The sequence below is a fragment of the Zingiber officinale genome, chromosome 6B, assembly GCF_018446385.1.
Source record: "Zingiber officinale cultivar Zhangliang chromosome 6B, Zo_v1.1, whole genome shotgun sequence".
Taxonomy (NCBI): Eukaryota; Viridiplantae; Streptophyta; class Magnoliopsida; order Zingiberales; family Zingiberaceae; genus Zingiber; species Zingiber officinale.
The window spans coordinates 133,968,383-134,102,796 of NC_055996.1; the positions used below are offsets into that span (position 1 = coordinate 133,968,383).

General features: G+C 39.6%; 5 protein-coding genes and 1 long non-coding RNA gene across 21 annotated transcripts; 3 read left to right on the plus strand and 3 right to left on the minus strand.

The window, feature by feature from the left end:
• Nucleotides 1-24,516: 24,516 nt before the first annotated feature.
• On the minus strand, nucleotides 24,517-24,980 carry LOC121989632. Its single transcript, XR_006114293.1, has 2 exons — nucleotides 24,843-24,980; nucleotides 24,517-24,728 (listed from the first exon to the last, which is right to left on the minus strand). It is a non-coding gene; the product is annotated as an uncharacterized LOC121989632 (long non-coding RNA).
• Nucleotides 24,606-38,775, plus strand: LOC121989631 (ABC transporter B family member 25-like). 6 transcript variants are annotated; one of them, XM_042543779.1, is made up of 19 exons: nucleotides 24,702-24,743; nucleotides 24,872-24,960; nucleotides 26,928-27,003; nucleotides 28,665-28,715; nucleotides 28,813-28,848; nucleotides 28,919-28,993; nucleotides 32,044-32,168; nucleotides 32,413-32,512; nucleotides 32,603-32,774; nucleotides 33,488-33,606; nucleotides 34,478-34,588; nucleotides 34,681-34,825; nucleotides 35,799-35,931; nucleotides 36,020-36,095; nucleotides 36,923-36,988; nucleotides 37,118-37,225; nucleotides 37,742-37,849; nucleotides 37,928-38,125; nucleotides 38,290-38,775. In XM_042543779.1, exons 3-19 carry the CDS (start codon nucleotides 26,941-26,943, stop codon nucleotides 38,530-38,532), a joined length of 1,929 nt encoding a protein of 642 aa, XP_042399713.1. In that variant the 5' UTR covers nucleotides 24,702-24,743; nucleotides 24,872-24,960; nucleotides 26,928-26,940; the 3' UTR covers nucleotides 38,533-38,775. The 6 variants fall into 6 exon arrangements, with proteins under 6 accessions (XP_042399716.1, XP_042399713.1, XP_042399712.1 ...); XM_042543782.1 differs by lacking the exon at nucleotides 24,872-24,960 and having other exon boundaries at nucleotides 24,606-24,743; XM_042543778.1 differs by lacking the exon at nucleotides 24,702-24,743 and having other exon boundaries at nucleotides 24,789-24,960.
• Nucleotides 38,776-39,729: 954 nt separating this feature from the next.
• LOC121989634 lies at nucleotides 39,730-41,844 on the minus strand. Its single transcript, XM_042543798.1, has one exon. It carries the CDS (start codon nucleotides 41,842-41,844, stop codon nucleotides 39,859-39,861), a length of 1,986 nt encoding a protein of 661 aa, XP_042399732.1. The 3' UTR covers nucleotides 39,730-39,858.
• On the plus strand, nucleotides 41,775-97,025 carry LOC121989633. 11 transcript variants are annotated; one of them, XM_042543788.1, is made up of 11 exons: nucleotides 41,775-41,916; nucleotides 42,050-42,125; nucleotides 42,202-42,643; nucleotides 43,746-45,454; nucleotides 45,544-45,625; nucleotides 45,763-45,829; nucleotides 94,228-94,309; nucleotides 94,384-94,538; nucleotides 94,684-94,756; nucleotides 95,724-95,775; nucleotides 95,872-96,144. In XM_042543788.1, exons 4-11 carry the CDS (start codon nucleotides 44,125-44,127, stop codon nucleotides 96,125-96,127), a joined length of 2,097 nt encoding a protein of 698 aa, XP_042399722.1. In that variant the 5' UTR covers nucleotides 41,775-41,916; nucleotides 42,050-42,125; nucleotides 42,202-42,643; nucleotides 43,746-44,124; the 3' UTR covers nucleotides 96,128-96,144. The 11 variants fall into 11 exon arrangements, with proteins under 11 accessions (XP_042399722.1, XP_042399721.1, XP_042399723.1 ...); XM_042543787.1 differs by having other exon boundaries at nucleotides 42,223-42,643; XM_042543789.1 differs by having other exon boundaries at nucleotides 41,791-41,929.
• Nucleotides 97,026-98,924: 1,899 nt separating this feature from the next.
• LOC121989636 lies at nucleotides 98,925-106,460 on the plus strand. The gene is made up of 3 exons (XM_042543800.1): nucleotides 98,925-100,187; nucleotides 100,586-100,944; nucleotides 101,910-106,460. The coding sequence occupies exons 1-3, from the start codon at nucleotides 99,476-99,478 to the stop codon at nucleotides 102,663-102,665; spliced, it is 1,827 nt and encodes a 608-aa protein (XP_042399734.1). The 5' UTR covers nucleotides 98,925-99,475; the 3' UTR covers nucleotides 102,666-106,460.
• LOC121989635 (exocyst complex component EXO70E2-like) lies at nucleotides 104,568-106,800 on the minus strand. The gene has a single exon (XM_042543799.1). It carries the CDS (start codon nucleotides 106,798-106,800, stop codon nucleotides 104,926-104,928), a length of 1,875 nt encoding a protein of 624 aa, XP_042399733.1. The 3' UTR covers nucleotides 104,568-104,925.
• Nucleotides 106,801-134,414: the final 27,614 nt, after the last annotated feature.

Consider the following 134,414-nt stretch of genomic DNA (forward strand, 5'->3'; position numbering starts at 1 on the left):
GAATCATTCAATTGATCAGAGGTTCGAGTCCATACCTGACTTACCTTGTCAGTAATTGATTCTCCCCCTATCGAGTTGCTTTCTTCCGAAGATTCTCCCCCTTCATCGATCTCGAGATGTACTTCGGCTGTTGTAGTACTTACCTCGATTTCGGACTCTTCTGTCGGTGGCTCGGTGTCTATTGAGGTGTCAGCTTCTGAGGGTTCTTCGTAGAGCTGCAAGAACTTTTCCCAAAGTTCTTTTGCGCTTTCATAATCTGCGACTTTTTTGAAATCTTCCTTTGGTATTACATTCAGAAGATAATATTTTGCTCACCCATTTGCCATAGACTGCTCACGTTGCTTTTCGTTCCAGAGGCGTAGATCGAGTCCTTCTCCGTTCGTGTTCTTTGGTTCTTCATAACCAAATTTTATTATTAAAGATATATCAAAATCTGAGTTACGGTATACCACCATGTTTTGTTTCCAGATGGAAAACTCCCCCTCGAATGCAGGTGGGTAGTCGCTAGCTCCGGCCATAGTTTTGTTGCTTCAGACGGCGGTTAGTCCTTCTGAGGCGTACTTGGCTCTGATACCACTTGTAGGACCGTTGGGCCGGCTAGAAGGGGGTTGTTGGATATCCTGCTAACACAAAAAAGAAAACAAACCCTCCTCGAACTCTTTAGGCTAACACTTGCATAATTAAGTTAAGCAGATAAATTAAAAGCATAAAGAAAAGCGAGGCACAAAAGATTTACTTGGTTACAACCGATGTGGTTATTAATCCAAGGAAAATTAAGCTCAATAAAACTCCTTCGGGCGGAGAAGCCTCGTACAGCGTTGAAGTGCAGAAAACAGAAGCTTAGACTAAAAGAGAGTGTGCAAGCACTGGATTTACAATCAGTGAGTTCTGTTTAAGCTTCTGGACCAAGGCTATATTTATAGTCTTGGTCCGGGCGCCTGGAAGGGTTCCGGGCGCCCTGGGAGGGATAAATTTTATCCCCCAACGGTCGGATCGAGTCAAAACTCGATCCTGTTGAAAAGTCGATTCCGGGCGCCCGGAAGGGTTCCGGGCGCCCGGAGCCCTAAGGTCAACATAAGTTGACTTTTCGACTCCGGTTCAGCTCGTCTCGATCCGGGTCTGTTCGCTCCGGCTCCGCTAGCTTGGGTGATCTAGCCTTCCGGAATAGGGCTCACCCGAACCCATCTTCCGGTCTTCTCGAGCGTGCTTCCCTCCGGCTTCTCGTCCCTCGGAATTGTCGCGTGTTCCTTCTCGTCCACCAGGGTACTCATCCGCAGACTTCGTCCCTCGGTCGCACCCCGTGCCGACCTTCGCGCTAGCTGCGTCTCTTGCTCCCCGAGCAATCTTCCGCTCTGGCTTTCGTACCTTGGAACCACCGCGCGCACTTCCTTCTCGTCCGCCGGTGTACTCTTCCGCAGCACCTCGTCCCTCGGACGCACAGCGTGCTGTCCTTCTCGCTAGCTGCGTCTTTCGCTCGAGTACCTGTGCTCCTAAGCTCCTGCACACTTAGACACAAGGTTAGAAACAACGCAGGACCTAACTTAACTTGTTGATCACACCAAAACAACCTTGGGGTTCCAACATATACTTAGTTAGTATATATGGATTCTATTTTGGACCTCATGGTCTCTAGCCATTCCTCATAATTTGAGCTTATTACAACTTCTTGATATGATATAGGCTCGGTGAGATCAATACGCATTACATCACTGTGGTCAGACAAGAAAAAAAAATATCTCTTAGGTTGACGATGTATTCTATCAGATCTGCGTAGAGCTTGTTATACTCGAACATGTTGTTGCTCTACAACTTATTGCGATGTAATAAATTCATGATCCACAACACTTTATGGTTCTTATTCAATTTATATTAAGGCCTCAGTGCTAATGACGCGGTGATAAAGAGGGGCCCCACCAAAGATAGGTCAAATCAAGGAAGACCGGCTGACGTGAATGTCAAAGTCAAGAAAGGTAAATTGGCGCTATCCACAGATCATAAACAGGCAGTGCATCCCTAGACCGCTGTCCCTACCGAGCGGGAGGAGTGTCAGTTCATATGAGAGGCAGCCCTCCGATAACAAAAAAGATAAGTGAAGGGAGATTGCTCTTTGCAGCACAGTCGAGCGGGGTGTGTCCCAGCCGAGCGACCACTGGTCAGCCTACAGCGGGACGACCTACGTATCTCCCTGTACCATTTTGGAAGTTTGTGCCACTAACAACATAACATGTTCCGCAGGTAAATCGTACGATAGAAGCTTCCAGCTTGTCACTTCAGTGATATGCATGTTCACTTAAGGAAAGGTGTCAGAGATACTTTTTGACTTGTCTTTTTAGAAGACGTTAAAGAGGGTTCCCATCTACATGGGAGATATACGTAACTTTGTTACGCTACACGCTCTTGGCTATAGCATTTTTACTATTCTCCACATCACTGGAAATTGACTTGAGTCTCAGAGGACCAATGCCGAGAACCCCTTCCTAGCCCAGTACTAACGCTTTTGTGTTGCAGGACCACGTGGAATCTTCACCTCGTCAAACTTTCAGCCACATCCCCAAGTTGTCATCTTCTCTGCTTTTAGACAGGATTAGCTAATTTGTGTATTTTGAATTTCTTCAAGATTAACTTTACTCCCACTAGCTCTTCTAAAAATAAGTTTCTTTTAAAAAAAAAAACATCATATCTAGCAACAAACACTTTGTCATGTGTGATATTGTAAAAGTAACAACCCTTTATTTCTTTAGGATAACTTACAAAATAACACTTATTTAATTTGGATCCTAGTTTCTCTGAAACTTGACGTCGAATATAAGCCTCACAACCCCAAATCTTCATAAAAGATATCTTGGGACTCTTCCAGTTCATATTGTATATGGTATCTTTATGATGACTTTAGATGGAATACAATTAAGTGTGAAAGTAGTCATCTCTAGAGCATGCCCCCAAAAAAAGAAGGAAGATCTGTTCAACTCATCTTTGATCGTATTATATCTAATAAAGTACTATTTCTCCTTTCTGATACATCACTCCACTGTAGTGTTCCAAGTAGAGTGAGTTGATATATGATCCCAAACTTAATGAAACAGTCATGAAACTCTTGGCTAAGGTATTCTCCACCTCGATCTGTTCGAAGCATCTTAATACACTTTCCAAATTAATTTTGTACTTCATTCTTAAATTTTTAAACTTTTCATATGATTCAGACTTGTGTTTCATGAGATACACATAGTCATATTTATTGAAATTGTTAGTAAAAGCAGTGTTCTAAAAATTGGCCTAGGCCGTCGTCTAGGCGGCGCCTAGGCATTAAGTACAGTGAAAATAGTGCAGGATTTTTATGATTTTTTTTAATTTGGGCTTTTTCTATAACCACTGGCCAGAGCCGGAGCCGCCTCGCTCTCGTCTCGCGGCTCCTCATGTGAGCCGACCGGCTGCAGGCCTCGGCTCCCCAGTTCTTTGACAACAGCCGCATTGATCGCGACATTGGTGAGCTTCGGCTACACGAAAGGAAGAAAAATCAGTTAGAATCAAAGAAAGGAGTAAAGTGATCGCATATCTAGGCTGAATAGGAGTCGGGTATGGATCGAAATCAAGCTGAAGATGTACATGACACCCTCCAACAGCCGGTTGTGGATGTCATATTTCTGACCGACCAACATCGAAGTTGCGTTGAGGTAGTCTGATTGGCTCTTGTACTTCTTCAATGAAGGCTGAGCCGCCACGTCAAGCTGCCAGTGTGTGGGGAAATCTGGCGGCTCGAGAAAACGCACGAAAAAGAAATATTCCTTCTAGTGTTTGTTGGAAGTCGATATTTTATCAAAGAAAATCAAACTCACTCGGGCTTGGAAAAGAAAGGTCCCTGGCTCAGACGACTTAGGATAATAAAAATAATGGAAGAGCTGGGGAGTGAGTGGAATGGCGTGCAAATAAAAAATGACAACCACCCCGCACAGCAGCCGAAAGGAGTTCGGCACTAGTTGATGGAGGGAGACTCGGAAATATTTACACATGGAAGAAAAGAAGGGGTGGATGGGAAACTGCAAACCAGCAGTGAAATGATTCTGATCGAAGGTGATACAGCCGGGCGGAGGAAAATTCGACCGATCGGAAGGAGAAGGCAGAATGATTTCATAATCAGGAGGAAGCTTAAAAGTGGCTTGCAGACTCTCAGCATTGACGGCGTTGAACCAGGACTCGGTAGAAGTATACCAGAGCCCCAGGATGCCGACGGGAGGCTGCGATGAACTTGCCATTGCAAAACAAGAAAGCACGAGAAGGAACTTGCCAGTGGAATGGTCGAAGGAACATACAGACGTCGAAAAAGACAAAGGCGAAGAAACACAAAAGCTGGAAGACGCGAAAGCAAGAGATCGATAAGGGGAGCTTATTGAAAATGGGTCGTTGGTGAAACGACGAAGGAAGAAAAGGCGCCGAAGAACAGTGGAGGAGAAAGATCATCGGAGCACAAAGAGCCTGGCGTCGAGGAGCACGGAGATGAAGTGTGCAAATCCGGCGACACACGTGAGCTTAAAAGCCTGGGGGTCGACCGACCGGAGTCGTCCGATTTAGGTCACAGAAACCTAGGTTGAGATTTGACCACTGAATTTAAATCGTCAAATGTCACATCGGTACCCTGTCATGTCAGGCATGCGGCGGCAGGGTCAGGACACGTGGCGCATCGCCACGAGTCGACATTTAATGACGACATGGGAGCGTGCTTAGCCTTAATGTGCAGAGATTTGCATGATTTCTCAGAAATCTGGGTGACGTCAGTCTGGCTCGCACTCGCCCAAGACAACCCAAGGAGTGAAATAATGATTTCACAAGTGCCAACTGATAAGTAGTATTTTTATGTGATATTTTACCTCTCATACTTAGTATTTTTTATCCTCTCATTCATTTAAATCTTACTTAATATCATAATTCATAAGTTAGGATACATTTGTGGGCTTATTATAATTTCTCTCTAATTTTGACATTATTTCATGATTTTTGTAGGGAATTAAAGAGGAGTCATGGACACGAGTAGAGTCAAACCGATTGATTCAAAGTTATAGATCCAAACCCGGTTCAATTTGTGAACATTTGGCTCAAGTCTAATGGAGAGTTGGGCTCATCTATTTCAATCAAGAAGGAGATCATCTTCTAATGATTTTAACCTTAAACTCATTCCTAAAGCCTACACTTCTAATCCCAATTTCAATCCCTACTCTTATTGAATTCGGATTCCTCTCCTTAACCCAAAACCCGAACCCGTTAAGAAACCCCTCTCCTTACCTTCACGCGACGCACAGAAGGCTTCATTTTTTCTGATCGTGCGATTCTTCTCCGCGCGACAAGGTTAGGGTTTGCGACTTCTCCACAGCACTTCCCTTCTTCTTCTTCCTCTTTCTCCGGGCGACGGCCTCTCTTCCTCTCTTCCCTGCCGCCGGCCGGCCAACCACAGTACTACTTCTTCTTCTCGATCCCAGCGGCAACGACAGAGGCAAACTCTGCAGGGGGCAGTAACCTTCGGCAATGATTTTGATCAAGCTCAACTCACCGGGGAGGTCTCTCCGGTGCCTACTCTTCTTCCCTTGCTTCTTTGAATTCTGCCACAGCGGTTGCAAGGCAGAGGTTCAAGAGGCAGAGGCGGCAGTGAGTTCTGACCAAATCCACCTCACCGGAGGGGTTCTCCGATGTGATCTCCACCGCCCAGCTTCTTCCTAGCAGCTCTTCAGTTTGGGGTTCAGCGACAGAGTAAGGAGGAATAGGCGGTGGTTCATTCCATCTCACAGCAACTCCAATTCATCTCCAGTCACTTCCAGCGAGGGTTCTCTATTAGAAGATCCATTTACCATCATCGTGTCGAAGTGTGCAGCAATCGGCAGTGAGCTACTGTCCACCTGTTTTGGGGGTTCCGAGCCGGGCCTTTCGTGTGACAGCGAAGGGTAGTCTTTGGTAATCGGAAGCGGATGTGTGGATTGTGGTTTGGATAATTAGAATTTGTTTAGTTAGTTTAATTTGGTTTATTGTTGATGTTTGTGTTGAATTGTGGTTGAATGCTTGTATTAACTTGATCTTTCATGTTTAAATTGCACGTACTATGTTCAATTTGATTAATGCTCACAACATGTTCGATGAAATGCTTCAACCAATAGTTAGGTTCAATTTAATGCATTTTAGTTTGTTTAATTCTTACTTTGTCTTGTTCTTTTAATTTAGTTAAGTTCTAATTTTGATTGAATGCAATTAGGTTAGGTTAGATTAAATTTCTTTAATGCTCTAGGGTTTGTTAAATGCTTACTTTATTTCATGTTGTCTTTTATTTTCTGCAATTATAGTTAAGTTAGATTTAGCTTGTCTTTCATTATTTAGATTAGATTTCATTTGATGCTTCACTATTTCAATCCTTAGTTTAATCGTGTTGATGATTAACCCATAGCGTAGAGTAACAATGCGTTGTGGATTAATTGTTGGCACCTAGTTAGATTTCATTCCAGCATTAGATTAGTTTCTTACTTGCTTTGTTTTTTATTTGTTAGGTTTAGAATTAAAATCCAAACCCCCTTTTCCATATTAAAAACTCCAAAAATAGAAATAACATACGATCCTAAGTTTATCATCCTATCGTTACTTTCGTTGGCGGACGACCCGAGTCATTCATATGCTACATTAGTGTAGGAGGGGTTTGGTACTTCATTATTTGATGCCCAATTCACGACAAATTGGGTCTTAATCAAATTGGCGTTGTTGTCGGGGAGAAGTAGCGGTGATTGGTAATCTTAGGATTGTTTTTCTATTTTCTCTCTTTTCTTGTTTCTATTTTTTGTGGTTGCAAAAATTTAAAAATATTGTTAGGGGCTTAATTATTTCATCTCTTGTATGCATGTGTACCATCTTGTCTATTTCTTGTGTCTTTTGATGATATTTGCATGAGTGTTTCAGGAAAGACCAGGAAATCTGTGTGTTATCAGTAGTTTTCAGAGTTTCAGTGTGATCAAAACCTTAGATTTGTCAAGCAACATGGAGAACAACACTGAAAAGACTCTCAGAGAGCTTTGGGCACCAGATTTATCAGTTGATTCATTCTGCATTCATTATTCTGATTTGGAGGCGGACTTCGAGTTATGGAAAATTGTTCATCTATTACCGAAGTTTCATGGACTTTCTGGTGAAGATCCCAACAGACATCTGCATGATTTGGAGATGGTTTGTTCTTCATGGAACCCACTTGGCATATCAGAAGAAGATGTTAGACTTAGAGCATTTCCATTTTCAATAGCAGATTCGGCAAAAGATTGGTTATATTGTCTCCCACCCAATTCAATTTCCAACTGGATCGAGATGAAGAAATTATTTCTGGTGAGGTTCTTTCTTGCTTCTAGGATTACAACTATTCAAACGAGTATTTGTGGAATCCAACAATTTACAGGAGAACCGTTTCAAGAATATTGGGATAGATTTAAAAGACTTGTTGCTAGTTGCCCTCAACACCAGATAAGCAATCAACTTTTGATTATATACTTCTATGAGGGATTGTGTCCCATGGAGAGGAGTATGGTTGATGCAACTAGTGGAGGGGTTTTAGTTAACAAGACATCTACTCAGGCTAGAGAACTTATCTAGATTATGACTTCAAATTATCAACAATATGGGACTAGACCGATGATTGTTAAAGATGTTCATTCCTTTGCCATTGTATTCCCGAACATGATCCAATATTACTAACCTGATCCTCAGTATTATCAGAATCATCAGCAGGATAGGTATAATTTATTTACAGGATTCAGGGATAGGAATACACAACAAGGGATTTCTAAGTGGTCCTAGTCTTACCAGCCTTACTTTCAGCACCATCAGCTTGAGCAGGATTTTAGGGAGCATTCACAACAATTTTTGCAACAACAAGAAACACAATTCAAGCCAAGAACACATTCATCGACACAATTACAGTTGCATTCAGATCAACCTACCGCATCAATTCCTAAGGAGATGGATTGTAGAGTTTGTGATATTCCTGACTTTTATTCTGCTTCTCTACATGACTCTTCTAATTTTTTACATTGTGATGTTGTAGTTGATCTTGATAATGTTGTTGTCGATGATATTGTTGTTCCAGATAGTCTTGATGTTGCAGGTATAGGAGATGATGATGGAAGTGTAGGGAAAACTCAAGAATCACTTCCGTTGACTGTACCTGATTCAGAACCAGATCTTTTACCTGATCAAGATGATGCCACATTCATTGTTTTAGAGCCTCTAGGTACCTATCATAATGGTAAGATCGATATTTCTTCTGAATCTTTAGCAAATTCTATGGAGGTAATTTATTTTGATTGTATTGGATGTGATATATTTCTTGATTCATGCTTTGTTGATTTTAATATTGTTTTTAGTGCATCTCACACATCATGCGTGCAGGATATGTATCCTCTTTTTAGTGCACAGGATTTCTTCAAATATTTCATTGGCAGTTATTCATGCAAGGATGCATTCTATCACTTGAAGAAAGTCCTAACATTTTATGCAATAATAAAGCTTTTGGAGTGGACACTCCAACTGAACCGTCTTCGACCACTGGAGAAAATTTTTGAGGAGTCAAAGGTGGAGGGAGCATTCTTCACTTCACCTACAATCATCCCACTTCCAAAATGGCTTCTGGAACTGAATCGACTCCGACCGTCAGAAAATCAGGGGAGTCTGTTCCAACTCACCTTCTCTTTTTCTTTTTACATGTACGTATTGCTTTGCTTTATTTGCTTTTGTTTAGTAGTTTATTTTTAGTTTATCTTGTCGGTATTCATAATAAATTCCCAATGTATTCTTTTTATCATCTTAGAAATTGTGAAAGCCAGTTAAATTTGATTGTCTAATTTGATGATTTATTGTCATAATTGGATTCTTGGATTACATGTGATTACAACTTGATGATGGATTTCATGTTGGTAGATTGAGATGATAATTTTTTGATATACCTAGTGAGGATATTTTTAAGCCTATTATTCCTATTGATGTGTGATGCACTTGTGGTTAATGCTACTCTAAAACTTACTTAATTCTTTCGAGACCACATTATCATAGGTTTGCATGATTTTTATGAAGGCTATCTCACTTTCTTTTATTCATTCTTTTTGTTATCACATGTTTCTTGAATAAAATCTATATCATTTATCATATCATTCTTTTCTCTCTTCCCTTTATTTCCATTTATTTCACTCTCTTACTCTCTTGGGATGTGGATATCTTGGATGTTACATGATAAGTATTTTGCTCGAGACGGGCAAAAATTTAAGTGTGGGGGGAGAGAAATAGCTTAGTGGAATTTAGTAGAAGCATAGGTGAACCATGCTTGATCACCATAGGTAAATCATGTTATTTATCATTGTATTTAAGCTATTGTTGATGTTGTATAGTGATACAACATGTTGAAAAAAAAAATTAAAAAAAATCAGGAAAAAAAAAATAAAAAAACAACAAAGAAGAAAAAAAATATTTTAATATATTGTGTCATTTTTATTCATTTGTGGTAGAATTTTTTTGAGTAATAATTTTTACTTTAGCGATATTGAGATATTATTGTATATCATGTGTAGATTTTTAGTGTGAAATGCTAGAGTAGGAGTTGTTCACATTTTTATTGTATTGATAAAAGATGATAGAATTTTTTGTGAGTAACAATTTTTATCATAGCAAAATTTAGACTTTATTGTAGATCATGAATAAATTTTATTGAAAAGCTATCGTAGAGATTGTTCACATTTTTATTGAGTTTTTAGAGCTAGCTTGGAAGTTGGATGAGATACTTTTTGGGCATTATTTTTCTTGTACTCATCTATGTAACATTCCAATATATTAATGTCTTCCACCATTACCTTTCTTAATCTTTCTTATTGTATTTTCTTAGACTATAATTTGCTTGATTCGTATTTCCCTTACATTTTAATAATGCCTTCATTATTTTATTGTGCACTCTTATATTTATAGTGGTGGAGATTAGAAGAAAATCAAGTTTATGGTAGTGCATTTATCATGAGTAGATTGAGTGAGCTCCACTATTACATGTGCATGAGAGGAGAGCCACCATTACTTATCTTGTGAGGTTATTTTTTTATCATTTTCAATTTATTGATTGTGGATTGAAGTTATCATGTTTGTTAATCGGTGTATGAATTGAATCCATGATTGTTTGGGTCATTTGAATTGGGCAATCCTAGGTAACTCTCTTTTCACTATTTTCTATGTATGATTGAGAATTGTTATGGGAATGCATTTTAGTTATCTTTCTTGTTTTATTTACTTGCTCGAGACGAGCAAGAATAAGTGTGGGGGAGTTGATAAGTAGTATTTTTATGTGATATTTTAGCTCTCATACTTAGCATTTTTATCCTCTCATTCATTTAAATCTTACTTAATATCATAATTCATGAGTTAGGATATATTTGTGAGCTTATTATAATTTCTCTCTAATTTTGACATTATTTCATGATTTTTTTAGGGAATTAAAGAGGAGCCATGGACACGAGTCGAGTCAAACCGATTGTTTCAAAGCTATAGATCCAAATCCGGTACAATTTGTGAACATTTGGCTCAAGTATAATGGAGAGTTGGGCTCATCTATTTCAATCAAGAAGGAGATCATCTTCTAATGATTTCAACCTTAAACTCATTCCTAAAGCCTACACTTCTAAGCCCAATTTCAATCCCTACCCGTATTGAATTTGGATTCCTCTCCTTAACCCAAAACCCGAACCCGTTAAGAAACCCTTCTCCTTACCTTCACGCGACGCACAGAAGGCTTCATTTTTTCTGATCGCGCGATTCTTCTCTGTGCGACAAGGTTAGGATTCGCGACTTCTCCACAGCACTTCCCTTCTTCTTATTTCTTATGTGGATATCATGGTTTTAAAAGAGAGTTTAAAAAATTAAAAATTTCCTTTTATAGCTTTCTACAAAAGATTAAGAGAAAAGATTAATCTCTTTCCTTATTTGTAGATCAAAAGGATGGTTTTAATTTTTGGTAAAAACTTTCCTCATTTGTAAATCATCCACATGTTTAAAAGAGAGTTTAAAATTTGAAATCTTTCCTTATTTGTTGATTAAAATGTGGATTTTAAATTTTAAGAAAACTTTCCTTTTTAACCATGTTCATGATTTAAAAGAGAGTTTAAAAATTAAATATTCTCTTTTATAAGTTTCTACAAAAGATTAAGAAAAGATTTGATATCTTTCCTTATTTGTAGATTGTAGATTAAAAGAGATTATAATTTTTAGAGATAATTTTCTTTTTATCTACATGTTTAAAAGAAAGATTTTAATTTATAAAATTTCTTTTTTACTAACCATGAAGGGATTAAAATTATTGGAGAAATTTTTATAAATTTCTGGAGACAAATTAGGAAGTTTTAATTAATTAAAACTCTCCTTGTTTATAGCTTGTGGTGGCCGACCATATGAATTGAGAAAATAAAATTGATTTTTAATTAATTAAATTTTCCTTTTCATGGCAAAAGAATTAAGGAAGTTTTTTATTAAAATTTTCTTATTTGCCAAGACCAAGGATTATAAAAGAGGGGGTAGAGGTACCTTCATGGGTGAAACGACTCTATTCTATTTTCTCCCTCTTTTCTTCCTTGGTGTGGTCGGCCCTTCTCCTTTTCTCTCTTCCTCTTGTGTGGCCGAAATCCTTTATCTCTTGGAGCTTGGAGGAGGTGGTCGGATCTAGCTTGAGGAAGAAGGAGAGAAAGCTTGCATCCCTTGGAGCTTGGTTGGTGAAAAAGGTTCTTCATCCTTTAGAAGATATGCTTGGCCGAAACTTGAAGGAAGGTAGAAGAAGGTGCCTTGGTGGTTCTCATCTCGGAAGATCATTGCCCACACAATGTCTGAGGTTAGAAGAGGAATACGGTAGAAGACCTAGAGGTTTTTGCTTGCAAAAGAAAAGGTACACTAGTATTTAATTTCCGCATCATACTAGTTTTATTTCTTTGTAAAAATACCAAATACAAGAGGCATGCGATTCTAGTATTTCGAATTAGTTTTCGATGTTGTGTTCTTTTGTTTTCTTTTCGAACTTGTGCTTCGATTGTTCTTTTTGGTTAACCTAGAGTTATTTAAGGAAATTAAATATTAGTTTTCCTTAAAAGGCTTTGTCTAGGCGGTGGTGGTTGCTCCCATATCCAATAAGGTCATGTGCCTCGCCATGCAGTCCTGGAAGCTAATTTTAGAAATTAATATTTAATGAAATTAATAACCTAGGTGATTTGGATCAAACGTGTTAAGTTCCGCAGGAGATCCAAGTCCAAACCTAAAAGAACAAATAAGTTAAACTTAGGATCAAACGTGTAAAGTTCCGCAGGCGATCCAAGTTTAATTTAAAAGAACACATGATAGCTAGGAAAAGGTTCAGACCTTTGTACAAAATTTTTGTACAGTGGAACCGTTAGGCTTTCCGAGTAGCAACCAACAGATCCAACAAAACATCTTCTCCAAGTGTTTCCTTGATCATCGTGTGTTGTTGTCCTTCTCTCTTTTCACCATCGTCCAGTAGACTAGTTATTTTCTAATTTGTACATAACATAATCTAAAGAAACCTCGAGTTATATTCAAATGTAGTCTAAATTTACAACAAGAATGATAAAAATGAAAGGCACGACATGCAGACCATATTATCAATTACAATATACACACAATCATATTGGGAGTAAAGGGTCATAACCATGCACAATGTCATATAACATTTACAATAGATCTATTGTTGGTTGGTCATAGGAAGATCGTACCGGTTCCACTGTACAAAAATTTTGTACGAGTGTCGAACCTTTCCTAAACAACCAATTGTGTTCTTTATAAATTAAATTAGGAATCATAAACGGAACTTAACATTATTGATTCCAAATTTAACTTATCTGTTCTTAATGGTTTAGACTTAGATCGCAAGCGGAACTTAACACTATTGATCCAAGTCCGACCTATGTTACAAAGTTGATTAAATATTTATTTCTAAAATCGGCTCCCAGGTCAAACATGGCGAGACACTAGGCCTTATTGGATATGAGATCATCCACCACTGCCTTGACAAAACCTTTTATAGAAATTCAATATTTAATTTCTTAAAATAACATTAGGTTTAACCAAAAAGAACAATCGAATCACAAATTCGAAAAATAAAAAAAAACACAAACTCGAATCACAAATTCGAAACTCTAGAATCATATGTCTCTTGTGTTTGGAATTCATACAAAGAAAAACTAATATGATGCGGAAAACAATTACTAGTTATACCTTCCTTTGTAAGCAAATAACCTCTTGATCTTCTACCGTATTCCTCTTCTAATCTCGGACGTTGTGTGGGCAACGATCTTCCGAGACGAGAACCACCAAGCTCCTTTTTCTCCAAGCTAGATTCGGCCACCACCAATTCTCCAAGAGAAGTAGAGGTCCGGCCACCACCACCACGCTCCAAGGGATGCAAGAGCAAAACCTCCTTTCTCTCCTTCTTCTCCTAGCTAGAACCGGCCACCAACAAGAGCTCCAAGAGAAGGATGATCCGACCACTAAAGAAGAAGAGAAGAGGAGGGAATAGGGTCGGCCACACACCAAGGAAAAGAGGAGGAAATATAGAATAGATGTTTTTAGGCAAAGGCACCTCTACACTCTCTTTTATATTCCTTGGTCTTGGCAAATAAGAAAAATTTAAATAAAAACTTCCTTATTACTTTGCCATGAAAAGAAAAATTTAAATTTGATTTAAAATCAAATTCCTTTTCTTAAACTATATGGCCGGCCACTCTAAAACTCCAAACAAGGAAAATTTTAATCACAAGAATTAAAACTTCCTAATTTGTTTCCAGAAATTTTAAATAAAAATTCCTCTAACAATTTTTCCCCTCATGGTTGGTTATAAAAGGAATTATATAAATTAAAAACTTTCTTTTAAACATGTGATTGATTTCCAAAAGGAAAGTTATCTCTAAAATTAAAATATCCTTTCAATCTACAAATAAGGAAAGATATCTAATCTTTCTCTTAATCTTTTGCAGAAGACTATAAAGGAAATATTTAATTTTAAAACTCTCTTTTTAAATCATGAACATGGGTACAAAAAAGGAAAGTTTTATCAAAATTAAAAATCTTCCTCTCAATCTACAAATAAGGAAAGATATCAAATCTTTTCTTAATCTTTTGTAGAAGGAAAAATTTAAATTTTAAACTCTCTTTTTAAAACCATGGAATCCACATAAGAAAAATTTTAAAATAAAAATCCTTTTATTTTTCTTAGGGCCGGCCACACCATGCTTGGGCTCCAAGCATTGGCCGACCCCTACTTGGCTCAATCTTTGAGTCTTGCCCGGCCCTAGCTTGGGCTCCAAGCTAGCTTGGCCAGCCACCAAAGAGTGGGCATAGGTGGGTATAATTTTCTATATACAAGAGGCTACGATAGAGACCGAGAGGAGGAATTGATTTTGGTCTCTCGATGAAATTAAGCTTTCCGTGTTCGCCCCGAACACCCAACTTAATTTCATCAATAATAATTCATACCACTAAAGAATTATTATTAAACTACCGCACCAATCCCAAATTACATTTTGGGCTTCTTCTTATTATGAGTGTGTTAGTCTCCCTGTGTTTAAGATGTCGGATGCCCACTAATTAATTGAGTTACTGACAACTCATTTTAATTAATATCTCAGTCCAAGAGTAGTACCACTCAACCTTATCGTCATGTCAGACTAAGTCCACCTGTAGGGTTTAACATGACAATCCTTATGAGCTCCTCTTGGGGACATTATCAACCTAAATTACTAGGACACAATTTCCTTCTATAATTAACAACACACACTATAAGTAATATCATTTCCCAACTTATCGGGTTTATTGATTTATCGAGCTAAATCTCACCCTTTGATAAGTCAAAGAAATAAATACTAAATATATGTGCTTATTATTATATTAGGATTAAGAGCACACACACTTCCATAATAACTAAGGTCTTGTTCTTTTATTAAATCGGTATAAAAAGAATTTACCTTAAATGGTCCTGCTCAATACACTCTAAGTGTACTAGTGTAATTATATAGTTAAGATAAATTGATACCTAATTACACTACGACTGTTCTGATGGTTTGTTCATTTTCATCTCGGTCGTGAGCTACTGTTTATAATTTATAAGGAACTGATAACATGATCTTTATGTGTGACACCACACAACATGTTATCTACAATATAAATTAATTGAACAACTACACTTAGCATATAAATGTAGACATTTGACCAATGTGATTCTTTATTTCTAAATAAATGTTTATACAAAAGTTAGGCTTTTAGTATACATTCCAACATCTATGACATATAATTTACTATGATTTCAATAATGAATTATGAGTCGCAACGCTATGATTGTCTCGCTAGTGGTTAACGGGCGGGGGTCAAGAGGGTAGTGCCCCTTATGGGGGGTTTTAGGTGGCGGCACCTCTGAAGCAAAATTATTTTACAAACTCATTTAAATGAATTGTTGCCATACTCGAGACCACCCACATACCTGAGATCGACAAAAATTGTTTACAATAGTTTATGTGCTACACGCAATTTATTCTTAACAGATACCAACCCGATACCACCCATAGTCGTTGATCCGGCAGTAAGGACGGAGGACCCCCTTTGAGGGAAGTCAACGCCAAGTGGGGGTCAAAGGGCAAAATGGTAAACCTAAGATCTGGCCGATCGGCCTACCGACCTAGCGTGTCCGAGCGGAATCAAAGACAACCCGACGGGGAGTCGGGTCTTCGACGCTCATGGTGAACAGGTTCGCCGGGCCGAGCGGGTAGACCGCTCGACCGAGGCGTAAGGCAGCAATGCTGTGAAGGAACAGTCTCAGCCGAGCACGCGATGGAGTGGAATCTTCCCGGTCGGACCGATGCCTGCCGAGCGGATGGACGCTCGGCGCGTGGAGAGAGGAGACAAAAGGACAAGGGGACATTGGGAAACATCTTCTGACAACAGGCATGTTCGACGACCAAATCATACACAGAATCTTACGACGGAAGGTTCTACCGTCCCATCAGAAAGGTTCTCGGACTGTAGCAGCATGGTGTCAGGCATGCTCCTCTGGTAAGCCCATACTGAGGTATGGTAAAGGACACGTGTACGCCTCGACAGGTGTGCACCAGCCTCCTTAGAGCTCTATATAAGAGCCCACAAACTTCACCGGAGGTATGCGATCTCTCATCTTTGGAGCCACTTCATCGTTTTCCCCTTGCCTGACTTGAGCGTCGGAGGGTCGTCGCCGGGAACCCCTTCCCGGCTCAACTTCTTTGCAGGTTCGCCGGAGATTTGTGTAGCTGGTTGGAGATAGAGGAGAGTGCCACGTCCCTAGCGTCCGTCGACTCAGCGTTCGGACAAGATCAAATTGGCGTCGTCTGTGGGAACGCACCTGCATCCGAGCGGACGAGATGGACGAAGCTGGACGACCTCACACTGTGATGCTCTCCCAAGAGGAGCTCGACACTCTAATCGAGGCAAGAGCAGTTAAGCTCGTGGAGCAACAGAAACAGAAGGCGCAAGCCGAGTGACTGGAGCAACAAGCGACGTCAGCATCAACAGGCCGAACGACAGCAGAGTTCCGACCGGAGAATATCTCAACATGGGGCCGAGATAAAGATCCGGTCGGCATTCAAAGGGAAGCACCACTTGCCGGGCGGGGTGAAAGGTGCGCCAATGTAATGTATGCTGTGTACTTTCCGTTCGCCTGTATACTTGAAATGCAGGAGTAAAAAATCGGAAAATTAGCGCAAGTATAGGGCATTGTCAACCGAAGCGGAAGACCGTCGAGCTCCGACGTTAAATATCGAGAGTCGTATCGGCGACTATAAACCCCCCGGCCGGAAGACCGTCGAGCTCCGACGTTAAATATCGAGAGTCGGGCCGGTGACTATAAACCCTCCGGCCGGAAGACCGTCGAGCTCCGACGTTAAATATCAAGAGTTGGACCGGTGACTATAAACCCTCCGGCCGGAAGACCGTCGAGCTCCGACGTTAAATATCGAGAGTCGGACCGACGACTATAAACCCTCCGCCCGGAAGACCGTCGAGCTCCGACGTTAAATATCGAGAGTCGGGCCGGCGACTATAAACCCCTCGGCCGGAAGACCGTCGAGCTCCGACGTTAAATATCGAGAGTCGGACCGGCGCTCCGACGTTAAATATCGAGAGTCGGACTAGCGACTATAAACCCTCCAGCCGGAATACCGTCGAGCTCTGACGTTAAATATCGAGAGTCAAACCGGCGACTATAAACCCCCCGGCCGGAAGACCGTCGAGCTCCGACGTTAAATATCGAGAGTCGGACCGGCGACTATAAACCCTCCGGCCAGAAGGCCGTCGAGCTCCGACGTTAAATATCGAGAGTCGGACTGGCAACTATAAACCCTCCGGCCGGAAGACCGTCGAGCTCCGACGTTAAATATCGAGAGTCGGACCGGCGACTATAAACCCCCCGGCCGGAAGACCGTCGAGCTCCGACGTTAAATATCGAGAGTCGGACCGGCGACTATAAACCCTCCGGAAGACCGCGAGCTCCGACGTTAAATATCGAGTCGGATGGCGACTATAAACCCTCCGGAAGACCGTCGAGCTCGGCGTTAAATATCGAGTCGGACCGGCGATTATAAACCCCGGAAGACCGTCGAGCTCCGTCGTTAAATATCGAGAGTCGGACCGCGACTATAAACCCTCCGGCAGGAAGTCGAGCTCGACGTTAAATATCGAGAGTCGGACCGCGACTATAAACCCCCCCGTGAGACCGCCCGAGCTTGACGTTAAATATCGAGTCGGACCGCGACTATAAACCCCCCGGAGACCCGAGCTAAATATCGAGAGTCGGACCGACGACTATAAACCCCGGAGATCGCCGAGCTCGACGTTAAATATCGAGTCGGACCGCGACTATAAACCCCCGCGGAAGACCGTCGAGCTCGACGTTAAATATCGAGAGTCGGACCGGCGACTATAAACCCTCCGACGAAGACCGCCGAGCTCCGACGTTAAATATCGAGTCGGACCGACGACTATAAACCCCAGTCGGAAGATCGCCGAGCTCCGGCGTTAAATATCGAGAGTTGGACCGGCGACTATACCCTCCGGTCGAGCCGCCGAGCTCCGACGTTAAATATCGAGAGTCGGACCGGCGACTATAAACCCCCCGGCCGGAAGACCGTCGAGCTCCGACGTTAAATATCGAGAGTCGGACCGGCGACTATAAACCCCCCGGCCGGAAGACCGTCGAGCTCCGACGTTAAATATCGAGAGTCGGACCGGCGACTATAAAACCTCCGGCCGGAACGAAAGACGCTTTAAGATAAGCGACAAGGGAAAGTAGTGACAAGTCGTATGCCACCTACGCCCGCTCGGGAGGCCTAGTTGGCCAAGTTGTGTGTCATAGGCCCCGACCAATCACCCACAAGCATGCAAAGTAAAAAAGAAGTTGCACAAAGATAAATTTTTCATTGAAATTAGAGAAATCAGGGCCGAGCAGCCGAATTACAAAAAAGGAAGTTTTTTTGGCCGAACGGCCGAATTACATAAAGACTTCTACTCCAAAAAATCATAAAGGTCCTTAGGGATGTTGCTGAGGAGCGCCGCATAGTCTTGGGCCGGGATGCTGGCGGAGTCAGGGAGCTGACCCTTGGACTTCAGATAGTCCGTCGTGGCGATGATGGCAAGCTCAAAAGCAGTATACATCCGCTCGCATACTTTTTCTGAAAATTCGGTCGAGCGGATGTGCTTCAACCTCAGGGCTGCGACTCGACCGGGTTCCACCTCTTGATATTCCCTGAAGGCAACTTAAGAAGCTTCGAGAGACTCCCGCAAAGTCTTCAGTTCATCTTTATGTTTGATCACCTCGGCCGAGCGGCTCACCTTCTCGCCGTCCAACTGCTCTATCAGCTCTTTGACTCGTTTGCTCCAGGCCTTGACATTTTTCTTCTCCAGATCGGAGATAGCCGTTTTCTTCCGCTCGGTTGCCAGACTTATTTTGCGGTCCAGTGATTTGACCTGTCGTTCGAGTTCGGCCAGAGTATGGGCCTGGCCGGCCGTCTTCTTTTGCTCAACAGCCAACAAATCTTGGGTCTTCTTGAGCTCTTTCTGCAGCTCGGCGTATGAGGGGCCTTGGGAGCCGGACGGGCCGCCCGAAGCCTTCAACTTCTTTATCTCTTCTTCCGCCATAGCCAAGCGGTTGGAGACAGCGATCTCCTCCACCCATCTCTGGCATGAGCAGGAATATTAACAGCCTATCGGAATTACTGCATAAAAAATTTCGGAAGAAAACACACTTACCCCAGTGGCCTGCTGCATATGGCTATTGGCCAAGTTGCCGAGCGGAATCAAGGCAACCCGAGCCCTAGCATCGGCCCACATCTCGGCTAGGGGTCCCTTCATAGTAATCATGTGCTCGGGCATAGTTGGACGAGCGGACTCGGCCATAAGCTCCTCGGTGGGGAGATGCAGCGTGGCCCTGATGGTACGGCGCCGACCGGGAGTCGTCTGAGCAGAAGCTGGGGAAGGATCGGAGGCTGGTGCAGAAAACTGGGACAAAATGGGCGAGCGTTGGACTCGGTGGGGAGAGGGCGGAAGAGCGCTGACAGGTATGGCCTCGAGGGGGCCCGCGGACGCGTCCAGTTGGGATGGGGTCCGATCGGACGAGATCGCCTCCACCTCTGGGGCTTTGCCGCGAGAATCGGCGGTGGTCCGCTCGGACGGCTGGACCGCGGAAGTGGCCGATCGAAGTGGTGTCTCCGTTCGGCGCCTCTTTTGTCGGAGAGGGCGCTCTTCCTCCTGAGCGGATCCTTCCTCCCGGATGGAAGGCCCTCGGCTAGAAGTTATGCCAACAGCCGGCTCCGGGAGAGAAGCCTGAGCGACCGACTCCTCATGGGTCTCGCTCTCTCCTTCGTGTGAGCCAATCGGCTCAATGCCAAGCGACTCCATCTCCTTGGCAGCTGCGGCCTCGAGCGCCGCTGCTTTCCTCTTCAAAATCCCGGCCATCACGGACTCCATGACAATGCCCAATGCAAAGGAAAAAGGAAAAAATCAGTTAGCAATTAAGACGAATGCACAAGTAAAATTCTTACCAAAGCCGCTCGGGAGGGGAGTCCGGATCGGACTCAGACCCAATATGTACATCACCCCTTCAGGTAAGAACTTATTGATGTCGAACTTCAGACTGGCTAGCATATTGGCAGCGTGAATATAGTCCGGTCGGGTCTTGAACCTCTTTAGCTTAGGGGAGGTTGGCGATCCGACCTGCCATTGGGTTCGGAAAAGGGCCCGTTCGGGAAGACGAATATAGAAGTAGTACTCTTTCCAATGTTTATTGGAAGAGGGCAGTTTATTAAAGAAGACTAAACCGGGCCGAGCCTGGAACATGTAAGTACCAAGCTTGGACTGTTTAGGATAATAAAAATAGTAGAAGACCTCCGGTCGGAGGGGAATGTTGTGGATTTTGAACAAGACAACAACGCCACATAGAAGGCGGAAGGTGTTAGGGACTAAGCTTCCGAGCGGAATGCCGAAAAAATTACAAACTTCTACGATAAAGGGATGGACTGGAAAGCGTAGACCGGCTATGAACTGGTCGCGGAAAACACAGATAGCTCCGCGTGGCGGTTTGTGTGGCCGAGCGGAGGGGGAGGGTAAGATAAATTCAAAGTCAGAGGGGATGTCAAAATTGCCCATCAGAATATCGGCGTCGCGCCGATCGATGCGCGACTCCATGGTGGTATACCACGGGCCGAGGGCTGGGTTTTGAGGCTGAGAGGAACTGGCCATTGTCCGAACGGGTGAAACCACAAAAGACGAGGAAAGGCAAACGATAGAAGGAAGAAGATGACAAACAATACAGTGACCAGAGAGCGAGAACTCGACAAAAAACACGAGGGTAATAGAGAAAGGGTAAGGACCTTACAAAGAAGTTGCGGATCGAAAGAAGGAGGCTGCAGATCACCGGAAACAGAAAAGCAGGATCACCGAAGCAAAAACGCAGAGGAAGCTGTGGAGCACGAGAAGGCACAAATGCGGCAAGTAGGAGGAGAAGGCGAAGGCTTTATAGGGTTGAGCCCGAGCGGCCTCCACCGTCGGATGCAGGTCACGGGAACCGAAGCACGCATCGAGTCGTCCATTTCAAACCGCCTCGGTCTCGTCGCCCGCGACGCCGCCGCCATACGATGACGGCAGCAGCGACACGTGGCTTTTGGGCACTGGAGTGCATTTAATGAGCGCATGCCCGACCTTAATATCGAAGATTGGCGCAAATCTCGAAGAGATCCGAGGAATGTTGGCGTTCTCTGACGTTATAACTACCCCCGTGGGAGTCGAGCGGAGGATAGTTTCACAGAGACGCCGATCGGCGTAACTGGCGGTCCAGTCAGTCGGACTAATCGCCTCCTTCGACTAGACTTGAAGAGGAGGCAAGTGATCCGGCGGTAAGGACGGAGGACCCCCTTTGAGGGAAGTCAACGCCACGTGAGGGTCAAAGGGCAAAATGGTCAACCTAAGATCTGGCCGATTGGCCTACCGGCCTAGCGTGTCCGAGCGGAATCAAAGACAACCCGATGGGGAGTCGGGTCTTCGACGCTCATGGTGAACAGGTTCGCCGGGCCGAGCGGGTAGATCGCTCGGCCGAGGCGTAAGGCAGCAATGCTGTGAAGGAATAGTCTCAGCCGAGCACGCGATGGAGTGGAATCTTCCCGGTCGGACCGATGCCTGCCGAGCGGATGGACGCTCGGCGCGTGGAGAGAGGAGACAAAAGGACAAGGGGACATTGGGGAACATCTTCTGACAACAGGCATGTTCGACGATCAAGTCATACATAGAATCTTACGACGGAAGGTTCTACCGTCCCATCAGAAAGGTTCTCGGACTGTAGCAGCATGGTGTCAGGCATGCTCCTCTGGTAAGCCCATACTGAGGTATGGTAAAGGACACGTGTACGCCTCGACAGGTGTGCACCAGCCTCCTTGGAGCTCTATATAAGAGCCCACAAACTTCACCGGAGGTATACGATCTCTCATCTTTGGAGCCACTTCATCGTTTTCCTCTTGCCTGACTTGAGCGTCGGAGGGTCGTCGCCGGGAACCCCTTCCCGGCTCGACTTCTTTGCAGGTTCGCCGGAGATTTGTGTAGCTGGTTGAAGATCGAGGAGAGTGCTGTTGGTGCGGGAAGCATTCGACGATCGAACCCAAGTTTTGATAATGGAAAAGGGTTTAAAGTTAAGTCTTGTTGTTATCTAACATGTTGAATGAGTGTTTTAGGAAAGTCCTAACTATAGTTAGGCAGGTGAAAACCCTAGGGGGTGGTAACCCTAGGTCCTAGGGGGCGGTAACCCTAGGTGGAGAAAAGTCCTAACTGCGGTTGGGCAAAGGTGAAAACCCTAGGGGGTGGTAACCCTAGGTCATAGGGGGTGGTAACCCTATGCGGAAAGTCTTGGCAGGTCGATGGCTTTAGACAAAAGTCCTAGGGGGTGGTAACCCTAGGTGGAAAGTCCTGGTGTCGCGAACCAGGTGAAAGACTGGACTAGCCGGGAAGCGGATGTCCAGCAGAAAGTCCGTAAGCGTCGAGCGCTGAGCAAAAGTCCAGTCGATCTGGAGGATCGACTGTCAACAGGTAAATCTCCTGAGTGGAGTAGGTGAGGACGCGTTCCCCGTAGAGGGAACAGTAGACGTCGGATCGACCTAGGGTTTCCGGTAGGAAATCCGAAGTCAGACCCGGACAGTCTGGAGACTATCATAACAACTCTTATCATATTCATTCTGTTATTTATGCTAACTTTGTGTTGCAGGATATTGTTTGGGACTAACACATCTTGCAGGTACAAAGAAATGGGGTTTTTCCTTGTATGAACAGTATCCGAGGCACCTCTATGGAGCTTGGAGGCGCCTCGGGTGCAAAGGCTGACCTGGCTGCGAAAGTTCATTGAAGGCGCCTTCATGGGAGTATAAGGCGCCTTGGAAGGCGCCTTGAGCAGGCTATAAGGCGCCTTAAAGGGATGAAGTTCGACCAGATCAGATTTGATCCACGCGGAAGACTCGGCAGCATAGAGGCGCCTTGAACAGCCTTCAAGGCGCCTTGAACACCCTTTATAAGGGGGTTTCGACCAGCACTTCAAAACATCAAGTTTCAAGTGATTCCAGTGCTACGTGCTGCTCAAAACAACGTTTCGAAGTGCTGCTACTTGTGCCCGACGACCAGGAGCTCCGGATCTTCATTTCTTTGTCGTCGGTATAATTATTTATTGTCGTTTATTGTACTTCAACTTGTAATTTTTATCGAGCTTATAGTTGTTGCCCACCGGAAGCGATCAAGGATCGCGGGCCTTCGAGTAGGAGTCGCCTTAGGCTCCGAACGAAGTAAATCCTCCGTGTTCTTCTGTCTGTGTTTGTCTTTTCTATTTCCGCTGCATTTACTCGTACGTTTTAAATCGAATGATTCCGATAATTCAAACAATTTAGCCGTGAGCGCTATTCACCCCCCCTCTAGCGCGTCTCGATCCAACAAGCGCCACGTCCCCAGCGTCCGTCGACTCAGCGTTCGGACAAGATCAGTCGTATATGTTTATGTTGAATGAAATCAGACTATAACATGCGTTCATAACATATATAAAGATGTTATATTCTTTTGTTTATTCAACACAAAATAAATACTCATACTATGACGCAAATCATAATAAAAGGCTCATGCAGTTTATATATCATATATTAAAACATTACTACAACCTAGTATGCGCTTTCGCAAGCGACCTGATACCACTGTAAGGATCTTGAGAGTAAAACAACACAAACGTAGCAAAATATTATCAAGATCCTTTTTAGAAGATTCATGTTACGAAAATCGTATATTAGTTGAATTGACAATTCTACTTTTGTTGCGTAAACACAAACTCCCGACAACAATTTTGTCCTCGGTAGATCTCAGTAAGATCAAGTGTTCACGCCTCTTCCAGTATCCACACGAACATGTTCTCTCGTTCGTCTCATGAACTCAGAATTAGGAGAGAAACCATATTCGTTATGCTAGTCACTCTAGGAGATTCGGCCAAGAGAGGATGGAGAGGAAAAAGAAGAAGAATCAAATTTTATCTCATGAAAAGAATTCCTAAAGTTTTTTGTATTCATCCAAGAAATATCAAAGATTTGTGTCTCTTGGTCTTCTTTTGATTAATGATAAATTAATTTTTTATTAATATTTATTTATTTTAATGGGTTGAATTTAATTTATTGGATTAACTTTTAACCTAATAAGTTAATCTATATCCATTAATCCAATAAATTTAATGATGTTATATTTGACTTTGAAGACTAACATTAATGCTCTGTTTACTCGGAAGGACGGATGAGTAAGAGAAAGGAAAGTTTTCCGTAAGAAAAGTTTTTTACTGTTTACTTCATAGAAGAAGATGGATTATTCATCCTTTCTCTTGTTTACCTCTTCTAAAATAATGGGCAGACGGTTGACGAAACCATCCGTGGATCCATTTTGAGACATTTTTTCATCCCCTTAAAATCGGACGGAAAGAAGTCATCCGTCCTTCGCTGCAACCCTGCCTCAGCTCCATTAGCTACCTCTGTCATCTAACAAACCACCATCCCCGTTTCTTCCCTTTCTTCAACCTCGCAAGCACGAGCAGCACGAGCTTGGCAGATTGCGAGGTGGCTCTAGGAGATTTCTTCAGCTTCTTCCACCGTTGTTTTTCCACCGCTTTGTGTTTTCTGGAGACGAGAAAGGTTAGTCTGATTCACTCCAAATCTTGCTAAAAGAATAAGATCACAGATCAAAAATTGCACACAGAAAGCGAGTGCTCTTTTTGTGGATTCTCGACTCACTATGCTTTATTATGCCGATATTTGTGGAGTCGTCGTGCTCCACCAGACGAGACTCCGAAGCCTCCGCGCTCCACCAGACGAGACTCTCATGGTGTGCACCCGATTCTACTCCATCAAGGTCTTCCTTATCTCTTTGTTCTATTTTTTTTTTCTTGAGTTCGAGGTTTGCTGTATTTGGGAGCGAGCGAGCTGCAGCATTTGTTCATTGTGCCCCTCCTTCCTACCGTTTCCTTCTCTTTCTCTCTTTCTTCCGAAAGATGCTTTTCTCTTCTCTTCTGTTCTTTTTCTGTTCTCTTCCTTCCCTATAAGGATTTTTTCCCTTCGATGATTCCTTTCCTCCCTCAATCCACGCCTCCGAGTAAACAGAGCATAATAGTCGTACCTTGATGTCGCATGGGCCACCTCACTCAGCCATCGCGCAGAGCCACCACACCTAGCCGTCGCACGGAGCCATTCCACCTTGTTGTTGTACAGGGTCGTCGCACTCTATTGTCGAGGGGGGCGTCACACCTTGTCGTTGCATGGGCTTGTCACACTTGGTCGTCATGCGCGTCAACCTCATCTAAGGCCACCACATCCATCGCCTTGAGTCGTTGATCGTAATTGCTCATGCCCATCGTCCGCAGTCGCTATTTGTGATCCTACGAGGCCATTATCCATGGTCACTCATGCGAAGCCCAATCACGTTGAGAGAAATTAAAATGCACAGTTAAAAGAGGGGAAATTGCTTTCCGTCGGATTTGGAGAGATGAAAAAAAATTAATCCAGAAATATATTCTTTATTCGGTCAGTCCGTTGAGTAAACACACACGCACACAAAAAAAAAGAAAATTAATTTATTTTTTAAACAAAATAAAAAAAATCTATCTTTTTAGAAATTTTATTTTCGTATCGGGCAACGTCTCTAAAACATATCCGAACTCCCTATTAAGTTTGATGTTGATTTCCCAACAATTAATTCTCAAGACAGTGACTTCAAACACCACGCCATTCATTTCTTGTTGGATTTCCCTGAACCGAGTCAAGCTTGGACACTGCGTGACTAACGATGGCTCCATTTCAACGGCTCAAAATGATTTGTCGACGCTATCCCAAGTCACATGCACGGCCTGCACTTTTTTGTTTTTGTCTTAATTTGCTCGCAAACCAACACGAACAATGCCTATCGTAGAACATTATAATATTGCCTGACCCAGGCTGACTCATATCCAACGTAGTAGTTAAGATGGAAAATCAAAAAACTTTAACTTCATATGACTGTTCAATGACAAGGCGACCTAAAACCTACTTTGCACTTACTGAAACGCCTTTTTTTTTTCTTGACATATTTTTAAAGTAAACATATTTCCTTCCCACCACCGCTTGCCAATGCACAGTGTAATAAGATGGCACTAAGCGAATTAAGTGAGTTTGTTATTCAAAAGTGTTCATCGATTTATTAAAATTGTATATATTGAATGAATATAATTAAATTTGGATAAAAATAAAAAAAGCGTCTTTATTTTTAGGGTAGCCGTACAGGATGAGTACAGGGTTGAGATTGGACGAACAGTGGCTATGTGTTCATCAGATCAGATCAGATCAGATCACGTGTAAATTGGATTTCTAGGACCATCCGTGACTGAGGGAATAAACTAATTTCCCACTTGTTCTGTTCTGGCAAAAGTCCAATTGGCCTCTCGAGTGTGCGCTTTCGAACTTTGGGTGGTTACACTTTGTTAATTTCGTTCGTTAAATAAACCTGCGTCGTCGCCTTCCTCTCCAAGTTTTTTAAGTCTTTATATGTAGACATTGCTTTGCTCCGCAAGGTTTTCTCGCTCTCGATCCATTTTTCTTTCCCCCTTCTTCTCTTCTGCTGCCCCTTCCAGTTCGGGGGTTCTTCGCGGAGTCCGAGACGGGCTCTGTGGCTGCCTGTTGATCGGCAATCAGGGTGGTGAGTGAGATTGCTTTGGTTTGGGGCGATTTTGTTCAGAAACTGAACTGCATCGGGGTTTTCTTAAGGTCAATCTGTTCGACTGATACTTCCATTATCGTGGCTCTCTGACGATGCTTCGGAGACTAAATGTGCAATCTGATTTGAGACAGGGTGGAGGGCGCGATGGGGAAGAATCCTAGGACAATCACGGTACCGAGCCACAAGCGGCCGCTGCTTGATCGCGAGGTATCATCTTCTCTTCCTGTATAGCATGGCTCATTTTCGTTTCAGGTTTTTGGAGCTGTTTCATATGGGTTTTGAGTGTCTTTTTTTATTTGCGTGTCTGTGTGTATTTTTTTTGCTTTGTGCAGTGTTCCTACATTCAAATTGGAGTTTCGATCTCCTATGGGTAGGAAAAAAGGGTTTCCTTGACTATGAATGCCGTTTGTTTGGATGATATGCCTAAACCCTACTCGTACAGAACCCTCGGTTTCAGAATATTATTAAGAAGCGCCCTTTTCCAAAATTTACCGTTATTATTATTTATTTTAAAATAAAGAAACTGACAACTTTACCAGGTGTAACTAGCTCAGAACTCAACAAGTGCAATCTAGTATAAAGTGAGAATGACAGATATCGATCTCAGTGAGTGTAATTTTGTATAAAGTGAGGGGTGCACTCTATCAGCACTTGAATCACTTTTTACTTCCGTAAGCTCAACTTAGTGCCAAAACTCAATAAGTCTAATTTAGCATAAAACGAGTGATAGACTTGGTTTTATGTTATTATTTCACTTTCCTGGTTTTTCCAATAGAATAAAATGAGTGATACCCATTTACATTCAGGTAATCATTCACTTTCTTGAGTGTATAACTCAATGAAATTTTTTAATTTGTTTACTTTATGAATGAAAATTGAGAAGTGTAATACCTTAGGAAACTCAGATCATAGTTCATCTCTATAAAGAGAGAGAATCGTTGGTACCTTTTAATTCCTTTGGTAAATTTTTAAAACATACCCTCCAAATATCTTCATTAAGTTGGCCAATGATTAAAATATTAAATTACAAACTTGAGCTATGGCTGAAAGTCCAGAAGCATTTTAAAATTTTGTTTAGCATTTATTTCATGGTATGAAAGACCTTGAACTATCATTGTTTATTTTCACATGCCACATTCGCACTATCCTATCCAATTTTGTAACAAGCTTCAATTATAAGACAATGATTTTAAGAGAAAATTACGTTTTTAGTCCTGTAACTTACACTTTTTTCAATTTTAGTCCTGTTATGAGTCAATTTATATTTTTAATCCTTTAACTTGTAATATTTTCCAATTTCAGTCCTTTTTCTTCTAAAATTGAAAATTTTCAACGGAAAATGATGAGTTGTAAATTGAATTTGGGGATTTTGATTTTTTATGACCCATGTGCTTTTTATATTCGAACCACAAACTAGACATTTTCCGTTGAAAAATTTTAATTTTGGAGGAAAAATGACTGAAATTGGAAAATATTACAAGTTAAAGGACTAAAAATGTAAATTGACTCATAACAGGACTAAAATTGAAAGAAGTGTAAGTTACAGGACTAAAAACGTAATTTTCTCTGATTTTAATAAGTTGCAAATTCTTTAACCGTGACTGTTCCACAAAATGGAGAAGAATCTGCAGATTCACTAGCAATGACTTGGACATTCAAGTGCTTTGTTATAGTAATGTTAGAAGTGCAGTCCTTTTGTAGCTTGTCATTTGATTGAAAATTGAAATAAACTTATACTTCTTGTTCATATTCTAAGTCTGGTGAGCTACTACTGGTTCATCTAGATGCCATTTAGAAAAAATAATTGACATCTTGACATTTAGTTTCTTTTCCCTAGACTAAACTAATGCCACTTGTTGAAATTTTAGGATTCCTCTAGTCGTGCTTTGTCAGATCTTGAACATGGTGATGCAATTCAGGTGATTAGGATTCTTACTATTGTTTATTTTACTATTTACCATGTTAGTCATTTCTTTTTCATGAATGTTACTAACACTGGTACTCTGTTCACATCAGCCAGCAAATGTCACCTTCTGTAGAATTTTAAAGTTGGTAAGCAATGCGTCAGTCATTCAAATTAGTTTAAAAGATGCAAGTGTGTTGACTCTCTTTTCACTTGTAGGCAAAGCCTGATGCAGGGAAACTTGTTCTTGCAACATTAGCATTATTAATAGCTTCCACCACAAGTATTCTAATTGTATGTACTCGTTGACCTTTTCTAATAGAAGATGTTTGCTAACTATGCTATATATGTACCTAAACTTATTGAAAAGAACAATGGCAAAATCATGCAATCCACTTTTTGTTTAGAAAGTATAGTTTTTCATTCACTAGTCTTTTTTATTTAATTTATTATTTTAGAAAAAAAATTACATTGTATGGAATGCCCTTGGCGACATGCTCAGGGCAAAAGAAAAAAAAATAGGAAGAAACAAAATTTTCAAGCAATTTCATGAATGCTACCCATGAAACATGATTGCTAATTGTTTTTTTTTTCAAGTAGATATTGTTTTTATCACACTATTTAATTCTTTACAAAATTAGTGTATTATACACCAAGATCCATATTCATATAAAATATGTACTTGAGTGTAAACAAATAGTTCTTAAGCAGGAGCTATCTTATTATATTTGCATTATTTGAACCTTGTTCTTCAATGCATCATTATCACTAATCAGTCCCAATCAAGGTTAGTGTTGCTCCATGCAGGAGCTTCAGTCTCTAGTTAGTACCGTAACATGCCAACACTTTTACACACTTTAAGCATTCTGAGATCAACTTAAATGAGTTCTAATCCCATAATATTTCCACTTCCCTTTTTTACCTCATGTATAAGCGTATAACAATTAAAAAATCAATTAAATTAAAGTATTAGAACAGAAAAATAGAGTAATGTAGCAACTATCTTGACAAGGACTATAACTTCTTAATAACAAAATGAGTGTCAACATTGCATGAGACAATTGGTTCTTGCAACATTGTACTAAGATTGATCCTATAATTTTTCAGATCCGTGTTAAATAATCACCAAGAAATTTGGTATTAGAATTAATTTCTCCTTATATTTATAAATAGTTCATCAATCTTGGCGCAATAGTAAAGTTGTTGGCTTGTGACCTAGAGGTTACGGATTCGAGTCTTGGAAATAGTCTCTTGCAAAGAATGTTGCGTTCAATAGATCCCTCCCGGGACCTCGCATGGTGGGAGTTTCGTACACCAGGCTGCCCTTTTATTCATAAATAGTTCATCACTATGAGTTGGACTTGAATTGACTCTATTATAACTAAGATATAGATACATCTTGATTTCTACGACTCTCGTGACACTCCTCTTTCCTACTATTGATAGTCCTGTGGTTCATCTGCTCTTCCCCTCCAGGGGCGTAGCTAGGATTTTCAACTAGGAGGGGCAATTTTTAAAAATTCTAAATATCAGTGTAGATCCATTTTCACCTTCTAAAAGCCTAAATTTATAATTTAAGAGCTAAAAATGAACTTAAATTCAAAAATTTTGACTATTACCCTTGGTTCTAGTTGAAACAACGATCTGTCGATCCCCAAAGCTTATCTATGATTCAAAGTCGAAAAATCATTTGTGATCTCGCTTCCTCATAATATTTAGCATTCTACATTTGACATTCATTGCGATCTAAATAATCATCCTAACTAGCAACCTAATAACATAAAGTTTATATTTTTCAACTCTCCTTCAATTAATGAAACATAAAAGAAGAAATAAATAACTTATCATTGCTTTTGAGAAAAATTCAGAAGAGAAGATAGGGAGGAAGAAGAAAAGAGGAGAGCTTTACCTTCTTCGTTAGCAACCTAGACTAGTTTCGGTGAGCTTGACAACGACACAAAGAGAGCAAGGCAAGGCAAAACATGGATATTCTTGCGGTGTCAACAAAACCCTAAAAAGCATGAGAAGAGGAAGAAGATGCATGGGCTAAGGGTTGCTCTTGTTGTTGGAAGAGGGAAGTAACTGATGTTGCGTTTCTTGCTTGCTGGAGAAGAGAAAGGAGAAGAAAAGAGAGCTCTTGTGCTTGAGAAGAGGTGAGGAAAAAATTATAGGTTTACTACCGTTGGAGAAGAGAAGGGGAAGAAGCAAATGGGGAAGAAGAGGAAGAGAAAAATAAAAGAGAGGGATGGGTGAAGGGGTGGCATACAGTATGGCGGAGCTGCAATGTGCGTAGGGAGAAAAGGGAGAGAGAAAGTTGAAATAGAATGTTTCCTCAAAAATATCCTAATTCGTTTTAAATCGATTGAACCCATTTAAACCTTAAACTTGGTTTAGCCATAACTTGACCAAATCAACTCCAAATCAATTCCGGTTTGAACCAACATAATCCTTATCTCCACACTCACTCTTTGGATTTAGTTCAAACCCGATTTAATTTTGATTTAACATCGGTAAAGTTGTTGCCTTGGCGCAACGGTAAAGTTGTTGTTTTGTGACCAAAAGGTCATAGGTTCGAATCCTAGAAACAACCTCTTGCAAAAAAAAATATGGTAAGGCTGCGTACAATGGATCCTTCCCCGGGACTTCGCATAGCGGGAGCTTCGTGCACCGGACTGTCCTTTTATCCTCACTTCGTGTCCTATGATTTAGTTCATCCGTTTATTATTATATATTTTATTTTTAAAATTCAATACTTAATATTTCAAGTTGCGATATTTTCTCGTAAAAGTGGTACCAATGGATAGCTTAGGTCGTGGACTTTCCAAATATGTGATCAATTTCTGGCAATGAATGGTGATGAATTGACCGATCAAAATGATGGCGAGGGCTTTCAAATATATAGTATTATTTTTTTTTAACAAATTATGTGAGAGGGGGCAGTTGCACCCCCTCTTCTCCACGTGGCTACGCCACTGTTCCCCTCCCATGTCTTTTAGCATTTAATCTCCTTCTCCTGATTGAAGGATGAAATACGAAAAAGAGTCATGGCACTGAAACCCTAGCTTGGTATGAAACTTTAAACCCTTGATTCCATCTACATGTGTTATGGGTCACCTTGGCAAGCTCAATATTAGAGTGCTAGAAGAAATCTTATGATTCAGAAACATCCACCGTCATAACTGTTATCTTGGATCCTAATATGATGGAACTGACTAATGGTATATTCATTGATTTTTTTACCAAAATTAAATTTTTGGTACTATAAACTTGATATCTATTTTTGTCAAAAAGAAAGTTTATAAGCTCCATATTATACTTTACTGGTTATTCTTTTGATGTTGCAGCCAAAGTTTGGTGGGAAGATAATTGACATTGTTTCAAGAGAGGTTCAAGAGCCTGGTCAGAAATCTGAAGCTTTAGATGCTGTTAAAAATACCGTAGTAGATATTATGCTGATAGTTATCATAGGGTATGTCTATTTTTATCTTAACACTTGTTTTTCTTGTGATTAATTTGGATTTGGTTTTAATAGAATTTTTTAGATGATTCCTTGAGTGATTTCCCATTATATTGTTTATATTTTGCATTTTTATATTTACAACCACTTTCTATGATGTGGTTTTTGTTTGATCTTTAATAAATATTAAATAATGAACATGTTGGAAAAATACAATAGATTTTGAAGTATTATTACCTATGGTCTGATCTTTCAGTTCAATATGTGCGGCCTTGCGAGCATGGTTGTTTTACTCTGCCAGTGAGAGAGTGGTTGCTCGTCTAAGAAAAGATTTGTTTGCTCATCTTGTAAACCAAGTGAGTTAAAGATGCTTATTTATATCTTGTTTGATACTACAACGGACAAATAGATTTTGTTTATTAATGTTTAAGATATATTTTTGTTAGGAAATTGCATTTTATGACGTAACTCGCACTGGAGAGTTGCTAAGCAGATTATCCGAAGATACACAAATTATAAAAAATGCGGCAACAACAAATTTGTCAGAGGCTTTGCGTAACATTACCACCACACTTGTTGGTCTTGGTTTTATGTTTTCCACATCATGGAAATTGACATGTGAGTTCTGAATATTCTTGAGAAACATGAATTGCTAGTTTTTAATAATGTATTGGATCCATACATCTTATCTTATCAATAGCAGCTTTCTATTTTTTAAATATTTTCTGGAATTATGGCATGTTATTAATGAGATACATCTTTCTCATCATTAGATCAAAACTCAAAAATAATGTTGAACTTGGATAACATGCATGAATATACAACATATACCTTGACATGAACTCCATGCTTGGAAGGTGAAAAAAAGATAATAGTGATGACCATCAAACTTTGAACTGTTAAATGATAAAATTACCTATGTTAACAAAGTTGTGTGCAGAGAGTCAACTAGAAAACCACAAATGCTTGCTATGTTTGTTTTCTTATGCATGTTTCTTCGATGTCTTTTGATGTTTCTAGATCCAGGAGCATAAACAATGAGTTGTTTTGAACTCAACCAATATGATATATTTTAGTATCTTACGATAAGTAATGTAGTTTCTGGAAAGTCACAACTGTGTAGGGAGCTTGTGCTGATAAACATTTTCATCTTTGTACTTCCTAGTATTCACCATTGTTCAAGCAATGTGAATTTTGTCAGTAAACAGAGATTTTTCTATGTCATGTTATTTCTGTTGGCTTCTGAAATTGTTATGAGACTTATTTGTAGTACGGTAATCTTGCAATTGATTGCATGAATGTATAATGTTAGTGGAATCTTCTTGGAACAGTGTTGGCACTTGTTGTAGTTCCAGCTATCTATATTGCTGTGCGGAAGTTTGGGCGCTATCTACGTGAACTTTCCCACCAGACTCAAGCTGCAGCAGCTGTTGCAGCCTCAATTGCAGAGGTTTATTAGATCAAAGTTTACCTTATTGTTATATGTTTAGACGTAGTTAATTAAAATAATGTTTCAGAAACCCTTCATCTCAAATTATGATGATGTATTCGGTGTTATTAACCTAGTTAATTCTGTTACTTATTATCTTATCATGTATTATCAATAATCTAGGATAATATGAAACATAAAATGTGTTATTCTTAAGAGTACTTCTTAGATGGAATTATTCTATTGTATTTTTATTATTTTTTATTTTTTCCCTGCTGATACTGATTTCACTTATCATTCCGATCTAAATGATGGGGGCGGGGCGTATAATGATGGAAAACCACTGAGAAGAACTGATGATTGACATGTGGATGAGAATGTGAGAAGAGACTAATAGGGATTTGAAGGACAACGAAGAATTACAGATGCACTAGTGTAGGCTTGCCCACATCTGCGGGTATACTATGTTTATGGTTCGGATCATGAATATTGATAATTTAGCTCTGGTGACAATTTGACTCAGCCCATTGCCTTCAGGTAGTAAACAATGAGTCAGGTTGTGATTTCTGCTACCATGATTTATGTTTGATCCATCATTTCCTTAGTGACGTTGAATACTTTGACAAATCTTTTTGGTAATATTTTGGAATAATATTAGAGATTTTCATTGTTGTGCAAATTATGCAAAATATGATGTTGAAGTATTTTTGGTATTAGCTGGTATGTTCTTATCTAGTAGAAAAGGTTCATATTTTGCTTCTGTAATTCTGTTTCAATATTGTAGAGTTTAATTGATTAATTTTAATATGATTTGGCAGAATTTTATCTTTTTTGTCAGACTATATTTTCTTCTACACTTGCCTTGACAAATAATAAAAAAATGATAATCCAGGAATCTTTTGGAGCCATACGCACTGTGAGGTCCTTTGCTCAAGAAGCCTATGAGATATCACGCTATTCAGAAAAAGTAGATGAAACATTGAAGCTTGGACTCAAGCAAGCTGTAGGATCTTCTGCTTTGATTTATTTTTTAATATAACAAAAAAAAAAAAACAAAAACTATATGTTGACCAATGAACATTTCATACCTTCTAGAAAGTTGTTGGTCTCTTTTCTGGAGGGCTGAATGCAGCATCAACGCTATCTGTTGTGGTTGTAGTGATATATGGAGCTAATCTAACCATAAATGGATCAATGACAACAGGAGATCTCACATCTTTCATCCTTTATAGTCTTACAGGTACTCTGTCAAAGTCTTACTTGTATTTCTTTTTTCTCCAACTTTTTAAAAAATCCGAAGGCAATTCCTTCACCTCAGCCACAGCCAGATTTATTTAATCAAGGATTTTCCTTGTGGAAACCAATTTCTAAGCAAGATTGGATGTTATCAACTGTCAAGGTTGATATATGCTGTATTAGTGATTAGCAGCTGGACCGGTACCATCCCTGTGTAGATGTTTGTTATGAGGAATGGGGGTGGATAATAATAGCCTAATATTCAGTGATGATATGGTGGACGTGGTTGAAATAGTTGTGGTGCGATGAGTATGGTAGCAAATGTGATTTTGGGGTGCTTGTTTTATTCACTTTATTTTTCGCTCTTCTAGTTCTATTTTTCTCTAAAAGCCATATTAGGTACCTTTTACTCCTTGGAGAAGTCAAGTAATCAATAAGCTCATGGGGTAAGGTTCACTTCAGCTTGATCAAGTGTCAGAACTCAGAAGTGTGACTTTTTAAGTTCCACCTTGAAACAGAAAGGCTTGAACTTATATTCCCAAATCCAAATATAATTTTCTGGTCCTATCGTCCACCGGTTCTCAACATTTGGTTTTTATAGTCACATTCCTCTCATTGCCAAATTTATTGTTCAGCATTTTGGTAATCTAATTCATGAGTTCCACCAAGCCATGTAAGCAGTTTTATAACTTGAGGGAACAAGAAAACTTTTACCAACGCAAACCTCAAGCTTCCCTTGCGCAACACAATCCATGTGGCTAAATTGATTCTTATTACATATTAGCTATTGAGACGAATCCAACTCTACTCAAGATCAACAGAGAAGGAAAGTTGCCTAGCTAGAGGAGTAGTAGGGGATTTTATATCTTAAATAACAATATGGCTGGCTAGAATACTCACCTTTTTACTTAACCTTGCAGGCTAGCTGACATCCTTTGATAATCAAAAGCTGATTGTCTTCTCCATTCTTGATGCAGTTGGTTCATCCGTGTCAGCCTTGTCAGGATTATATACCACAGCAATGAAAGCTACTGGTGCAAGCAAAAGGGTTTTTCAGCTTTTGGACCGTGTCTCCTCCATGCCAAAATCAGGGGATGTATGCCCTGTCAGGTCGATTATAGTATCCAGAACCTGTGTTATGCTGAAAGCAAGTTTGAAAGTTGAGTATTCTCATATAATATTATTCCTGATTGGTTAGTGAGCAAGATGGAGATGTTGAGATAGATGATGTCTGGTTTGCTTATCCTTCTCGCCCTACTCACATGGTGCTTAAGGTATGATCTAGTACATTTAAGTGAGTCTAAATTTAGTCTTAATGTGCACTCAGGTTCACCTAGGAAATAATTTGATTCATCTTTTAAAGATCTCAGCATATGCTTGTTATAAGTATCTAATTTTCTGTTTATTCTTTTTTCTGTATAACGTGGATTGCCACAAGGAAGAAGTGTGTTTAAACCTAAATGAAAAAGAATTTGTTTCTATTTATTATCAACAAACTTTTCCTTTAGAGAGTGCATATAAAGCTTTGCAGAAAAAGTTTTTACTGGCGGCTTTATCAAATATAAGAAACTCCATTTCACAACCTTTTCAATTTTCTTGCATTCAAAAGGTCACCTGGAAAATGATGATTAATATATGCTAACTACTAATCAGTGAATAGAATTTGTAAGTTAAGTTGCTACATGCGCAAATATTAATTGCTTGTAACTGTACGCAGACATATATCCCATGTTTTTGTTAAATTCTAAAATCTTTGATGAATAATCCACGGGCATTTTGAGACTTTGAAATGATTTTATCTTCCAAAAATGTATAAAATTGTTGTAGTGGACTATTTGTTGGCTGATGTGAAGATCAGAAGATAGCGCAAATCTATGATTCAGTGCAATGACTTTAAAATATAAGCATGCTCGTAGTTTCCTAACTTAGATGGACATGGTTAAGAATTTTAGTAATGAAATATTTTTGAACTTAGTTATTTTATGTTATTTTTTCTTGGAATATGCTATTCATCTGAATAATGGGCTGTATACCTACAAAAAGTCATTAAAAACCTGGAAAGATCAGTAGAATGGCTAATTTAAATAATTTTCTCATCCAGGGTATTACATTAAAGTTGAAGCCTGGATCAAAGGTTGCACTTGTTGGGCCAAGCGGTGGTGGAAAAGTAATTTATAGATAATTTCGTACTTAATGTCATTATATTAGTTTGACCATGTCATTTGATGGATCTTTTGCAGCATTTCTTTCATCAATCATGCAACATCAGTACTGATGGATATTATTCCTGGTGCAGACTACAATAGCGAATTTAATTGAAAGGTTTTATGATCCTCTTATGGGAAAAATCCTACTTAATGGTGTTCAACTACCTGATATATCACATCGTTATCTTCACAGACAGGTAATTTTTTTGGAAATTAGCTTGACTGCTTGAGTATATCTTCTGATATTGTAAATACACAAGTATCTCAATGAATCACATTCTAGCGAATAAGACACCCCTTTCAACTATCTATGCATTATAGCAGTTAGGTTGTGACTATTTTCTACTTGATTTCTAGGAGTTACATGGTTCAATAACAATTTCTTGAACTATATTGCATAACTTTTTATCTTGAGATAGGGTATTATTTTTTATTTTTCTTTTAGACCATGCAACAGAGATCTCACAAATAATAAGCTAGGAATCTGTGACAACCTTATTCAAATGCAGCAGTCATATGAACTTGTCTGCATCCAGCATACAGCATCAGGACCGAAATAAAAGCTAGTATTAACCAGTGAAGTTTTTCATGAGATTATAGTTTACATTGTGACAAAAAGAATAGAAAGAGAAGTTCACGAACAAAATATTTCATTGATATTGCATTGATCATTATTTCTAGTGTGTCTTTCACCAGTAATTACAAAATTGCAGGTTAGCATAGTTAGTCAAGAGCCTGTTCTCTTCAATTGCTCTATTGAAGAAAATATTGCTTACGGATTTGATGGAAAAGCCACTGTCAGTGAAATTGAAAATGCTGCTGTAAGTTTTTACATTCTTGTCCAATTATTTAGTTAAACTGTTGAATTTTTCTGATTGAAGCTTCCTACAATATGGCAGAAAATGGCAAATGCTCACGAGTTTATATCCAACTTTCCTGACAAATATAAGACACTGGTTGGTGAACGAGGCATAAGACTATCCGGCGGCCAGAAACAGAGAGTAGCCATTGCGAGAGCCTTACTGATGAATCCACGAGTTCTTCTGTTGGATGAGGCCACAAGTGCTTTGGATGCTGAGAGTGAATATTTAGTGCAGGTACATATCAACTGCACTATCTGTCTTTTGTCTTTTTCAAACAAATCTTAATAAACTAGTGGTTATTCTAGAATATAACTTGACAGTGAAAACTTGGCTTATGTTTATCAATTTTACTCAGAGTCATTTATGTTTTAGTAACGCGACTCATTGAAATGGTGCAGGATGCAATGGATTCCCTGATGAAAGGAAGGACTGTTCTTGTGATAGCTCACAGGCTTTCTACAGTCAAGAGCGCAGACACAGTTGCCGTAATCTCCGATGGCCAGATAGCTGAGAGAGGTACCCATGATGATCTTCTCAGCAAGGATGGTATTTACACTGCACTCGTGAAGAGGCAATTGCAAGGATCCAAATCTGACACAGCGGAAGAGACAGGCGCAAAACTTAATGGAGTTGAGGTATGATTCATCTCACTTGGATCCCGGCAATGTGAAAGAGTGTGCACTGCTGTGGATGCATTGTTGTCAATTTTTATGAATAAGTCGTGTCAATGTGTGCTTTTGAAGATGTCTACGATGTCAAGTTATCACTTGGCATTTCTAGAGGTTGGACCTCGCAGTTTTAATGCTTTTGCATTGTAACTGGACTGCAACTTTAACAATGCGTGTGTTCTCACCATCCGCAACAACTTAATCCTTTCAATCTCACCGTTCTTGGGTATGCCATGATGAAGCAATATAGACTGAACTAGCACTCTACAAAGGGGCAGAAATCGGATGTCGTTGATATTTTGAACTTTTCATGATAATGTAATTGCACATTTTCTAATTTATTTAGTAATGTTTCGATTTGTTGTCATAGGAGCTAAAATTATCTTTGAGACAAATGCCTCATGCCAAACCGCTCTCTTAGTTCAAGGCCTTTGCTTGCCGGAGTTCGAGGCGGTACTGGAATTCCTCTTTTCCTCTCCTTCTGGATCATCCAAAAACAATCTTTGCCCTTGATCGAGGTCAAGAAACGGGTTGACTTAGGAAAATAACACGGCTGAGTATTTCCAATCGGCTGAATATCAGTCTGGTCAGACTTCTGTTAGGTTGGGCTTCGGTAGGTCTGGCTTCGACAGCTCATGCTTCTTGGTAGGTTGGCTCTCTAGATGTCGAGTACCACTGAGACCGTAGGTCTTTGAATTGAAAATACAAAGATGTTAGAAAAAGGGGCAAAAGGCCAACCTTGGCAAGACTCTTCCGACATAAATCAATCCTTCCAGAGACTGGTAGGAGAACGAAAGACGAACGAATAGCAAAAGAATGAAAAGTTGTCTAATGCTTGCCTCGATGTCTATCATCTGTTACTTTTAAATAGAGAGTGAAGGCTCTGGTTTCCAAATAACAAAAATCTTTCCTCTTCGACAAGACGTGCTGATCGATGCTTCAATAATCATCGAGTCAAATCAGAGTTTAAAAAAATGGGGACGAATCAAATTAGGATGCGACTCAGACAGACTTAACTCGAGCTTCGGATGAACTTGACTTGAGCTCTTCCAGTGATGTCCAACTTGACTCGATCTCGGTTTGACTTGAGTTCTTCCCTGTATTAAATTTTAAGTTGGACGATGCCACATGATCCCTACCACCTCCGCTACTTAAGCATGCAAACAACACTCAATTAACAGTGTACTTTAGTATTAAAATAACAGAAAACTGACAGCGTGAATGTGACAGAGATGTTACACTTATTGTTACATGAGATGTATATTTGAAAACTTAGAAACTGCATAATTAAGCCAAAACTTAGATATCACAAGTTATCCATAGCGGTTCATCGAACTGGCCGCGAAGCTTCTCCCCGGCCTCGTCATCTTGCCCTAGCAGCGAGAGGGAACCCAAGTCGGGAAGAGGCCCGCCCAACGGGCCCCACGCCGGCGTTCCGTTCTCGTAGCCGTTAAATGTCAGCCTCGTTAGGCCGCTCCCGTCGAGCCGGCAGATGTGCAGGTCCCCGTAGGGCTGGAAGTGGTTCGGCATCGACACCGGCTCCGCTGTCACGGCGCTCAGGTTGGCAGTGAACACCAGCCACTGCGAGTCCGGGCTGAAGCACACGTGGTTGATCCTCTCTCTCGCCGCCTCCGCCGACCCCTCCGGCCCGGCCACGTACACGCGGCGCAGCCCCGTGCCGTCCGGCCGCACCAGGTAGATGCCGAACGCGTCCGTGTTGGAGGGGTCGTGCCGGTTCGAGGAGAACGCGATCAGCTCGCCGTCCGGCGACCACGCCGGCATCGTGTCAATCCATTCGCCTTCGGTCAGTCGCCGGGCGCCTCCCGCGCCGTACTCCCCTTCGACCGCGTCCACGATGTAGAGATTCTTGTGGCCGGACCGCCCCGAGCGAAACACGAGGTGGCGCCCGTCGGGAGAACAGGCCGCGAAGGAGTTGTTGCCGGCGTCCGCGCGTGTCAGCACCTTCACTTCTGTTTTCACCTCCCCTGCCGGCGATTCGTCATCAAGATCGGCGGGGTCGAAGGTGATCCGGGCGATCTGGACTGTCGCCTTGGCGGAGTGGAAGATAGGACCGAGGGATGTGTAGATGACTCCCTTTTCCGTCGGGCTCCACGCCGTGTAGAACGCCGACGGCTCCTTCAAGAGCGTCCAACGCTTGAAGCCATCGGATCGGACGACGAGCAAGCCCGGCCAGGTGAGGAAGTCGCCGTTCATGGCGATGAATTTGCCGTTAGGGGAGAAGGCCGGGAAGGAACCGTGGAGGCGGAGCATCCGAATCCCATTCACGGGGGAGCGCACCGGTTGGAGATGGGGCACCACCGAGTCGCCTCCGGAGGACTCACCGCGGAAGCGGTGGAATCCTAGGAAACCCGACTCCGGCGAGAAAAAGGGATTGTAATGGTGGAGATTAGGGTTTATCCGTTCTGTGATGGGGTAGAATTTCTCGGATTCCAGATCGAATAGTTCGATATGGCGATAAATTGTGCCTTTCTTTCGCGTCGCCACGGCGATTCGCTTTCCGTCGTGCGCCGCTGCGGGGGTGAATGCGTGAACCCCCGGAGGGGTGATACGACGGGCAGCGTCAGGGCCACCGGCATTCTCGAGCTCCGCCGTGATATCTGCCCTGTAGATACTCCACCAACCGTCCTCAGCCTTCCGATGGAAGAACAACGTGGATTCTCCGGCCCACGTCGGCCATCCACCGTGGTCACAGATGACGAAGCGGCGTGAGGGGTCCGAGGGTCTGAACACGACGATCTCTGTGGCGAGCTCGTGGAAGTCACCTTTCCAGGAAGCAGAGCCGTAGGAGGCGACAGCGACAAGCTCACCGGAAAGCGAAATAGCAGGGCTCATGTCGGCGAAGCCGGTCGGCGTGAGCCGGAATCGCTCGCCCGTGTCGATCCCCGTCGAGTACACCGCGGACCAGCTCTTGAACGGCTCCGAGGGGCGCTCGTGCGCCGAGACGAAGAAAACCCGTCCATTTCTCACCGTCGGGCGGTCATGGAATAGGCTGTCGGAGATGCCAGCTAGCAACTCTGGCGCGTGGTCTGCCGAATCGGAACGGTATATTCGGGCCGACCCGCTCCGCTCGGAGACAAAGGCGACGGCGTCGCCCTCGTCGATGAACTGACCGTTGAAATTGACGGATCGGCCGTCGGTGTGCCGTCGATCAGTTAGGTGTTCGGCGGCGGCGTCGAGGTTGGATGGAACCGGGACGGAGAAGACGTCGAAACCGTACTGGGGCAATCCGACGGTGCTAAAGGCGATGCTACCTTGGGGCTCCATATAATTCGGGGAGATCCAACGGCTGAAAGCAATACAAGCTTGTGCAGCGAACCGAATAAGCCTGGGGAAGCGGTCAGTGGGAGAGGTCATTATAAAGCTGCTAGGATGGTCTTTGTTTTGAACGGGGACGGCGTGGGTCCCACATGCTCTATCTTACTTTACTAAAATTTTATCTTAATTAGTTTATGTTTCCAATTTCGAGCAGGTTTCGGATTTGGTAGCTCGCCTTCGGGATGACGTGTCGAGTGGTTCCCGGGCTGCATCTTTATCCAAAAACTAAGGTGCATGCCGTAACAGAATTTGCTATACACAAGCAAGTATTTGATTCCTTACACACTATCCATTCACACACATCAGTGCCGCACATCGTATGAACAGGATCAGAGGGGAACACTTCGTATGAACAGATCAGTCAGGGGAATCTAAGTGCGGAGAATCGAATCGGATCGGATTCTATCACAAAGCCCGTATCCGCACGAGGTCCATGTCTGGCGTCATCACTAAGTGGGTATCCACACGTGGCTGCATTGGGGAAGCGGGAACACGTTAACTTACAGCGTGGCGGAGGAGCAGATTAAGGCTGGCAAAAAGAAGGAAGAACGCCCGATGGAAGCTACGGGTAGTGTCATTCGGAAGAGGAAAAGGGTGAGCGAGAAGCGAAAACCCCTCGCCTCAGAGTCGGAGATCGATTCCCTGTCATCTCAAGTGGATCGCTGGGATCTCACGTCTCTTACTTTGACGCTTCCGTGCGCTTGCGACTGGTTCTTCGTCGTTTCTAGCAATTGGGGTGCTGATTCAGGTACGTTGACCTCCGTTTTCTGGTTCTTACGTTTACATTTCTCGCTTCGGGTGTGCTAATATTCCGTTTTATTGCTGTGTTTTACTTGTCGGGAATCTGGAGAATGAGCGAAATTGGTGCAGATTTGAATCTTTTGTCGTCTTGTCATGATGGGTGTCTTAAATTTGTTGCATCGCTAAGCTTCGCAGGTGAATCGACATCAATCAAGAGCTTAATTGAGGATGGAAGATTCAATTGTATGTAGATACGGTAGAATAAAATGTAAGAACTAAGAAGTTGAAAGTGGAAGTTTGTATTATGCTAGTCTAGAGTTATGGTTGAGATGGATCAATGTTTAAATTATAAAGACTGGAAGGTAGCGGAAATCATTAATTTCTTATCGTGTTGGCTTAATGATTAGAGTTATCTTATAGTGGAGAAATATTGAACCTTCTAAACATCAAGGAGGATGTGAGGTAAGAGGGTGAATGTGTTCGTTGGCATAGAAAAATAAGAATGATTATACAGGCGAACAAGGTATACTTTAATTTCCACTTTTGGTTGCTTAAGTAGTTTCAAAAGAGCTCGAGTTTGCTATGCTTCTTTCAAAAGTATTCCTACTAATATAGACTAGTTTGAAATTAAACCTTGTATGATGTGTTTATGCTAATGATTCTTTTTCACCATCTTGGTTGCGTAAAGATTTCACCCATATTTTATTGTATACTCGAGCATTATTCTGCCATTGACTCTGCAAGACGTTTCAGTTTGTATGTCTACCTAGATTATATAGATGTGCATATCAAAAATTCATGTTTCCCAGGAAGAACTTTTTTATGCATCATACATCTTCCTTTTTGTTTGACCTGTTTTATATTGTTATTATCGATCTCATCTTCTTAGACGCATTCAGAAAAATCTGATTGCATAGGTCAAAGTTCTGTAGATAAATATGTGACAACTGGCTTAGGTAGTCCATGTTATCGTGATTACTTTCTTATATTCTCTATGAAATTTATATTGCTGTCTATGTCCACATCTCTGCTCCTTCCAGTGCACCATTTACTCATGGAGCTTTTTTAAATTCTTCGGTAGTAATGGTAGTTTTGTCTATTTGTATTAGGTTGTGGGTGATATTCACGGAAGTCAAAGATAAGGCATATGAGTCGTCAAAGAAAGGATTTACTGTGCTGAATGATAATGTTTTTGGGAATTTAAGTGCAGATTGAGGAATTGATCCGTCCAGGGAGAAATCTATAATATTACTATCTCAGGAGAATTAAAAGATTACACCACCCTATTTGATGAAAGCTTGAAACTGTGACTTTCCCTGGTGATTTATGATATTTTCCAAAGAGTAAATTCAGCTATGATCCATAGCGCATTACATAAGCTGGAGCATCAAGTCGGTGATGGGACCTCCAAAAAGGCAGTTTGAAGGTGGGTACCTTAATGCGGTGTCAGTTTCCAATAAGGGAGTTTGAATACTGAATATTGTTGATATGGATCCAAAGAAAAGTGGGAACTGTGTTAGTAAAGATGATTCAGCAAGGACAAATATTGATGAATCATTGGCTAATGTTGATCCAATCTTAGTGACTGACTATAATAAAATATCGGAACAGGCAAATGATAGAGCTGATCAAACAAGTGGTATAGCTGGTCAGGGTATTTCCATCTTCACTATGTTGAAAGACACCAGATCAAAAGGTGATAGGACCAACAAAATTGGAGGGAAGAATGACTCATCAGTTATCAATTGTTCTACTTATTTGTTTGGGGCTTCTGAAATTGTCCCAACCATCACTCATGCCAATGAGGCATCATTTCATAACCTTCGAGTGTCACCTGTCCCAGAAGACAATAATGATGCGGCTTATATCCAAGCTTATTCTAGGATGGAGGGAATGCTTCCACTAGAAATTTTACCACACAACCCGAGAGATGGCTCACTAAGTATTGACACCATAGGAATCAATGCCAAATTTGAAGATTGTGATTCCCACGCTGGGGTTGCTCTAGCTTTACACACTAAAACCAACTTATCCCCAGAGATGTCTTCAAACTCATACAAGCTGGAAGTTACCAGTCCTATCAAGGGTGACAAGAATGTGGAAGTAGAAAGAGTAAGCGGTTGCACACTTGAAATTCAAGAAATCTTCTCAGGTGCGACTTGTATCTCTCAGTCAGTTTCTGTGCCTGTTGAGTCTTTTGATCCTATTAGGCTATACGTATCAGATAAGGAAGCAGCTGGCAACAGTGTAGTTGCAGAGCAGACTGTGGACAACTCTGGTGTGGCACGTCAATATGAGGTTGACTCTTTAGAAGCCAGCCTAAAGTCCCTTCAGTTTGGCCTGGAGGAAGGAAGAAGTGTGCCTCCATCACCAATTACACGGGGGTTAATACAAGAACTAGCTTCTCCAAATTTACTCATGAAGCAACATAATCGGTTGGATTCACATAATGAAGAATGTGCTAATTTCTTATTTGGATTAGAGAACAAGTCTAGTAATGATTCATCCGGGAACACTTTTAAAAAGACATCTACCTTAGGCACTGAAGATGAATCAGAATCTGCGAAATCAAATATTGATAATAAATACAAACACTTTAACAAGGAGGAGAAACTACTTGCTTCTTCATCTAAAAGACGTATCATGTCTTATATGACCAAGGACCAGGTCGCAAGTTCAAATTTTGCGCCACCTTATACAGGATATTTTTTGAGATTTTCAAGAAAAAAGTTAATTGTTCTTGATCTGAATGGGTTACTAGCTGATATCAATCGGGGTAATGCTCGTACCGCACATAAGAGAGTTGGAGGGAAATCAGGTGCCTATTTTCTTATCTTTGATTATTATTGTGACTATGTTTTGGAAATTGCAACTACTGATGGATATTTTGTTTGCACTTTGTATCAGTTTTCAAAAGGCCCTTTTGTGATAATTTTCTTAAGTTTTGTTTCGAGAGATTTAATGTAGGTGTCTGGTCTTCGAGGGGAAGGTGCATCATTTATTGTTTTTCTTTTTTCAACTTTTCTTTTGTTTAGGTTGTAATAGTTGTAGGTGATCATTGATTGAGATGCCAATAATTTTTCTTCATGACACTAGGAGAATTTATCTTCGTTTTATCATTGACAGAAACAATATGGATCCTGTAGTTGACTATCTCATGGGAGATTTGAAACATAAACTGTTATTTTGTTGGGTAAGGGATCTCATATCTTTCTTCTCTTGAGAAATTTAAAATTTTGTCTAAGCATGCTTTTAATCTTGTGATATGATTTTCTATGAACTAGAGCCAATCAATTTATTTAATAATGTATTTGAAGTCCTCTTCTTTCTTAACGAAAGTAATGCCATCTTTTTAAATATGGTAAATGTTTTTTTTTAAAATTGTATTAACTTAAAGATTCATTGACATAGATAATATGTCTTTTAACATGTTTCAATAGTTGAAGTTTGAGAAGTTATGACTTTGACAATATTTAGATTAGCATGATAAAATGATGGTGAACATAAAAGAAAATATTGAAGTTGGCATAGAACTAGAAAAATAAACTATTTCTAGCCCTTTCAATGCTTTGATGGATTTGTTAGTGTATTATGGAGTTGACCTTGATTGCAAGGCCTTCTACCAATCTTGATTTTTATTCAGCCAAAGTTAAAGATATGCACAATCCTTGCTTGGCTGTTACTTACTGTTAGGTCATCTTATCCATCCAACTTTTATCATTAAGACTCTTTAATTATTTTAGATCGACTCTTTTGCAATGGTCACTTGACATTGTTAGTTTCTATGCACTCTATACTTCCTAAGGACATGATGATTACCTCAAAAAAAATTATTTCATGTCCAGAGACTAAATTTCTGAAGGCAGTTTTCTCTGTGTTTCATTTAGGACCAATCAAAATGCACTCATACGGGCCGTGGGACCTTAGACAACATTCATAAACCACTTTTTCTCAAGGAACTAAACAAATTATGGAACAAAGATGAACCTGACCTTCCATGGGAAAAGGGAGAATACTCTGCATCTAACACATTGCTTATAGATGATTCTCCTTACAAAGCTATTTGCAATCCTGTAACTATGCCTTCTTTTCCCTTTGATTGCTCTTCTCTCTCTTAAATTTTATTTTGCAAATTATGGATTGTCATAACTTCATTTTCTGCAGCCTCACACTGCCATTTTCCCAGATCCATATAGGCATCCACCATGGATGACCATAATGAGTTTCTTGGGAAGAATTTTAAAGCATACCTTATGAGGTCTCAGTTCTCTACACTCTCTCCAACTGAATGAAGACCGTTTAGGAGTTCCTTGAACCTCCCATGTAGAGAACTTACCGTTTCTTCCTCCTTCATTGTGAAATTTTAGAGTTGGTTTATCAAGAGATCTCTCTTTGCAATTCTTGAATTCTTGGTGCCTTCATTTAGCTCAATGAGCTTGTCCCATAAATCCTTGGCACTCTTGAAAGGCCCAACCTTGTTGAGTTGTTCCGAGCTTAATCCACATTGAAGAGTCACAATCGCCTTTGCATTTGCTTGAGCCTTCATTTTTTGTTCAACAGTCCACCTTGATGATTCAAGCATTCTTCCATTTTCGGTTGGCGCCTTGAATCCCTCTGTGATTGAGAACCACATGTCAATCTCGGTCATAAGATAGTATTCCATGCGGCTCTTCCAATATGCGAAATTACTGCCTTCATAGAATGGTGGTCGTGAAGTACTATGTCCCTCCTTCAAAGACATATTGTAGCTCTTTTAACTTGTACTTTCTTGGCGATGAATCCTCAAAAGCAAATCAATGCTCTGATACCACTTGTTAGGATCGGTTGAGCTAGAGGGGGGGGGGGGGGGGGGGGGAATGGCTCACTTCGTTTTCTTGATCGACTTGATTTTGCGCAGCGGAAACTCGAAGGCAATGCTAACTCGGATATTTACTTGGTATCCACCTCCCTAAAGAGGTGACTAGTCCAAGGATCCACACCACTCACACTCTTCCACTATCAAAAACCTCCTTCTCGGAATCACACCGAAGGTAGAGAAACCTTACACGGTTACAACTCTCCCTCTCAAAAGTAAAGGATCACACTCACCAAAATGAAGAAGAAAAGAAAGATTACAGGCTTTAGAAAGACTTCTTCTTCGCTGAGTGAGATTTGAGAAAGTAGCGAGAGGGAGATTCTAAACTTGAGCACCTTTTGAAGATCTTGAGCACTTGAGAGAGTTGAGACATTGGAGAGCAATGGAATAGTATTTCTTTGTTTTCTTGTTTCTTTTCTTTTTCTTCCATGCCTTTAAACGTTGAGAAAACTAGTTGTTTCTCACGTAACCGTCGCCGTGAATCGATCGGAGTCATATTTGGATCGATTCATAAGTATCCGTTGGAAACCATCGCGTCACGATCAACGGCTTGGATTGCTTCACTTGAGTTTGAATCGATCGGTGCAGTTCTTGAATCGATTCAGACCTCTGCTCATGAAATCGTAGCTCTGTGAATCGATCACCCGATCGATTGAGTAACCTCAATCGATCGGCTGATCGATCCAGGAGAAATCTGTGCTTCGCATAAAGGCTTCCTGGATCGATCGCTCGATCGATTGGATTGCCCCAATCGATCGGCTGATCGATCCAGAAGCATTCTGTGCATCGCATAGAAGCTTCCTGGATCGATCGCTCAATCGATTGGATTACCCCCAATCGATCGGCTGATCGATCCAGAAGCATTCTGTGCTTCGCACAGAAGCTTCCTGGATCGATCGCTCGATCGATTGGTTTTCCCCAATCGATTGGCTGATCGATCCAGAAGCACTCTGTGCTTCGCGCAGAACCTTCCCAATCGATCGGTCGATCGAATGACTTCCTTCCAATCGATCGACTGATCGATCCAGAGGCATTCTGCCTCACAGCCGTGTCTAAATCGATTTTCCAATCGATTTATGATACGTGAGGAATCATGCATCCAGCTTTGTGACCTGCAGGAACTTCTCTTGCCAAGAATCCGGTCCTCGACCTTCTTGGACTTCTCTTTCCTTGCATCCGGTCTTCTGACCTGCAAGGATTCTTTTGCCAAGAATTTGGTCCTCGACCTTCTTGGACTTCTCTTGTCTTGCATCCGGTCTTCTGACCTGCATCCGGTCTTCTGACCTGCAAGAACTTCTCCTGCAAACTCACACTGTATGTTAGATCCAACGTATTAACCTAAACTTAAATAATTGTCAACACATTGAAACTTCCAGGGTATGATTGCACCAACATCTAGGACCTAGGGTTACCTCCCCCTAGGGTTTTCCATAACCTAGGGTTACCACCCCCTAGGACCTAGGGTTACCTCCCCTAGGGTTTTCCATAACCTAGGGTTATTTAAAGAACTAGGGCGCTAAACACGTGAAAGTTCAACGGAAAACATCTAGGCTATGTTTGGTAGGGTGTAATCTACCTTGTAATGTAATTAGGATTACATTACAAAGTTGATTATTTTGTTTGGTTTAATTTTAAATTTGTAATGTAATGTAATATAGATTACAAAAGGAAGTGAAGTTTTGTAATCTGAATTACAAAATAAATACTATGTAATCTGATTACATTACGAAGTCATCATTTAACCAAAATTTAAGTGTCGAATATACCCCTAGTCCACCGCGGTCGCTGCTCGCCGCCGGCGACTACCGCCGGCAACGACCACCGCCGCCCACCCCCGCCAACCACCTCTGGTCGCCACCGCCGACGGTTGTCGTTGTCGCCGGTTGCCGGCGATAGTCAGCGGTTGCCGATGGCGGCGGCCGGCGGAGGAGGCTAACGGCGACCGGCGAAGGAGGCTAACGGCGACGACCACTGGTTGCTGCAAGCTCCGGTAGAGGTGCGGCGGTCGTCGGTAGAGGTCGCAGGATATTTTTGTCATTTAATAATATTACGAATTACATTGCTTATAAAAAATAATAGACATCAAACAAAAGAATGTAATCACCCTTGTAATCAACGATTACATACATTACATTACCAAACGTAGTAATGTAATCAAGATTACATTACATTACATTACAAATTTGATTACATTACAAATTACATTACATTACACTCAACCAAACGTAGCCCTAATTCCTTATCAAAGGGATCTATGCGAAGGGAAGAATAAACAACCTATACTAAGTTTCATGATAGTTATACCTTTGATGTGTGCCCTTCGTAATCCCGACAGCAACATTTCTTTGGATGTAGATCTCAGCGCGATCAAGTGTTCATGCCTCTACGGTATCCACACGAGCATGTTCCGTTCATCTCATGAACTCTCGATCTAGAGAAGAACCAACTTTGTGGTGCTAGCCACACAAGGTGATTTGGCCATGCGGAAGGATTGATCAAGAGGAAGAAGAGGAGGAAGGAGAAGAAGACAAAAAATGAACTTTATTACAATTAATGGCCAAAATTCCTCCTTTTGTACTCCCATGGAATACCAAAAGTCCATTTGGTTCTTGATCTCCCTTTTACCTCTTGATCTTCTTCATGAATTGGCTCTTAGTCATCTTTCATGAAGAGTCGTTTGGTCAAGTCAAAATTGATCTTTTCTCTTCCCTTTTGGTCCAGTCAAAATTGGTCTTTCCTCTTCCCTTTTGGTTAAGTCAAAATTGGCCTTTCCTCTTCCTTGGTGAATTCAAGTTCACCCAATGAGTCTAACTCATTGAACCTTATCAATCTCAATTGACTCCATGGAAATTAATCCAAATTGACTCCATGAATCTAATTCAAATTAGACTTAATCCAATAATTGGATCCAATTGAGTTTAACTCAATGAGTCTAATTCAGATTAAACTTCTCTTTGTTTTCCTCTTAATAGGTTGAATTATTATATTGGATTAATCATTAACCCAATAACCCAATAAATCTAATCATCTCATAATTGGCTCTTAGGGTTATTGCTAATAATCTCCCACTAGCACTAGTGTCAATCATTACAAAGATGATACCAACACTTTAGATTAACCCATTAATCTTAAGATCCTCAGTATTTTAGTCAAACTAAAATATCCATCTCTAAACCAACATGTTTTTTGTGTGTGACCTAAAAGGCTCTCGTAACTTTAGCAATATATCCAAATCAACATTTTAGATACATAAACAATGAGTGACACCTAGTAATGCATCATTGCTACCCAAGTGATGATAAAGTCGAGATCCGACCTAACCTGTCCGTGGTTATTATCTTGTATGACTCAGTACTTCTATTCTTGATATCTAGATTGATCAATGAGGCATAGACCGTGTCATCCTCTTATCAATCTTTGTGTTTCTTGATTTCCAAGTATACACACTCAAAACAAATAAGCTTAATATCTCATATTGACTCATTTGAGCATGGTCATGCATTCTTGTGTCCTACTAATCAAGGGGCCCACAGATATCATTTCCGTCATATGGAAGAGATAAATCCCATCTACATCACTCACATTCCTCCGCATAACTCATTGTATACCCAGTGATCGACTTTATACTCCACCTTGTTACAGGTGACGTTTGACGATACCAAAGTACACAACTCATTATGTAGGGAACCATAGTGACTTCAGGTCTAAGGATTATTCATATTAATAATCAAATGAGAATGTTTATGACATTCTTATAACAATCAATGAAACATTCTCATGGAGGGTCAATTCAGTACATATTCTCTAATATATACCCATGTGTCAACCTGATATCTCATATCCATGACTTGTGAGATTAAGTCATCTGTTGACCTATATGCTAATCTCAGTGCATTAATATTGTTCTTGTATATTAATGTTTAACTAGGAATAATTAAGAGTAACGTTCTATATATCTATAATATCCCACTATCAATTCAACCAATTGATATGTTATAAACTAGAACCTACTATCCTGGGACATTATTATATTTATTCATTCGACACTAAACTGAAATAAATATAATAACCATAACCTTTGCCCTTTAATGAAATAATGAAATATGATACAAAATGTCCTAAGTCAATCAACTCTTGATTACCTCTTAGGGCTTACACTAATTATGTCACTAGTGTCAATCACTAAAATATCTAATATCCATTGACCTAGTGTGACCATCATACTTCCTCGGTACCAAAGCCTTGGTCAAAGGATCCATAATGTTAGCATTGTTGGTTCTCTACATATCCTCACATCTCATATATCGATGATCCCTCGAATGAGATGGAATCGTTGTAGTACCCAATACCCAGGACTACCATTTAAGTAAAATACATACCCTAACTGTGATCTAAAATTGTCCTTGTTAATTTGGAAGCTTGCACCACTGTAACCCTTAACAACAACCGCTATAACCCTTTATACCAAGCTCTTTATCGCCTCCAAAGATCAACAAATAATCTTGAGTTCTTCTCAAGTACTTAAGAATATTCTTGACTGTTGTCCAGTGACCTTCAACTGGATCTAACTGGTATCTGCTCATCATGCTTAACGCATATGAGACATCCAAGCAAGTACAAAGCATGACGTACATGATAGACCCTATAACAAATGCATCAGGAATCTTATCCATGTAGTCCCTTGCTTCCTTAGAAGAGGGGCATTGTGTCTTCGAAAGACTCGCACTATGTGATATTGGCAGGAATCCCTTCTTGGAATCCTGCATGGGAAAGCGTTTAAGCACTTGTCAATATATATACTCTGACTTAGATCAAACAATCTCTTAGATCTATCTCTATAGATCTTGATGCCTAAAATGTAGGTTGCTTCACCTAAGTTCTTCATTGGGAAACAATTCCCAAGCCAAGTTTTAACTAATTAAAGAGTAGGAATATCATTTCCAATGAGAAGTATGTCATCTACATACAATATGAGAAAGATGACTGTGCTCCCACTAATCTTCTTATAGACACAAAGTTCATCTTCATTCTTGATGAAACCAAATGTTTTGATCGCATCATCAAATTGAAGATTCCAGCTTCTAGAAGCTGCTTTAATCCATAAATGGATCTTTGCAACTTACAAACCTTTCCAGCATGCTTTAGATCTACAAAACCCTCAAGTTGTGTCATGTACACATCCTCGAGTAGATTTCTATTAGGAAATGTAGTTTTAACATCCATTTTCCATATCTCATAATCATAGTAAGCAACAATAGCAAGCATGATCTGAATGAACTTTAGCATCGCAATTGGTGAAAAGGTTTCATCATAGTCTATACCATGAATCTGCTTGAATCCTTTATCCACCAATCTACCTTTATAGGTATGCACATGTCCATCCATGTCAATCTTCACCTTGAAGACCCACTTACACCCAATGAGTTTGATCCCTTCAGATGGATCAACCAAAGTCCATACTTAGTTAGTGTACATGGATTTCATTTCGGATCTCATGGCCTCTAGACATTTCTTAAAATCTGAGCCCTATGCAGTTTCCTGATAAGATGTAGGCTCGTTGAGACCAACTAGCACTACACCATTGTTCGACAAGAGAAAAGAATATCTCTTAGGTTGATGATGGGTCCTATCAGATCTGTGTAGAGCTTATGCTACTTGAACAGGTTATTGCTCCGCAACTTCTTGTGGTGTAACAACATCATGATCTACAACATCTTGTGGTTCCTGTTCAATTTCCATCAAGGTGTCGGTGCTAGTTTGTGCATCTTGAATTTCTTCAAGATCGACTTTATACTCCCACTAGTTTTTCTAGAAACAAATTCTCTTTCTAGAAAGACACCAGTTCTAGCAACAAACACCTTACCTTGTGTGAGATTATAAAATTAGCATCCCTTTGTTTCCTTGGGATATCCTACAAAATAGCACTTATTTGATTTGGGTCTTAGTTTATCTGAGACTTATCATCGAACATAAGCTTCATAACCCCAAATCTTCATGAAAGACATCTTGGGACTCTTGCTAGTCCATATCGTATATGGTGTCTTTATGACAGTATAAGATGGAATATGGTTAAGTGTGAAAGCGACCATCTCTAGAGCATGCCCCCAGAAGGAAGTAGTAAGATCTATATGACTCATCATCAATCGTACCATATCTAATAAAGTACGATTTCTCCTTTCCGATACATCATTCCATTGTGGTGTTCCAGGTGGAGTGAGTTGAGATATGATCTCACACTCAACGAGATGGTCATGAAATTCTTGGCTAAGGTATTCCTCACCTCGATCTTATCGAAGCATCTGAATACTCTTTCCAAGTTGATTTTATACTTCATTTTTGAATTTTTTTGATCTTTTCAAAGGATTCTAACTTGTGTCTCATCAGATACACGTAGTTGTATCTACTGAAATCATCAGTAAAAGTAATGAAGTAATGGTAGCCTCCTCTAGCTACTATTCTGAAAGGGTCGCATATATCTGTATGTATTAGTCTTAACAAGTCATTTGCTTTTTCGTTATGTCCACTAAATAGAGTATTTGTCATCTTGTCTTGAAGACAAGATTTACATGCCTAATATGATTCAAAATCAAATGAGTCCAAAAGTCCATCCTTACGGAGTTGGGATATGCGACTCTCATTTATGTGACCTAAGCGATAATGTCAGAGATATGTTTGGTATTTATGTTATAGATTGGGTTATCAAAGTCTAGAACACAGAGTCCATTCACAAGATGTACACTACAATAGAACATTTCATTGAAATAAATAGAATATATTTATCCTTTATTATAAATGAAAAACCATTTTTGTCTAAACAAGAAATAGATATAATGTTCTTAGTTAAAGTAGGCACATAAAAGCACTCTTCAAGTTCTAAAATAAATCTAGTGGGCAAAGATATAAGGAATATGTACCTACAGCTATAGCAGCAATTCTTGCGCCATTGCCTACTTGTAGGTCGACTTCGTCCTTTGTCAGTGATCTACCATTTCTCAGCCTCTACACATTAGTACAAATGTGAGATGTACATCCGGTATCTAATTCTCATGAAGAAGTAATAGATAGATTTGACTTCTATAATATATATACCTGAGGCAGAAGTCTCACTTCTCTTCCTTTTCAGTTCCTCTAGATATAACTTGCAGTTCCTCTTCAGTGTCCGGTCTCACCACAGTGGAAGCAGGTTCCTTCCTTAGCAACCCCACCTTTGGGTTGCAATGCATGAGTCTTGCCCTTTCTTTTGGCTTGGGTCTTACCCTTACCTTTGGGCTTCCATTTGCCTTTGCCCCTTTTGCATTGAAACAGAGTCTTAGAGATCTCAAATCTCTCATGCCTTACTTTTTCTTGATATAGTTGTCTAAGATGTTCAACCATATTATAAGCATCCATGTTCTCATATTGTTTCTGAATCTCAGAGTTCATGGTGGTAAGCATTGTTGGTTGCTACTCGGAAAACCTAATGGTTCCTCTGTACAAAAATTTTGTACAAAGGTCTGAACCTTTTCCTAGCTACCACGTGTTCTTTTAAATTAAACTTGGATCACCTGCGGAACTTAACACGTTTGATCCAAAGTTTAATCTATTTGTTCTTTTAGGTTTTGACTTGGATCTCCTGCGGAACTTAACACGTTCGATCCAAATCTCCTAGGTTATTAATTCCATTAAATATTAATTTTCAAAATTGGCTTCCAGTACTGACGTGGCGAGGCACATGACCTTCTTGGATATGGGAGCAACCACCACCGACTAGACAAAGCCTTTTAAGGAAAACTAATATTTAATTTTCTTAAATAACTTTAGGTCAACCGAAAAGAACAATCAAATCACAAGGAAAAAAAATAAAAGAACACAACATCGAAACAAATTCGAAATACTAGAATCGCATGCCTCTTGTATTTGGTATTATTTCCAAAAATAACTAGTATGATGCGGAAAGGAAAAATACTAGTTATACCTTTTTGAAAGACCTCTTGATCTTCTACCATATTCCTCTTCTAATCCCGGACATTGTGTGGGCAACGATCTTCCGAGACGAGAACCACCAAACCACCTTCTTCTTCTTTCCTTCAAGGTTCGGCCAAGCAAGACTTTCAAAGGAAGAAGATCCTTTTCTACCAACTAAGGTCCAAGGGATGCAAGCTTTCTCTCCTTCTTCTCCAAGCTAAGATTCGGCCACCACTTGATCTCCAAGAGAAAAGAAGGTTTCGGCCACAAGGATGGAGAGAAGAGAAAGGGAAGGGCCGGCCACACCAAGGAAGAAAAGAGGGAGAAAAATAATAGAGTTGTTCACCATGAAGCCTCCTCTACCCCCTCTTTTATAATCCTTGGTCTTGGCAAATAAGGAAAATTTAATAAAAACTTCCTTAATTCTTTTGCCATTGAAAAGGAAAATTTATTTAATTAAAATAATTTTCTCTATTCAATTTACAATGGTCGGCCACTAATAAAATCTCCAAGCAAATAAAATTTTAAACACAAATTAAAACTTCCTTATTTGCTTCCGGAAATTTATAAAAAAATTCTCCAATAATTTTCCCTTCATGATTGGTTAATAAAAAGGAAATTTTATAAATTAAAATATTTCTTTTAAACATGTGGATAAAAAGAAAGTTATCTCTAAAAATTAAAATCTCTTTCAATCTACAAATAAGGAAAGATATCAAATCTTTTCTTAATCTTTTGTAGAAACTTATAAAAGAGAATATTTAATTTTTAAACTCTCTTTTAAATCATGAACATGTTTAAAAAGGAAAGTTTTCTTAAAATTTAAAATCCACCTTTTAATCAACAAATAAGGAAAGATTTCAAATTTTTAAACTCTCTTTTAAACTTGTGGATGATTTACAAATAAGGAAAGTTTTTACTAAAAAATTAAAATCATCCTTTTAATCTACAAATAAGGAAAGAGATTAATCTCTTCTCTTAATTTTTTGTAGAAAGTTATAAAAGGAAATTTTTAATTTTTAAACTCTCTTTTAAATCATGATGTTCCATCTGTGTAGTTGTTCAATTAATTTATATTGTAGATAACATAGTATGTGATGTCACATACAGAAGATGATGTTATCAGTACATTATAAATTATAAACAGTAGCACACGACCAAAATGGAAAGGAACAAACCATTGGAAGGTTGTAGTATAATTAGAAATTAGTTTATCTTAACTATATAATTACACTAGTACACTTAGAGTGTATTGAGTAGGACCATTAGAGGTCGTTTCTTTTATACTGACCTTATAAAGGAACAAAGACCTCAATTATTATGGAAGTGTGTGCTCTTAATCCTAATATAATAACAAGCACATATATTTGATATTTATTTCTTTAATTTATCAATGGGTGAGATTTAGTTCGATAAATCAATAAGCCCGATAAGTTGAGAAATGATATCACTTATAGTGTGTGTTGTTGATTATAGAAGGAAACTGTGTCCTAGTGATCTAGGTTGATAATGTCCCCAAGATGAGCTCATAAGGATTGTCATGTTAAACCCTGCAGGTGGACTTAGTCCGACATGATGATAAGGTTGAGTGGTACTATTCTTGGATTAAGATATTAATTAAATGAGTTGTCAGTAACTCACTTAATTAGTGGACATTCGACATCTTAAACACAGGGAGACTAACACACTCATAATAAGAAGGAGCCCAAAAATGTAATTTGGGATTGGTGCGGTAGTTCAATAATAGTTCTCTAGTGGAATGAATTATTATTGATAAAATTAAGTTGTGTGTTCGGGGCGAACACGGGATGCTTAATTTTATCGGGAGACCAAAACCAATTCCTCCTCTCGGTCCCTATCGTAGCCTCTTATTTATAGAGTACTATACCCACCTATACCCACCTTCGTACCCATGATGTAGGGGTCGGCCAAGCTAGCTTGTGGTTCAAGCTAGGGTCGACCAAGCCTTGGTTCATGGGTGGCCGACCCTAGCTTGAACCCAAGCTTAGGTGGTCGGCCCCCATTAAATTTTAAAAAAATTTAATTTTAAATTTTTCTTATGTGAAAGATATAATTTATTGGAGAGATTAAAAATTAAAATATCTCTTTTAAAAGGATCTACAAAAGATTAAAGAAAGAGATTAGATCTCTTTCCTTATTTGTAGATTGGAAAGATATTTTATTTTTCTTCTTTATAAATTATTCACATGTAGAAAAATTAAAATTATAGAAATTTCTTTTTATCAACCATGAAGGGATTTTAAAGGGAAATTTTATTTTTTAAAATTTCCAAAGACAAATAAGGAATTTTAATTGTTGATTGAAATTGTCTTGTTTGCTCTTGTTGATGTGGCCGGCCAAGACATGAATGTTTAGGAAATTTTGTTTAATTTTTCTTAATTAATTCATGTCAAGGAAAGTTAAGGAAATTTTATTGTAATTAAATTTCCTTATTTACCAAAGCTAAGGATTATAAAAGAGGGGGTTGGGGTGCTTTCAAGGGATACAACCTCTATTATTCTCTCCCTCTTTTCCTTGGTGTTGTGGCGGCCATCCTCTCTCTCTCTCTTCCTCTTTGTAGTGGCCGAAACTCTTCCTTGCTTGGAGCTTTTGTGGTGGTCAGATACTACTTGGAGAAGAAGGAGAAGAAGGAGAGAAAGCTTGTATCCCTTGGAGCTTAGTTGGTGGAAAAAGTTCTTCATCCTTGGATTTTGGTGCTTGGCCGAAACCTGAAGGAAGAAGAAGAAGGTGCTAGGTGGTCCTCATCTTGGAAGATCGTTGCCCACACAACGTCCAAGGTTAGAAGAGGAATACGGTAGAAGATCAAGAGATCTTTCAAAAAGGTATAACTAGTATTTTTCCTTTCCTCATCATACTAGTTATTTTTGGAAATAATACCAAATACAAGAGGCATGCAATTCTAGTATTTCGAATTTGTTTTCGATGTTGTGTTCTTTTGTTTTTTTTTTCCTTATGATTTGATTGTTCTTTTCGGTTGACCTAAAGTTATTTAAGGAAATTAAATATTAGTTTTCCTTAAAAGGCTTTGTCTAGTCGGTGGTGGTTGCTCCCATATCCAAGAAGGTCATGTGCCCACGCAGTCTTGGAAGCCAATTTTGGAAATTAATATTTAATGGAATTAATAACCTAAGTGATTTGGATCGAACGTGTTAAGTTCCGCAGGAAATCAAGTCAAAACCTAAAGAACAAATAGATTAAACTTTGGATCAAACGTGTTATGCAGGCGATCCAAGTTTAATTTAAAAGAACACATGGTAGCTAGGAAAGATTCAGATTTGTACAAAATTTTTATACAATGGAACCATTAGGTTTCCGAGTAGCAACCAACAATTGGTATCGAGCTAGGGTTTTGCCTCTCTGTATTTGGTATTAGTTTAATTATGCACATGTCATACATAATTTAGGCAGGTTAATAGTAGGATGTGCTAACTTTGAATCATGATCCAACTATTATGGCTTATAGTTTTTATGTGTGATTGGACCCTGGACATGTCAGGCATTTATGTGAGTGCATGATTGTATTATAAAATCGACACAGGAGTTGTATTTAGGATTTTATTTTTGATCTAGTTACATGTACATTCCTTTTATGGAATATAGGATCGATGGATGTAAATTTTTATTTTATGTTCGATCTAGTTTACATGTACATTCCTTCGAGGAATATAGGATCGAAAAATATAATATTCTATTTATGTTGCGGATCGAATCTTGCAAGGCGTGGAACCTTTTGAGGACCAGAGACGCAGAGGAACAAGGAGCAAGATGGATGCGACAACTAGACCCGGTGGCAGTGGCCAAAGATGGCAGCAGCCAGGGTTGGCGACACACGGAGGACAACAATAGATAAAAGTCATAATAGTTGAAAATTAGTTTTTCATTTATTGCTTTTATATTGTGCTGTGTGTGCATGTTAGTATACATGTCCAGTAGGCTAGCATAGTTAAAATTCCTCATTTATAAATAACTAAGTGGGAGAGGGATTTTAAATAAATTTCATGGTCTCCATTACTGGTTTGTAAGTGATGCAAACAAGCTTGCGCGTTGGCTCTGAGTGCCTTTCTCCATATCGGATGAGCTTGTTTGTGGATCACTAGAACAAACTTCCATTTTGGATGACTATAGGAAGTTAATTAAGAGCGTGTGATCTTCCCCATCGGAAGGAGCACAATCTTATTAATGGACTTAGTGTCAAGTAATAGTGTACACTTAGGCACGTCTAATAGTATCCTCTCCATCGGAGTCACTACTATTATTCGTGTGACCAAAGGATACCAACTATTAATTTTATTTGTCAAAAATATAGGTTGACAAGATAATAAAATTAATGGGTTTAACCCTCCTTTTACAAATGTTGAATTTGTATACGTCCACACTATCGTGGCATACAAAATTCACGGTGTTTTGAGGTGTTGGTTAATTTAAAATAGTATTGTTTGAGGAATCAATATTATTCTAAATTTAGAGTTTTGACCAAAAGTTATTTGTGATTCTTAGGATGACTTTCAACCCACTGTCCATCATACTACAACATAATAGACTTACTGGTCCTAACTACATAGATTGGAAAAAGAACCTGGACATTGTTCTTACTGCTGAAAGCTATAAGTTTGTACTGACTGAGCCTTGTCCTGATGCACCCACTGGTGAATCTACCCAAGAGGAGATTGAATATCAAAAGAAATGGGTAAAGGCATATGAGATGGCGCGGTGCTACATTTTGGCTTCAATGTCAAATGTATTGCAACATCAGCATCAAGATTTACCAACAGTTTATGATATTATGAACAATCTTAAGGAACTCTTTGGTCATCAGGATCGGGCTTCTAGACAAGAAGCCATGAGAAAGATAATGACAGCCACCATGCAAGAGGGTACTCCTGTAAGTGATCATATCCTAAAAATGATGGCTTATCTGAACGAAATACAGATCCTTGGAGGAGAAATTGATGGGGAAACCCAGATCGATATGATCCTCCAAACACTACCTAGAAGTTTTGAGCAATTTCGCCTGAATTACAATATGAACAAAAGGGTATATTCATTGGCAGAACTACTGACAGAACTTCAGGCAGCAGAAGGTTTGATTCGTCACAATTCTCATATTCACTATGCTGAAAATGGTTCTACTTCTAAACCGAAAGGAAAGAAAAAGAAGAAACAAGTTGGTTCAGCAAAGAAAGTGAGTAAATCTCAAAGTACAGGACCTAAAGCTGGAATGAAGAAGCCGAAGGGCAAGTGCTTCATCTGCAAGCAGTCAGGGCATTGGAAGGCGGACTGTCCTCGTAGAAATCAGAACAACAAAGTATATCTCATACTCTAGTTGTTGAAACATGTTTAGCGGTGTTATCTACCAGTACCTGGTGTGTAGATACGGGAGCCACTGATCATGTCTGCAATTCCTTGCAGGGGTTCCAGGAAACCCGACGACTAACTGAAGGAGAGATTACCGTCTACATGGGCAATGCTACTAAGGTGGCGGCTGTTGCAGTGGGAGATGTCTACTTATCTTTTAATAGGAATAGAAATTTGATTTTAAAAAATTGTCTTTATGTACCCAGTTTTAGAAAGAATTTAATTTCAATTTCAAAACTGTTTTTGGATGGATATTCAGTTTCTTTTAGTAATGATGTAATTATTAAGAGAAATAAAGTGATTATCTGTTCTGGTGCGTTAGTTGGCAATTTGTATACTTTAAATCCAATTTCTCCCACAAAGCAAAACATGGAAATTTATAACTCATCTTCTAACTCTAATAAGAGAAAAGAATCTTTAGAAATGAACCAAGCATATCTTTGGCATCTAAGGCTTAGTCATATTAACTTAAGTAGGATTCAGAGGCTTATAGCCGATGGACTTTTGGGTTCATTAGAATTGGAAAATTTTCCAACTTGTGAATCTTGCTTGGAATGTAAATGACCAAGAGACCTTTTAAGGCCAAGGGGTATAGAGCCAAAGAAGTGTTAGAATTGGTTCATTATGATTTGTGTGGTCCTATGTCTGTCCAGGCAAGAGGAGGTTTTGAATATTTTGTCTCTTTTATAGACGATTATTCAAGATATGGATACATTTACCTAATGCGCCGTAAGTCCGAGTGCTTTGATAAGTTCAAAGAGTACAAGGCTGATGTGGAGAAACGACTAGGTAAAAGTATCAAGACACTACGGTCTGATCGTGGTGGCGAATACCTCTTAGGAGAGTTTAGGAATTACTTATCAGAGGCCGGGATTCAATCCCAACTGTCCGCACCTGGTACACCCCAACAGAATGGTGTGGCAGAATGAAGGAATATGACTCTTATGGAAATGGTTAGATCGATGATGAGTTATTCAGAATTACCAAATTTGTTTTGGGGATACGCTCTGGAAACGGCAGTGTACATTCTGAACTTAGTACCTTCTAAATCAGTTTCTTCTACTCCCATAGAATTGTGAAATGGGCGAAAGCCCAGTCTAAGACAAATTCGGATTTGGAGTAGTCCAGCACATGTGCTGAAACCAGATGCTGATAAGTTAGAATCTCGTACAGAAGTTTGCGTATTTGTGGGGTGTCCCAGAGGAATGAAATGTGGTTTATTTTATAGTCCTAAAGATCAGAAGGTTATTGTTAGCACCAATGCACAGTTTTTAGAAGAGGATTATATAATGGATCACAAGCCCAGTAGCAAAGTTGTTTTAGAAGAACTAAGAGAGGACACGTCTACCTTAGTACCAACAGTACAAGATGAAGTACCACAAGAGACTGCAACACGTGTCACACATGATACACAACCACAGACTGTGCCTCGTCGTAGTGGGAGGGTTGTTAGACAGCCTGATAGATTCATGTTTTTGGGAGAGTCTTCGGACTTGATCCCGGGTAAATATGAACCTGATCCCCGAACATATGACGAAGCACTCCAAGATATAGATGCAGCATCTTGGCAAAAGGCAATGAATTCTGAAATAGAGTCTATGTACTCTAATAAGTTCTGGGAGCTTGTAGAACCACCTGATGGTGTAAAAGCCGTTGGATGCAAGTGGATCTACAAAAGGAAAAGAGGGACAGATGGGAAGGTAGAAACCTTCAAAGCTAGGCTTGTTGCGAAAGGATACACTCAGAAAGAGGGAATCGACTATGAGGAGACCTTTTCACCGGTAGCTATGCTTAAGTCTATCCGGATACTCTTATCCATTGCTGCCCATATGGATTATGAGATTTGGCAAATGGATGTCGAATGTTTTCCTTAATGGAAGTCTTGAAGAGAACATCCATACGAAGCAACCGTAAGGGTTCATTGAAAAGGCAAAGAGCATCTAGTGTGCAAGCTCAATCGGTCCATTTATGGATCAAGCAAGCTTCAAGTCTTGGAACATCCGTTTAATGAAGTAATCCAGTCATATGGATTTATTCAATGTCCGGATGAGTCTTGTGTATACAAGAAGTGTAACGGAAACGTGGTGGTATTTCTTGTACTATACGTAGATGATATTTTATTAATTGGCAACAATGTCAAGGTATTATCGGATGTAAGGGTATGGTTGTCCAAACAATTTGATATGAAGGACTTAGGAGATCACACATTCTTGGGATCAAAGTTATAAGGGATCGCAAGAAAAGAATGTTGTGTCTCCCAAGATTCATATATAGATACAATCCTGCTCGTTTAGCATACAGATTCCAAGAAAGGTTTCTTACTTTTAGGCATGGAGTAGCTTTATCTAAAGAGATGTCTCCAAGACATCAAAAGATATAGAGGACATGAAAGCAGCTCCTTATGCTTCAATTGTAGGAAGCCTAATGTATGCAATGTACGAGACCCGATATCTGCTTTATGGGCATGGTTAGCAGATATCGAGTAACCCGACGGACATTGGACTGCATAAAGCATATATTAAAGTACCCGAGAAGGACTAGAGATTATATGCTAGTTTACCAAGCGAATGATTTGCTTCCTGTGGGTTACACGGATTCGGATTTCCAATCGGATATAAAGTCTACATCAGGCTATGTGTTTACTTTGGGAGGTGGAGTCATTGCATAGAGGAGTGTTAAGCAGAAATACGTTTCAGACTCAACCATGGAAGCTGAGTATGTAGCAGCCTCTGAGGTGGATAAAAAAGCAGTATGGCTCAGGAACTTTCTAATGGACTTAGATGTGATTCCTGGTTTGCCCAAAATCATCACAATTTATTGTGATAATAGCAGTGCAATTGCAAACTCAAAGGAACCACGAGCCCATAAGGCAAGTAAACATATAGAGCGTAAGTACCACCTGATACGAGATATTGTGAAGCGAGGAGAAGTTGTCTTCTCCAAGATTGCATCAATAGATAACCTGACAGATCCTTTCACTAAGGCCCTTCCGGCAAAAGCTTTCGATCGGCATGTGGAGGGAATGAGAATCAGATGTATGGCAGAAGATATGGCAGCTTAGTCATTAGTATAAGTGGGAGATTGTTGGAGTGTATACTGAAAGTCTAAGCTTTTGTAAACATTTATTTTAAATAAAGAATCACATTTGGTCAAATTATCTACATTTGTTTGTAGTTGTTCAATTAATTTATATTGTAGATAGCATAGTATGTGGTGTCATATACAGAAGATGATGTTATCAGTACCTTATAAATTATAAACAGTAGCTCACGACCAAAATGGAAAGGAACAAACCATTGGAAGGTCGTAGTGTAATTAGGAATTAGTTTATCTTAACTATATAATTACACTAGTACACTTAGAGTGTATTGAGTAGGACCATTAGAGGTAGTTTCTTTTATATTGACCTTATAAAGGAACAAAGACCTCAATTATTATGGAAGTGTGTGCTCTTAATCCTAATATAATAACAAGCACATATATTTGATATTTATTTCTTTAATTTATCAATGGGTGAGATTTAGTTCGATAAATCAATAAGCCCGATAAGTTGAGAAATGATATCACTTATAGTGTGTGTTGTTGATTATAGAAGGAAACTGTGTCCTAGTGATCTAGGTTGATAATGTCCCCAAGATGAGCTCATAAGGATTGTCATGTTAAACCCTGCAGGTGGACTTAGTCCGACATGACGATAAGGTTGAGTGGTACTATTCTTGAATTAAGATATTAATTAAATGAGTTGTCAGTAACTCACTTAATTAGTGGACATTTGACATCTTAAACACAGGGAGACTAACACACTCATAATAAGAAGGAGCCCAAAAATGTAATTTGGGATTGGTGCGGTAGTTCAATAATAGTTCTCTAGTGGAATGAATTATTATTGATAAAATTAAGTTGCGTGTTCGGGGCGAACACGGGATGCTTAATTTTATCGGGAGACCAAAATCAATTCCTCCTCTCGGTCCCTATCGTAGCCTCTTATTTATAGAGTACTATACCCACCTATACCCACCTTCGTACCCATGATGTAGGGGTCGGCCAAGCTAGCTTGTGGATCAAGCTAGGGTCGGCCAAGCCTTGGTTCATGGGTGGCCGGCCCTAGCTTGAACCCAAGCTTAGGTGGTCGGCCCCCATTAAATTAAAAAGAATTTTAAATTTAAATTTTTTCTTATGTGAAAGATATAATTTATTGGAGATATTTAAAATTAAAATTTCTCTTTTAAAAGGATCTACAAAAGATTAAAGAAAGAGATTAGATCTCTTTCCTTATTTGTAGATTGGAAAGATATTTTATTTTTCTTCTTTATAAATTATTCACATGTAGAAAAATTAAAATTATAGAAATTTCTTTTTATCAACCATGAAGGGATTTTAAAGGGAAATTTTATTTTTTAAAATTTCCAAAGACAAATAAGGAATTTTAATTGTTGATTGAAATTGTCTTGTTTGCTCTTGTTGATGTGGCCGGCCAAGACATGAATGTTTAGGAAATTTTGTTTAATTTTTCTTAATTAATTCATGTCAAGGAAAGTTAAGGAAATTTTATTGTAATTAAATTTCCTTATTTACCAAAGCTAAGGATTATAAAAGAGGGGGTTGGGGTGCTTTCAAGGGATACAACCTCTATTATTCTCTCCCTCTTTTCCTTGGTGTTGTGGTCGGCCATCCTCTCTCTCTCTCTTCCTCTTTGTAGTGGCCGAAACTCTTCCTTGCTTGGAGCTTTTGTGGTGGTCGGATACTACTTGGAGAAGAAGGAGAAGAAGGAGAGAAAGCTTGTATCCCTTGGAGCTTAGTTGGTGGAAAAAGTTCTTCATCCTTGGATTTTGGTGCTTGGCCGAAACTTGAAGGAAGAAGAAGAAGGTGCTAGGTGGTCCTCATCTTGGAAGATCGTTGCCCACACAACGTCCAAGGTTAGAAGAGGAATACGGTAGAAGATCAAGAGATCTTTCAAAAAGGTATAACTAGTATTTTTCCTTTCCTCATCATATTAGTTATTTTTGGAAATAATACCAAATACAAGAGGCATGCGATTATAGTATTACGAATTTGTTTTCGATGTTGTGTTCTTTTGTTTTTTTCCTTGTGATTTGATTGTTCTTTTCGGTTGACCTAAAGTTATTTAAGGAAATTAAATATTAGTTTTCCTTAAAAGGCTTTGTCTAGTCGGTGGTGGTTGCTCCCATATCCAAGAAGGTCATGTGCCTCGCCACGTCAGTACTGGAAGCCAATTTTGGAAATTAATATTTAATGGAATTAATAACCTAGGTGATTTGGATCGAACGTGTTAAGTTCCGCAAGAAATCCAATTCAAAACCTAAAAGAACAAATAGATTAAACTTTGGATCAAATGTGTTAAGTTCCGCAGGCGATCCAAGTTTAATTTAAAAGAACACATGGTAGTTAGGAAAAGGTTCAGACCTTTGTACAAAATTTTTGTACAGTGGAACCATTAGGTTTTCCGAGTAGCAACCAACACCTTAACCTAGGGATACCTCCTCCTAGGACCTAAGGTTGCCTCCCCCTAGGGTTTTCCACCTGCCTATAATCTATTAGGACTTTTACCTAAGACAACTTAGTACTTTCCTGCAAGTTAAATCAACCTTGTTAGATCACAAGATAACTTAACTTTGGACCCTTTAACATAATCAAAACTCAGGTTCGATCGTCTGGTATTTCCTGTATCAACAAATAATAAAAATAGTAATGAAGAACAGTTATGTTATTTTACATGGGTGGGATACTCTTTAGATAAAAAAAAAATAAAAGTAAGATGCCCCTTTAACGATTTAGAAAAAAATGGGGCCTTCTTGATTTTTATCTAATAAAATTTATGAAAAAAATTATAAACTAATCGATCATGCATCAAGACTTTCGGAGGGAGATCCACCGGTGACATGGCAAATGTATATTGACTGCTATTGCTTAGAACTGCCAAAGGAAGGAGAACGAAGAGAAAAACCATTGCCCTTGGAGAACCTAGAGAATAATAGACTGAAAATAGGAATTAAAATGGTGTTGGGATACATTAGTGATGCCACTCCGACGCCTAAATCAAAGCCAATCAATGGAGGGGAACAAAGTAGAAACATGGAATAATTGAGAGTTATTTTTTAGAATTAGAAAAAATAACCTACTTGCCTCTTGCTCCTCCTTTTATGTTATCTTCGTCTCTATATTAATGGTCCTTCGCTTATCTTATTAACTTTACACCTTCCTAGTATTTTAATAGTTATTAATGATTTATAATTAATGGCTAAAAGTAATTATCATTAATACCTAATGATCATTAATGTCCTTGACCTTCCATCTTCAATTTATTAAATGTTGTCATATATTGATAGATTATTGGCCTGACGGAACCATTCACATTAAAAACATAACCTTTTGGGGGGGGGGGGGGGGGGGGGAAAGCCACTTGGGAGTAGTCACGAATGAGCATTTAAGAGGACTGAGCGATTCTCACCCCGGTCGACAAGGCGAACTTAACCGATCACCATCTTGGTCGCTTAAGCAATCTTCCTCTCGGTTAGGAGGGTTCAAAGTGTTGAGATCGATGATCGCGGCTAGAGAGGGGGGGTGTGAATAGCCGCCCCAAATCGCTCGTTTCTTCCTACAATTCGTTAGCGCAGCGGAAAACTAAACTAGAAACGAAAGGAAGAATATCAAACCTTAACACAGCGATGTACGAGGTTCGGAGATGATACTCCTACTCCTCGGCGTGTCCGTAAGGTGGACGAGCCCTATCAATCCGTCGGTGGATGAGTCCCCGGAGAACCGGCTAATATAAACTCCTTCGGGGTGGAGAAACCTCACCACAATCTTTGCAACAGCAATAAGGAGTACAAGAAGAACAAGAACACAAGAACAACAGGAATGTAAAAACACTTGCTTGCCTCTTGTTGTCGATTGGAACCCAGATGAAAACAGCAGCTTCTAGGATCCAAACTCAGCTAGAAAACCAGCAGGAAACTCACGCAGAGCTTCAGCACAATGAGAGCTCAGCAAAGCTCTAATCGCCGTAATCAGGAAGAAGAAGACGTAGAAGCAGAGGCTCGATCTCCTTTTATAACCTGTGAAGAAGAAGACACAGAAACTAGCCGTTGTGTCGCAACGGCTAGGACCTGGACCGATCAGGCTCCACCCTGATCGGTCCAGAGCCTCTCGACGGCCATGGGACCGATCAGTTTAGTCTGATCGGTCCCGCACCGATCAGCCATATCTTCGCTGAGCCATCGATCGTGCTCGACGGTCTGCGGACCGATCGGGCTCTAGGCTAATCGGTCCTCAGACGATCGCCAACTCTCGTGAGAGTTGGCTCGTCTCGATCGGTCTCGGACCGATCGAAGAGCGTCGAGAAGCCACCGATCGTTATCTCGATGGTCACCGATCGATCCACCGATCGATCTAGTGCTTGGTTTTGCCCAAACCAAGTCCAAACCAACATCCGGTCAATCTTGACCTGTTCATCATGCCTAGCATCCGGCCACCCTTGACCTGCTAGGACTCCCTAGTGTCCGGTCAATCCCTTAGACCCACTTAGACTTTTCTCTCCGCACCATGTATCCGATCACTCCTATGACCTACTTGGACTTCCCATCACGGATGTCCGATCACCCTTGATCCATCCGGATTTTCCCTTGCCTGGCTTCACTTTGGACTTTCACCTAGCTTCACTCACTAGGGTTTTCACCGGCTTCACTCACCAGATTTCCAAACTGCCCGCTTCACTCACCAGGACTTTCCAACTGCCTACCATCCCAGTTAGGACTTTCCCATTCACCTAGCTTCACTCACTAGGATTTTCACCTGGCTTCACTCACCAGGATTTTCCCGAATGCCTAGCTTCACTCACCAGGACTTTCACCTTCACCTAGCTTCACTCACTAGGATTTTCACCTGGCTTCACTCACCAGGACTTTCCACACTGCCTAACATCCCAGTTAGGACTTTTCCGTGCCAAGTCTCCATACTTGGACTTTCCTAGTGCCAAGTCTCCATACTTGGACTTTTCCCGTGCCAAGTCTCCATACTTGGACTTTTCGCGTGCCAAGCTCCCTGCTTGGACTTTTCCAGTGCCAAGTCTCCATACTTGGACTTTTTCCTGAATCAGGTCAACCAGGTCAACCAGGTCAACCTTGACCTACGGTTGCACCAATAATCTCCCAAACATCTATTCTTGTCCCATATCAAGAATACAACTCTTCCACGAGTGTCAAACATCAACATGCAACTCAACTAGGTCAACCTTGACCTAAGGTTGCACCGACAATCTTCCTAAGTCAAACATCAAAATACAACTCGAGTCAGGTCAACTCGAGTCAGGTCAACCATCTTCCAAGGTCCAACAATCTCTCCTTTGATGTTTGACAAAACCCATAATCAAGTTAGGTTAACCCGATAACCTAACTTAGGTTTTCCAATCATCTTCCAATGTCCAATGTTCTTTCCTTGAACATTCTCTGGACATTCTCCCCTTAGGTTAACCCGATAACCTAACTTGGGTTCTCCAATAATTCTCCCCCTTTTTGACACACATCAAAAAGAATTCCAATGTTCTTCCTTGAACATTCCTTGACATTCTTCCCCTAGCTTAGGTTAACCCGATAACCTAACTTGGGTTTCTCCAATAATTCTCCAATGAACACTCTCCCCTTTTTGACACACATCAAAAAGGAGGGTATCAAGGTCAAGAGTTTCTTCCTAATGAAAGTCCCATACCTTTCATTGAAACTCTTAATTTCCCCCTTGATACTAAACTCAACAATCAACTTAGCGATAATCCCATATCACTAATCCTCAAAAGTCTTAAGGAGTAAAAACTCCCTCTAAAAGTCAACTCCCCCTTGACAATTAGGTAAAACTCCCCCTTGACCATTGCACCAACAATGTCTTTGTGAGTTCCAAACCTTTAGAAATCCAAAAACACCATTTCCATAACTGAAATTTCAGACAACAGCTGAAAAATCAGAAATTCGGCACGCCTTGATCGATCTACTGGAACTCACTGGATCGGTCTGCAGACCGATCCACAATACTCTGGATCGGTCCGCAGACCGATCAGATCTTCCCTGGATCGGTCCCCGGACCGATCCAGCCACTGAAATCAGAGATTTCTGATTTTCTCTCCGGGAGAGGTTCAGAAACTCACAGAAAATTCCAAAAATTACGAAACTTTGAGGATACATTCCTCATATCATACACTATCAAGGAAAAATAGTTTTCTATGAATATAGTTTCCATTTTTCAATCTTGATACAAAGTTCAAAAACTTTGAAATAGTTCAAGTTTAACTCAACTTTGTATCACAATGTTCAATGATGAATGCTATCACTAGGAAAGCTTCATCAAGGTTTTTCAAATCAATTTTAAAATGCTTTTAAAACCATTTGAATTTAGGACCATAATCTTAGGGCTAGATGACTTGTACACAAGCTTTCCCTATGATCCTTAATTTCTTGAATTAGGGTCATCTAGGTACAAGGATAATGCACCTTGATCCTAACTCATGATCCTAATATCTCACACACATCTAAGGTGTATCAAACCACATTCAAGTCAATTTGATGTGAGATATGGGTTAAGGTCAACTTAGGCTAAGTTCTCATGCATTTTCTAAACACCAATTTGATCTCAATATCAAATTGTGTTTCTATCCTTAGATCAATTTCATTGATTATTACTGCAAGAGGTGATGACATGGCATGACATAATATCATAAATGAAAACATGTGCCAATGTCATGATATCATGGCATAAAGTATGAAACTTAACTAAAGCATGACATATAAAGAACCTAAGCTTTATCATGACATATCAAATGATGATAAATTAAGTATGATGTCATGACTGTTGGAGTGTATACTAAAAGCCTAGCTTTTGGTATAAACATTTATCTAGAAATAAGAATCACATTGGTCGAATGTCTACATTTATGATAAATGTAGTTGTTCAATTAATTTATATTGTAGATGACATGGTGTGTGGTGTCACACACAGAAGATCATGTTATCAGTAGCTTATAAATTATAAACAGTAGCTCACGACCATGATGGAAAGGAACAAACCATTGGAAGGTCGTAGTGTAATTAGGTATTAGTTTATCTTGACTATATAATTACACTAGTACACTCAGAGTGTATTGAGTAGGACCATTTGAGGTCGTTTCTTTTATACTGACTTTATAAAGAAACAAAGACCTCGGTTATTATGGAAGTATGTGCTCTTAATCCTAATGTGATAACAAGCACATATATTTGATATTTATTTCTTTAATTTATCAATGGGTGAGATTTAGTTCGTTGAATCAATAAACCCGATAAGTTGGGAAATGGTATCACTTATAGTGTGTGTTGTTGATTATAGAAGGAAACTGTGTCCTAGAGATACTAGGTTGATAATGTCCTCAAGAGGAGCTCATAAAGATTGTCATGTTAAACCCTGCAGGTGGACTTAGTCCGACATGATAATAAGGTTGAGTGGTACTACTCTTGGACTTAGATATTAATTAAATGAGTTGTCAGTAACTCCCTTAATTAGTGGACATTTGATATCTTAAACACAGGGAGACTAACACACTCATAATAAGAAGGAGCCCAAAAATGTAATTTGGGATTGGTGCGGTAGTTCAATGATAATTCTCTAGTGGAATGAATTATCATTGATAAAATTAAGTTGTGTGTTGGCGAACACGGGATGCTTAATTTTATCGGGAAACCAAAACCAATTCCTCCTCTCGGTCCCTATCGTAGCCTCTTATTTGTAGAAGTTTTATACCCACCTATACCCACCTTCTATACCCACTAATAAGGGGCCGGCCAAGCTAGCTTGGGAACCAAGCTAGGGCCCTAGGTATATTATTGGGTGGCCCTTGAACCCAAGCTAGTGGGGCCAAATTAAATTAAAAAGGATTTTAATTTTAGTTTTTATTATGTGGAAGAAATAATTTTTAAAGAGAATTAAAATTAAAATATCTCTCTTGTAAAAGATCTACAAAAGATTAAAGAAAGAGATTAGATCTCTTTCCTTATTTGCAGATTGATGAGTTATTTTATTTTGTCTTTAAAAATTATCCACATGTTGATAAAATTAAAATTATAGAAATTTCCTTTATCAACCATGAAGAGATTTTAAAGAGAAATTTTATTTTAAAATTTCCGGAAACAAATTAGGAAGTTTTAATTTGTTGATTAAAACTTGTCTAATTTATTTCCTCTAGAAGTGGCCCATTAGAGATTAAATTGGGAAATTTTATTTAATTTTTCTCAATTAAATCATGTCAAGGAAATTAAGGAAATTTTATTGTAATTAAATTTCCTAATTTGCTAAGCCAAGGAATATAAAAGAATGGGTGAGGGTGCCTTCACAAGACACAACATCTATTATTCCTCTCCCTCTTTTGTTCCTTGGTGTGGTCGGCCAACCTCTCCCTCTCTTCCTCTTGTGGTGGCCGAACCCACCCTTCTATTGGATCTCTTGTGGTGGCCGGATACTACTCGGAGAAGAAGAAGAAGAAGGAGAGAAAGCTAGCATCTCTTGGAGCTTGGTTAGTATTTTGTTTTTCTTCCTTGGTGAAGCTTCCTCTTTGTTGGCCGAACCTAGCTAGGAGGAGAAGAAGGTGATTGGTGGTTTCTCGTCTCGGAAGATCGTTGCCCACACAACGTCCGAGGTTAGAAGAGGAATACGGTAGAAGATCAAGAGGTTTTCTACAAGGTATAACTAGTAAATTTTATTTCCGCATCATGCTAGTTATTTATGGAAATAATACCAAATACAAGAGGCTTACGTTCTAGAATTTCGAATATGTTTTTTCGAAGTTGTGTTCTTTTGTTTCTTTCTTTTCCTTGTGATTTGATTGTTCTCTTTGGTTAACCTAAAGTTATTTTAGGAAATTAAATATTAGCTTTCTATTAAAGGTTTTGTCTAGTCGGTGGTGGTTGCTCCCATATCCAAGAAGGTCATGTGCCTCGCCACGTCAGTACTGGGAACCTTTTATGGAAATTAATATTTAATGGAATTAATAACTTAAGGAGACTTGGGTCGAACGTGTTAAGTTCCGCAGAGATCCAAGTCAAAACCTAAAAGAACAAATAGATTAAGTTTTGGATCAAACGTGTTAAGTTCCGCAGCGATCCAAAATTTAATTTAAAAGAACACATGGTAGCTAGGAAAAGGTTCGGACCTTTGTACAAAATTTTTGTGGAACCTATAGGTTTTCCGAGTAGCAACCAACAATTGGTATCGAGCTAGGGTTTTGCCTCGTGTATTTGGTATTTAGTTTAATTATGCACATGTCATACATAATTTAGGTGATAATAGTAGGATGTGCTAACTTTGTGGATCAGGATCCAACTATTATGGCTTTTAGTTAATTATGTGTGATTGGACCCTGGACATGTCAAGGGCAATTTATATGTGTGCATGATTGTATTAAAATACAGAAGCCGTATTTAGTTTTATTAGGATTTTATTTTTGATCTAGATACATGTACATTCCTTTTATGGAATATAGGATCAAAATGTAAAATTCTATTTATGTCATGGATCGAATCTTGCAAAGCGTGGAACCTTCTAAGGACCAGAGGCGCAGTGGAACTAGTAGCAAGATGGATGCGACAGACCCGATGGCGGTGGCCAAATATGGCAGCAGCTTGGGATGACAACACACGGAGGATAACTAGAGATAAAAGCCATAATAGTTGAAAATTAGATTTTCTATTTATTGCTTTTATATTGTCTTTGTGTGCATGTTGGTTTACATATTTAGTAGGCTAGCATAGTTAAAATTCCTCATTTATAAATAACTAAGTGGGAGAGGGATTTTAAGTAAATCCCATGGTCTCCATTATTGGTTTGTAAGTGATGCAAACAAGCTTGCGCGTTGGCTCGAGTGCCTTCCTCCATAACGGATGAGCTTGTTTGTGGATCACTAGAATGGACTTCCATTTTGGATGACTATAGGAAGTTAATTAAGAGCGTGTGATCTTCCCAACGGAAGGGGCATAATCTTATTAATGGACTTTGTGTCAAGTAATGGTATACACTTAGACACATCTAATAGTATCCTCCCATCGAGTCACTGCTATTATTTGTGTGACCAAATGAAACCAACTATTAATTTGTCATAAAACTAGGTTGACAAGATAATAAAATTAAAGGGTTAAAACCCTCTTACAAATGATTGATTTTGTATCGTCCACACTAACGTGGCATACAAAATTAACGGTGTTTGAGATAATTTTATTTGTCATAAAGATACGTTGACAAGATAGTTAATGGGTAAAACCCTCCTTTACAAATGTTGAATTTGTATCGTCCACACTAACGTGGCATGCAAAATTCACGGTGTTTGAGGTGTTGGTGAATTTAAATAATATTGTTTGAGGAATCAATATTTTATTTTAAATTCAAAGAGTTTTGACCAAATATTTGATCAACAGATCAACTATTAATTTTATTCGTCATAAAGTAAAGTTGACGAGATAATAAAATTAATGAATAAAATCTCCTCTTCGATTTTGTATACACAAAATTCATGGAGATTTTAAGGAGTTGATCTTGACCAAATATTTTTGTGATTCTTAGGATGTTTGTCAATCCCTAGTAGTCATACTATAGAAAAAGACTTATTAGTCCCAATTGTAATGATTGGAAATAGGACTTGGACATTAAGGTAGACCGTCTTATAACTAAGAACAATTTAGATGTATTTAATTCATTAGTTGAAACATGTCCAATGGTGTTATCTACGAACCTGGAGTGTAGATACAAGATGCCATTAATCATGTCTGCAATTCATTGCAGGGTTCCATGAAACCCGACAACTAAATGAAAGGTAAATCACCGTCCACATGGGCACTACTGTAAAAGTGGTAGCTGTTGCAGTGGGAGATGTTTATCCTTTGATAAGAATAAAATATGGATTTTAAGTAATTGTCTTTACGTACCAAGTTTAGAAAGAACCTGATTTCAGTTTCTAAACTATTATAGATATTGTGTCTATTTTGATAACAAAGTTGTTATCAAGAAAAATAGGAAAGTTATCTATTCTGGTATGATGGTTGACAATTTATAATCCAATAACTCCCACGATGCAACAAATGGAAATTAGTAACACATCTTCTAATTTTAAGAGAAAGCAACCTTCGGAAATGAACCAATTATATCTTTGGCATATAAAGCTAGGTTATACTTGAGTAGGATTCATTGGTAGCTGATGAACTTTTGGGTTCATTGGTAGTGGAAATTTTTCCAACCTACGAGTCTTACTTGGAAGGAAAATAACCAAGAAGCTTTTAAGTCCAAGGGGTATGGAGTCAAAGATATGTTGAAAACGGTTCATTCTTATTTGTGTGATCCTATGACTATCCAGACAAGAGGTAGTATTGAATATTTTGTCTATTTAATAGACAACTATTCAAGATACAAATAAATTTACTTAATGTACCGCAAGACTAAGTACTTTGATTAGTTCAAAGAGTACAAGGTTGATGCGGAGAAATGTTAAAGTAAAAAGTCACTATGGAAGATCGTAGTGGCAAGTACCTCTTGAGAGATTTTAGGAGTCACTTATCAGAAGTTGATTTCAATCCCAACTAACTGCATCTGGTACACCCCAAACAGAATGGTGTAGTAGAAAGAAGGTAAAGAACTCTTATGGAATAATTAGATAGATGATGAGTTATTCAGAAAATTACCAAATTTGTTTTAAGGATAAACTCTGAAAATGAAAGTGAACATAGTGTCTTCCAAGTCATAACTCTCTACTCATATAGAGTTGCTGAATAGGCGTAAGCCTATTTTGAAGCATATTCGGATTCAGGTAATCCAACATATATGTTAAAGAGAGATAATGATAAGTTGGATAGGAGTTCACTTGTTTGTAAGTTATCCTAGATAAACAAAAGTAGGTTTATAGTCTTAAAATCGAAGGTCATTGATAACATCAATGACTGATTTTTAGAAAAGGACTATATAATGAACCACGTGCTCATAAGTAAATTTGTTCTTAAGAAAATAATAAAAGACATGTCTAAACTAGTACCAACTGTACAAGATGAGATACCACAAGAAAACTACAACACGTATCACAAATGATACACAATTGCAGAAAATGCCTTGTCGTAGTGGGAGGGTTGTTAAGCAACCTTAAAAGATTCATGTTTTGGGAGAGTTTTTGAACTCGATCCCTGAAGGACATGAACCTGATCTCCGGACATATGACGAAGCACTCCAAGATAAATATGAAGCATCTTGGCAAAGAGTAATGAATAATAGAATTAGAATATATGTATTCTAATAAAATCTGGAAGCTTGTAGAACCACCAAGTGGTGTAAAAGCCTTTGGGTGTAAAAGGTCTATAATAGAGAAAGAGGGATAGACAGGAAGGTAGAAACCTTCAAAGCAAGGCTTGATGAAAAAGGAAACCTTTTTCACTGGTAGCCATGCTTAAGTCTATCCAGATTCTTTTATCTATTTGGCAAGTGGATGTCAAGACAGCATTCCTTAATAGAAGTCTTGAAGAAAGCATCCATATAAAGCAACTAGAAGGGTTCATTGCAAAGTGCTAAGAGCATCTTGTGTGCAAGCTCAATCAGTCTATGGACTGATACAAAGCTTCAAGGTCTTGGAACATCCAGTTTATCAAAGTAATCCACACCTATGGATTTATTGAGTAAACGGATAAAGTTTTGTGTATACAAAAGATGTGATGGAAACGTGGTGGTATTTCTTGTACTATACGTAGATAACATTTTTGGTAGTTGGAAACAATATGAAAATGTTGTCAGAAGTAGGGGTATGGTTGTCCAAATAATTCGATATAAAGGACTTGGGAGAATATATATATTTTTTAAGATCAAAGTAATAAGGGATCACAAGAAAAAATATATTTATTCCAAGCTTGATACATCGAAAAAATCCTTGCTCGTTTTAAGCATGCGAAACTCCTCAAAAGGTTTCTTACCTTTTAAGCATGGAGTGTCTTTATCTAAAGAGATGTCTCCGATGACATTAAAGGAGATTGAGGACATATAGGCAGTTCTTTATACTTCGGCAGTTAGACAACCTAATGTATGCTATGCACGAGATCAGAAATCTGTTTTGCTAAGAGCATAGTTAGCAGATATCAAAGTAACCCTAGACAAGGACATTGGACTGCAGTAAAGTATATATTAAAGTACCTTAGAGGCACTAAAGATTATATGCTAGCTTACAAGGCAGTTAATTTGGTTCCTATGGGTTGTATGGATTTTGACCTCCAATCGGAAAGGGACAATAATAAGTCAACCTCAGGGTTTTTGTGTTTATTTTAGGAGGTAAAGTCATAACTATGGAAGAGTGATAAGCATAGGTGTTTTTCTGGACTCCACCATAGAAGCTTAGTATATGGCAAGCCTCTGAGGTAGCCATTAAAAGTTGTATGACTCAATAACCTCAAGATAGACTTAGATATGATTTCTGGTTTGTCCAAAGATTATTACAATTTATTGTAATAATGTTGGTGCAGTAGCAAACTCGAAGAAACCATAAGTCTATAAGGCAAGTAAACACAATAGAGCGCAAGTACCACCCAATACGAGAAATCGTATAAACGAGGAGAAGTTGTTGCCGCCTAGATTGCATCAGGTGATGACCTATTGATCCTTCCACTGAGGTCCTTAAGGCAAGAGCTTTTGATGGGCATGTTGAAGGGTTAGGAATCAGATGTATGGCAGCAGATATAGCAACTTAGTCTTTTAGTATAAGTGGGAGATTGTTGGGATGTATACTAAAAGCCTAGCTTTTGGTATAAACATTTATCTAGAAATAAGAATCACATTGGTCGAATGTCTACATTTATGATAAATGTAGTTGTTCAATTAATTTATATTGTAGATGACATGGTGTGTGGTGTCACACACAGAAGATCATGTTATCAGTACCTTATAAATTATAAACAGTAGCTCACGACCATGATGGAAAGGAACAAACCATTGGAAGGTCGTAGTGTAATTAGGTATTAGTTTATCTTGACTATATAATTACACTAGTACACTCAGAGTGTATTGAGTAGGACCATTTGAGGTCGTTTCTTTTATACTGACTTTATAAAGAAACAAAGACCTCGGTTATTATGGAAGTATGTGCTCTTAATCCTAATGTGATAACAAGCACATATATTTGATATTTATTTCTTTAATTTATCAATGGGTGAGATTTAGTTCGTTGAATCAATAAACCCGATAAGTTGGGAAATGGTATCACTTATAGTGTGTGTTGTTGATTATAGAAGGAAACTGTGTCCTAGAGATACTAGGTTGATAATATCCTCAAGAGGAGCTCATAAAGATTGTCATGTTAAACCCTGCAGGTGGACTTAGTCCGACATGATAATAAGGTTGAGTGGTACTACTCTTGGACTTAGATATTAATTAAATGAGTTGTCAGTAACTCCCTTAATTAGTGGACATTTGATATCTTAAACACAGGGAGACTAACACACTCATAATAAGAAGGAGCCCAAAAATGTAATTTGGGATTGGTGCGGTAGTTCAATGATAATTCTCTAGTGGAATGAATTATCATTGATAAAATTAAGTTGTGTGTTCGGGGCGAACACGGGATGCTTAATTTTATCGGGAGACCAAAACCAATTCCTCCTCTCGATCCCTATCGTAGCCTCTTATTTGTAGAAGTTTTATACCCACCTATACCCACCTTCTATACCCACTAATAAGGGGCCGGCCAAGCTAGCTTGGGAACCAAGCTAGGGCCGGCTTAGGTGTTAGAGTTGAACCCAAGCTAGTGGGGCCAAATTAAATTAAAAAGGATTTTAATTTTAGTTTTTATTATGTGGAAGAAATAATTTTTAAAGAGAATTAAAATTAAAATATCTCTCTTGTAAAAGATCTACAAAGATTAAAGAAAGAGATTAGATCTCTTTCCTTATTTGTAGATTGATGAGTTATTTTATTTTGTCTTTAAAATTATCCACATGTTGATAAAATTAAAATTATAGAAATTTCCTTTATCAACCATGAAGAGATTTTTAAAGAGAAATTTTATTTTTAAAATTTCCGGAAACAAATTAGGAAGTTTTAATTTGTTGATTAAAACTTGTCTAATTTATTTCTCTAGAAGTGGCCGGCCATTAGAGATTAAATTGGAAAATTTTATTTAATTTTCTCAATTAAATCATGTCAAGGAAATTAAGGAAATTTTATTGTAATTAAATTTCCTAATTTGCCTAGGCCAAGGAATATAAAAGAAGGGGTGAGGTGCCTTCACAAGACACAACATCTATTATTCCTCTCTTTTGTTCCTTGGTGTGGCCCAACCTCTCCCTCTCTTCCTCTTGTGGTGGCCGAACCCTACCCTTCTATTGGAGCTCTTGTGGTGGCGGATACTAGGAGAAGAAGAAGAAGAAGGAGAGAAAGCTAGCATCTCTTGGAGCTTGGTTAGTATTTTGTTTTTCTTCCTTGGTGAAGCTTCCTCTTTGTTGGCCGAACCTAGCTAGGAGGAGAAGAAGGTGATTGGTGGTTTCTCGTCTCGGAAGATCGTTGCCCACACAACGTCCGAGGTTAGAAGAGGAATACGGTAGAAGATCAAGAGGTTTTTCTATAAGGTATAACTAGTAAATTTTATTTCCGCATCATGCTAGTTATTTATGGAAATAATACCAAATACAAGAGGCTTACGTTCTAGAATTTCGAATATGTTTTTTTTCGAAGTTGTGTTCTTTTGTTTCTTTCTTTTCCTTGTGATTTGATTGTTCTCTTTGGTTAACCTAAAGTTATTTTAGGAAATTAAATATTAGCTTTCTATTAAAGGTTTTGTCTAGTCGGTGGTGGTTGCTCCCATATCCAAGAAGGTCATGTGCCTCGCCACGTCAGTACTGGGAACCTTTTATGGAAATTAATATTTAATGGAATTAATAACTTAAGGAGACTTGGGTCGAACGTGTTAAGTTCCGCAGGAGATCCAAGTCAAAACCTAAAAGAACAAATAGATTAAGTTTTGGATCAAACGTGTTAAGTTCCGCAGGCGATCCAAAATTTAATTTAAAAGAACACATGGTAGCTAGGAAAAGGTTCAGACCTTTGTACAAAATTTTTGTACAGTGGAACCTATAGGTTTTCCGAGTAGCAACCAACAATGACATGGCATATGGCAAACAAAATATGGCAAGTAACATGTAAAGATATAGGAAATACCTAATTCTAGCCTTAGTTGCCATTTTTGATAATTTTGATCATTTTGCCATAGGTTCTATATTCCTAAGTGTAATAGATCTAAAATCATACATCAAAGATGTTTAGATCACTATGTGCCAATTAGATTGACTTAAGAGAACTCCTCAAATGTAGTTGGCACATCACCTTAGGAATAATTGTTAAGTTCATTTTCAAGGCTTGTTCACACCTTGAAAATTCCTAAAGTGCCACCTTTTGCCATGATTAGGTTAACTACCTAATCAAGTAAGGTTGGCACACCCTAACTCATCTAGCGTGATGAAATCACGCTCCTAGGAACCCAATACCTATTTGAGCTCATTGGGTTCACTAAATATTCACTAGGGATGACTTCCCTAGCAACCCTCCTAATGACCCTCTTAGGCTTTAAAGCCTTGGTCATTTGGGACTCATCAAGATCAACTCTAGGGGTGACTCCCCTTGTGACCTTGGTGGTGGTCTTCCTAGCCCTATATTTTGTTCCATAATCGAATGGAACATTATGATAAGTGGGCTTGACCACTTGGGACTTAGGTTTGTGACCCAAACCTTTCTTGTCCTTGGACTTGGGTTTTTGACCCCTAGACCCTAGAGATGACTTCTCCAAGTTCTTAAGAGCCTTTTCCAAAGTATCAAGTCTTGACCTCAAGACTTGATTCTCCTTCTCTAATACCTCAATTTTTAATATTTCATTTTTCTTTGAGGTATTCCTAGGCATATGTCTAGATGATTTAGGATTTCTATCTAGGTTTCCCTTAACCTTAGATGAGTTAATCCTAGGGTTGGCTTTCCTAGTGTTATCCTTATCTAGACTAGCATCTTTGGCACCTAAGCACATATATTGGTTCCTAGAATTAACATGCTTATCATTCTTGACAATAGCAATAAGGCTACTAGCATGCATCCTACTAGAATTGCAAGAATGTGCCTTAGAGATTACCTTAGGGTTTGCCCTATCTCCCCCTATACATGTGCTCGATCTCTTGTCCTTGTGAGGTTGCCTCCCCCTTGGACATTGGCTCCGATAATGTCCCCTTCGCTTGCTTTGAAAGCACACCACGTGCTCCTTGCCTTTGCGTATCAGGATTCCGGCTTCCTTGACTTTTGGTGCCGGTGGAGTCTTCCTAATCCTCCTTGGACACTTACTCTTGTAATGTCCATACTCCCTACACTCAAAGCACATTATGTGTAATTTGCTAGAAATTAAATGGCTTGAGTTACCTAGGTTTGAGGATGGATGAACGCTCTCTCCTTCATCCCTTCCGGAGGTAGAAACTTCTTCTTCTTGCTCCGAACTTGAAGAAGAAATCTCCTCCTCTTCTTCTTTAGATGTTGAGTGGCCCTCAACTTCTAAATCCACATCCCCATGGTGTGAGCTACTTAGCTCACTTGACTCCTCTTCATGACTTGAAATGGAGCTTTCTTCATGGAGCTTGGCCAAATTGTTCCACAATTCCTTGGCATTGTTGTAACCACCTATCTTACACAATATATCATTAGGTAATGAAAATTCAAAAATTTTCAATACCTCATCGTTGACTAGGGATTGGTGGACTTGTTCCTTGGTCCACTTCTTCTTCTCTAGGGTTTCTCCTTTCTTGTCCATCGGAGACTTGAACCCTAATTGAACACAACTCCAATTTTCAAGATTAGTCATAAGAAAATATTTCATTCTTACCTTCCAAAACGCGAAGTCGTCGCGATCGTAGAAAGGTGGAATTGTGACATCTTCTCCGAACCGATCCATTCTCTAGCGCTTGTGCTCCCCCGGGTGTTGATCCAATGAAGAGCGGCCTGGCTCTGATACCACTTGTTGAGATCGATGATCGCGGCTAGAGAGGGGGGGTGTGAATAGCCGCCCCAAATTGCTCGTTTCTTCCTACAATTCGTTAGCGCAGCGGAAAACTAAACTAGAAACGAAAGGAAGAATATCAAACCTTAACACAGCGATGTACGAGGTTCGGAGATGATACTCCTACTCCTCGGCGTGTCTGTAAGGTGGACGAGCCCTATCAATCCGTCGGTGGATGAGTCCCCGGAGAACCGGCTAATATAAACTCCTTCGGGGTGGAGAAACCTCACCACAATCTTTGCAACAGCAATAAGGAGTACAAGAAGAACAAGAACACAAGAACAACAGGAATGTAAAAACACTTGCTTGCCTCTTGTTGTCGATTGGAACCCAGATGAAAACAGTAGCTTCTAGGATCCAAACTCAGCTAGAAAACCAGCAGGAAACTCACGCAGAGCTTCAGCACAATGAGAGCTCAGCAAAGCTCTAATCGCCGTAATCAGGAAGAAGAAGACGTAGAAGCAGAGGCTCGATCTCCTTTTATAACCTGTGAAGAAGAAGACACAGAAACTAGCCGTTGTGTCGCAACGGCTAGGACCTGGACCGATCAGGCTCCACCCTGATCGGTCCAGAGCCTCTCTGATCGGTCATGGGACCGATCAGGCTCTAGTCTGATCGGTCCCCAGACCGATCAGCCATATCTTCACAGAGCCACTGATCGTGCTCTGATCGGTCTGTGGACCGATCAGGCTCTAGGCTGATCGGTCCCCAGACCGATCAGGCTCTAGGCTGATCGGTCCCCAGACCGATCAGCCAACTCTCTGTGAGAGTTTGCTCGTCTCTGATCGGTCTCCAGACCGATCAGAAGAGCGTCAGTAAGCCACTGATCGTTATCTGATCGGTCACCAGATCGATCAGATACCCAGCGTATCGCTGGATCGATCCACTGATCGATCCAGTGCTTGGTTTTTGCCCAAACCAAGTCCAAACCAACATCCAGTCAATCTTGACCTGTTGGTACATTGCGCCTAGCATCCGGTCACTCCCTTGACCTGCTAGGACTCCCCGCTAAGTGTCCGGTCAATCCCTTAGACCCACTTAGACTTTTCTCTCCGTACCATGTATCCGATCACTCCTATGACCTACTTGGACTTCCCATCACCAGATGTCCGATCACCCTTGATCCATCTGGATTTTCCCTTGCCCGGCTTCACTTACCAGGACTTTCACCTAGCTTCACTCACTAGGGTTTTCACCTGGCTTCACTCACCAGGATTTCCACAACTGCCTGGCTTCACTCACCAGGACTTTCCAACTGCCTACCATCCCAGTTAGGACTTTCCCATTCACCTAGCTTCACTCACTAGGATTTTCACCTGGCTTCACTCACCAGGATTTTCCCGAATGCCTGGCTTCACTCACCAGGACTTTCACCTTCACCTAGCTTCACTCACTAGGATTTTCACCTGGATTCACTCACCAGATTTCCATTGCATGGCTTCACTAAACAGGACTTTCCACACTGCCTAACATCCCAGTTAGGACTTTTCCGTGCCAAGTCTCCATACTTGGACTTTCCTAGTGCCAAGTCTCCATACTTGGACTTTTCCCGTGCCAAGTCTCCATACTTGGACTTTTCGCGTGCCAAGCTCCCTGCTTGGACTTTTCCAGTGCCAAGTCTCCATACTTGGACTTTTTCCCGAATCAGGTCAACCAGGTCAACCTTGACCTACGGTTGCACCAATAATCTCCCAAACATCTATTCTTGTCCCATATCAAGAATACAACTCTTCCACGAGTGTCAAACATCAACATGCAACTCAACTAGGTCAACCTTGACCTAAGGTTGCACCGACAATCTTCCTAAGTCAAACATCAAAATACAACTCGAGTCAGGTCAACTCGAGTCAGGTCAACCAGGTCAACCTTGACCTAAGGTTGCACCAACACAAAGTTCTCATCCCAGTTGGTCGAGCTATTCTCATCCCGGTCGGCTCAGTTATCCTCGTCCTAGTCAGTTGAGCTATTTTTGTCCCAGTCAATTGAGCTATCCTCATTTCGATCGGCTAAGCTATCCTCGTCCCAGTCAATTGAGTTATCCTCGTCTCGATCGGCAAGTTTTGAGCTAATCTATCTTTGACTTCTCCATTCACATAGGCAAATATCTTGACTTGTAAAAAACACGTGGAGGCTCTATCATTCCTTCACATCACAAGTCTTCCCATCTAGTCAGTAGAAGGAGGTACCAAGTCTGACTAACTAGATGAGTGAAAAGTAACCATTGATTACTTTACTAGTGTCATGTGGATAGTGAAAATCTTTGACATTTAATTAGGAGCATGCTTCAAATAATTGAGAGAGAATACACATTAATTGCGGCGTATTATGTCCTTAATGAGGCGTGATGCATAATTAATGCTTCCATGATATCATAGGTATTGGGCCGAGAATGGGGCTACCGTTGTTCGCCTTTTACCAAGGTCGCGTCAGATAAAAGGATTGAATTGGTCGATCACTTTTGACTAGGGTAATGATGGCCAAAGTTTTACCATGAGTTTGGCGATAGATCTAACGGGAGGAAAGCAATCCTGCCTTTTGCCGATCTTCGATCTAGCGATTGCGGTTCAATAAGTGAAGCTATAAATCAAGGTGATGAGTGTTAGGACCAAAAGGAGCTAGAGGGGGGGGGGGTGAATAGCTCGTCGTTTGCCCGTTGTTCGGCGTTGCTTGTTTCTTCGAAGATGTGCAGCGGAAAATACAGAAACAACTCACACAACGCTAACACGGTTGGTTTACTTGGTATCCACCTCACAAGAGGTGACTAGTCCAAGGATCCACACCTACACACACACCCTCCACTAAATAAAACTCTCCTTTATGGTAACTACCAAGGGCGGAGAAGCTCTACAAGACTCTCAATACAAGAAGAAGAAAGGGTAGTAAAGAAATACAAGCTTACAAGCTTACAATGAATGCACAAACCCTAACCCTAGTTTCTTCTTCTTGCTTTGATCCACCTCTTGACTTGGAAGAGCCTCCAAGAACCTTCAAGAACTGGCGATCTCGAGCTTGAGAAGGGCTGTGGAGGAGCTGGTGAAGATCTGAAATGAATTGGTGAAGAAGTGCCGAAGACAACACTCGCCTGCGGCTCAAATACGACTCAACGGTCGGATCCCGATCGATTCGATTTTTCCCAATCGATCGGGGAGGCTTTGGATCGATCCACGGATCGATCCAGAGCGCCTCTATGCTCTGGAAAAGCGCCTGGATCGATCCACGGATCGATCCAGCGCTTATCGTGCGAAGCAGCATCGTCCCAATCGATCCACTGATCGATTGAGACCTCTGGATCGATCAACTGATCGATCCAGAGGCTTTCTGTTCGCTGGGAAAGGTCTGGATCGATCCACTGATCGATCCAGCACTTGGTTTTTGCCCAAAACCAAGTCCCAAACCTCCCAATCCAACATCCGGTCAACCTTAACCTATTGGTACGTCATGCCTAGCATCTAGTCACTCCCTTGACCTGCTAGGACTCCCTCACCAAGTGTCCGGTCAATCCGTTTGACCCACTTGGACTTTTCTTTCATGCCAAGTATCCGGTCACTTTCTTGACCTACTTGGACTTTTCTTTCATGCCAAGTATCCGGTCACTCTCTTGACCTACTTGGACTTTTACCTAGCTTCACTCACTAGGACTTTCACCTGGCTTCACTCACCAGGATTTCCATCCGCCTGGCTTTACTCACCAGGACTTCCATACTGCCTAGCTTCACTCACTAGGACTTTCACCTGGCTTCACTCACCAGGATTTCCATCTGCATAGCTTCACTCACTAGGACTTTCACCTGGCTTCACTCACCAGGGTTTCCTTCCAGTCAGGTATACCTACTTGACTCTTCTTCATTCACACTGATCAGTCCCTGATCAGAATCTCCCCATATGAACAACTGCACCTGCATTGTCCATGTGTCTACATGTATTGTCAAATATCGAAACTATGACCAAGACTCAAGCTTGGATAAACCAGTCAACCTTGACCTAAGGGATATTGCACCAACAATCTCCCCCTTTTTGATGTTTGATAATACCTTTAAGTTTGGACCATTCTGAGTTAAGCTAATCCCATAGCCTTAACTCCATTCATGCCAAAATATGAATGTTGGTTCACTTCATTCTCCCCCTATGACCTCCCCCATAGGTAATGAAGGTCTAACTTAAACCACACATTCTCCCCCTATTGGCACACATCAACCCATCTCTGAGCACACATAAACTCGTGCCTCAATTTTGGACACACTTCAACAAATGCCCCATTGTTGAAAACTCTCCCCCTGAAGAGTTGCTCATCGTTGTTCACAACGTCACTCGTTGTGACCAACACGATAATGAAGGTCCCATCCCCTTCATTTATCCTTAACCCTACATTCTTCCTCAATGTAGGCAAATGCTCATCCTTGAGCATTATTCACTTAACGGAAGGTTAACCACCTTCCAAGGTTTATGAAAAAATAATTTTCATGCCTTTAAAGAGTCCCTCCCCCTAAAGACATGGTGGTAACTTCTGTCATTGCACCAACAATGACTTGGAATCCCTAAAACTTTAGGAAACCCTATTATAGAAGTTTTGAGGTTCAAATAATCAAAATTTGAAACAAACCTCAACCTAAACTTCAACTTAGCCTTCCTTAACCAATCCATCCTTGTTTTCACATGAAAACACCCCTTTGAATGTATACAAATGTATTTTGAGGGGTTTGAAATGGTTACCTAGACTAAAATAGGTTTAAAGATGTTGAAATCAGACTTTCCCAGCCAAAATCAGCAACTTGGATCGATTGGAGTTGGGTTCCAATCGATTGAACCTTTCTGAATCGATCCACTGATCGATTCAGACTTCCTGGATCGATCGGCTGATCGATCCAGCGAGCTTCTGCTCGCAGGAGACTTGCCTTCTGAATCGATCCATGGATCGATTCAAGCACTCCAATCGATCCATGGATCGATCGGAGCTCTGATAGTTGCTGAATTTTAAAATCAGCCAACTTCAGACATCCCTAGAAAATTCTACAAAAATCCAAAAATCATGAAATTTCGTGTAGGCATTATTTAGGGAATATACTATCAAGGAAAAATAGTTTTCTATGAAAATACTTCATATTTTCAAAGATTGACATAAACTTGACAACTTGCAAAAACTCTAGTGTTTTCTTCAAATTTGTGTCTAACTATTCAATGGTGATTACTATCAAAAGATAGCCTTCACCAAGGTTTTCCAAAATCATTTTGAAAGCATTTTCAAACCAATATCCCACCATGTTCTTTGGGCTTAATGCACATGACTTGTACATTAGCTTTCCCAATGATGGGAAAACACATAACTATGTGTTTTGATGAACTTAAAACTCAAAATAATACACTAAATCAACATATTGAGTTTTGTTCATCATCCTAACATCTCACTTGTATCTAATGTGCACTAAAACACATACAAGTCATCTTATAGGTCTTGTGAGATGTGAGATTTTGATTTTGCCCTATTCTAGAGATCATGCATATCTATCTAGGCATTTTAGAGATATTAGACCTCCACCTAGGATGTCACTTGTTAATAAGTGTTGTTAAATGTCATTTGTCCTTAATTACAAGGAATTAACCTTAATGCATGATAATGTTATGGCATACATCAAAAGGAACTAATTTTTCAAAAGAAAATATCCTATAACTACATGATGTATGAATGTCATGACATGGTATTTTTGGATTTTTTTTTTCATAATAAAACATGAATGCAAAAATAGGCATGATGTCATGGCATATGATGGGCAAACAATCATGGCAAGATTTAGCATTAATAAAATACCTAGATTACCTATCTAGGTGTCCTTAAACTTAGCTAACTTAAAATTAAACTTTAGATTGCCCATAAGTGCTTCAAGAAAATGCCAAAACCTAAATTGGCATTTCTAATTCCCTTGATTAATTTATGCCAATTGAAATTAAACATATTCCTCAAATGTTGGCATATTTCATTTTTCCACAAGAGTAGCACTTAAATCAAGGTCCGGAGTGCCTTAACTTTCTTAAGAGAATACCAAAATCCCAACTTGGTATTTCTCTAGATTTTCCCAATTTATGTCATTAAAGATAAAATCAATTTTTCCACCATTAGGCATATTTTACTCTTTCAAAGAGTAAATAATAATTCCATTTCATTTTCAAAGGTTAACAAAAACCTTGAAAATGCTCCTTGAGTGTCAATTTCCTCAAAGTTGGATTAACTACCCTTCTAATCAGAGTTGACACTCTCTAACCCATTTATGGGGTAGAGAAGATGCTCCTAGGAACCCAACACCTATTGGTGCTCCTTGGATGCTCTAGGTACTCACTAGGGATAACTTCCCTAGATACCTTCCTATTGACCTTGTTTGGCTTCTTGGAAGCCTTGGTCACATTTTCTAGGTCAACTCTAGGGATAGCCTCCCTTGTGACCTTGTTAGTGACTTTCTTAGACTTCTTAGAAGTCTTAGTCACATTTATCGCAAAAATACTCTTAGGGATGACTTCCCTAGTATTCTTGGCTTAACCACTGGACCTAGGGTTTGTTCCATAACTATATGGAACTCTATGATACGAGGGCACATCCTTCTTAGCCTTTGATTTGTATCCCAACCCTCTATGGCCATTGGATGGCTTTGATTTTCTTAGCCCTAGGTATTGCTCATTTTGCCCTTGTAGGATATTTTCCATCCTTTTTAGGGTCTTTTCCATTTTATCAAGTCTTGACCTCAAGACTTGATTTTCTATCATTAAATCCTTAGGTTTTGGTCCATGAGCATTTTTGTTCTTGGCCATGTATCTATTATCCTTAGTGTTCCCGCCCAAGTGTCTATCTACCTTCCTAGCCTTAGGTTGGGTAGTTTTGGCATGTAGGACCACATGCTTTTCCTTAAAGCCCTCATGCTTTCTATTCTTATGGTAAATTGCATTAAAATGATAAAAATTAGAATTAGCATGCTTTTTACCATGGTGTAAAGGGGTAGGCTCAATAAAAGTTACCTTCCTTTTTACCTTAGAGGCTCCCCCTTGACTTGAGCTTCCTTGAGCCTTGACCATCTTCTTCCCCTTAGTGCATTGACTCCGGTAATGCCCCTTTTGATTGCAAGAGAAGCACACAATGTGCTCCTTGCTCTTCTTTGTTCCGGGAATGGTCTCCTTTGGCTTCTCCTTGCCCTTTGGTGCCACTTGGCCCTTCTTCTTGGCCAATTTAGGGCACTTGCTCTTGTAGTGCCCATGTTCCCTACATTCAAAGCATATAATATGATTTTTATTATTAATTGAAATATTTATACCTTTGCTTGTAGGGGTGGCATCTTTTCCTTTGGATCCGGAGGTGGAAGCTTGCTCCTGATCGGACCTTGATTCCCCTCCATTTGATTTTTCTTGACTTGTGGAGGTAGAATCTTCTTCCTCCTCTTCGTCTCTTGACCCGGATGTAGAGGCTTCTCCTTCTTCTTGATCCGGCGTCACCAAGGATCGCTCCCCCTCAATCCTAGAGGTGGAGGCTTCATCATCTTGAATATGAAACAAGGAGTATTCTCCCTCCTTGTTCCCTTCGATGCATTCCCTTGAGGATGAAGCTTCTTCTTGGACTTCTTTTTCGGAGGTTGAGCATCTCTCAACCTTGGAGTCCTCCTCTTGGTCTTGCTCCAAAGAGTCACCCTCTCTGGATACTTCTTGCTCTTGTACAGTGGAGGGGATCTCTTCATGAAGCTTGGCCAATTTGCTCCATAAATCCTTTGCATCTTCAAATTCTCCAATTTTGCAAAGGATGGTGTTTGGCAATAAATTTACCAAAAGCTTGGTCACTTTGTCATTGGCCTCGCACCTTTGAACTTGCTTCGAGCTCCATTTGCTTTTCTTGAGAAGCTTGCCCTTGGAGTTTATTGGAGCCTTGAAGCATTCCATAAGAGCAAACCATTGCTCTATCTCTATCATAAGAAAATTTTTGATTCTTGATTTCCAAGAATCGAAGCTCGTGGAAGTGTATGGTGGAGCCACCCTTGTGTCGAATCCGAGACCATCTCGGAATTCCATTGTAGAAGTTGAGCTTTTGAATTTCTTTGACTTTGACGATTTTGCTTCAACTTCTTCACCCTCTAGCTCTTCTTGTTATACTTGACCCTTCCGGCGATGATTCCGGTGAAGAGCGACCTCGCTCTGATACCACTTGTTAGGACCAAAAGGAGCTAGAGGGGGGGGTGAATAGCTCGTCGTTTGCCCATTGTTCGGCGTTGCTTGTTTCTTCGAAGATGTGCAGCGGAAAATACAGAAACAACTCACACAACGCTAACACGGTTGGTTTACTTGGTATCCACCTCACAAGAGGTGACTAGTCCAAGGATCCACACCTACACACAAACCCTCCACTAAATAAAACTCTCCTTTATGGTAACTACCAAGGGCGGAGAAGCCCTACAAGACTCTCAATACAAGAAGAAGAAAGGGTAGTAAAGAAATAAAGAAATACAAGCTTACAATGATGCACAAACCCTAACCCTAGTTTCTTCTTCTTGCTTTGATCCACCTCTTGACTTGGAAGAGCCTCCAAGAACCTTCAAGAACTGGCGATCTCGAGCTTGAGAAGGGCTGTGGAGGAGCTGGTGAAGATCTGAAATGAATTGGTGAAGAAGTGCCGAAGACAACGCTCGCCTGCGGCTCAAATACGACTCAACGGTCGGATCCCGATCAATTCGATTTTTCCCAATCGATCGGGGAGGCTTTGGATCGATCCACGGATCGATCCAGAGCGCCTCTATGCTCTGGAAAAGCGCCTGGATCGATCCACGGATCGATCCAGCGCTTATCGTGCGAAGCAGCAGCGTCCCAATCGATCCACTGATCGATTGAGACCTCTGGATCGATCAACTGATCGATCCAGAGGCTTTCTGTTCGCTGGGAAAGGTCTGGATCGATCCACTGATCGATCCAGCACTTGGTTTTTGCCCAAAACCAAGTCCCAAACCTCCCAAACCAACATCCGGTCAACCTTAACCTATTGGTACGTCATGCCTAGCATCTAGTCACTCCCTTGACCTGCTAGGACTCCCTCACCAAGTGTCCGGTCAATCCCTTTGACCCACTTGGACTTTTCTTTCATGCCAAGTATCCGGTCACTTTCTTGACCTACTTGGACTTTTCTTTCATGCCAAGTATCCGGTCACTCTCTTGACCTACTTGGACTTTTACCTAGCTTCACTCACTAGGACTTTCACCTGGCTTCACTCACCAGGATTTCCATCCGCCTGGCTTTACTCACCAGGACTTCCATACTACCTAGCTTCACTCACTAGGACTTTCACCTGGCTTCACTCACCAGGATTTCCATCTGCCTAGCTTCACTCACTAGGACTTTCACCTGGCTTCACTCACCAGGGTTTCCTTCCAGTCAGGTATACCTACTTGACTCTTCTTCATTCACACTGATCAGTCCCTGATCAGAATCTCCCCATATGAACAACTGCACCTGCATTGTCCATGTGTCTACATGTATTGTCAAACATCGAAACTATGACCAAGACTCAAGCTTGGTCAAACCAGTCAACCTTGACCTAAGGGATATTGCACCAACAATGAGGAGCGAGCGCCACCTTCTCTATGCAATCATCTTCAACCCTCGTTCGTGCCTTGACAGCTGCTGTTGTGTTCTACTACTTGGTTGCATTAGAATTCCGCCTCCATCCGTAAGTTGGTTTGAGTTTCTTACTTTCTTGTCATTTTCTTGATGGTCGATAACCCTTTGATTTCTCCTTTGTATGAATGAACTCACTTTTCGTTGATCGTAGAACACCACCTTGAGATGCAGCTATCCTATGACATCTCACCGGATTTCCATATTCGTATACATAGGCCAAATGCCTTATATGCCCCCACCGGGCTATTAACTTTCTTCTCCAATCCATTAGACGACGATCTCCATTTTCCTGTCCCCGAGTTTTATAGGGATGTGTCAGAATATTTCTACATATCTCTCCATCAATTAGCCCCTAATGCTTTAAGGATTATGAGTGGGGTGGCAGTAATCTTGAAGTTGTATCAAACCCTTGACTTCTATTTTCTTTCATTATTTTTATCATCCCAAGAGAGCAAAGCTAAGTGCTTTCCACTTCATGATTTAGTTTGGTTGCCACTTCTTAGATAGGTTTCCTTCGTCTCACAAGGGGTGAAAAAATCAATTTTTCTACTTAAAGCCGCCGACCTCCTTTAGTTTCCCGACTGGATGGCAAGTAGACCTACCGGACCCACCACCGCTTAGTTGATATAGGAAGGACCCAGAGTACTTGAGGGCCCTGGAGCTATTAACCGACATGTGCTTTAATGCAACTAGGATAGCCAGGATGAGGGCTTGCTATACCAAGCTCGACAAAGCCAAAATGTCGCCGACATAGAGATGTTGTTCGGTAAGTTTCATACTACCTTCTACATTTGTGAAGACTAACTTGTGTTTTTTATTTAATGCAGACGTCACCATATTGAACATTTTGATGTGCAAGCAAATGAAGCAGGATCGGGTGGCTCTTCAAGCTCTTCTGACACCAAAAATTTCAGAAGATAACCCCAATGTCACATAGAGTGAGTCTGAGTTGCCCCATTATATTCTTGCCCCCCTATGGGCACTGGGTTCAAAGCACCCTCTGGTCGATCGAAGAAAGTTGGTAAAGGTTCCTTCGATCGCCTTGTCGTACTCAGGGAGGCGACGCCTCCTCTCCCTCGGGCGGCCATTGCGGCTAAAGTCCGACCCGTAGGATCCCTATCCCCAATCGAGGAGATAGCCGAAGAAATTCAAGGGATGCCTCTAACCCTTAGCCCCTGAGTTACTTCTCTGAAAAGAAACATAAGCGCATGACTTCCCTTGCCATAGAGATGTGATGCTCCCGTTGGCTTTCCCAAGCATGTCAGTGAGCCAAAAAACTTATTGACCGTGCCCCTATGTCGAGTGCCTCAATTAGATTGTAACAAGAAATACCAACCCCTCCAGCAAAACCTACGTCTGAGGCACCACCAACCACCATTGCTATAAGGGTACTGACTGGGACCCGCTGTAAGGCCGAGAAAAAATGTCGAGCCAACTTAATGGCTCTTATAAAGGAAGGTGGGTACTCCGAGGAGCTAAGGGGTTTAGACACGCTCGAGGTCAGCGGCCAAGCAAATGCCTCCATAATAAAGGTATATATTTAGAATGAACAATAATGGATTGTGTTGTTTATTAACACTAATCGTGGATGTTTCATAGTTATGGTCAAAGCATTTAGAAGTCCACAATCGCGTGCCACATCTAGTGTGGCAAATTTGGCCACTAAAAAAAATTGAATTGAAGAATTGGAAACCCAACTAACCATACCCTCCTGAGCCATAGCAGAGGGGAGAGCCAAGACAGCTCGATAACGAGAGGAGTGTCAACTGTTGACAAGTTTGTCAGTTCGTCTTTGAGGAGAACTAGAAGCAGCTTTGACTAACGTCAAGTATGTGGAAACCAAGCTGGAAGAGCTGCAAATGTGACTTGCACCACTAGAGGCAGAACAAGCTCACTTAACTACCCAGGTGTCGGAGTTTTATATTAGCCACCAAGAGGAGCAAATCACTGGTCTAGGCATACTAACGACTGAATTACAGGAGTGGTTGGCCCGGACAGTAGAGGGTGCTTATCATCGGATCACCTATAATATTTATTCTTATCTAACCTATGGTGTGAGAATTCTTGCATATTTAACATTATATCCAAGTTCTCATAGAGATGTAGCGGTCTGATCCTTGCCGATTCGTTACAGTCCGACCATGCAACACGAACTCTTATATATTTGGTACTATACGCGAGTTTTGGAGATGTAATGGTTCTTACCAAAATATTATAGTCGGGACCCTGCAACGTGTTCCTTCCAGGGAACAATGTAGCATTATTATAATAATTTAATATTTATCATAGTTTTAACATTAGCTGACAATCTAATGTAATCCTCTTTTTTTATCTGGACTTGAGACCGATCATGATTGGACGGAGTTAACTAAGCTAATTTAATTTTAATTAATATTAAAGTAATTTTTTATTTAAAATGATTTTAATAAAATTATCAAACTGTTTTGAGTTTTAATATTGTATTGACTAAAATTGGTATAACAATTTTAAAATAAAAATTAATATTTTAAATAAATTATTTATTTTAATTTGTATATTATAATAATAAAAGTAAAGGAAGAATGTCCTTTTTGATTTTTATCCCTCTGTCTCCTAGTAAACACCTAATATAAATAAATAGTAAACTGTTAGCCAATCAGTAAATTACTTCGTGAAGAATTGTTATTAATTTCTTTGAAACCAATGAAACGGAAACAAAAGAAATCCAAATCGCAGCGACGGCGCCAACCCTCGTCGAGCGCCGGAGACGACCAGGGCAAAACGAGCGATGAGAAGGAGCACGAAGAAGGCGAGCAAGGTTTCCTCCGATTCGATCTGTGGAGATTTATTAGGTTTTCTCTTTACCTTCTTTATGTGGAGTTCTCGGATCAGGGGCACGTCCAGGATCGACGGACAAGAAGGCTGAAGAACCCTCGACTAAGTTGGTTGCCTCGGCGGTGTCCTCCATGCCGCCCCCGCCCTCCCGACCACCTCCGCCCTCCCAACCGCCTCCGCCCTCCCAGCCGCCTCCGCCCTCCCCGCCCAAGGTTCTTAATCTTCTCATTGTCTTTCCTTTTCTCGTCTCTTTGATTGTTGTTTTCTACAGTCCATTTTGTTCCTGTCGATGTGGAATGTTTCTTATGAGGAATTGTTTTCTTTACGTGTATTTATGTTGATTGTGGGTTTCGTCAGGATCAATCGGAGGTTGAACTGGAATTGAAGTTTTTGCAATCTCTGGAATTTTATCCTCCTGCTCGACTGCTGGGTGAGTTCGTAGTAATCTATCTTCAAATTTTGGCTTTGAGTTTCTTCTTGTAGTATTTTTGGACTTGTTTTTGTCCTTATTCGTCTCTAAACCAGTAAAAGGTTAAAGCATTGAACTCCTTGCTTTTGCTTGGGAATTATTAATGTGATGATTCAGGGTTGAGTGAGGAAAGCATGGTGAGTCCCAATCTTTTGGAAGAAATGCATTACTCTTAGTTGAAAACTCTAAGCTCTTTGTGAGGGAATTATAAAAATCCCCCACAATAGAAGTTAAACATGATGCTTCTTCATATATTTTGTATATATTTATAGGAAACACCAGAATTTTGCAATTGCCATACATTATTTGTTGCCTTAAATCTTTCTCTTACCTTTTCTTTTGTATTTGCTGTTCTATAAACTTAGTATTTATGTCCTAATTTCTCATTGTCTACTTTACCTACAAACTTAGCCTTGTTTTCCAGAAATATATTAGAAGCACCCTTAATTTTTGTAACAGTTATCTCCTAATATGATTCAATCTTGGTTCTGGATATTCAGTAATAAGTGTAATCTGATTCTTATCAACAATCTTGTATTAATATATAATATGAGAAGATTGGAAACATATAATATTAATATATAACTTTTGAAACTTTGGCAAACTTGGGCAAGGTCGCAAGGATAGTATTACTGATGTTGGTATAAGTTAAGTCTAATATAGTTAGAATTAACTGAATTGTTAAGTCTAATATAGTTAGAATTAACTGAATTGTTTGCTCTACTAATCGTGAATTGATTATGGTCCAAACTCTATACCCGGTCCAATTACTATAAAATTGGTTGCTCTTACAGATCGATGAATTGATGATGCTCTAAGTTCCTCAATTACCATAACTGTTAGTGGATACCAATCCTTACATTGCTGATGCACAATGAATATGGATTCTTGTTCTTCCATTATGACGAATTATTGTCAACAATCACAGGCATCCACCGTCATTTTGTTCTTTACGGGATGATCGAGTATTTGCAAAGGAGGTTAGTTTCATAATGTTAATGTGGGGATTATGAATAGTCTTGTACAAGAATTTTTGTTTCTGAATGTACAACATATGGATGCTTTCACTATTGCAGCTCTGATAGGCAGTTCAAGGCCGAGGATGTTTTGCAGTTGCTAGATCGCTTTTACAATTTAGAAGCAATGGTGAGACAAAATCACTATCAATCTTTTGATACATATGTGGAATTTGAGAAGTATACAAATATCCCTGTAGCATTCTTTGTTAGCATTGTTTTGCAGTTACTTTGTTTTATCAGCTTTGATATAGTTTTAGTTGCTAGAGCTTGTGTTTTAGTTTTAGTCTTTTTCCTTGCTTCTGATATAGTTTGAAAGAAAGATATGGTGCACATACACAACGTCTTAAGTTTAAACATCGCAGATCGACATTAGCTGTGATACTTGAGTCATTAAGCTTTCTTGGCCATGTCATCGATGATACTTGAGACAATCATTTAGATCTTCTCAATTATGTTTTCTTTCAGTTCCTGGAATCTTCACCAAATCAAACTCAACTTGTATAACTTTGAGATTTGTAAATATTAGTATAGGAGGGCGGCATGATGGACATCATCATAGTTAAGTTTCGGTTAGTGTTTCTTTAGTATTGTTGCTATTTTTAGTAAATAAAAGGTACTGTTGTTCTTTGTCTATCTGTATCCATTTCTCCAAACTTACTAGTTTTTTTATTTTTTTAATTTCGGCGGCATGATGGACATCATCATAGTTAAGTTTCGATTAGTGTTTCTTTAGTATTGTTGCTATTTTTAGTAAATAAAAGGGACTGTTGTTCTTTGTCTATCTGTATCCATTTCTCCAAATTTACTAGTTTTTTTTTTTTTTAACTTCCATGTAAACTATTTGTTTTCAATTTGGCAACAAATTGATAAAGTTGAAGTGCTAACAATTATTTTCTCTAGCAGAAACCAGATGATGAGGATGTAGAAGTTTTAAAGAAAGAAGTTGAATTTTCTTTACCTGAAAGTTTTTTCAGCTACCCCAAACACAATCGCAAACACAAATAAATTTTTTTTATATATTTCTGGATTTCTTTGGCTTCCAACTTGTCACCGGCAATAGCTGCCATTTTTGGCTCAAGTTGAGGTCTTCGACCACTTCAACTGGATTGAATTGGCCTTTTTTTTTTTACAAAAAAGCTTTTGTCACAGCTACTAGAGTTACTCATTTTTGACTAATACAATTCATTCCTTGTGTGTGTTTTTATGCAGAAAATTTGTTTTTTTTTTCTTATTACTCATTTTGAATTAAACGTAAAAGGTTCATTTATTTTTGATAAATGAATGACAGAAAAAATTATTTTAAAAAAAACTGCATATTGTTTTTGCACAATTAAAACACAAAATTTAGCTAATTTTGAAGCTTGGGAGGTTTCTTTTTCATGTTGCAAAACGTGTCAAATCGGTTGTATTTTCACCATTGCTACAAGGGCAAAAATGTCAACACAACTATCAATTTCGACTGTCTTTATACCTCAGCCAGAAAGCGAAAGTATTGCGTTCCATCGGTGGGACCCAATCAGGCATAGCTGTTGGTGTGATCGGTACGTGGGGTGGTATGATGACTAGTCTAATTACAGTCATTAGTACCATGATTAAAATATAGAGGAAGAATACGTGTTAAATTTGGATCTAATGGGATAATTTTTCATGCCTTAACCACTGTATTGTTGCCTTAACCATCGCGCCCTTCCGAGAAATTGATACCATGAAATCAATAAATTAGATCAGAATTACTGTAAATTATTATTAAACCACGGAATTAAAATTATCAAATATCCAATTCAAATAAATTTTAAAATAATCAAATTACATGTTTAATTTTACTTTTATCCTTCTGGAGTGATAGTTAGGGGTGTTTAATTGGATGGAATGAGAGTGGGGAATAGAAAACGAATTAAAAATTGATGTTTAATTTAATCCCTTAAATATGGGAATGAGTCATTAGAGTAAAATGGGGAGAATGGAACTTATTCTCATTCCCCACTTCTATTAATCTCGTTTCCATTTCCATTCCCTTCCGTAAACTAAGCATCTCCTTATGGTATAATACTTGATTTAGATATTAATACAGTTCATGAACACAACTTTCATGTCATTCTAGGATTTTTAAATCCATCAATTTTTACTTCTTTATAAGGAAACCTTGACATAACGATAAAATTATTATTTTATAACTAAAGATCACGAATTCAAATTTTGAAAACAAACTTAAATTAAATAAAATCAGTGTGCATAAAAGAATACTGTTTGAATGCTGAACACCTCTATAATTTATTTCACACCTTTATTATTATATTATTCATTTACTATTAACAGAAACCCATTAATTACTTATCTATTATCCTCATTTCTAAATATTCCTAATCTCTTATAGATAGATGAATAGAGATAGATTTTCCTATACTATATCTAATTAGAGGATAATAAATTTATTATAATAAGATAATGGATTAATTTTTGACAGACATATATTCTTAGGAAAAAAAAACTTTTATCTTAGTCAATTTAACGATTGAATATAAATTAATCCTGAAAATTACTTCCCTTCCTATAACTCAATATTAATTAGATAGTGCTTTTAATTTGATGTTATTTCCGTTTTTCTGATAAAAATTAAAGATTCGGAGATAAGGATCCCAACAATTTATTTATTTACTATTATTATTATTATTATTATTATTATTATTATTATTTTGATTTGTGAACCTCACCAAATTGATATACAAGGCTGGTAATCATTCATTTTATTCCTGATCCATATTGGTCCATTCTGAACCTGTCAGTTACCTTAAAAAAAAAAACTATATATTGTTTTTTGCACACAATTTAAAGCGCACAAAAAAGCTAATTTTTAAGCTTGGCGGATTTTCTAATGTTACAAAACGGGTCAAATAGGTTGTATTTTCACCGTTTCTTCAAGGGCAAAAATGTCAACACGTCTTATAGAATTTCGAAATGGCGACTTGAGATTTGAAAGTTACTTTATTTAATGTTACCCTCTTGCATACCTCAGCCAGAAAGCGAAACTAGGGAGTTCCATCGGTGGGGCCCAATTAAAAGAGGGAAGAAAATTGACGAAAAATCTTTATCTTAGGTTTTTGGATTCCCCCTACACTCGGATGCGACGGAAGAGGTGGGGCTGTGGCAGGAGGCTCCCTCGGCGGATGTTGCTGTCCTCGTCCGTGGGTTATCGGAATCCCGGCCTCATACCTCAGGCTCCTCTAGTCTTATTCTCCACTGGATCATGATCGTGTAGCTTGCCTCCATTGACGCTTTCATCTCACGCCGTCATCGAGTTTTTGCTCCCTTTGCGGGTCTCTTTTGGCTCAAAGGTCGCGGGGTTGGTGATGAAAGCTGGAGATTTGGCACCGGATTTGCCATTTCTTGGTTTCCCTGGTTAAATTAAAGATCCGACCTTCTTTTTTGGCGCCTGCTTTGTGTTTTTTTTATTTCAGCAATCTGATGTTTAAGTCCTTGGAGGCTCTACTGTATGCAACTTGAGGTATCAGAGGGTTATCTTGGTTTATGTTTTTATCTGCACGTCAAAGTCATATGTAGATAGCAAGCGCCTTCTTAATTTCAGCATTGTGAAAGAAGGGAGGGATTCTGTCAGAATTATTATATTTTTCAGTTCGGCAAGAAGATCAAGCTAGTCGCATAAATGGACAAGCAGGCCAATCAGAAGATAGTGAATTCAGAATGTAGTATTTTTCAGAAATTTGCTTCTAAACGAGATTCTGAACATTCTTCGGTTGAAGATCTTGTTAATGGAGATTCCTTAATGAATCCAAGGGAATATGTCAGGAACCATGGATCTCTTCTCAGTTTGCAACCATGGATTTTCAGAAAAGGAAGTTGTCCAAAGGATAAGGAAATGATGAAGGTGCACGGTAATCATTATGAGATAACAGGGAATGGAATGGATGATTTCAGTAATAACTCACTCATAGAGAGTTTCCCGAGTGTTAATCTGAGTTTTACACATGATAGAGGTCAAAGCTCTTTGAGAAGCAGGTCTTCTCACCGCAAATCAACTAGACCTCTTTCTTCCTTGGAAAACTGCCTCATCCCTCATCTGTACGATGAAAATTTTGAATTTGAGGAGTTTGCTTTCAGTTCATTTCCTTCTTCCACTTTATCAAGCACGAGGCCACTCGTTGTTACTGATGGAAACAACGTAATTAGCAAATCCAGTTATGGACCTGCCGACATAAATTTGCATAGTGGCGCAGACAACACAAACATGAAGAGTCTATTCGGAGTTTCTCCTCTTCCTGAATTTAGAACACCAAAAAGAAAGAGCAGACAGACACTGCCTCATAAGTTAGATCCTTCCAACACTAGAAGGCCACAGAGGCTTGCTCATCACAAAGGTATTACTGCCACCATTTTTCTAATATACGTGTGTATTGAGTGATGATGAATACATATTTAGGTTGAACAAATAGTGATTTCCAATTCATGAGCATGTTGCCAATGGCATATCATTCACATGCTTCCTGTGCATCGTCCATTTGGATTCCACATTGGACATGGAGCAACTAAATTCTTTGTTGGGGGTTTATCAGTGCCATGTCATTCTCATGGGTGAACCATGTGCCATATGGCATGTGCTCCCTGTGTCAACACTAGATGTCATGTGGATGTGGCTTGTTAATGAACTGGCTGATGTACTTAGTTTAGCTTAATTGTGTCATAAGTTTGCTTAGTTGTTTTATTGATTAAGTTTATGAGAATATTCTGCTCATTAATAAGCAGTACTTGTTTCCAGATTCAGTTGATGTGTTACATGTCTTCTCTGTTGGAGTTAGCCTTGGAATCATATCGACTATACTATCGAACAAAAAAGAAATAGAGAATTTAAATGGCATGTTGAAGACCTCAGAGGACTTGGTTCATGATTTGCAAGAGGAATTGGAGATGAAGGATATCGTAACTGTAAAAGAATTGGCTCATGAAGCTGGTGGGAGCCAGAAACCAAGTATTGTGAAGGATGAGAATAACCATAAATGCTTGCCTGTGGAAGTGTTGAGGAGTGAAATAGAAGCGGAGCTTGAGATTGAGCTGGAGAAATTAGAACTAAGCATTAATTCTTCCAGCCTCGATGGAAAAATGTCAGCACTTGGTGAGGTAAGTCCAATGTGTTTTCTAGTTCTCATGCACTTTCTCAACTAAAAGCAAACACTTTTATAATCTACACTTTTCCATGGCGATTCTTACTTTTGAATATGATGTATCATGATTACACTCTCTTGAGTCCCTGGTTAATTCCCACCTTTTTTAAACCTACTTAGCTGTGGTTTACCTATAGTATTAGTCTGATCTGCTTTTGGGTTATTCAAGCATCATTAGAGTTTTGTTTATGCTCATGGTTTTGAAAAACTCTCACTTGGGGCACTAATGCTGCTGCTTAAGCTGATTTTAATGAGGGCCATAAAGCTATTGCATATGCTACATGTAGCACATGCATTTTGCATGTGCAAGTAAAGATATAGAAAATTATTGACTTTAGATATATGGTAATATACTAATATGGAGAAAGCAAAGTTGTTTGGAGCATGCATAGAACTTTAAGCGCCCCTTGTTTCAAAGAGAGGAGAATGGGCTATTCACATTTAATTCGACAGTCAAAGATGAATCGAAAGCTAAACTTTGCTAATTAAGATCCCTGGGTAAAAAGGAAGATGTCTCTTACATTACCCATAATGTGTAGTCATTTTATTTTAATTGAATATTAACCACAGATGCCTCCGCTTGCTACAGATTGATTGTTCAATGGCTAATCTTATGCCTTTTTTCTTTTCTTTTTTTTCTTTTTAAAGAACTGATTTCTCTGAATTTATGCAAGGGACATTGATATATGGAATTAACTTAATTGAGTTAGCAAACATACAGATATAACTGCTGATATTTTTGCTAAATGCAAAGAAATGGTACATGATATTTGTGCTTGTTTCTAGCTCTCTTCAGAAACCCATGTGATAGTTTTTATGATTATTGATTTTGGTCTAACGATGCCACTACTTATACGCAAGTGCGCCATGGCTTCTGATAGTGTTTGCAACTTTTCTAACACTTGGAATTTCTTATTGCAGCTTGATCCAGACCTAATAGCTGATTTTACAGATGGAGAACTAAAAGCAGAGAAACTCTCTGGTAGAATCTCTGAGGACCAGGCTATGAATGCAAGCAACAGCGACAGCTCCTCAGAGAACCCAACACACAGTGCGAACTATTCGGTTTCACCACAAGAGTTGAGTTTACGTCTGCACAAAGTGATTCAATTCAGACTTGAAGAACGCATTGAACAGCTAGAGAGAACACTAAAGCAAACACAGAAGCAACTCCAATTGCTAGAATCAGATCACCATCTCTCTCAGAGAGCTTTCTCCAGCAGCGACATGGGATCTTCCTCGAATCTTGATAGCCCAACTGGCACCGCAGGAAACATTGCCTTGGTTCAGCCGTTTTGCTTGAACCTCACCGGAGAAGCCCTGGATGCATACGACGAAGTTTATGAAGAGTTTGTGCGGGCATCAAACATGGAGGAAAACCGACCAATGACAACTTACTCGAAAGACCAATGTGAACATTACTTGCATTCATCGTATGAGAATTTGGTACAGGAAATGCACGAACCAAAATCTCCTAGGAGGGAATCAATTGGGATCCAGAAATTGAAGAACAAGGAAACATTCGATGGCGATGAGATCGATGATGAGTATGATAATGATGACGATGAAGACGATGAAATGAATACTCTAATCAAACAGATTTTAGAGAAAACTAGGCAGGGATCACCAACCGCACAACATGTACAAAGAATGCTGTCTTCCATGGATGACGATTAACCAAAAAGGATCAATTGATCAAAAGCTTGAGCTTTTCCCGAGATTCTGTTCTAGTGGTAAGAGAATTTTCTCTGCGGGAGAACAGAATTAACTCTTTGGAAGAATTGTTAGAACTATTTCATCAAGAGCAGCAGCAACAATAATAAAATACACAAATTAGTGGTGAATCCATTCATCAAATGTATATTTCGTCATTGAAATTGTCATACAAAAATTTTCAGTTGTTGGTCACTCACTGATTAATACAGCGATATAATTAGGATCTACTATGACCCATTGTATACTTAACAAGGTGTAAATATGATAACAAATGTCTTAAATAATTTTGTATTAGATTTTACGATGAGCTTTGATTCACTTTTAAAAGACTTGTAATGTTGTTTAAGCTGTTGGTAAACATTTCTTCTTCCGATGGAAGATGTAAACCTTAATTCCGACTCCGGCATCCTCGAAAGCTTTGGGCGAGGAGATCGTCCGCATCGTCGACCCCTTCTCCGCCTGCATGCTTCCCGCGTCCTCCTTGCCACCGCCCTCCACTACTACGGTGGTGAGCCGGTGACGGAAGGAGGAAGCGGCTTTACGTCCATCGCATACTCCGAGAAAGCCTCCGACTTCTTCTGGAACAAGCTCGAAGCTGCTCGCCTCCACTCCCTCATCTTCGTCGCCGTAATCACCGTCCTCACCTTCCTCCTCGGCCATTGATGTAGTCACCTTCTCTCTCCCCCTGCTCAATTTCTCGGTCGTTGGAGCTCTGGCGGTGTTCATGTCAAAAGTTCTGGATCTGGGTGACGGTAGGGGTGCTCGTGGGACCACCTGGGCGCTTCTGATCGCGATGTCCTTGTACAATTTAGCTGATGTTCTCTTGCCCAGCGGACCCTTGAGGCTTCTCTTGGAGCTTGCAATTACAAGAGATGAGGTGTTACCTGCATTCGAGGGAAGGCGAGCAGAACCATCCGGGGGTGAGAAGGAGGCTGTGGAGAGAAAGGAGGAATACCGCTACCTATTCTAGTTCAAGCTTGAATGGTCTAGAAGCTGAAATTCCAAATCCAAGATCGCAAGAGGCAAATCTGGTTATTGCTAGAGAAGTGGCATCTATTCCAGCAGCGACTTCGCCGTTGCTACAGCAACAACTGAAAAGGCACAAGGAAGAGGATGTAGAAGGAATCGGTTTAGGTTCATCAGGAGCAGAACTCTTGCCATCATTATCACTTCGTTACTTTTAGCAGTTTACTTCAAGCCATTGCCATTTGCCAGCCCTTCCAGTGCCCATCACGCTCGGTATGCTCTTTTATCTCTTGGCAAGGTATTCATTGGAAGTGTTTATCGTCTAGTATTCAATGAACCCATCGATGTTCTAGCAAGGCATTTTTGTCGAAAAGGAAACTACTGAAAATTGCATGCAAATGTATGTTTAAAGCATTTTGCGAACCCATCTGTTCATGCATTGTGACTAAGTCCAACAATAAATTTCTGCACAAAGTTACTTTTGAATGATTCCCAGATAATTTGCCACTGCTATTGAGCTTTCTGGTGTTTCTCATGACTGAATTTGAAGCTTCACTCAAATATATCTTCAAATATGCTTTCCTGCTTGTTAGATCTTTGCATTACTGCCATAATAACAAAGGGGAAGTGTCTTTACTCTTGAACTGAGGTTACTGATGGGTTTAGTTCATTATTGTGAAGCCTGTGCTAGTAAACAATGTGCTTTAATATGCTAAACTCACTTGTAAATAAAACTCATTTTATCTTCAATCTTCATGAAAAGCTAATGTCTCTATTTTCAACTGCTGTGCTTTAATTCATGTGAACTACCTAAATTTTTTAAACATATCATCAACTTCATCCAGTCAAATCTTGATGGAGAACTGGAGTGGCAGAAAAGGATCATATGTCAGATGCTTTAGAAGGTATGACACATTATATACTATGGATACCCATTGGTAACAAGTCGTTACACTGAAATATTGGTTGAACTGCAACTATGGCATTAGTGATAACAAGATGAGTGATGCAGACAGCGTCTTAATGATATTACCAAAATAAACATATTCGAGGACGAATGAAGATAATGCATCTCTGTAGGAAAAGTTTAGCAACATACATCTACATAAGGTTAAAAGGAATATGGATGACCTGAAATTCTAAGGATTTGGCACACTGGAAGGGCATCATCTGTCTGCAGCCACTTGATAACAGATTCCTGAAGACTTATACATGATACAGACACTTTGAAGCAATTTCAAGACTGCATGGGAAGTCACCGCCTTCGCTGACTCTGCAGTGACTTGGGTGAACCTTCGAAGAGATCAAGCAAGAGTTCTTCCAAGTCATTTGGTGTGTACTTGAGGTATCTCTCACGATTTCTGTCACCATCCAGATGGGTAGCATACCTACCTTCAAATGTCCGATATGCTTGTATCAGATGGGCAGAAAGAGCGATTCTCAGATCTTCACGGAGTTCTTCATTAGGAACTATCCATGCAGTCTGTGCCTTGTAAACCTCTTCAAATGCAAGGTTGAAGCCTCGGAATCTTTCTTTGAGAACTGATACAGAAGGGGAGCTAGAATTATGCTTACAAATACCCTCTTCCCTCAGTAAAGAGATGACAGAAGACCATGAGGTCCTCTCATATTCTCGTGCGTGCATTTGGAATTTCCAGATGCGTGCACGAATCCAGTCATCACCCAAGAGGCTTCTTAGGTCAGAACCTTTTACTTTGTCAACCATGTAAAAGATATTATTCATCATGAAGATATTCTTAAGAGATCCATCTTGGTAAAGTTGGGATCTGTGATCAAGGTTTTCTTCCAGAATTGCAGTCACTAGCTTCAAATGCCAAGCCAGAGGGGAAGAACTCTGCCTACTGCATTCTGACAGTATATGTTCTTTCTCATGAGGGCCCTCAAGTATCAAGTTGAGGGTCTCACTGTACGCAGAAAGAGCCTTTATGTAGTTCATTACATATTTTGTAAGATGATGGACGCCACCTCCAGCAAAGGCAGTGGAAGAAATGTTTGATTGAATTTTATACTTGAACTCCTCTAGGGTTCTTCTCACAGATTCTTTTAATCTCATTACAACTTCATGGCATTCTGTCAGAACATTAGAACCATCGTCTTCCGGGAAGAACTGCTCCATGTCCACAAGAAGATCTTTTAAAGCCTCAAATGTATTGAGTGTCTCAAACAACTTCTGTGGATCTGGAGGTGAAATGGCTATGGCCATGACAATGCTGAGAAGTTGAAGGACAGAACTCTTTGCAATATCGAGAAAGCAAGACTGTTTGACTGAGTTTGGAAGTTGCCCAAAGACAAGATCACAGAGCTGTCTCTCCCTGGCAACACAGATCCGAACAAAAGTATACATTGCTCGGTTCCACCTCCTTATCATGCAACTCAAAACTTTCCACTCCATTTTGAGCACTTCTTCGATGCTAAGTTTCTCGATTTGGAGAGAAGACAAGCATTCCTCGAGGGCACATTTCCTGCTCATGACATATGCCTGGCAACATTCTTTGTTGTAGTTGGATCGAGACATCAGATTGGCAATGGATACAATATCAGAAATTAGACCATGTTGGATTGTAGCAATACCAACATTGTTAGGCTCTCTAGCGACATCACTGTTTGGTCTGCTATCAATTGTCTCCTCGCCAAAAGAACTGCTCGAGAAGTCCATGCTCTCATCTTCTGCAGAATGAAAGGAGGTGTTACCAGGCTCTAATGGCTGGTAACAATAAGCTAGAAGTTCCACGAACTCATCCTCAACTCTTGCCATTCCTATCTGAAGAATGCTTTCGGCAAAAATCAGGAGTTCATTGTGTTTTTCATTGTCACTGCTTGAATGCAACAATCCAAGGACCTCTTTAAGCTCCAGGACTACATCCACATCTCGTACCAAGTCAGATATCAGTGACTTCTCAGGCTCCCAGTTGAGGATCTTGTTGTGTAATCCTTTCAACTGCTGGTCGATGTCAGATATCGATACTTCTTCTGCAGTTGTCAAGTTGGAGAACTGAACCCCAAGGTCTGCAATCACTTCTACCACACCACTGGATAGGTTTTCAGTCTCTTCCTGCACAACCTGCCTACCTTCTACCTGAGAAGCTGCTAAAGACACACAACCAGCCATAGAAAGATGCCTATTGGATCCTGATTGCAAAGGAGGAGATCCTTCTTTTATCTGATTTAGAAACAGTTGGAGCTCCATACAATTAGGATTTTGGAAAAAAAGGAGGAATCAACCCACAAAATCTACAAATGTTAGGAACAAGGGGGAACCTTTATGGAAGTTGTAGCTGAAGGAGAGACGTGAACAACCAAACAAAATAACAAATCATTCGTCTTCCTGATTTTTCTTTTTGCCTCAATTGAATATTTGACCTAGTTTCTGAAGAACCAGATGCAACCACAAAATCAAAGCTGGAAAATGCAGGATTCTGAAGGAGAACAATAAGAGCCAACAGGGTAAGAGACCAACCTGATGATTTCCAGCTCAAAACCTCCTTTTTTAATGATTCAGCGCAGACGAGAAGCAGAGCGCCGAGGTTGTGAGCCAATCTCAACAAGAAGACAGCAAGAGGAGGAATTTACTTACAGAAAACCTAGCCAGGGGCTCAAATCCCACCTTGCTTGGGAGAAACGATTGGGATCCCGGAAGAATCTCTCTACCTTCCTCTCGGCTTCGTTTCTTCTTCGTCGTTGTCTTCCCAAGCCCGCCGCATCAACGTCAAAGAACCAGAGAGAAGATAATCGATGCTACTTTTTATACTCATTTCAGCTACTCAAAATCGTAGCTTCCGTTTGATTGACTGACTGGAGTGGGTGCCATTTGCTTCTAGCAATAAGGAGAAAGCTAGCGGTCGGATATCAAGTTTCGTCGGGGAGTTTTAGAGAAAGCGGAAGAGCTGGACTTGACGGAGACCGGAGCTCGAGATCTGACCGTGGGATGGTGGAGCAAGCATGCTTTTAAACCGTTCGTCGTTCCTACGGTTGGATCGTGACGAACGGTACGACTGGGCGTTGACCAGCTGATTCTGACCGCGTTCTTTCATTTACCAATTGCCGAAATAAACCCACTCCAGTACCCGTTCAGGGTCCCGATGATGGTTGGACACCGATTGGATACGGATTCGGCATAAAGTACCTAAGCATATATCGTTTTCGTAATTTATAAACTTTAATAATTGTGCTATATACCGGTGTTACGAGATATATCAGATGTTTTGTTTAATTTTCTAATAATGATGACGTAAGAGGTCTACAACGCTGGGTATCGTTATTATAACTAAATCACAAGGACATTTAGACTCTGATCAAAATATATGTTTGTTGCAATTAAAGGGACTGTATTTAACGAAGAGAATGAATGATTTTTATTGATTTTTATTTTAATAATAGGTTTTTTTTTTTTTTTAGAGTTGATAGATTTTTATTAATTTTTATAAAATTTTATATAGTGAAAAGAATTTTATGGAATTCTATAGATTTTTTTATAAGATTTTTACATATATTTGTAGATTTCATGAAATTTATGAATTTGTGGGAAAGAAAATTTTCAAATTTCGTTATTGTTAATATGATAAACATCGTATAAACATCGTTGCACATTCGATTTGTTATTGTAATAATATTTTTAAAATAAATAAATATAAATATTTAAAAATTATTTAGAAATTTTTAAAATTTAAATAAATTTTATAGAATATTTTTAGGATCTAATTTTATTAGACTTTATTAAATTATCTATTAAGTAAGTGGATAATTAATTTGATTTATTAATATATATTTTATATTAAAATCTAATATCTCAAGTTTTTCTTCCCTATACGCATAGCGCAGTCATCCAAATCGACTTCGACTTTGACCTGCTCGTGAGTAGCCGACAGAAGCATCACTGGCCACATTAAACAATTTTTTTTTGTTTGTTTTCCTTCTTTCCGGCGCACCCCTGGCTTCACCGGATCACACTCTTCTTTCTTTCCCATCACAAGCAACCAAAGAAAAATCTCCACCAGCAGCCATGAGCCACCGTCGGAGAAAAGGCTCCAAGTTGCTACCGTTCCGTTCTGGTTGTTCCAATCCGTTCTTTTTTCGTTATAATGTCGGAGAACGATGTTTCAAAGCAAACCACATTATTTACCTAAACTTTGGAATGACGTAAGTAGTGGTGGAATCGGGTAGGGACCCGTCCCGTAACCATCTTACCCAATTCCCGTCTCGATAAAAATTGGGAATCAATTTTTCTCTTGATCCCGTACCCGACAAGTGTCGGGATCCCGAATGTTTCAGGATCCCGTCGGATAGAGAGATGATATCCCGAATGTTCAAATATTTTCATTATACAGCAACATTTTGAGTCTATATTAGTACTGAGATATTATTAAACTACCAGCTGAAATATTGTAAATCTACCAAAAATAAATCAAAAGAAGTGTAAGCAGACCAGTAAGAGTAGGGCTGAGCATTCGGTTAAAATCGAACCGACCGAACCGAATAGACCGAAAATCGAATAAATCGATTTTTTTTTTTTCAACCAACCGAACCGACCGAATTCTCTACAAAAATCGAACCGACCGAACCGATAAAAGATCGGTTAATTCGATTTTTGACCGAATAAACCGATTAAACCGAATTTTAAAACTTTATTTGATTTTAATTTTAAAAAAAATTTATTTTATTTATTATATTTTTAAATAAAAAAATTAATAAATATTTTTATTCGGTTTAATCGGTTTATTCGATTTAACCGAATTACAAAACTCAAAATCGAAACCGAACCGAATTCACCGAAAATCGAACCAAATTTTAAAAACAAAACCGAAAACCAAAAACCGAATTAACCGAACCGAATTCCTAAATTCGGTCGGTTCAGTTCGGTTCGGTTAATTCGATTTTACAGAATTTTTGCTCACCCCTAAGCAAGAGTACTATAAATCTGATTATATATTGTTTGTCGGTCCTTAATTGAATATTCCACATACCATTAGGTATCCACTTAAGTACTTAACCCTTGTAGTTAGTATTCTCAACCTCAAATTTTCTTATTATAAAAATGTCTCTATTTTTTAATCTACTGATTACAAAAGTAACCTTTAGAATTTAAATAAATGGTACTATCTACCAATTGTTTGCCTTATGATCTTATATCAATTCTTCTTGGCGAAAAGCACATAATAAGATTCCTATTATGATATCTAGATACACACTCATGAAGCATATAAGTTGATATGTAATTGACAAAAATAATTTAGCTAAATTTGTTAGAAAATAAATACTTGTGCCAAAGGTGATAAACGAGGACCGACTGATACCTCCCTCACGCTCCATTTAAGCAATGGTACATGCTATTCATAATTCCCTGTTTGTAAAGAAAACATAAACACAAAAGTCACAGAAGATCTAAATTATGAGAATACAGTAACTAGAAAATATCATAAAATTAAATAATCAATTAATTTTATTACTTTAAAGTTTCTCCACCAAGGATAGATGCAAGAAATAGACCATCAAGTTTCAAAGTCAATCTGAACTGCACAATTAAGGAGAAAATGTCAGCATTTAATAACTACTTGTAGTTGTAAATGTTGGCGCTGAGAGTTCCGTTCTGTGTAAATCCTCTGTACAAAAATTTGTACGAACACAGAATCTTTCCTAGCAACTCACATACTTGATCAGACATGTGTTTGATCAATCAAGCAAGTTCTTGATTGATCAAGCACACCTTGATCGAAGCACAAGATCGCTGGCCTCTTGTGTTGGTATTCAAAATCGATATCCAAAATCGACACGAATAAATCAAAACCAATTACGCACCGAAATTAAAGAATTAGTTGTACTTTTCTTCGTAGCTAAATGTAAGACCGTTAGATTCGATAGAGAGGGGGGTGAATATCGATTCGAAAATCTCGAGTCATCAAAACCTGGGTTAGACCGTTAGTGCTACCCGCACCAACACTAAAGACTTTTTAATCTTCTGTCGTATTTCTCTCCTCTTCTTGGACGTCGTGTGGGCGACGATCTACCAAGACAACACCACCCTTCTTTTCTTCTCTTCCAAACCGCCGGCCACAAAAGGAATCTCTAGAATATGGTCTCTTCTAATCTTCTTCTTCTTCTTCCTCTCCTTCCTAGCGTTCCTCTTCTTCCTTTCCTTCAAGCCGCCGACCACCAAGAAGAAGAAGTGTCGCCGGCCCTTGGAGAACAAAGAAGTGTCGCTGGCCCTTGGAGAACAAGGAAGTGCCGCCGGCCCTTGGTGGAGAAGAGGAGCCGACCCTTGGTGGAGAAGAGGAGATGTCCACAAGCAAGGGAGAAGGGAAAATTAGAAAGTTAGGTTTTAGGGGTCACATCATACTCCTTTTTATAAACTTGTCGTCGGTTACAAGGAAAGAAAAATTAACAAAATTTTGTTAAGAAAAAATCTAAACAAACTATGTTAAACTAAACCAAGTTAAGTTAAACTAAACCAAGTTAAGTTAAACCAAACTAAGTTAATTTAGACCAAACCAAGTTAAGTTAAACCAAACCAAGTTAAGTTAAACCAAACCAAGTTAAACCAAATCCAGTTATGGAAATGTGGATGTGAGGCTTTATATAGAGACTACAACAGGGACCTAGAGGAGGAATTGATTTTGGCCTCCTAGTGGACTTGAGCTTCCTGTGTTCGACCCGAACACTCAACTCAAGTTCATCAATAATAACCCAAACCACTAAAGGGTCATTGTTGAATTACCGCACTAATCTCATATTACAATATGAGCTTCTACTTATCATAAGTGCGTTAATCTCCCTATGTTTAAGATATTGTATATCTGTTAATTAAATAAGTTACTGACAACTCATTTAATTAACATCTGACTCCAAGAGTAGTACCACTCAACTTTATTATCATGCCAGACTAAGTCCACCTACAGGGTTTACATGGTAATCCTTATGAGCTCCTCAAGGGGGCATCATCAACCTAAATAAATAGGACGCAGTTTCCCTTTATAATCAACAACACATCATATAAATGGTACTATCTCTCAATTTATCGGGCATATTAATTTAACGAATAAATCTCACTCATTGATAAATTAAAAAAATAAATATTAAGTCTATGTGTTTGTTATTATATCGGGATTAAGAGTACGTACTGTTGGGACCGAAAAGTAGCTAGAGGGGGTGAATAGCTCGTCGCGTGCTTCGTGGTTGGCATTGCTTGTTTCTTCAAAGATGTGCAGCGGAAATACAAGAAAACAAAAACATACAACGCTAACACTTAGGATTTTACTTGGTATCCACCTCACAAGAGGTGACTAGTCCAAGGATCCACGCACACACACACACCTCCACTAATAAACACTCCTTTTCGGTAACTACCGAAGGCGGAGAAACCCTACAAGTTCACACTACAAGAAGAAAGGGAAAGGATACACAAATACAAGCAAAAGCTTACAATGAGTATAGAAACCCTAACCCTAGCTTTCTTCTTCAGTTGTAGATCCGCCTCTTGACTTGGAAAGCCTCCAAGAACCTTCAAGAACTGGCGATCTGATTTTTGTGGAGAAGCTGTGGAAGCGCTAAAGTGATCTCAGATGAATCGGTGAAGTTCTGCCGAAGAAGACGCACGCCAACGGCCTTTATCTGCGCCAACGGTCGAATCCCGATCGATTGGATTGCTCCCAATCGATCGGGGAGGCTTTGGATCGATCCACGGATCGATCCAGAGCACCTCTGTGCTCTGGAAATTCGCATGGATCGATCGGCTGATCGATCCAGGGCTTATCGCGACATACAGCACCTTCACAATCGATCCACTGATCGATTGGGACCTCTGGATCGATCGGCTGATCGATCCAGAGGCATTCTGTGCGCTCGCGACTTCCTCCCAATCGATCCACTGATCGATTGGGACGAAGGCTTCTCGCAGGGACACCCCAATCGATCAACCGATCGATTGGGCTCTAGCCAATCGATCAGCTGATCGATTCGGCTTCTGGTTTTTTCCCAAAACTAAGTCCCAAGCCTCCCAAACCAACATCCAGTCAACCTTGACCTGTTGGTTCATCATGCCTATCATCCGGTCACCCTTGACCTGTTAGGACTCCCTCACCAAGTGTCCGGTCACTCCTTTTGACCCACTTGGACTTTTCTTCATCTTGCCAAGTATCCGGTCACTCCCTTGACCTACTTGGACTTTCACCAGATGTCTGGTCAACCTTGACCCATCTGGATCTCTCCGTGCCAAGTATCCAGTCAATCATTTGACCTACTTGGACTTTCACCAGATGTCTGGTCAACCTTGACCCATCTGGATTTTCCCCGTGCCTGGCTTCACTCACCAGGACTTCCAATCTGCCTAGCTTCACTCACTAGGACTTCTCTTCTGCCTGGCTTCACTCACCAGGTCTTTCACCTGGCTTCACTCACCAGGATTTTCTTCTGGCTGGCTTCACTCACCAGGACTTTCACCTAGCTTCACTTACTAGGATTTTCCTCATTGCCTAGCTTCACTCACTAGGTCTTTCCTTCTGCCTAATATCTCAGTTAGGACTTCTCAGTCAAGTATCCGGTCATCCTTGACCTACTTGACTCTTCTTCAATCAACCTTGTATTGTCAAACATCGAAACTCAAACCAAGACTCAAGCTTGGTCAACCAGGTCAACCTTGACCTGAGGGATGTTGCACCAACAATCTCCCCCTTTTTGATGTTTGACAATACCAACATTATCACTTACAATACCACATGTAAGTTAGGCTAATCCCATAGCCTAAACCTTCTTCATGCCACTAGGTAATGAATACATAGGTTAAGCCCTTCATTCTCCCCCTAAGAGGGCAAACTTCCTCTAGGTACTGAAAGCCTGACTTACTGCCTTTCATTCTCCCCCTATTGGCACACATCAACCCCATCTTTGGGCACACATTAACTCATGCCCCATGTTTGGGTACACATAAAAAAAATTTACTTGTTGATAACTCTCCCCCTGAAGAGTTGTGCATCGTTGTTCACAACTTCATTCGTTGTGATCAATATGATAATGAAAGTCTCATACCCTTCATTATCCTTAACCCTACATTCTCCCCCAATGTAGCCAAATGCCCATCCTTGAGCATTTTCCACTTAAACCCACTTGTATAATGAGGATATCCACTCCCCATTAAGGTTTAAACGCTCAACCTTGAGCATGTTCGTAAAAGAAGGTTAACCACCTTCCAAGGTGTATGAAAAATAATTTTCATGTCCTTAAAGAGTAACTCCCCCTAAAACATGGTCGTTGTTGGTTGCTACTCGGAAAACCTAGAGGTTCCACTGTACAAAAATTTTGTACAAAGGTCTGAACCTTTTCCTAGCTACCATGTGTTCTTTTAAATTAAATTTTGGATCGCCTGCGGAACTTAACACGTTTGATCCAAAACTTAATCTATTTGTTCTTTTAGGTTTTGACTTGGATCTCCTGCGGAACTTAACATGTTCGACCCAAATCGCCTTAAGTTATTAATTCCATTAAATATTAATTTCCATAATTGGTTCCCAGTACTGACGTGGCGAGGCACATGGCCTTCTTGGATATGGGAGCAACCACCACCGACTAGACAAAACCTTTTATAGAAAATCTAATATTTAATTTCCTAAAATAACTTTAGGTTAACCGAAAAGAACAATCAAATCACAAGGAAAAAATAAAACAAAAGAACACAACTTCGAAAAACATATTCGAAATACTAGAATCGTAAGCCTCTTGTATTTGGTATTATTTCCATAAATAACTAGCATGATGCGGAAAGAAAAATTACTAGTTATACCTTCTAGAAAGACCTCTTGATCTTCTACCGTATTCCTCTTCTAACCTCGGACGTTGTGTGGGCAACGATCTTCCGAGATGAGAAACCACCAAGCACCTTCTTTTCCTCCTAGCTAGGTTCGGCCAACACAAAGAAGCTTCACCAAGGACGAAGAACAAAACATCAACCAAGCTCCAAGGGATACAAGCTTTCTCTCCTTTTTCTTCTTCTTCTCCAAGTAGTATCCGGCCACCACAAGAGCTCCAAGCCAATAGAGAAGGTTCGGCCACCACCAAGAGGAAGAGAGGAAGAGAGGTTGGCCGGCCACAACACCAAGGAAAAGAGAAAGAAAAATAGAATAGAGTCGTTAGCCTTGAAGCCTCCTCTACCCCCTCTTTTATAATCCTTGGTCTTGGCAAATAAGGAAAATTTAATAAAAACTTCCTTAATTCTTTTGCCATTGAAAAGGAAAATTTATTTAATTAAAACAATTTTCTCTTTTCAAATTTTAATGGCCGGCCACAACAAATAAATTCTCCAAGCAAATAAAATTTTAAACACCAATTAAAACTTCCTTATTTGCTTCCGAAATTTATAAAAATTTCTCCAACAATTTTATCCCTTCATGATTGGTTTATAAAAAGGAAATTTAATAAATTAAAATCATTCTTTTAAACATGTGGATAAAAAGAAAGTTATCTCTAAAAATTAAAATCTCTTTTAATCTACAAATAAGGAAAAATATCAAATCTTTTCTTAATCTTTTGTAGAAACTTATAAAAGAGAATATTTAATTTTAAACTCTCTTTTAAATCATGAACATGGTTAAAAAGGAAAGTTTTCTTAAAATTTAAAATCCTCCTTTAATCAACAAATAAGGAAAGATTTCAAATTTTAAACTCTCTTTTAAACATGTAGATGATTTACAAATAAGGAAAGTTTTTACCAAAAATTAAAATCATCCTTTTAAACTACAAATAAGGAAAGAGATTAATCTCTTCTCTTAATCTTTTGTAAAAAGCTATAAAAGGAAATTTTTATTTTTAAACTCTCTTTTAAAATCATGATATCCACATAAGAAATAATTTTAATAAAAATCCTTTTTAATATTCTAGTGGCCGGCCACCTAAGCTTGGGACCCAAGCTTTGGCCCTACATAGCTCATCCACTTGGGCTTGGCCGGCCCTAGCTTGGGTTCCAAGCTAGCTTGGCCGGCCCCATTGGATGGGTAAGAAGGTGGGTATGCGGTGGGTATAAATCTCAATATACTAGAGGCTACGATAGGGACCGAGAGGAGGAATTGGTTTTGGTCTCCCGATGAAATTAAGCATCCCGTGTTCGCCCTGAACACACAACTTAATTTCATCAATAATAATTCATTCCACTAAAGAACTATTATTGAACTACCGCACCAATCCCAAATTACATTTTGGGCTCCTTCTTATTATGAGTGTGTTAGTCTCCCTGTGTTTAAGATAACAATGTCCACTAATTAAGTAAGTTCCGACAACTCACTTAATTAATATCTAGCTCCAAGAGTAGTACCACTCAACTTCATCATGTTGGACTAAGTCCACCTGCAGGGTTTAACATGACAATCCTTATGAGCTCCTCTTGGGGACATTCTCAACCTAGATCACTAGGACACAGTTTCCTTCTATAATCAACAACACACACTATAAGTGATATCATTTCCCAACTTATCGGGCTTATTGATTCATCGAACTAAATCTCACCCATTGATAAATTAAAGAAATAAATATCAAATATATGTGCTTGTTATTATATTAGGATTAAGAGCACACACTTCCATAATAACTGAGGTCTTTGTTTCTTTATAAAGTCAGTATAAAAGAAACGACCTCTAATGGTCCTACTCAATACACTCTAAGTGTACTAGTGTAATTATATAATTAAGATAAACTAATACCTAATTACACTACGACCTTCCAATGGTTTGTTCCTTTCCATTATGGTCATGAGCTACTGTTTATAATTTATAAGGTACTGATAACATGATCCTCTGTGTGTGACACCACACACCATGTTATCTACAATATAAATTAATTGAACAACTACATTTATCATAAATGTAGACATTTGACCAATGTGATTCTTGTTTATACCAAAAGCTAGGCTTTTAGTATACACTCTAACAGTCGTATCTTCTGTCATTGCACCAACAATGACTTGAAATCCCTAGACCTTTAGGAAACCCAAATTTTAGAAGTTTTGAGGTTCAAATATTCAAAATTTGAAACAAACCTCAACCTAAACTTCAACTTAGCCTTCCTTAACCAATCCATCCTTGTTTTCCACATGAAAATACCCTTTTTATGTATACAAATATATTTTCAGGGGTTTGGAATGGTTATCTAGACTAAAATAGGTTCAAAGATGCTGAAATCAGGCCTTCCCAGCCAAAATCAGCAACTTGGATCGATTGGAGTTGGGTTCCAATCGATTGAACCTGGCTGAATCGATCCATTGATCGATTCAGGAGGGCTGGATCGATCGGTGGATCGATCCAGACGGCTTTTGTTCGCAGAAAGCCTGCTCTCAATCGATCGCCCGATCGATTGAGACCCTTCAATCAATCGGGTGATCGATTGAGGTCTGAAAGTTGCAGAAATTCAATTTTAGTCAACTTCAAAAGCCCCTAGAAAATTCTACAAAAATCTAAAAATCGTGAAAATTTGTGTAGACATTATTTAGGGTATACTTTATCATGGAAAAATAGTTTTCTATGAAAATATATCATATTTTCAAAGATTGACACAAATTTTAAAACTTACAAAAACTTTAGTGTTTTCTTCAAGTTTGTGTCTAACTATTCAATGGTGATTACTATCAAAAGATAGCCTTCACCAAGATTTTCCAAAATCATTTTTAAAATATTTTCAAAACCAATATCCCATCATGTTCCTTGGGTTTAATGTACATAACTTGTACACTAGCTTTCCCAATGATGGGAAAACACATAACTATGTATTTTGATGAATTTAAAACTCAAAAGAATGCACTAGATCAACATCTTGAGTTTTGTTCATCATCCTAACATCTCACTTGTATCTAATGTGCAATAAAACACATACAAGTCACCTTATGGGTCTTTGTGAGATGTTAAATTTGGTTTTGCCCTAATCTAGGGATCATGCATATCTATCTAGGCATTTTGAGTGGTAAACATCCACCAAGGATGTTACTTGTTGAGTCCACTTGCACTTGTTTATAAATGTCATTTCTTTATACCATTTGTTTGTAAAAACATAATACCACTTGTTTGTAAAAACATTTGTCCTTAATTTTAAGGAAATAAACATAATGCATGATAGTGTTATGGCATACATCAAAAAGAAATAATTTTCAAAAGAAAATTCCTATAACTACATGATGTATGTATGTCGTGACATGGTATTTTTGTGTTTTTCATCTTAAGGAATGAATGCAAAAATAAACATGATGTTATGACATAAAATGGGCAAACAATCATGGCAAGGTTTAGCATAAATACACTAACCTAGATTACCTATCTAAGTATCCTTAAACCTTAACTAATCCTTAAGTTCTACCCTAGATTGCCCAAAGTGCTTCAAGAAAATGCCAAAACCTAAATTTGTATTTCTAATTCTCTTGATTAATTTATGCCAATTGAAATCAAGCATATTCCTCAAATTGTTGGCATATTTCATTTTTCCACAAGAGTAGCACTTTAAATTAAGGCTTAAATTGCCTTTAATTTCCTAAGAACATACCAAAATCCCAACTTGGTAGTTCTTGTGATTTTCCCAATATGTGTCATTTAAGGTTAAAATCAATACTTCTCAAATTTTGGCACATTTTACTCTTTCAAGGAGTAGCCATAAACCCATTTCATTTTCAAAGGTTAATAATAACCTTAAAAATGCTCCTTGAGTGTCAATTTCTTCAAAGTTGGGTTAACTACCCTTCTTCTTAGAGTTGACACTCTCTAACTCATCTATGGGGTAGAGAAGATGCTCCTAGGAACCCAAAACCTATTGGTGCTCCTTGGATGCTCTAGGTATTCACTAGGGATAACTTCCCTAGATACCTTCCTAGTGACCTTGTTAGGCTTCTTAGAAGCCTTGGTCACCTTTTCTAGGTCAACGCTAGGGATTGCTTCCCTTGTGACCTTGTTTGTGACTTTCTTAGACTTCTTAGAAGTCTTAGTCACATTTGTTACAAAAATACTCTTAGAGATGACCTCCCTAGTATTCTTGACTTGACCACTAGACCTAGGGTTTGTTCCATAGCTATATGGAACCCTATGGTAAGAGGGCACATCCTTCTTAGCCTTTGGTTTATATCCCAAATCTCTATGGCCATTGGATGACCTTTGTGCTCCTAGACCTAGGCTATGCTCATTTTACCCTTTTAGGATATTTTCCATCCTTTTTAGGGTCTTTTCCAATTTATCAAGCCTCGACCTCAAGACTTGATTTTCTACCATTAAGTCCTTAGATTTTGGTTTTTCATTAAACCCATGAGCATTTTTATTTCTAGGCCTATAACTAAAACCCTTAGTGTTCTTGCCTAGATTTTTACCTATATTCCTAGCCTTAGGTGTAGTAGTTTTAGCATGAAAAGCTATATGTTTTTCCTTAACGCTATCATGCTTCCTATTTTCATGGTAAATAGCATTAAAATGATATAAGTTAGACCTATCATGCTTTTTACCATAATTTAAAGGGGTAGGCTCAATGAAGGTTACCTTTCTTTTTACCTTGGAGGCTCCCCCTTGACTTGAGCTTCCTCCATGAGCCTTGACCATCTTCTTCCCCTTAGGGCATTGACTTCGGTAATGCCCCTTTTGATTGCAGGAGAAGCACACAATGTGCTCCTTGCTCTTCTTTGTCCCGGGGATGGTCTCCTTGGGCTTCTCCTTGCCCTTTTGTGCCATTTGGCCCTTTTTCTTGGCCAATTTAGGGCATTTACTTCTGTAGTGCCTTTTTTCCCTACATTCAAAGCATATAATATGATTTTTATTAATTGAAATTGTTTTACCTTCACATGTAGGGATGGCACTTGATCCTCCATGTGATGTGGATGTAGAGGCTTCCTCTTGATCCGATAGTGATGCTCCTCCATTAGATTTTACTTGACTCGCGGAGGTGGAAGCCACATCATCCTCTTCTTCTCTTGATCTGGATGTGGAGGATTCTTCTTGCTCTTGTTCCGGTGTCAATGAAGATTACTCCCCCTCAATCCTAGAGGTGGAGACTTCACCTTCTTCTTCATCCTCTTGTACATGAAACAAGGAATATACTCCTTCCTTGCTCTTTTGATTGCCCTCCTTTGAAGATAAAGCTTCTTGGACTTCCTCTTCTTCAGAAGTTGAGCATCTCTCAACTTCGGAGTCTTCCTCCTCTTGGTCTTGATCCAATGAGTTACCCTCTTTGGATTCTTCTTGATCTTGTACAGTGGAGGGGATCTCATGAATCTTTGCCAATTTGCTCCATAGCTCTTTGGCATCTTCAAATTCTCCTATTTTCTCCAAGATGTTGCTCGGCAATAAATTGACCAAAAGTTTGGTCATTTTGTCATTGGCCTCACATCTTTGGATTTGGTTTTGGCTCCACTTGCTCCTCTTGAGTACTTTGCCCTTGGAATTTGTGGGAGCTTCAAAACCTTACATGAGAGCAAACCATTGCTCTATCTCCACCATTAAGAAGTTTTCGATCCTTGATTTCCAAAGATCGAAGCTTGTAGATGTGTATGGTGGAGCCACCCTCGTATCAAATCCAAGTCCATCTTAGAATTGCATCTTGAAGTTGAGCTTCTTGAATTCTTTGACTTTGATGAATTTGCTCCAACTTCTTCACCCTCTAGCTTTGCTTGTTTTGTTTGCCCCTTCCGGCGATGATTCCGGTGAAGAGCGACCTTGCTCTGATACCACTTGTTGGGACCGAAAAGTAGCTAGAGGGGGGTTGAATAGCTCATCGCGTGCTTCGTGGTTGGAGTTGCTTGTTTCTTCAAAGATGTGCAGCGGAAATACAAGAAAACAAAAACATACAACGCTAACACTTAGGATTTTACTTGGTATCCACCTCACAAGAGGTGACTAGTCCAAGGATCCATGCACACACACACACCTCCACTAATAAACACTCCTTTTCGGTAACTACCGAAGGCGGAGAAGCCCTACAAGTTCACACTACAAGAAGAAAGGGAAAGGATACACAAATACAAGCAAAATCTTACAATGAGTATAGAAACTCTAACCCTAGCTTTCTTCTTCAGTTGTAGATCTGCCTCTTGACTTGGAAAGCCTCCAAGAACCTTCAAGAACTGGCGATCTGATCTTTGTGGAGAAGCTGTGGAAGCGCTAAAGTGATCTCAGATGAATCGGTGAAGTTCTGCCGAAGAAGACGCACGCCAATGGCCTTTATCTGCGCCAACGGTCGGATCCCGATCGATTGAATTGCTCCCAATCGATCGGGGAGGCTTTGGATCGATCCACAGATCGATCCAGAGCACCTCTGTGCTCTGGAAATTCGCCTGGATCGATCCAGGGCTTATCGCGACATACAGCACCTTCCCAATCGATCCACTGATCGATTGGGACCTCTGGATCGATCGGCTGATCGATCCAGAGGCATTCTGTGCGCTCGCGACTTCCTCCCAATCGATCCACTGATCGATTGGGACGAAGGCTTCTCGCAGGGACACCCCAATCGATCAACCGATCGATTGGGCTCCAGCCAATCGATCGACTGATCGATTCGGCTTCTGGTTTTTGCCCAAAATCAAGTCCCAAGCCTCCCAAACCAACATCCGATCAACCTTGACCTGTTAGTTCATCATGCCTATCATCCGGTCACCCTTGACCTGCTAGGACTCCCTCACCAAGTGTCCGGTCACTCCTTTTTGTTGGATCGAGACCGCGCTAGAGGGGGGGTGAATAGCGCTAGTGGTTATTTTGTACGTTTATCAGAATCGTGAAACTTATCGGAGTTAAAGCAGAGGAATTAGAACAAAGAAACACAAACAGATGGACACAGGGATTTTACTTCGTTCGGAGCCTAAGGCGACTCCTACTCGAAGGCCCGCGATCCTTGATCGCTTCCGGTGGGCAACAACTATAAGCACGATAGAAATTACAAATTACACTGAAGTTATTGAAATAAACTTGTACCGACAACTTAAGAAAGAAGAAGATTGGAGCTCCGGGTCGTCGGAATGTCGCAGCAGTACTTCGGAATGACTTTGTTAGCAGCACGTTGAAGAAGGAAAGCTTAGAACTTGATGTGTTGAAGTGCTGGTCAAAACCCCCTTATAAAGGGTGTTCAAGGCGCCTTGAAGGCTGTTCAAGGCGCCTCCATGCTGCCGAGTCTTCCGCGCGGATCAAACTTGATCTGGTCGAAATTAATCTGCTTAAGGCACCTCAAACCCTGCTCAAGGCGCCTTCCAAGGCGCCTTAAACCCCCTTCAAGGCGCCTCCATTGAAGCTCCGCAGCCAGGTCAGCTTTTGCACCCGAGGCGCCTCCAAGCTTCATGGAGGCGCCTTGGACACTGTTTATCCGAGATTAGTCTTTGCACTTTGGTCCCTGCAAGATACATTAATCCCAAATATACCCTGCAGCACAAAGTTAGCACATAAAGCATAATAGAAGTGATAATGATAGTCTCCAGACTATCCGAGCCTGACTTCGGGTTTCCGTCCGGAAACCCTATGTCGACCCGACGCCTACTGTTCCCTCTACGGGGAACGCGTCCTCACCTACTCCACTCAGGAGATTTACCTGTTGCCAGTGCGATCCTCCAGATCGACTGGACTTTTGCTCAACACTCGACGCTTCCGGACTTTCTGCTGGACATCCGCTTCCCGGCTAGTCCAGTCTTTTATCTGGTTCGCGACACCAGGACTTTCCATCTAGGGTTACCACCCCCTAGGACTTTTGCCTGAAGACATCGACCTACCAAGACTTTCCGCATAGGGTTACAACCCCCTATGACCTAGAGTTACCACCCCCTAGGGTTTTTTCCCTTTGCTTAACCGCATCTAGGACTTTCCTGAAATCCTCAAGTAGACTTGTTAGAAAATAAAACACCTTAACTTTGAATCCTTTGCCATTATCAAAACACAAGTTTGATCATCGGATGCTTTCCGCACCAACAATCTCCCCCTTTTTTATTATGGCAACTCAAATTCAAAGTTAAGTAAACAAACGATTAGATAAACATTTTTAACACAGGCAAATCTGCTAAGTATAGATGAACAAAAATGACCAAAGCAAATTTGCTAAAGTAACCTATATGCTCCCCCTTAATTTTTGCTCCCCCTTAACTATTAATTTGAATTTTACAATTTGCTACTTACAAAATGACCAAATTTGCTAAAGTAACCTATATGCTCCCCCTTAACTTTTGCTCCCCCTTAACTATTAATTTGAATTTTACAATTTGCTACTCTCCCCCTTTGCCATATATAAAAAAAATGGGCAATAATAGACACTTGAATAACATTATAAAACAGTTGGGGAGTGTATCTCTTTCTCACTTAAGAGAAAAATTATTTGTTAGTCTTTGAAAAAATTGTACAGGAATTTACTAAGTTCAACAGGTTAGCTAAGTTCAACAGGGTTTGAAAGTTAAGATTGTAATATTTAAGTTTAAATAATATTTAAGGTTCAAGACAAGGTTATTCATTCAAATTCAGTTGGTCCTTAAGTCCAAGCATGAGTCATGTTCACTAGATTGATTTACTAGGTATTAGAGCACTAAGGATCAAAACATTCTTAACTAGAAAATTGAGTATCCTTTACCAACTGTCTAACCTTTAGTTACTTGATGACTGCCTATAGGGCAACAATTTTCACATGGTTAGTCAAGTCAAGTTGATTTGGTCCAGTTAGATTTGACTAGAGCTGGAAGACTCAACTTGATTAATGTATATTGCGTATTTAACGCCCAGACTCATATTGATGCACAGATATAAGCATTCTTGAGTCCAGGCTATACCCTATGCATCTCACGCTGTTCTATGTTTTTCAATTACAATCAGGGTATACCTAGGTGCTTGTGAGATGCTCTGGCTTAATTCTAGGGGAACATGATTTCTAGGGGGAAAGCCTAGGCTATTTCAATTTTTTTTTGAACAATCTAGGAATGTACACTCAGACTCCCTAAGCTCTAGGCTGGTGTGAAGTAGGGAGGGTGTCAGCTGAAGATCAGTACCACCAACTCTGGTGGAATAAGTTTTATCATCAACCTTTTCAAGGTTGTGATAGAACTGGGCACACAGATCTTGGTTGACTGTAGTGGTACAGTCAACCAATTTATCTAGATGATAGTGATTTATCATCTCGATAGTGGGTTGACAGAATTGGGACAAAAATTCTCGACCAATATACCTAGGTTTAATTGACTCAAAAGTAAACCTAGAGAAATCTATCCTATGCTGTTCCGAGGGGAATCTCGGGTCCGTGGAAGGGGCCCTAGCTGGTGTGGTATCCACAATACGACGTTTTCTATTGTTGACATTATACAAGAAAAATTTGCAAAATTATAGAAGAATATAGGAATTAAACGATTAAAGGAGGGTTTAGATTATACCTAGGAGGCATAGCTGGGAATTAAAGGGAAGGAAATAGGTAGAAGGCGCCTTGGTTGAGAAAAATCCGAAGAAATCGCCTTCGGCAGAGCACGAACAGAAAAAAAATGCTTCTGTTCGTGATAAAAAGAAAAGGTTTAAGGCGCCTTAAGGTCTCTATAGGGCGCCTTTGGAGGCGCCTTAGGGGATCCTTAAGGCGCCTTAAGTGGGCGGCGGGAAATTTCCCGCCGCTGCTTGAGGGCGCCTCCTTTTAGATGGAGGCGCCTTCATATGCTACGTGTCCAATGATTTTTTTTTTTTTTTGGTTGAATTAATCAACATATTTCTTCCGTGATATAGATTAGTTTTGATAAAGATAATTTTAAAAATTAGATAGTCTTAAAGTTGAAATTTTTTTGAAATTTAAGTTTTTTAAAATAATTTTGAAATTTAAGTTTTAAAATAATTTTGAAATTTAAGTTTTTAAAATAATTTTGAAATTTAAGTTTTTAAAATACTTTTGAAATTTAAGTTTTTTAAAATAATTTTGAAATTTAAGTTTTAAAATACTTTTTAAGTTTTAAAATAATTTTGAAATATAAGTTTTAAAATAGTTTTGAAATTTAAGTTTTTTAAAATAATTTTGAAATTTAAGTTTTAAAATACTTTTTAAGTTTTAAAATAATTTTGAAATTTAAGTTTTAAAATAATTTTTAAGTTTTGAAATTTAAGTTTTAAAATACTTTTTAAGTTTTAAAATAATTTTGAAATTTAAGTTTTAAAATACTTTTGAAATTTAAGATTTTAAAATAATTTTGAAATTTAAGTTTTTAAAATAATTTTGAAATTTAAGATTTTTTTTAAATAATTTTGAAATTTAAGTTTTAAAATACTTTTTAAGTTTTAAAATAATTTTGAAATTTAAGTTTTTAAAATAATTTTGAAATTTAAGTTTTTAAAATACTTTTTAAGTTTTAAAATACTTTTTAAGTTTTAAAATAATTTTGAAATTTAAGTTTTTAAAATAATTTTGAAATTTAAGTTTTAAAATAATTTTGAAATTTTAACTTCTTAGTCATCTCACCCAATCTAGATTGTCAATTAGGGAATCCTATAATTGTTGTGAGATGAATTATTGCTGAATTTGAGGGTCTGGTTTAACTTTGTGTTAGATTCAGGTTTAGCTTTGGGTTCAACAAGTAAGCATTCTTTGGATAAACTTTTGGGCTATGGTGAGTCACTCGGAGCTCATTAAAGTAACCATGCCTTCGAGGTTTTCCAAATAGTCCTACCCATTGAACTTAATACTAATCCTTGGTCTAACTTGTTATGATTCATTTAAGGGTAGCTTCGGTCAGTTCCACTTGGCCAAATGCACCAGGTCGAAGCCATATCTTCCTAGACATGCGATGTCCAAGTTTCCCTAACGTACTATCATCCAAAAACTTCACCGGTATTGTGGTTCAAGTTAAACTCAGCCCTTTTTAAACTAGCCTTAATTACCCTGTCGGGTAATCTACTCTTGTTTTACCCATTTCGAGTAAATTAGGTTCAGTTACCCTGTCGAGTAGTTCAGTTGGAGGTGCCAGCTAGTTTGGATCCACCATCTATTTTTGAATTTAGAATTTAATTTCGAATTTTTAAAATTTTGATTTTGAATTTTGAATTTTGAATTTAATTTCGAATTTTTAACTTTGATTTTGAATTTAGAATTTTTAATTTCAAATTTTTAATTTTGAATTTTGAATTATTAATTTCAAATTTTTAATTTTGATTTTGAATTTTTAATTTTTAATTTCAAAATTTTAATTTTGATTTTGAATTTTGAATTTTTAATTTCAAATTTTTAATTTCGATTTTAAGTTTTTAAGATCGTTTTCCTTTTAGCTTTCCCTCGATCATAGCCTCGATCTGGTCTATCGAGGTAGTATATTTGATCCTTCGGAACCCAGTATTGGCCAAGTCCAACTTGACTGATCAATTTAGACTTGGGGACCCATGCTTGGACTAATTTACTACCTTGTTTGTTTATTAAGGATAAATAAGATCTATATTTCTTTTTACTTTTATATCCCAGTCCAGTTTTGTTGTAGACGGCTCTTTGTGTTCCAAGAATTAGGTTCAAATTCTTGGATCCCAGAGAAAACCGTTCTAACGTATTTTTTAAATCTTTTACCTGATTTTTCAAACTAGAGTTTTCTTCCTCAAGTTTTTGAACTTGAGTAGAATTTCCAGTTTGAACTTGATCAGGTAAAGAATTAGTGTTTGTCACTTCTTTAAGGATGGCTACTTCCTTTAGAAGTGATTTAATCCTAAGGTTTGATTTAGCTAGTTTGCGAAGTAAGTAATTAACTATATTATTAAGCCTTGGAATACTTACATTGGAGTCTGGCCCTTCTGAAACGGATGTGGATCCGTGGCTTTGCTCGGACTCGGCTTCTGACTCGCTCTCGATGATTTGGTCTCGGGCCATCAGTGCGAGTAGACTTGTTTGATCAAGTTCATCGTCGTCGTCCTCTGAAGAAGATTCGTCTCAGGTTGCTTTCAGGGCCTTCTTTCTTATTTGCTTTTTGGCCTCCTTTTGGTTGGGACAGTTGGCTTTGATATGCCCCTTCTGGTTGCACCCATAACAAGTGACTTCGAATTTTACCTTTGAGTTCGGTTGGGCCTCCCTGGACTGAACTGCCTTCTTCAGATCTTTCTTGTTGAAGCCCTTCTTCTTCTTGTAGAGCTTCTTCACAAGGTTCACGAGTTCGCTGGTCAGTTCATCCTCTGAATCTTCTGAGTCGAATTCGTCTTCTGATTCTGATTCAATTTTTCGTCATACTCTTGATTCCCGTGTTTGACTTGTACCTGCAACCAAAGCGATACCCTTCTCGGATGGCTGTGCATTAGTTTGTTCATGAAGTTTAAATTCAGAAAATAACTCGTCTAACTTTAAAGAAGATAAGTCTTTGGAGACCTTGTAGGCATCTACCATTGATGCCCACAATGTACTCCTCGGAAACGAGTTAAGAGCATACCTTATTATGTCTCTGTTTTCTACCTTCTGCCCGATTCCATGAAGGGAATTCAGAATATCTTGAATTCGAGCGTGTAACGAACTTGCCGTCTCGCCTTCCTGCATTTTTAAATTGTATAGTTTATTAAGTAACAAATCACGCTTACTTACCTTAGTTTCCGAGGTGCCCTCGTGAAGTTCGATCAGTTTCTCCCAAAGCTCCTTTGCGGTTGAAAAGGGACCGACTCTGTTGAGCTCCTCCTTGGTAAGACCGCACTGGATGGTGCAGGTAGCTTTGGCGTCGGCTTCCACCTTTTTGATGAAGGCTGGCTCCCAGTTCTCACAGGATGTAGGCTTACCGTCCGTATCAGTTGGTAGTTGCAGTCCTGTCTTGACGATCATCCAGGTGTCGAACTGGATCTTCAGATATATCTCCATTCGCCCCTTCCAATATCCGAAGTCTTCTCCGGAGAATAGTGGGGGACGAACAGTGCTATATCCTTCTTGTTGGGTCATTTTAGACCTAAATAAGCAAAAACCAAAAGATCTATTCCAAGACTGTGTCTTGGATTAGTAGTGCGGGAGGAAGTAAAAAAAATAACAAGCTCAAGTGGTATTGACCAACTTTGAGCAGAAAATCGATTCGAGAAAAAAAAAATTAGAATATAGCTATGAGGCTAGATTCTAATCGACTCCAAAAAAAAATGAAAATACCACGAGAAAATTGTCTTGAATAGTGGTTGCACTGATTCAAAATGACCCCGCTCTGATACCAATTGTTGGATCGAGACCGCGCTAGAGGGGGGTGAATAGCGCTAGTGGCTATTTTGTACGTTTATCGGAATCATGAAACTTATCGGAGTTAAAGCAGAGGAATTAGAACAAAGAAACACAAACAGATGGACACAAGGATTTTACTTCGTTCGGAGCCTAAGGCGACTCCTACTCGAAGGCCCACGATCCTTGATCGCTTCCGGTGGGCAACAACTATAAGCACGATAGAAATTACAAATTACACTGAAGTTATTGAAATAAACTTGTACCGACAACTTAAGAAAGAAGAAGATTGGAGCTCCGGGTCCTCGGAATGTCGCAGCAGCACTTCGGAATGACTTTGTTAGCAGCACGTTGAAGAAGGAAAGCTTAGAACTTGATGTGTTGAAGTGCTGGTCGAAACCCCCTTATAAAGGGTGTTCAAGGCGCCTTGAAGGCTGTTCAAGGCGCCTCCATGCTGCCGAGTCTTCCGCGCGGATCAAACTTGATCTGGTCGAACTTCATCTGCTTAAGGCGCCTCAAACCCTGCTCAAGGTGCCTTCCAAGGCGCCTTAAACCCCCTTCAAGGCGCCTCCATTGAAGCTCCGCAGCCAGGTCAGCTTTTGCACCCGAGGCGCCTCCAAGCTTCATGGAGACGCCTCGGACACTGTTCATCCGAGATTAGTCTTTGCACTTTGGTCCCTGCAAGATACATTAATCCCAAATATACCCTGCAGCACAAAGTTAGCACATAAAGCATAATAGAAGTGATAATGATAGTCTCCGGACTATCCGAGCCTGACTTCGGGTTTCCGTCCGGAAACCCTAGGTCGACCCGACACCTACTGTTCCCTCTACGGGGAACGCGTCCTCACCTACTCCACTCAGGAGATTTACCTGTTTCCAGTGCGATCCTCCAGATCGACTGGACTTTTGCTCAGCACTCGACGCTTCCGGACTTTCTGCTGGACATCCGCTTCCCGGTTAGTCCAGTCTTTCACCTGGTTCGCGATACCAGGACTTTCCACCTAGGGTTACCACCCCCTATGACCTAGAGTTACCACCCCTTAGGGTTTTTTCCCTTTGCCTAACCGCAGCTAGGGCTTTCCTGAAATCCTCAAGTAGACTTGTTAGAAAACAAAACACCTTAACTTTGAATCCTTTGCCATTATCAAAACACAAGTTCGATCGTTGAATGCTTCCCGCACCAACACTTTTGACCCACTTGGACTTTTCTTCATCTTGCCAAGTATCCGGTCACTCCCTTGACCTACTTGGACTTTCACCAGATGTCTGGTCAACCTTGACCCATCTGGATCTCTCCGTGCCAAGTATCCAGTCAATCATTTGACCTACTTGGACTTTCACCAGATGTCTGGTCAACCTTGACCCATCTGGATTTTCCCCGTGTCTGGCTTCACTCACCAGGACTTCCAATCTGCCTAGCTTCACTCACTAGGACTTCTCTTCTGTCTGGCTTCACTCACCAAGTCTTTCACCTGGCTTCACTCACCAGGATTTTCTTCTGGCTGGCTTCACTCACCAGGACTTTCACCTAGCTTCACTTACTAGGATTTTCCTCATTGCCTAGCTTCACTCACTAGGTCTTTCCTTCTGCCTAATATCTCAGTTAGGACTTCTCAGTCAAGTATCCGGTCATCCTTGACCTACTTGACTCTTCTTCAATCAACCTTGTATTGTCAAACATCGAAACTCAAACCAAGACTCAAGCTTGGTCAACCAGGTCAACCTTGACCTGAGGGATGTTGCACCAACACGTACATCCATAATAATAAAAGTTCTGTTCTTTTATATAGTCAATATAAATCGAACAACCTCAAATGGTCCTGCTCAATATACACATAGTGTATTAGTGTAATTATATAGTCAAGACAAACTAATACCAAATTACATTACAATCGTTCAATGGTTTGTCCCTATTCATCTTGGTTGTGAGCTACTATTTATAATTTATAAGGAACCGATAATATGATCTTCTGTGTGGCATCACACACCATGTTATCTACAATATAAATTAAATGGACAACTGTATCAACATATATACAAATATAAAATACAGACATTTGACCAAAGTGATTCTCATTTCAAAATATCTCAAAACCAGATGTTCATATAAAAGTTAGACTTATAGTATACATCCCAATAGTAAATACCATAAAAGTACTAAGGACCTACTTGGAATCATGGCTCATATAGTTAGAATGCTTAAACATATAATCATATCTGAACTTTGGCATAATACTAGATATGCCTTAGATTGAGTTATATCTTATATTTTACCTACCAAACATTTTGGACCAATAAAAGAAAGGAAAAAAATAGCAAGAATTTACCACTTACTTATATCATGGCTCCCAAGAGATCATTGGTCCAATGAAGTCCAAGACAACTTACTATCAAATCCACAAAACTAGAAAATCAAAAATAAACAAATAGATAAACCTCCAAAATAACTACAAGCAAACATATATTTTATCCAATAATAATCATTACTAGGCCCTACGATTAATTATAGCTTTAAGTGGATTAGCAGTAACAGAGGTCCAGAACAGCATACTTCACATATTTTATCCAAGATCTGTACTTAGAGAATGCTTCCTACCGCCATCGAGTTGGTCAACCAGCTGCAATAAAATTATGAAAATGAAAAGCTATAGTACAAAATAATTACAGTGTGAACCATCATGACACGGATTATGTCATATTACCATGTTCCAGGATCAATACTCCATGTTTACAAGAAATTTTCATGCAGAAACTAATATAAAACTTAGGGGTTTCAGGTAAATGAAAAGATATACATTGATGGAGATAGCAACACTGCAACAGTCAAAAAATAAAAAGATACAAATGTTCATAAATGACTAGTAACTTGATTATGAAAATGTCAGTGGATAACTAAGTAGATGTCTTAAAGATCATCATTCACAAAACACTAGTGCTGATGATATTCATATTCTTCAATATCTGCCTTTATCGTAAGCAGGAGCATCCACAATTAAGCAATGAGGGTACCTACAAACAACAAATATCATATAAGCATAATATATAGTCTATAGTCTATACCAAGATAAACAAGTTAAATATTAACTTACTTGTGGCCACTTCTTCACAATCCTTATAAAAGTTGAATTCGTCTTCTGTTGGCTCCTTGTATAAGTTAATTTCTTCACCTCTAAGCGAGTCACTAGTGCCTCCACCATTTTGGGATGCAATGATGCCCTAAATGGATCTACAACCCTCCTCCAAAGGCTAAAAGCATTCTCACTAGCAACAGTAGATAAAGGGATTGAAAAAATATCCTTGGCAATCTTAGACAAGACTGGAAATGTCGTTGTATTTTCTTTCCACCATTCTAAAATATCAAAGCTTGAGCTCCATTTCACAAAAGGATCCGAGAAATACTTGTCCACCTCATTGGTTATTTCTACTTGCTTTTGAGCTTTTCTTAGTTGAGCCATTTTTAGATGATAGTTTAGTTTAATGGGATCATTCTTATACATTTCCATCAAATCTTTGTCTGCATCGCCATCATCAATCCCATTAATATGATCCAAAGATGAATTCCCTTTATATGCATGATATAATTCCATTAGACAATTCTTTAAACCGTCAACAAAGGATTGTATTTTACTAGCATCCAATTTCATATCTCCCAAATGGATCCCAATCATTTGAAGTTTATAACGAGGATCTAGAATGTGACCTAGGAAAATAAACTTGTTCACCTTCTCAAGATTACCCTAATACTTCTTGAACTTACTCTCCATTCTCTAAGCAACTTCTTCTAATGAAGGATCAGTAGTGTCAAGTATTGTCTCATCAATGATCATCCTCATTGCAACTATTTCCTCCCAAATCAAGGGTGATGTAGTTTTCTTGGTAACACTAAGTTGTAATGTAGTATCATGAAACCTCTTAAGAAAATTCACAAAGACTTGTGTCTTCTCGCAATTTTTTTTCATAGGAGATCCTACTCTCTTTTTCTTCTCCGAACCATCTACCTCTTCAAAGTATTCAATAAATTGAACATTCTCTGTCATCCTACCAAACACTTTTTTAAACTTGTATGCAACAAAAAACATTGTATAAGTGGAATTCCATCTCATAGGCACATCCATTGGAACGGTTGACATTTTATCCATCTTTAATAGGATAGCACACTCCCTAAATTGGTCCAACCATGCCTCAGAAGAGTGAATATATTTCACACAGTTTCTAATGGACTCAACTGACTCATTAAGAAACTTCAACCCACTATTGACAATTAAATTTATAATATGACAATAACATCTCAAATGTAAGTATTTACCATCAAATAATAGAGTGCACATTTCCTTTAGCCTCTTTCCCATGTACTCCACCGCTTTATCATTCGTGCTAGCATTATCAACTATGATAGTGAAAACTTTATCTATCTCCCAATCACTCAAGCACATTTCTAAAACTTTGCCAATGTCATCTCTTTTGTGAGAGGTAATCTTGGTGAAATTTATTATTCGCTTATGCAACTTTCAATCATTGTCCAAGAAATGAGTTGTGATTACCATGTAATTGATATTCTAAATTGAGGTCCAAGTATCAGTCGTGATACTTACCCTTTGATCACCAATGACACTCTTTATCTTAACCACCTCTAGTGCATATAAATCCCATACAAGAGATACAATTTTCTTTCTGTTGGGAATCTTGAATCGAGGTTGAGCTTCCTTCATCATCTATACAAACCCTGCCCCTTCCACTACCCTAAATGACATCTCATCTTTAACAACAAATGCAACAACCTTATCTTCAAGCTTTTTTTGGCAAAAGATGTGGGGTGTCAAAGCATTATTCATGGACGACTGTGTTAAGATTAGTTGAGAAGAACCTGACTTCACTGCATTATGAGGATTCTTTTTGCATTTCTTCACATGCCCATAAATGTCATTATTCCCATGTGTTTAGCTATGGGCAGAAACCTCAGTTTTGCAATACTTGCAAATAGCAACAACAACAGTGACTTCATTTTTGTCATTTCTCCTTATAATTTTCTTGGAGTGTGACCATACATCCGCTACTTTTTTCCTTTTGCCTCCAATATCTACTACTTCCTTATGAATGATTGATGTTTTGGATGGAGATACTGTGTGAGGTTGAGTGGTGGAAGGAGAGCTACCACTTCCGCTAGATGCATCCATGAATGAACTTATGAACGACTACAATAATATGAATATCATTCAGAATCAAATAGCACAGTTAGAAACATTCAAATATACTAAAAAGAGAATGCTAGGTGAGCAAGATTTAAGAAAAATAGAGATTAATAATTTGACATCATGTTAAAAATGTATATAGAAGTAAATCGCAAGGCATAACACTTTTGAATCAACACTTTACTGAGCCCCCAAGGAACTTATCATAAGGCAGAACACAATATTTAGATAGTTGTACCAGACAAAATAGCATACAAATGCATGTTCACGATACTCAAGTAATTAGGGAGCAAGATTTAAGAAAAATATAAAACTTATATAACACGTAGAGAACATTATAAGAAAATTCAATTCACCAGAAACATAATACACTTATACACATACTGATCTCGTCCGAATGCTGAATCAACGGACGCTGGGCACGTGGCGCTCTCCGAGTCGCTGACGTAGATCTCCGATTGGTCGTACGAACCTCCGGCGAACCTGCACAGAAGTCGGGCCGGGAAGGGGTTCCCGGCGACGACCCTCCGACGCTCAAGTCAGGTAAGCGAACAACGAAGTGGCTCCGAAAATTGTAGAACGCCTACCTCCGGTGAAGGGTGAGAGCCTTTATATAGGGCTGTGGAGAAGCGAGTGCACACATACCGAGGTGTACACGTGTCCTTTCCCATACCGTAGTGTGGGCTTGTCAGAGAAGCTTACCTGACCCCATACTGCTACAGTTTGAGCATGTCTCTGATGGGACAGCGGATCCTTCTGTCGTAGGATTTTGAGTATGGCCTGAACGCAGAACATGCCCGCTGTCAGAAAAAGTTGTCCCTTGTCCTTTTCCCCTTACTCCCTGCCGGGCGTCCGGCCGGCCAGCCCCCGCCTTACGTCCGGTCGGACATATATAATGGTCTACTTGGGAGATTCTCGGTAATGTGCTTTGCGGAGATTGTTAGCAGTATGTTACCTTGTGTCTTCGGCCGAGCGTGACTTCCGCTCGGCCCTTCATTCCTGCTCAATCGAGCGCCGGAATCCCGACTCCCATCGGGGCGCCCTTTGGCCGTCAGTTAAACACCGATCGGCCATCCGGTCGGTCAGCCACCCTTCTCCGGTCGGCCGATCGGTCCGACCTTCTCTTGAGCGTCCGGTCAGTCCATCCTTTTCCGATGGACCACCTGGACCTTTGACTTCCACTTGGCGTTGACTTCCCAGAACGGGGGTCCCCTGTTCTTACTGCCGGATCACATACCATCATGGCGAACAAATTGATTGAATCCATATGAAAGCAACAACATCAAACATAAACTATGATTGTAACTAATATAGCAATTGCAACAAAGTTTTGGCAAATACCTTTATAGATCAATGTGACTCTTTGCTGTCTTGGTTTACTGGCCAGTAGAGCACGGACTAAGGGAGGGAGGGAAACGTCAGCCGTGAAGACCCGATACGGGAACAGGGAGGCAGC

Coding starts and splice junctions, on each gene's coding strand:
- LOC121989636 (XM_042543800.1), top strand. CDS start 99,476: ATGGACAAGCAGGCCAATCAGAAGATAGTGAATTCAGAATGTAGTATT. Junction 100,188..100,585: donor GAGGCTTGCTCATCACAAAG/GTATTACTGCCA, acceptor ACTTGTTTCCAG/ATTCAGTTGATGTGTTACAT. Junction 100,945..101,909: donor AAATGTCAGCACTTGGTGAG/GTAAGTCCAATG, acceptor TTCTTATTGCAG/CTTGATCCAGACCTAATAGC.
- LOC121989631 (XM_042543778.1), top strand. CDS start 24,854: ATGCCGATATTTGTGGAGTCGTCGTGCTCCACCAGACGAGACTCCGAA. Junction 32,775..33,487: donor CACATCATGGAAATTGACAT/GTGAGTTCTGAA, acceptor TTCTTGGAACAG/TGTTGGCACTTGTTGTAGTT. Junction 34,826..35,798: donor CATCCTTTATAGTCTTACAG/GTACTCTGTCAA, acceptor TTCTTGATGCAG/TTGGTTCATCCGTGTCAGCC.
- LOC121989634 (XM_042543798.1), bottom strand. CDS start 41,844: ATGGAGCCCCAAGGTAGCATCGCCTTTAGCACCGTCGGATTGCCCCAG.
- LOC121989633 (XM_042543788.1), top strand. CDS start 44,125: ATGGATCCAAAGAAAAGTGGGAACTGTGTTAGTAAAGATGATTCAGCA. Junction 45,830..94,227: donor ATAAACTGTTATTTTGTTGG/GTAAGGGATCTC, acceptor TCCAAATCGCAG/CGACGGCGCCAACCCTCGTC. Junction 94,310..94,383: donor GCACGAAGAAGGCGAGCAAG/GTTTCCTCCGAT, acceptor TTCTCGGATCAG/GGGCACGTCCAGGATCGACG.
- LOC121989635 (XM_042543799.1), bottom strand. CDS start 106,800: ATGGCTGGTTGTGTGTCTTTAGCAGCTTCTCAGGTAGAAGGTAGGCAG.